Here is a 141795-nt window from a genome sequence, read left to right on the forward strand (position 1 = left end):
GCCGCTCCTGGGACCCGGAGGGGAGCAGGTGGCAGCAGGGCGCACAGGAGGCGTCTGCGGGACAGAACACCGCATCCCGCCACGGGCTGCGGGCGGCTGCCTTTGCTCCCCTTTGTTCTCCCCACCCCACCCCTCCAGGTCCCCGCGTGGGTGCGCCCGCCTCTCGGGAGGGTGGACCCCGGTCAGCACCGGGGCGGGCGCCGAGCGGACCAGCGGCACGTGCCCCCCACACACACACACACACTCTCTCTCACACACACCCCCGCACACACACACACACACACACCACACACCACACACACACGTGTCCCCCGCGGAGCGCAGTGGGCGCCCTCGCATCTGGAGAGCAAATGGCGCAGCGGTCAGTCCGCGGGGCACGTGTCGCCTGGAAACGAGGGCAGCAGCGCGGGAGGCTCGGCCCGGCACCGCTCGGCCCCCGCGAACGGCCGCGGGCGCGGGGATCCGGGGTGCCTGCGTGGCGCCCGGGCGGGGCGCGGGGGGCGTGAGGGGGGCGGGGTGTGCCCGCGGCGCCCGCTGAGTCACAGCCCGGCTCCCTTTATATCCGCCCGAGGCCCGCCAGCCGCCAGCCGCAGCTCCGCGCCCGGAGAGCGCCGCCCCGCGCCCCAGCTCCGCGCCCCGCGCCCCAGCCCAGCCCGAGGGCGCCATGCGGGCCCCGCGCCCCGCCCCGGTGCTGCTGCTGCTGCTGCTGCTGTGGCCGCTGCTCGCCCCCCGCGCCGGGGCCGCCGTCATCACCGGGGTAAGCGGCCGCACCTGCTGGCTCCCGGGGTGGGGAAGGCGACGCGAGGGCTGCGAGGACGCGGGGAGGGTGTCCGGCTGGGACCGCCGGCGCCCGGGGGCGCACTGGGGGGAGTGCTGGGCGGCGGGGCACGGGGCGCCGGGGAGAAAAGTGGCCCAAGTGCGGCTCCCAGGGCCAGCACCCCTTCCCGCCCGCGCCCTCTCCCCGGGCCTCTCCGGGTTCGGTCTCTCTGTTCCGCTGGAGGATGCTCTTCAGTCTCCCCAGCGCCGTCCGGACCTGCCCGCGGGACGTGCAGCTGGTGGAGCCCTTCCTGGAACGCAGGGGCCTGGGCATCGCGCTCCGCCCCGTCCTCCGCGGGGCTCTGCTCCCCACGCGCCCCCACAGGATCCCCCCACAGGATCGCCAGGAAAGACCTTGGTCCGAGGCCACGAGTGCGCTTTGAAAGCAACGTGGGTGTTCTTTCTGGATCTCAGGGTTTTCTGTTGTGTGTGTGTGTGTGTGTGTGTGTGTGTGTTGGGGCGGGGGGGTCCCCGGCGTCTTGAGAGTCTCCCTATGAGAGTTTTCCGTTTCCAGTTCCTGATGAAGCACAGCCACGCTCCTGCATGATGGGAAAGGGCGAAGGGAGCGCTCCCCTCAGGGAGGACACCTGCGCGGGGGAGCGGGAGTGCTCCCTGTCCCGCAGGGGTGCTCCTGGGGTCAGAGCGGAATTTCTGCCCAGAACCACAGGCCGGTCCACTTCACAGCAAAGCCGCCGCTGCCCCTGCCGGCTGCCCACTGCCCACTCCCTCCTTCCCAGTCTGCCATTCTGCACCTCCCTTACCTTCTCCTCCGGTATAAGTGCGCGCTCTAGGACTGCATTTGAAAAGAAATGAAATAACGTTTAAGTTTGAGGGAAATGTCATTGTCTAGAGAAAATAAAGCTCTGTTGTCTGCATGCCAATTCCTAGGCTCAGAGCACATTGTGAGCCCTGGAACATACAGTGTTTGCTTCTGTCCGGAAGATACGCAAGTGTACGAATCGGGATATTTATTGGAGTCATTTGGAGATTTTTTAAAAATATATTTTATTGATTTTGTACAGAGAGGAAGAGAGAGAGATAGAGAGTTAGAAACATCAATGAGAGAGAGTCATCAATCAGCTGCCTCTTGCACACCCCCTACTGGGGATATGCCCACAACCAAGGTACATGCCCTTGACCGAAATCGAACCCAGGACCTTTCAGTCCCCAAGCCGATGCTCTATCCATTGAACCAAACCGGTTTCGGCCGTTTGGAGATTTTTTACAAAATGTATTTGAATAGCTTTGTCAGTAACCAGCTGGTGTGATTGAAAAATGTTTTTATAGGTCTTTCTAATACATGAGAATTAACATGATTTCCCCCTCTTCTCCCACTGGCTCGTTTAAAATTTCTGCTAATCCTCTGAGCCCCAAATTCTTTTGCAATATAAGTATCTTTTTGTTCCACTCACGGGACAGCACAGCATGAATAGATCTACAATGGCTTAAGGCTGGAGGGCATAGGAAGCAGCTGTCTAATTAAAAATATATAAACCTGTGTAATTTTTTGTAGATGTTTCCAGGAACCGAAGCTTCTTGTTACAAAATAAACTCTGTCACGTTGGATGTTTGTGTATAGAGAGGTTTGGACGAGCTTGTATAGAGTGTGTGCTGTTGTTGTAATCTTAGCTCTGAGTTACAAAAAGAGGATTCTGTTAACAGCACGGCAATAAAGAAACGCAGTTATGTCTTCATGACAGGAACCATCTGGACTCAAATGAAAAACTAAATAACTTATCTGGAGATGTTGTCTATAGGATATTAAACATCCAAGTGATTGAACTTTAAGAGATTTTTGGCTGGATGTTGATTGTCTAATAAAAAGAGTGGTTGTGGCTTCAGAATTCGGGATCTTTATCTGTTAAAATAAAACACGGCCTGAAGCCTCCACCTTGAACACTTCCTGTTTGGGGGAATATGTGTGGTCACTTAGAAGTCCTTGATTTGTTCCAGCCACGCCGGAAACGCCATGCACTGAGCAGCGCCTGGCTGTGCTGGGAGGACCACATGGGCATGATGCCGGCAGACAGATAAGAGCTGTAAGAGGGAAATGTTCAAACATCTTCCTGTAAATGCCCAGCTACCCCAAGGTGGAAATTGTAGCTTTAGTCCAGATACTTGTTTTAAATATGTTGAGAAAAAAATGTTAGCAGCCAATAAACCAATGAAAAGTAGTGAATAAGCGTGTGCCTATGTGTTTATATTTTAAGAAGTTATGGCTGTCCCCAAAACTAGAATTTTGAAGGAATGCTTTAGTTGTTTCCAATAAACATACATTTAAACTTGTGCCTAAATTATAATTTTTTTATTTCTTACATATTTTATAGGACAGGATGTTTTTACCTAATGTTGGAAAAGTAGATTACTACACACCATCCAAACAGAGCATCCTATTTTTGGTTGATTCTAGGAAAGAACAATAGACCTCCAGATCAATTTTTAAGCACATGAATTTAGACTTCATTGTTCATTCTCTCCCCTGCAGAGAGGAATCCCCGCAGTCCGGTCTTTGATTGTGTGCACTCAGTGTTTGCACTGGGAGCAGGTGCTGAGGTCTGCGTTTCCTCACCCGATGGCTGCGACAGAAGCTCCGTGGAGCTGTGATGTGCACATGTGTACACCCTAAGCCCAGTTTTCTCTCTGCAGGTTACTCCCTGGAGATAAGAGAGTAACATACGGGAAAGCCTTGGTCCACCCATTCTCACCCTGTGAGATTTCTTTCTTTAAAGAGGAAATGGTGAAAATCAAGTCAGTGGTGTGAGAAACATCTAGTCTCATGAACCAAAATGCAAATATTTAAGAAGGAAAATGAGTTCTTCTAAAATTTACATCAGTGCCTTGATGGGTCTGAAGCAGCTCATGCCAGACTTAGAGACCCTTTAAATCTCTTCGGAAAAACTGGCCCAGTGGACTCAGTTAGTAATCATACAGTCTCGTGATTTGACTTACAGAATGCTTAGTGGCTGTGTATAGTATAAGACTAATACAGACACATTTTTTTCCAAGTTCAAAGCAAATTCAGTAAAGCACTAGAGATAACTGGTGTGTATTTTTTTAATATTGTGTTTAAGATTTTCATAATGTGTGAGCAATTATTATGCCATTTAAAAAAAAACTAGGAAAACCTCTTCTGATTATATTTTGTGGCAAACACCGGACAAGTAAATGAAGACTGCAGTTTTTTATTTATGTGGTTATTATCGCAGAGCAGTTGGATGCTTAAAGCGCTTTCTTGTGGCTATTTTTAGGTCACCTGCATCTGAGTCCGCCGCTGTCCGTATTCATGTTTGCTTCTCTCGTCCCAGGCTTGCGTGGACGACTTCCAGTGCGATGGAGACACATGCTGTGCCGTGAGCCTGTGGATCAGGGGCCTTCGGCTGTGCACACCCATGGGCCGGGCAGGGCACAGCTGCCACCCGCGCTCTCGGAAAGTGAGTACTTTGTGTTCACGGCGGTTCCTCCCGGGGCAGTGCCCTCACCTGAGCAAGGCTGTGTGACCTGCAGCCCAGGTGTGGGAGCTGGAGAAGATGACAGTGGAAAGCACTTGCTCTGCCCATCCCCTTCCGCTGGAAAGAACTGTGTCCTCTTACTTATTCTAGCGATCAGTTTCCTGCCATAGTTCTCATGACATTAGAGACACTTCATAATAATTTCAAAGACATGAATTTGTTTAAAATCATTTAGGAATCCTATCTAATAAAGAGGAGATATGCTAATTGACCCTCACACCATTACAGAGATGGCAGCACCCACAGCCAATAAGGAGGGAATATGCTAATTGACTACCATGCCCTCAAAGATGGCAGCACCCACAGCTAAAAGATGGTGGTGTCCAGTCCCCTCATCCCCACTGGGGTGGCAGGAATGTGGCAAGACCAGGCCCACTACCAGGCAGGCCTGGCTGCTCTGCATGCCTGCCTCCAGAGTCCCCAGTCTGCTTAGCCCCCCCAACCGCCCAGGGCCACCTGAGGCTCAGGTATCCAGGTTCACCCAAGGCTCAGGTAACCAGAGATGGCTGAAGCTTGTGCTGCTGGCAGTGGCACAGGTGGCAGAGGTGTGACGGGACATCGCCTTTCCTTGATTGCCAGATCATCTCCTGCCCCTGAGGGCTCCCAGACTGTGAGAGGGGGAAGGCTTGGCTGAGGGACCCTCCCCCATCCAGTGCATGAATTTTTATGCTCCAGGCCTCTAGTATATCTATAATAAACCGGATGGCCAAACAACGGAGCAACTGTCCAGACAGCCTTCTGGATGACCTTCCGGGTGAAGCTGGGGCTGCAAAGGCCTACTCTCTATATATGAGACCTACTGCTAAGGCAGAAGTAAATAAGTTGTGTCTTTGGTAGAGGAGTGTGCTATGTTGTTAGTGTCTGCGTTCAGAACATAAGGATTTGTACACCTATGAGCAAAGTGGAGGCAACTGCCATTGCTGTTTTGTTATTTTAGAAAATCATTGATAATACAACTAGTGTTGTATCTTAATTTAAGATATAAAAGTAATTGACTATTTATAGGATAGATTGTTCACAGTCCTAGGGGCTAATGATAGTTCATTTTCCGCTGTATCTATCTAACATAGGGGTGTCAAACTCAATCAGAGAAGGGGCCAAAATCTAAAATCCAGCCTAAATCGCGGGCCGAATGGTTTACTGAACAGTCATAAACTGTCATTGTGATGGAAACGCAGCGGAGTGCAGTGATGACAGCGTGGTGCGGGCCACATTGCAAGGCCTGGCGGGACGGATTTGGCCCGCGGGCCTTGTGTTTGACACATGTGAATTAACAGGTCAATATCAGAGTGGCCTAAGCCACCTTTGCAGAGTTATTGGCAATGATAGGTCTGAGCTGGGAGGGCAGGGAGGAGCGAGGCTGCAGACTCCTGCCTGTGGGCCCCAACTGGTTACAGGCAGGGAGGGGGGGGGGAGGGAGCAGAGAAATGTGGGGAGCCTGGACAGTCCTTGCCCTTCAGATTGAAAACTTTTGGAACGCAAAATCTGCAGGGACACAGTGCCTAGCTCGCTAGCCCCAGGTCTGCGTGGCCCAGCAGTGCAAGGAAGTCCAGGGCACAGGGGCCGCCGGGCTAGGTGGCTGGCCGCAGGCAGAGCTGGTCCCTGCACTTCCCCTCTGCATGTTAGAAGCAAACTGGATTCCGCTCCGCTTTACCGCGTCCAAAGGTTAAAGCTGCCGCTGAACCAGCGTTTTCCGGTATTGCACAGGCCAGTGAGGCTCCCTTCCCCTTCTCGAAATAAACGTAAAGAAGCCGTTGGCTAGGGGAGAGCTGTGACTGTCTGCAGCGGGGACTCTGGCTGCTCGGAGCACCTGAAGCGGAGTGCAGCTCTCCTGTGGTTTCCTTGAGAAACACTTCCTGTTACGTGTAGACCCTCCTTCCCTGGGTTTTACCGCTCGCAGCTGCGCTGTCATTCTAAACCTGTCAGGCACCTTTAGTCCTGGCTGTTTGGAACTGGGAAGTTCTTAAGCCACCATTATTTGTCTTAGTTCCAAACCTCGGGAAGATGCCATTGGTCCAGCTGCTAGGCACAGGCCTCCCTGGGCACCGGTCTCCCCGGGCACCGGTCTCCCTGGGCACAGGTCTCCCTGGGCACAGGTCTCCCCAGGCACTGGTCTCCCTGGGCACAGGTCTCCCCTAGGCATAGGCCTCCCTGAGCACCGGTCTCCCTGGGCACAGGTCTCCCTGGGCACCGGTGTCCATGGGCACCGGTCTCCCTGGGCACCGGTCTCCATGGGCACCGGTCTCCCTGGGCACCGGTCTCCCTGGGCACCGGTCTTCCCGGGCACCGGTCTCCCTGGGCACCGGTCTCCCTGGGCACTGGTCTCCCTGGGCACAGGTCTCCCTGGGCACCGGTCTCCATGGGCACCGGTCTCCCCGGGCACCGGTCTCCCTGGGCACAGGTCTCCCTGGGCACAGGTCTCCCTGGGCACCGGTCTCCCTGGGCACCGGTCTCCATAGGCACCCGTCTCCCTGGGCACCGGTCTCCCTGGGCACCGGTCTCCATGGGCACCCGTCTCCCTGGGCACAGGTCTCCCTGGGCACAGGTCTCCCTGGGCACCGGTCTCCATAGGCACCCATCTCCCTGGGCACCGGTCTCCCTGGGCACCGGTCTCCCTGGGCACCGGTCTCCATGGGCACTGGTCTCCCCGGGCACCGGTCTCCCTGGGCACCGGTCTCCCTGGGCACCGGTCTCCCTGGGCACCGGTCTCCATGGCCACGTTCCTTTCTGATGTTGGCCGTGCTACATGTGTGCCATGTTGCCAAGAGCTGCCCTCGCTCAGCCTGTCCTTCGGGATGTGCTGCTCCCCAGCTGTCCTGGCTGCCGGGTGCAGGGCCAGGGCCGGGCAGCGGCGGGCCTGGCCTCAGCAGGAGCTGCACTGCTGGCTGTCGGTGCTGCGTGTCCGGTGCCCCCATTGTGGTGGGTCGTGGTGCTCACCGCGCTGGGGAGGAGAGTGCGTTTGTCCGGACTCCACACACCGGTGTTCAGACTGCGGCCTCGGCAGCTGCTGCACAGGTGCCAGGCCAGAGGACAGCCACAGCCTTCACTGCTTGTCTGTAGTCTACCTCCGCCCACTTCTTCCTCCCCAGACGCTGTGTGTCTGGCACAGAATTGAGTCCCATGGGCTGGGCTGGCTGGTGTGGACGGGGATTAACAGTCCGAAGTGGGAATTTGTCTCACCTTCTAGTTCCAATGGTTTCCCAGTGGGAGATGTTTTTACTTATTTATTTCCCCATCACCAATTATCCCTCCATCCCCTCTTCCACCCATCCTCCCGCACAACCACCACAGTGCTGTTCGCCCCTGAGTTCCCTTTCCTGCCCAGTCCCTCCACGCTGCCCAGCACGCCGCCTCCGAGCTGTCAGCCTGCTCTCCAAGTCTGTCTCCATTTTGCTTGTAGTTCAGTTTATTCATTAGATTCTAATTGGAGTGAAATTTTATGGCACTTGTCTTTTCCTGACTACCTTATTTCACTTAGTATAATGTTCTCCTGGTCCATCCATGCTGTCCCAAAGGATAAAATTGTCTTCATTTTTGTGGCCAAGTAGTATTCCATTGTGTAAATGTGCTACAGCTTTTTTATCTGCTCATCTATTGGTGGGCACTTGGGCTGCCCCCAAACTTTGGCTATTGTGAATAATGCTGTATTGAACATAGGGTGCACATATTCTTTCTACTTACTGTTTCTGGTTTCTTCAGATAAAACCCAGAAGTGAACTTGGTGGTTCACAGGCAGTTCTAGTTTTAATGTTTTGAGGTAACTCATTACTGCTTTCCCAGTGGCTGCACCAGTCTGCACTCTCACCAGCCGTCATGAGGGCTCCCTTTTCTCCATGTCCTCGCTAGCACTTGTCTATTGATTAATTGATGGTAGCCACTCTGACAAGTGTGAGGTGATACCTCATTGTCATTTTATTTTATTTTATTGATTTTTTTACAGAGAAGAAGAGAGAGGGATAGTTAGAAACATCGATGAGAGACAATCATTGATCAGCTGCCTCTTGCACACCCCCTACCGGGGATGTGCCCGCAACCAATGTACATGCCCTTGACCGGAATCGAACCTGGGACCTTTCAGTCCACAGGCCGACGCTCTATCCACTGAGCCAAACCGGTCTCGGCCCTCATTGTCATTTTAATTTACATTTCTCTCATGATTGGTGACATTGAGCATCTTTTCATACGTGTGTTGGCCATCAGCACATTCTCTTTGGAGAGTGTCTATTCTGGTCCTTTGCCATTTTTTAATTGGATTGTTTGGGGTTTGAGAGATTAGGATTAGGGTTAGGGTTAGGGCGAATTTTATAAGTTCTTGGTAAATTTTAGATGATAACCCTTGTTGGATGTATCGTTGGGGAATATGTTCTCCCATTTCGTGGGATGACTTCATTTCCTGATGGTTTCCTTTGCTGTGCGCAAACGTTGGGGTTTGATTTAGTCACATTTATTTGCTTTTCTTTGTTTCCTTTGCCCAAGGTGTTATATCAGAAAAAATATTGCTACAAGAAAAGTCCAAGATTTTATTGCCTATGTTTTCTTCTAGATTTTTATGACTTCAAGTCTAACATTTAAGTTTGTAAGCCAACTTTTGTTTATTCTTATGTGTGGAGTAAGGAAGTGGTTTAGTTTCATTTTTCTTTTGCACGGATCAGTTCAACTTTCCCAACACCATTTACTGAATAGATTATCTATAGCCCATCGTATGTTTCTTCCCCTCTGTCAAATAGTCACTGACTGGGAAGGTGCGGCTTTATTTCTGGGCTCTCTGTTCTGTCCATTGATCTGTGTGTCTGTTTCATGCTGGTCCTCACCACAGTGACCAGAGAGGAAGAAGAAATATACGCCTCGCAGTGATGAGTAAATAGTTTGATGTCAGGTAGTGGTACTCCTCAATTTTGTTCTTCTTTCTCAAGATTGCTGTTGCTATTTGGGGACTTTTGTATTTTCATATAAATATTTGGACTATTTGTTCCAGTTCTGTGAATACGCCATTTGGTATCTTGATAGGAAGTGCCTTCAATCTGTATATTGCTTTGGATAGTATGGACATACTAATGTTACTTTTTCCATGAACACAGTATATGCTACCACTTGCTTGTATCTTTTTTAGTTTTTTTTTTTGTTTATTTTTCAAATACAGGTCTTCTACATCCTTGGTTAAATTCTTTTAAAGCAATTGTGAATGGAATTGGTTTTTTTTAGTTTCCCTTTCTTATAGTTCATTATTGGTGTTTAAAAATGCAACTTATTTCTGGATATTTGTTTTATCTTGCTACTTTACTGAATTCATTTATCAGTTCTAGTAGATTTTTGGTGGAATCTTTAGGATTCTCTCAATGTATTATAATGCCATCTGCAAATAATGTCACTATTTCCTTTCCTATCGGGACATCTTTTGTTTCTTCTTCCCTGGTAGCCGTGGCTATGCTGACGAAGCGTGGTGAGTGTGGACATCCCTGTCTTGTTCCTGTTCTGAAGGGGAATGCTTGTAGGTTTTGCCCATTGAGTATGATATTGGCTCTGGGTTTGTCATATATGGCCTTCATTACATTAAAGTATATTCCCTCTATTCTCACTTTGCTGAGAGTTTTGATCAATAATGAGTGCTGGGTTTTGTCAAATGCTTTTTTTATGCATCTATTTATATGATCATGTGGTTTTTATCCTTAATTTTGTTTATATTAATTTGCAGATATTATACCATTGTTGCACTTCCAGAATAAATTCCACTTGACCCTGGTGGAATCTTTTTAATGTATTGCTGAACTAGCTTTGCCAACATTTTGTTGAGGATTTTAGCATTTATGCTCATCAGGGATATTGACCTATACTTTTCTTTGTCATTATTTGGTTTTCAAAATTTTGGAATAGGTTGAGAAGGATGAATGTTAGTTCTTCTTGAATGTTTGGTAAAATTCACTTGTAAAGGATCCAGTCCAGGGATTTTTGTTGGGAGTTTTGTTTTGTTGTTGTTACTGCTTTAATTAACCTGTCTAATCAGATTCTCTGATTCTTCCTGAGTTAGTTTTGGAAGATTGCATGTTTGTAGGAATTTATCCATTTCTTTCAGGTTGTCCAATTTGTTGGCATATAGTTATTCATAATATTTCTTGCAATCCTTTATAATTTTTTGGCGTCAGATATTACTTCTCCACTTTCATTTCTAATTTTGTTTATTTAGGTTCTCTATATTTTTTCCTCATGAGTCTAGCTAAATGTTTGTCAATCTTATTTTCTTTTCAGAGAACCAGCTTTTGGTTTAATTTATACTTTGTATTATTTTTTAGACTCTACTTCATTTATTTCTGCTCTGATCTTTATTACTTTCTTCCTTCTTCTCACCCTGGGCTCTTTGTGTTGTTCTTTTTCAAGTTCCTTTAAGTGTAAAGTTATATTATTTGAGCTTTCTCCTGTTTCTTGAGATAGGCCTGTAATGGTATACATTTTCCTTTAGGGCTGCTTTCCCTGTATCTTACAGACTTGGGGTTGTTTTGTTCTCATTTTCATTTGTTTCAAGGTATTTTTTTATTTCCTATGTGGCTCTAGCCTGCTCTTTCCTCCCTCTGCTGAAACCCAGGGTTAGTGGCTGCGAACAAAATTTTGTGTGTGGCCCTTTAAGAGGGTGCCTGTATTGCAAGCTGTCTCTCCCTGGTGGACAGAAACCCCAGATGTTTTCACAGCCATATTATTTGTGGGTTTCCCGGGGGGAGGGAGGGGTGAATCAAGTCTAAGCTGGCAGGTGGACATCCCCTGAGGGGTCTCAGACTGCAAAAGGGCTCAGGCTGGACTGAGGGACCCCTCCCCACCCTGAGTGCTCAATTTTCATGCACTGGGCCTCTAGTATGCATATAAATTATTTGGTTTATCTCTTCTCACCGACCTGCACCTTCCTTCTGAGATTCCACAGTCTATTCTATGCTTGTATGTCTCCGGATATATTTTGTTCATTAGATTCCAAAAATGAATGATACTTGTCTTTCTCTGACTGGCTCATTTCGCTTAGCATAATACTCTCTAGGTCCCTCGATGCTGTCTCCAAGAGTAAGAGATCCTTCTTTTTTTACTGTTGCATAGTATTCCATCGTATAAATGTACCACAGCTTTTTTAGCCACACATCTACTGATGGACACTTGGACTGTTTCCAGAACTTAGCTATGGTAAACCGTGCTGCTATGAACACAGGGATGCATGCATTATTTCTGATTGGTGTTTCTGGATTCTTATTCCTAAGAGTGGGATTACTGGGTCAAATAGCAGTTCCATTTTTAATTTTTTGAGGAAACGCCATACTGTTCTCCACAAGTCTGTGCACTAGGGTTCTCTTTTCTCCACTTGTTGTTTGTGTATTTTTTGATGGTGGCCCCTGCTTTTTTAAAGAAAAAAAATGGATTACTGGTCACGGTCATAGGAATTAATGTTCTAAAAACATAAGGCTATGAATAGGTGAAGACTAAACCTATTTAAATTTTAAACTTTCCATCCTGGTTTGACTTAGTCATTAGCCACAAATGTCTATTAATTTTGATGAAGTGAACTTATATTTAATGAATGAACTTGATAACGATGCATAAGAATTGGTAGCCCTGAGCTCAGTTTACTGTGGTATTTCATACAATTCAGTTCACTTGTGGAGTGTGCAGATCTGAACTTTCACCCTATTCAGATCTGACTAGGCTGTGCTGATATAATTATAGGAATTTTTGTTGTTGTTTTTTTAACCCTCACCTAAGAAGTAAGGATATTTTTTTCCCATTAATTTTTAGAGAGAGTGGAAAGGAGGAAGGAGAGAAAAAAACAACATCAATGTGACCTCGGTCGGGGTACATCAAACCACTAACCCACGTACCAGAACTTGACCTGGAACTGAACCCAAGACCCTTTGGTGGTCAAGCCAATGCTCTAACCATTTAGCACACTGGTCAGGGCTATACTTATTGGTTTTTAATTTTATATTTGACTAGAAACCCAGTGCACAACATTCATGCACTTGTTGGGGAGGGGGTCCTTCAGCCTGGCCTGCACCCTCTCGCAGCCCAGGACTTCTCAGGGGATGTCCAACCACTGGGAGCAGGCCTAAGCCGTTAGTTGGACACCCCCCAAGGGATTCTGCACTGCTGCTGCACTTGCCGGCCATGAGTCTGGCTTCTGGCTGAGCTGTGCTCCCCTGTGGGAGTGCACTGACCACCAGGGGTTAGCTCCTGCACTGAGCATCTGCCCCCTTCTGTTCAATGTCCATCATAGGGACCAATCTTTCCAGCGTTTGGTCAATTTGCATATTAGCATTTTAACAATAAATTTTTAAACAATTATGAATAAGTTACTATATTATATGTCTACAGGGGATACTTAGCTGTTTTTAAAAGATGCCCAGTTAAATTTACTAATACCTATACTTTCCAGAGTTTACAAAGACCAGCCAATTGCATCCCGTTCTGCTTACCTGATGGCTTGGAAGTTTCTAATTACATGTTTATCACTCACTGGAAGCCCGATGCACGAAGATTCCTGCTAGAATGGGCTTTCCTTTTCCTGGTGCCGGCACCACCTTTCCACTCCAGCCCAGACTCTTTCCATTCAGGCCCTGCCTTCCCACGCTGCCCAAAGGCCCTGAGAGACCAGGGGTGGGGCAGAACATCAGCATCGTCGCCATAGCTACAACACAAGCATCCTGCCCCATCACTCAGCACCTGTGTATGCAAATAACCTCCATCTTTGTTGGGTTAATTTGCATATCACTCTTGATTGGCTGGTGGCCAATTTACATGTTTGTCTATTATTAGGTAAGATTATTTTACAAATTTTTTAAATTTAACTATTTTCTCCAAAAAAATTAATCTGAATACTTATTTTGTTCCACTTTTTATGTCAACATTTTAAGCACCAGTTTTAGGTTTTTTTTTAGCTGCATTTTTGCTGCTAAAATGACAAATTATTCTTTTTTGAAGATAAATAATTGAAATTAGAACATGGTTCTTTTATTTACGTAAGAAGAAAATGGAAGATTTTAAATGATTAACTTTCTGTTACAGACTGAACCCATAACAGAACATTGTAAACAGCTATAATTTCAGGAAGGAATATAAAATTTTTAAAACACCAACTAAAATATAACTCCTATCACTACAGAATGTAGTGACAACTGGTGGAAGAATTCATAATGAGCTAAATGCCTCATCTTTCATAACAGGATGTCAAGAACCCCTGTCTACTTTTGCTCTCTTGGGGGCAGGACCATAGCTGTGATTACAGGGTCATTGGCGTTGGCGGAGAGATGCTGAAGAAGTAAATAGAGTTTAGTCTAAGCAGAGTTTCTCAACCTGGCCTCCACCAACCTCTAGGTCAGGAATTGTGTTGTAGGGGTTGTCCTGTGCATTGTGGGGAGTCTAACTGCATCTCTGGCCTTGATCTGCTATCTAGTTGTGACAACAAAAATGTCTCCAGACTGTGACACATGACCGCTGGCAGGTTCGGGGCATGTGGAGGGGGCTGTGTTCGGAATCGCCTGGCTGGGTGCCCTGGCCTCACGCCACATTAGCCTCGGCTACAGGACAGTCTGGAGAGCAGCATCCCCTTCGCATGGGAGCTTCAGCTGCTACCCAAGCACACAGCTTCTTTTGGGCTCTCAACTTGATGGGGTGCTACCAAATTCGAGGGCCAAAGGATGGGGCTCCCCTTGATCCACAAAAGCTACCACCTTGTTTTTGCAAATCTGTTGTGACTGCCTAGCCCCAGAGACCCGAGGCCTGCATGCCAACAGCTCTCCTGACCGAAGTTCACGCAGCCAGTGGGGCCCGCCTGCTGCTCTGTGTTCAGCCAGTCTTCTGAGGGCACAGAGCTGCCGGAGGCCAAGGCCCAGCATCCCAGCCCAGGTCAACCCTCTGCTCACAAGAGGGAGCCAGGTTGATGATCACATTATTTAGGGTTGCAGGAATGCATATGTGTTTTTTAAAAACATGAAGAAACAATTTAAAATTTAGCCAAATTAAGATACACAGCAATCTTCATAATTAATCAAACCAGAAACTGTGGGAGTTCTGAACTCTGTTTTATTTTATGCATTATTCTACCATTTCATTTTTTTTTTTTTTAAAGAACTATGTACCAAAAAAGTTGTTGCAAAACAATACTATTACAAACTAGTGGCCTGGTACCTGGATTCAAGCACATTGAAAGAAAATAAATTAGAAGGAAGATTTGTGTGGTAATTACATTACTACAAAAAATTACATATCAAAATAGTATATATAATATAGTATTATAAAATTAAAATACAAACTATTTTAATATAACTAATCACCCTTTATAATAGAAGTGTCAGAGATGAAAAAACTTAGTAAAATGTACATGAAAATAATACATAAATTGATTAATAAATAAACAATATATTGTCAACAACGTCGCTTTAGAAATATGTTGTGCCAATAGTTGGTCTTCAGATACATTCTGGTGTTGCTGGTGATTGGCGCCAGCAAGAGCGTTACATGTATCACACATGCATGAGTCAACGTTAAATTTTAACTTTTATTTTTAAATTATCAGTGCATGTCATATGTGCCAGTGGTCGGAAGGTTGAGTGTATGTACAGTCAATTAGCCTTTTAGATAGGTAAGTAGATAGATAGACAGATAGATGATAGATAGATAGATAGATAGATAGATGATAGATAATAGATAGATAGATAGATAGGTAGATAAAAAGACACCTGTCGAGGCTTTCTTCCCGTCGCCCATAGTTTCTTCTCTAACACATGACTGTAGAGAGAAACGCTGTTTCCTCTTCTAAACCCGGTGCCAGCGGGTGAGGCTCGGCCTTCGCTGCGCGCTGGTGCTGTTCCGTCTCCCGGGCGAGGAGTGCTGGGCAGGGGAACGGCGGACGGTGCGGAGCTGGTCTGAGGTCTGGGCTGAGCAGTCAGCTCCTGGCCTGCTTGTCCTCTGACAGGCGCTGTCTGTCAGCACGTGCTGGGCATCACTGTCAGACAGCTGTTTGCTGCTCCGTGTCTGTGGGTCTGGGAGTGAAGGGGCAGGGAAGAAATCAGCAAGCTCTGAGGCGTCGCTCAGACACTGTGGCCTTTGTCATCAGAGCTGCATAGGAAAGGGCAGTGAGGGTGCTGCACGAGGCTTGGCCCTGTCCCTTCCCGCCTGCTTTTGGCTCTGACAGCCCATGTGACAGCCCAGGGCAGCATTATGCGCAGGAGGTGAGCACAGCGAGGCCGTTAGTGATGAGAGCTGCGGTGGCTTCTCTCTCACCGCTGAGTGTGCGCTCCCTGTGGACAGGCCGTTCTTGTTCTGTTATTGCTGTGCCCGCAGCACCTACCACAGTGCCTGGCGTGCTGGTGCCGTGCAGTGAGTGTCCGTGGATGGATGAGTGAAGGAGACATGCCTGCTATTTATTTCTACAGTTTCAGTTCACTCCCTTCAGCTGCTTTTCCTCGAAAGCTGTTGCCTGCGCCGTTTTCCTAAACCCAGCACCGTGCACACCCTGGGCCAGGCGTGTCCTGGCTGTGAGGCTGTCCTGTGCACTGGAGGGTGTATAGCCACATCCCTGGCCCCGACCCACTCAGCGCCAGTGTGCTGCGCTCCTGCTGTGGGCGCCCGGGGCCCCTGGGGGTGGCGGGAGCACCACCCCCACGAGGAGCACTGTCCGCAGCCCTGTCAGGCTGACAGAGGAAGCTCTCGCAGGCCCAGGAGGGCTGCACGTGCAGGGAGTGTAACTCCCACTGCCGGTAGTCATCAGCTTGTCCAGCAGCACCCCCTGTCAGCAGTGGCCCACCACCCTGCACCTGTGGACACACACAGGGACAGAGCCCCTCCGAGCTGAGTCTGCTCCGCGCTGGCGCCAAGCGCTGTGGACTCAGTGCCCCCAGAGCCCCCGAGCTTGGGACGCACTGCCTTTCCAGGCAGACAGAGGAGGGGGCTGGCCACGCCCGCCCACCACTCCCACCGCCTCCTCCCACCCCGTTGTGTACATTGTTCTCAACCATCTCCCTGGCCCTTCCAGAACCATTTTGGAAATGGAAGGCAGGAAAGAAGAAGGAGGAAGAGAAGAAAAAGGAAAAAGGAGGTAAGGAGACATGGCGTGGTCCCACTCGAAGTTAACACCCAGAATAAGCAGCCTTGTCCCTGGGGCAGCCAGAACCGGGTCTGTTCCTTCCGTCCAGCCCAACGAAGGCGAGGCTGGCCCTGCCACCGCCTGCAGAGCGCCTCCTTTCCATAGAGGGTGCTCAGAGGCCCGGAGGAGGCGGCCAGGCTCACCGGGACAGACGTGGGGCCCGCGGCCTCTTTGGTGGAGGGGAGTGAGGAGCACGCGGCATGGCGTCGAGGCCGGCATGGCACTGAGGCCGGCATGGCACCGAGGAGGACACGCGGGCTGGAGGCAGGGATGTGAGCTGCCTCTCACTTCTCCTGCATTGGAGGAACTTGCCTCCCAGTTCCCTGCCTGTCACCGCCTCCAAGGGGTGGCATCCCCCGCGGGTCCCGCAGACGGTGCCCTGCAGAGCGGGCAGGTGCTCAGGAGGCGCCCGGCTCTGCCTGCGGAGAGCACAGGCCTCTGGCGTGCTGGCCTCCTGCCCTGCACGGAACACCACGGCCCAGAGGCGGGTGGCCCTCCTCCGCCAGCCCCGCTGGCGGCACAGCAGCTTCGCTGCTCTCAGAACCAGCGGCCTTGGCTGCGGCTCTCCTCCGCGGGCTCGCCTAGTTCCCCGTCAGAGACCAAGCTTGCTCCTTCCGAACGCCCCCCCCCCCTTGTTTCTCCCCTCCTCCCACCCGGTGTGACTCCCCTGACCTCTGTGTGCAGAGGGCGCAGCCGGCCTTGCTTCTTGTCTGGGGTGGTTTACTCCTTAGAACAAGTGGCCAAGCCCAGAGCCTGTCTCCTGAGGGCGCCTCCGGAGCAGGAGGAACTGGTGAGAACCAGGGAACGGCACCTGAGCTTGTGCTTCAAAGCTCAGGCTCTGGCCCAACTGCCAGCCAGGCTTCAGGTTCTGGCCGTGAGCTTGGCAAGGCGCCAGGCCTCGGTCTGTCTCTGGAAGGGGGGTAACGGGAGCGTTGCCGCACTCAGTGGCAGGAGGATGGGGAGGGTGACACCAGAGGCGTGACCCCCTTGCCGGGCGGCTGGGCCGGTGGCGGACACTCAGCCTGCTCTGTGCACAGAGGTTTCCCGAGAAGAGTTCGGTGTGGTTTTGTTTGTTTGTTCTTTCCGTTTCCTGACGTGGTTTTCTTTCCATTCTAGGTTCCATTTTTTGGGCAGAGGCTGCTTCACACGTGTCCGTGCATGCCTGGCCTAGCCTGCTCACGAGCTGCAGTCAACCGATTTGTTTGTTCCCGAAAGTAATCGCGTTAGAGTAGAAGCTCGAAATGTGAGTGGCCACACGATGCCTGTAACACCGATCCTGGCTCCTGTGCCAGACAGAACCTAGTGCTTCCGCCGCCTCCGAGTGACGTTGCCAGCTTTGATTTTTAAGTGACCTCTTTTTATGGAAAACATTTAGTTTGGGGTACAAATGTAACGTTCAAGGCATTGTGGAACTGCTTCTAATTTCCCAGTTTGTTTTAGGTTTGGCTTTTTTTAATGCCAATAATTCACCCATTTTCACAAAAAGCGAGGACAATAAGAATTTGATATTTTGTTATAGACTCCTCTTTTTTCTTAAACCCTTCTCCTCCCATCCCTGCCCCACACATATCCTCGCTCACCCTTTGCTCTCTCGCTCCTCAAGAATGTTAAGGACCTCACTTTGTTCTTTGTCATTCGCCTCCCCGTGCTCGTGGCATTTTAACATACATGTGTGGTGGGGAGGGGTGTCCATGTCACCCGTTTGCGGTGGAGTCACTGAGGAAAAGCAAGCAGTGGAGAGTGCAGAGCTAAACAGACCCTCCAGGCCTCTCACACGGAGTGAGGGTGGCAGCTGCCACACGCCCGTAGGCTGTCTGCGCAGCCTCAGGCCGTTGGGTGCCCCGGCGAGGACAAAGGATGGAGGGCCAAACTAATTTAGTCCAGATTTATAGATGGCTTTTTTAAAGAATTCCCAGTACAGCAATGATTTTCAGCTGGTGTGCCCTAGCACACTGGTGAGCCACAAGAAGTTTTGAAACATGCAACACCTGACTTTCCCTTAGATTGTCAAATTAAAAAAATGACAACAGCCAATGCACAATACCCATCTGGTGTGAAAGAATCAAATTTAGAATTTATTTTGTCAGGCTGGCAGAATGCTCTTTTTGGTGTGCTGCAGAATTTCAGTAATCAGTTTATGTGCAAATCGCTTCAGCACAGTATTACATTTATTTCTTTTTTTATGAAGCTAATTTTATTAGAAAACTCTTATAGTTAGAGATGTTCCCAAAAATGTCACTTGAAGAGGAAGTATTGATTTTATTCTAGCATAAAACTAGTTATCCTTTTAAAATGGGTATTAACTTGTAATTTAAACTTCACCTGTAACCAAAAGCTCTATTGTAATGGATTGTCTGACATCCTGCCATTTGCACCTGTATCACTATTGCCGTGTAAAAATTCTGTATCAGAATTTCTGTGTCAAAAATCCTGAATCAGTTGCTTCACCAGTTGCTTTATTTTTAATATTATATCCTTATTCTGTCACAGCTGTCCTCAGTTTTTATGACAAGCTGATCTTTATATAGCCCACATCCCAAACCTGGCGAAGACTCTCGGTTGGTCAGATAGCACTCTTGTCTGTGTGTTTCATTTTGCACACAGGAAAATTCTGTTTGCATGAATGTTAAGGAAGTACAAGAACACGTAAATCAGCGAGGTTCTGGAAGATGAGGGGGATCATGGCGTACAGAACTGACTGCAACCAGAACGGCTCATGGGTGTCACCGCCGATCGGCTGGCGGCGTGTTCGGCCTGGCGCGGCGCGGGGCCGATGCCAGTGTCCCGGCCTTGAGGACCAGCGAGTGTAAATGCGACAATAAATCGCTTATGAGACACGCTCACTGAGTGCATTTCATCATGCCGACCTACCCCCTGCTCCGAAAGAGGGCTCCTGTGGTCGCTGCCTCCTCGCCCAGGGCCTCCACGCCCGGAGCCGCTCAGAAGTGTGGGGCTGTGCGTGCTAATTGCCCTCTTTGGCCACGGAAGTACTAGTTTGGGTTCAGTTAGTCTGCATTCAAGGACATTCCTTTGTGAGTTTGTTAAGAAAAAATTTAGAATTCAGCAAGTGGAATCATAGGTGAAAAAAACAACAGGCAGTTCAGCAATTTTGCTAAATGTTGTTTTCACATAATGTTCAATAAATCCTTTTTAATAAGTCGTGCAAACACTTGGATCAATCGTCCATTTTTAAAAAGTACATTTTTATTGATTTCAGATAGGAGGGGAGTGGGGGAAGGAGAAGAGATGAGAGAGAATCATTGATTGGCTGCCTCCTGCACACCCACCTCTGAGGATTGGGCCTGCAACCCGGGTGTGTGCCCTGGACAGCACTGAGCCAGGACCCTTCAGTCTGCAGGCTGACGCTCTCTCTATTGAGCCAAACCCAATCATCCATTTTCACCCATGTTAAAAATCACATAATTAACTTTTAAAAAATTTACTTTTACAAATGCCAGCCCGGTTTTTAACCCGGTAGACTGAGCGCAGCTGGGAGAGAGAGGTGGCCGGGAGCTGCCCCCTGGCCTCACTGCCACCAAGAAAGCCAGTTTGCCTTTGATACCCTCCCCGGGTTATCTTTATGGAGGAATGATTCTCCCTTTTTCTGTTTCTGTTAAACTGCACTTGAGGGTATTTTTTCCACTGCTTTTCAGAGAGAGGGAAGGGAGGGAGGGTGAGAAACAGAGAGAAACATTGATGTGAGAGAGACACAGCCACTGGTTGCCTCACACACATGGCCCAACAGGAGGCTGGGCATGAACCCAAAACCCACATTGTCTGGGAATTGAACCCAAGACCCTTCAGTGCACAGGCTGCCGCTCTAACCACTGAACCACCACCGGGACAATACTTCCTGTTTAGTGTCTGGTTCTGGTTAGTTATTGTCTTAACCTATTACCAGAGTTAGCTAGCACCTTTCCAATATTTCAAAAATACTTGTAATCAGACCTCACGGAGACTCTTGGAAATAATTCTATGCACAGAACTAAGTGTTGCTTTATAAAGACTGCGGCATGGTTTCTGCCCGGCCCAGCAGGGTCTCACACTAAAAGTGGGGCTTCATAGGCCAGAACGTCTAGAAGACAAGGCAAAGCCACGTGCTCTGCAGTCAGTGTTATGAACGGGTGGAGTCCATTATGAGGTAGAAATGAATCCTGTGCCTGAAGCCACTGACCAGGCCCAGTGCACCTTTGGATTTCATTGCAAACATTGACTTTCACGAAAACTGTCCTTTCTGACCTCAACAATCTTATTTTAAGAGCAACACTTTTTTTTTTGTGCAATATTAACCAATTGGCTTTATTCAATTAGTGAAATATAATTAATATGATCTAAACATTAATTTTCAATTATTTTAATTTTATTTTTAATTTATCTTTATTGTGATAGTGTTACTGATGTCCCCTTTTGTGTGTGTTTTTTTCCCCACCAACCCCCACCACCCTTATCCCAGCCCTCCTAGGCCTACCCCACACTAATGCTGTGTCCATGGATTACACATATCTCTATATCTATAAAACCCTAATATGCACATAGACTGACCAGCAGAACAACTGAACAGCTGGTCACTATGATGTGGGCTGACCGCCAGGGGACACGTGCAGAATATGGCAGGCATCGGACTTGGCAGGATGGTGGAGCAGGAGAGCTGGGTCATCAGACCAAGGTGGGGCGTTGTTCTCTGTCATCCAGCGAGCCTCTGATAGTCACTGAAAATTCTTTGATCCCCCTGCTGTGGTCCCACCCAGTGTTTGCAACCTCTGCCAGTGCAAGCGGCATCTGCCAGCCCTGATCACCCCTCAGGGCTTCTCCACCTCCCTCTGCTCCTGAGGGGCAATCAGGGCCAGCAGCCACTTCTCTTCCCCGCTGCTGGCGACAGCCCCACTCGCACCCATAGCCGGCATTGGAATTGCCACTTGCACCTGCTACAAGCACACGGCACTGGTCCCTATTGATTGCTCAGCACTGTCAGCAGCTGTCAGCCCCCATCACGCCTCAGGGTTTCTCCACCTTCCCCTGCTCCTGAGGAGCAATGGGAGCAGCAGCTGCTGCTTGCACCCACCGCTGGCGCTGGGCCCAATCACTCAGCGCCATCAGCGGGTATGAGCGGGGCAGGCACCATCAGCGCTTGGGGACAGTGGTGGCAGGGACAGGGCTTCCTTCAGACAGGAGTCTGGAAGCCACAGCAGGAGGGGCCTGGTAGAGTCGGGGAGATTGGGCCGAGACCCATCCCAGTGCCCCCTGCAGCTTCAGCCCACAGTTTCTTTCAAGGTGCACAAATTCATGCACTGGGACCCTAGAATGCACATAAATTCCCTGATTAATCTCTATCCGCCCACCCACCTTCCCCCACCTTCCCTCTGAAATTTGTCAGTCTGTTCCATGCTTCTATGACACTGGATCTATTTTGTCAGTTTGTTGTGTTCATTAGATTCTGCATATGAAAGAGATCATGTGATCCTTGTCTGTCTCTGACAGGCTTATTTTACTTAACATAATACTTTGCAGGTCCCTCCATGTTGTCTCAAAGGGTACGAGATCTTTCTTTTTTACTGCTGCATAGTATTCCATGGTGTAAATGTACCACAGCTTTTTATCCACTCATTGTCTGAGGGGCACTAGGGCTGTTTCCAGATCTTGGCTATTGTAAACAATGCTGCTATGAACACAGGGGTGCATATATTCTTTCTGACTGGTGTTTCAGGATTCTCAGAATATATTCCTAGAAGTGGGATCACTGGGCCAAATGGCAGTTCCATATTTAATTTTGTGAGGAAACTCCATACTGTTCTCCACAGTGGCTGCACCAGTCTGCATTCCCACCAGCAGTGCATGAGGGCTTCCTTTTCTCCACATCCTCACCAGCACTTGTTTGTTGATTTGTTGATGGTAGCCATTCTGACAGGTGTGAGATGGTACCTCGTTGTCATTTTAATTTATGCCTCTTGGATAATTAGTGACTTCCAGCATTTTTTATGTTTCTTGCCTTCTCATGTCCATGTTAAGAGAAGTGCCTTTTGCCCATGTTTTAATTGGATTGTTTATCTCCCTTTGTATCATTGCCAAATATGTTCTCCCATGCAGTGGACTCTCTTTTCACTTTGTTGGTGGTTTCTTTAGCTGTGCAGAAGTTTTTACTTTGATGTAGTTCCATTTATTTATTTTTCCTTAGTTTCCTTTGCCCTAGGAGATGTATCCGTAAACATATCGCTACAAGAGGTGTCTGAGATTTTGCTGCCTGTGGTTTCTTCTAGGGTTTTTATGGTTTCATGACTTACATTTAAGTCTTTTACCCATTTTGAGTTTATTCTTGATGTAATGGTGTAAGTTGGTGGTCGAGTTTTTTTTTTGTTTTTTTGTTTTGTTTTGTTTTGCATGTACCTGTCCAATTTTCCCAGCACCATTTATTGAGAGACTGTCTTGACTCCATTGTATGCTCTTGCCTCTTTGTTAAATATAAATTGAGTGTAATGGCTTGGGTCAATTTGGGGGTCTCTGTTCTGTTCCATTGATCTTTATGCCTGTTCTTGTGCCAGTTCCAGGCTGTTTTGATTACAGTGGCTTGGTAGTATAATTTGATATCTGGTACTGTGATTCCTCCAACTTTGTGATTCCTCCAACCTTGTTCTCAAGATTACTGTGGCTATTTGGGGTATGTTTTAGTTTCATATACATTTTTTGAGTGTGTGTTCTAAATCTGTTAAATATGCCATTGGTATTTTAATAGGGATTGCATTAACATTTCAATGATGTTGATTCTACCAATCCATGAACATGGTGTAGTCTTCCACTTGTTATCTTCCTCTGTCTCTTTTTTCAAAATCCTGTAGTTTTCTGAGTACAGGTCTTTTACCTCCTGGGTTAGTTTGTTTTTTTAACCACAGGAAAGTTTGGGCCAAAAACAATTGTCTTGCAGCCTCTCCTGTGTAACTTCCCGACATCTCAGTGTGGTCTTGTTGGAGTGTGACACAGCCAGCCAGCGACAGAAAATACAGCTCGGGTTTCTCCATTGGTTTTAATATCGGAAATCTCTTCCCACTCGTTTCTAATTCCACTTATTAGAGGATTAAGCTGGGGAACACTTTTATTTTAAAACAGGACATTTTGGGTACACAAAGAGCATCACTGTCTAAGAGTCACTGGCAACCTTTTATTATCTTCTGTTGCAACATGCTGTCATGCATTTCAGGTGCTCTCAGAATAAACATTTCTTTCGTGTTCTGGTATCTCCCTCCTAGTTTGTTAATCCTTGGTCCTACCTTCTGCATTAAAGAGAACTATAGTCTAGTATTTTTAATGTACCCCAGAGAGACAATCCTTCACAACATCACCCCCACTACCCCACTCCCTCCTTCCCCAGAAAAGAAAGTCAGGGTACCTTCAGAACACACAAACCCAAAATTAGAGGTGCCGTTGATCGTAAAGTACTGTTCCCAGTTTTCTCACCATCTTCTGCCCTCCGAGACTCTGCTTTGACTTGTCTGGGGTAAGGTCTGGGTTGAGACTTTTTTAAGCTGCTCATGTAGTTGTCAGGGGACCCATGGCTGCGAGCCCCTGACAGGTACTGCTTCCCAGCAGCTCTGCTCTCGGAGACACTTCTCTGGTTAAATTAGAAGTCAGGAGTGGAGCTACCTGTCTGTCTTTCCTTGCACTCTCCCAAGTTCCTAAGCCCCTCAAGCACAAATAAATGCCTCCTCTCCATCCCACCACCGCTCCGAGAGGGAAGCTCACAGAAGGTCCCACATGAGAATTTTCGTGGCAGCGACACAGTTCACATGAGGAGCCTGTTCAAAGATGAGGGGCCCATGCTCAGCGTCACTGGTCCCCAGTTCTCCTGCTGTCCCTGCTTCCAGGACCTCTCACTTCTTCTAGTGGCTCCTCCTAGGCACCTTACCTTCAAGCACCTGAGCAGGTGCCGCCTCTCCAGCCCCTTCCCCTCATCTCAGGATTTTGTTCTGTTTTGTCACAAAGATTGCAAGCAAGAAAGAGGAATACATGGTGCGAGCGTGGTTTCTGAAGTGAGATGCCCGGCCAGCCTCTATGGTGCGCATCCCAAGTAGGCATCCTCTGTCCCTACAAGCTCCCGGTGCAGGGGTGCACTGGGCGGCTGCTGGCCTGCTCCGAGGATGGCCACCAGGCAGCTGCCTCCAGGCAGTCCCTCACTCATCCAGGTTCTCAATCTCAAGGGCCCTGAGGTGACACAAAGATCTACTCTGTCCATAAAAAGAAATATTTTTGAAATAAATTAGACCAATACAATATACTTGAAATTACATAAGGAAGTAAGCTATGCGGGTTGGGTTGGGTAACAGGATTAATGCTTCCATGATAAAGGGCAGTTCCTCCTTGGGACCATATGACTCCAAGCCAGTTAGTGTGGCCTTTTCTTGAACAGAAAGTGCAATCATGGTTATTGGTCAAGAAAATGCGTTAGGTAATAATTGCTTTAAAATCTCAAAGTTGTTCATGTATAATAAATATAATAAATAGGTGTAACTAAAATGAAGAATTTGGATAAAGCCTTTTCCGTAATAATTACAAACACATTAATAATGAAAGTCCAGTCACTCAAGAGGAGACTGAATCTGCTCTCTGTTGGAGGAAGGGGCCAGCCTATAAAAGAAAAAAAAGAAAAAAAGAAAAAAAAGGAGCCTGAAAGAGAACAGGGCAGACAGAAATGAAATGCTGTGGCAATCTGGAAATCTGGGGAGGGGAGCACCTGGCTGCCTGGTGTGCTTCCAGCAGATGTAAGATTTCTAAACCCAGGAGCCCCATGGGACTCAGAACATAAGTAAAGTCGTCAACATATAGCAAGGCAAAGAAGGGCCTTCCGAATATACCAAGACTAAAAAATCAAATGAAAAAGTACTCCTGGCCTGACCCCAAGTACCTGTTGGGCCAAGAAATATTATAAATTATATTTTATCACCAATAGTTGACCTGACATCTCAAGAAAACTGCAAAGTTAAAGACTGAAAGGACAGATGTGTTAAAAGTCTTTAAATTCTATGTACATACAAATAAGGAAGGCAAAAAGAGAAAACTAACATGATGTTCCCTAGAACAAGTGGTCTAGGGAAGGGCTGGCCTGGAGGGCCGGAAGCAGAAGCCACAGCAGTAACCTTAACATGTTATGTCTAAGGAGAAATCTGGCATTTTAAGTCCAAGCCTCTAGAGGCCTGAGAACAGCCTGCTCCCTCCTTCCCCTGCCTTCTCTAGTCTCATATGCTTATACATAATTTTCCAAAAGTCTTAATTAACTCAAGGCTTTGGAGCATTGCTGGGTTAAATGACAAACACCTAAATATTTTTTAATGAAACATTTTAATTTGCCTGCTCTTAGTATTTATTACAGTAGGTCACTTGTACTTTGTTGAAAGTATATTTTCTTGAAAATAGGAGGATTGTTTAAGGGAACTTTGGGACAACATGAAACATAACAACATCCACATCATGAAGGAGAAGAAAACAAGTAAGGGTTATAGAAACTTTTCGAGGATATTCTGACAGGAAACTTCCCTAGCCTGGTAAAGGAAAATGTCACACAAGTTATGGAAGCACAGAGAGTCCCCATCAAGATAAATGCAAAGAGACTTGCACCAAGGAACATCATAATTAAAACAACCAAGATTAAGCATAAAGAGAATTTAAAGGCAGCCAGAGAGAAACAGCCTCCTACATGGAGGCTCCCATAAGGCTGTCAGCTGGTTTCTCTAGCAATACTCAGGCCAGAGGGATTGGCATGAAGTATTCAAAGTAATGAAAACCAAGGACCTGCCACCAAGACTGCTATATCCAGCAAGGCTATAATTTAAAACCAAAGGTGAAATAAAGAGCTTTCCAGACAAAAGAAGACTAAACGAGTTCCTTACAACCAAACCAGCATGGCAAGAAAGCTAAAGTGAATGCTATAAGAAGAGAGAGAGACAGAGAGAGAGAGAAAAAGAGAGAGAGAGAGAGAGAGAGACCTAAAAAAATCGCAACAAATAAGTACTTATTTATAATAATAAAAGTGTAATATGCTAATTAGACCAGATTTCCTTCCAGACAGCCATTAGGACAAAGCTGGAGCTGCAGCTGTGGGTCTAGGAAGCCCCCCGCAGCTGCAAAGGCCTGTTCTTTCATGGATTTCTTGCAGTGGGCCTCTAGGCAACAATAAACTTAAATGTAAATGGATTAAATGCTTCAATAAAAAGACAGAGTAGCAGATAGAGTAGCAACATGGATAAGAAAACATGACCCATATATATGCTATCTGCAAGAGACCCACCACAGAACAAAAGATACACACAGACTGTATGTGAAGGGATGGAAAAACATCCCAGGCAAATGTGAACAAAAAAACACAGCTTAGATAGCAGTAGCAGTACTTATATCTAACAAAATAGATGTCAAAATAAAGGCCATAAAAGAGAAAAAGAAGGTCACTACATAATAACAAAGGGGTCGATCCAACAAGAAGATACAACCTTGGTTAACATAAATGCATGTAATATAGGAACATCTGAATATATTTTTTTAAATCTTTGGTTGACTTCAATAGAGTCATAGAAAGGAACTTTAACTCTCCAATGTCATCAATAGAGAGATCTTCCAGCAAAAAATCACAAGGAAACAGTGATCTTAACAACACACTGGATCAGATGGATTTAATTGTTATTTATAGAACATTTCATCCCAAAGCAGCAGAATATACATTCTTTTGAAGTGTACATGGGACATTCTCAAAGATAGACCACATGTTAGGACACAAAATAAGTCTTCACAAATTCAAGAAGATTGGTGTCATATCAAGCATCATTTGAGATCACGAAGCATGAAACCATAAATCAACCAGGGTAAAAAGGCTCAAAAATATTCAAACACATGGAGGCTAAGTAGCATGTTATTAAACAATGAGTGGGTTATCAATGAAGAATTCAAAAATTACCTGTAAACAAATTCAAATTAATAGACAACAACCCAAATCTGTGAGTCACAGTGGAAGCAGTCCTAAGAGGGAAGTTCATAGCACTATGAGCCTACCTTAAGGAGCAAAAAAATATCTAGTAAAAAGCCTATTGTACACCTAATTGAACTAGAAAAAAAGAGCAGCAGGAAAAGCCCAGAGTCAGTAGAAGGAAGAAAATAATAGAGGTCCAAGTGGAAATAAATGACATAGAGACTTAAAAAGAAAATACAAAAATCAGTGAAACCAAGAGCTGGGTTTTTTTTTTTTAAAGGACAACTGAAACGATGAACCTTTAGCCAGACTCATCAACAAACAAAGAGAGATGACCCAAATACATAAAATCAGAAATGAGAGAGGAGAAGGAACAACTTACATCCCAGAAATACAAAGGATTGCTGAAACCGGTTTGGCTCAGTGGATAGAGCGTCAATCTGCAGACTGAAAGGTCCCAGGTTTGATTTCGGTCAAGGGCATGTACATTGGTTGCGGGCATATCCCCGGCAGGGGGTGTGCAGGAGGCAGCTGGTCGGTGTTTCTCTCTCATCGATATTTCTAACTCTCTATCCCTCTTCCTTCCTCTCTGTGGAAAATCAATAAAATATATTTAAAAAAAAAAAAGAAATACAAAGGATTGTAAGAGAACACTACAAACAACTATATGCCAACAAACGTGACAAGCTGGGCAACATGAACTAGCTCCTGAAAACATACAATCTCCCAAACTCACTCAGGAAGAATCAGAAAACCTGAACCAACTGATAACAACTAATGAAATTGAAGCAGGAATGGGAAAACTCCCAGCAAACAAAAGCCCTGGTCCGGATGGCTTCACAGGCAAATTTTACCAAACATTCAAAGAATACTGTCTTCCTCAAACTATTCCAAAGAATTCAAGAGGAGGGAAGACATCCAAGCTATTTTTACGAGGGAAACATTATCCTAATATCAAAACCAGATAAAGACACAACAAAGAAAGAAAATGTTAAAATTCTCAACAAATTACTAGAAAATTAGATCCAGCAATAGATTAAAAAAAATCATACACCATGACCAACTAGAATTTATTGCAGGGGTGCAAATTTCATACAACATCTATAAATCAATAAATGTGATACATCCACATACACAAAATGAAAGATAAAAATCACATGATCATACTAATAGATGCAGAAAAGGCATTCAATAAAATCCAGCACCTATTATGATAAAAACTCTCAGCAAAGTAGAAACAGAGGAATCATTCCTCAACATAATTAAGTTCATATATAAAAAACCTACAGCCAATATCATACTCAATGGGCAAACACTGCAAGTGTTTCCCTTAAGAATAGGAACAAGCCTGGCTGGCATGGCTCAGTGGTTGAGCATTAACCTATGAACCAGGAGGTTATGGTTGGATTCCAGGTCAGGGCAAATGTCCGGGTTGTGGGTTTGGTCCCCAGTGGGAGGCATTCAGGAGACAACCAATCAATGATTCTCTCTCATTGTTGATATTTCTGTCTCTTTCCACCTCTCTCTTCCTTCCTGATATATATATCTAATAAAGAGGGAATATGCTAATTGACCCCTCCACCCTCAAAGATGGTGGCACCCACAGCCAATAAGGAGGGAATATGCTAATTCACTGCCCAGCCCTCAAAGATGGCAATGCCCAGTCCCCTCACCCCACCCCCCCACCCCCTAGCCACCAGGACTGCCCGAGGCTCAGGTAACAAGGGCTGGCCGAGGTTTGTGCTGCCAGCAGTGGCAGCAGCAGAGGTGTGATAGGGGTGTCGCCTTCCCTTAATCACTGGGTTGCCTCCCACCCCAGAGGGCTCCCAGATTGTGAGAGGGGGCAGGCAGGGCTGAGGGACCTCACTGCTCTAGTATATATCCTATCTAATAAAGAGGGAATATGTTCATTGACCCTCATGCTGTCTCAAAGATGGTGATGCCCACAGCCAATAAGTAGGGAATATGCTAATTGACTGTCTGCCCTCTAAAATGGTAGCACCTGCAGCCAATAAGGAGGGAATATGCTAATTGACTGCCACACCCTCAAAGATGGTGGTGCCCATAAGCCACAAGATGGTGGTGCCCAAATCCCTCAGCCCTGCTTGGGCGGCAGGTGCACAGCCAAGCTGGGCCACTCCGCACACATGCCTCTAGAGTCCTCCAGTCCCCTCAGCTTCCCAGCCACCCATGGCTGGCCCGAGGTGCAGGCAAGCCTTGGGTGGCAACTGCCCAGCTGTCTAGGGCAAGACTAAGGCACAGGCAAACCTCAGGTGGCAGCTGCCCAGCTGCCCAGGGCTTCCCAAGGCTCAGATAACCAGGGCCAGCCAAGGCTTGCACTGCCAGCAGTGGCAGCAGCAGAGGTGTGATGGGGCATTGCCTTCCCCTGGTCGCCGAGTCACCTCCCACCCCTGAGGGCTCCTGAACTGTGAGAGGGGACAGGCCAGGCTGAGGGACTCCCCCCTCCAGGGCATGAATTTTCATGCACCTGGACTCCAATACACACACACACACACACACACTAGAGGCCTGGTGAAAGAATTCATGCACAGATGGGTCTGGTAGGCCTGCCCTGATCTGATCTGATCAGGGCTGAACAGCTGCAGGGAGGGGACCTGGGAGGCTGGTCAGCCAGCCCCACTCCTGATCAGGGTAGGGGTGCCCGATTGTGGCCGGGTTGGCCAGGGGGTGGTACCAAGGGAAATTGGCCAGCTGGCTCCACCCGCATTGGTCCGGTTGGCCGGCAGCAGTGTACATCATAGAGACTGGTGATTCTGGTTGTTCCGGTTGTTCCAGTCATTTTGGTTGCTTGGGATATATATACACCGTATTTTCTGGCATATAAGACGACTTTTGAAACGAAAAAAAGTCAACCAAAAATCGGGGGTCATTCATTAAAAATTTAATTAAAAAAAGAACTGGTGTTGCCTTGGAAGTGGGAGGTAGTCTTATACAGCAAATATAGGCCTAAGCCTATGTTTTAACTGTAAAATTAGGGGGTCGTCTTATACGCCGGAAAATATGGTATAGACTAGAGGCCTGGTACACGAAATTCTTGAGTGAGTACCATCCCTAGGCCTGGCCTGCGATCAGGGCCATCTTCCCTGGCTGCCGGCAGCCAGCCACACCCCCTGCCGCCACCCACCCCTGGTTCTCCATTTGCCAGCAGGCAATCGGAGCCTGCCAGCTAGGGAAAGGGACAAGAGGTGGTCAGTGTGCCTGATAATGACTAGTTGAGGGGTCGTTCTGGTCATTCCACTGTTAGGGTCAATTTGCATATTACTTTGTATTATATAGGATATATATCCCAAGAACAAGACAAGGATGTCTGCTTTCACCACTCTTATTCAACATAGTACTGGAAGTTCTAGTCACAGCAATTGGACAAAGGCATCCAAATTGGAAAAGAGGAAATAAAATTGTCATTATTTACAGATGCCGTGGTATTGTACATAGAAAACCCTAAAGACTCCACAAAATCACTACTAGATCTAATAAAAAGAATTCAGCAAAGTTGCAAAATACAATAATGAACAATCAGAAAGAAAAACTAAGAAAACAATCCCACTTACTATTGCAACAACAACAAATAAGGTACCTAGGGTTAAATTTAACCAAGGAGGTAAAATACTCAGAAAACTATAGGACATCAAAGAAAAAAAAAAATTAAGGAAGATATAAATAAGTGGAACCATACCATGTTCATGGATTGGAAAAACTAACATCATTAAAATGTCCATACTACCCAAAAAAATCTATAGATTTAATACAATTCCTATTAAAATACCAATGGCATATTTTACATGAAATATTCCAAAAATTTATATGGAACCAAAAAAACAAAACAAACAAAAAACAAATAGCCACAGCAACCTTGGGAAAGAAAACCAAAGTTGGAAGGATCAAACTGTACTACAAAGCCACTATAATAAAAATAAAACTAAATGAAAAGCCTGGTACTGGCATATGGATCAATGGACAGAACAGAGAGCCCAATATCAAGCCATGCCTTTATGGCCAATTAACATTGGACAAAGGAGACAAGACCATATAACAGATTTAAAAAAACAAAACAAACACACAAAAAACAGTCTCCTCCATACATGATGTTGGGAAATTGGACAGGTACATGCAAATAAATGAAACTAGACCACCAACTCACACACACAGGAATAAACTCAAAATGGGTAAAAGACTTAAATGTAAGTCACAAAACCATAAAATCCTAGAAGGAAACCTAGGCAGTAAAATCTCAGACATCTTTCACAGCAATCGTTTTGCTGATTCACCCCATGAGGCAAAGGAAACTAAGGAGAAAATAAATGAATGGGACCATATAAAAATAAAACACTTCTGCCCAGCAACAGAATCCATCAACAAAACAAAAAGGGAGCCCACTGTATGAGGGAACATATTCACCAATGATGCATCAATAAGGGCTTAATTTCCAAAATATATAAAGAACTTATACAATTCAATGCCAGGAAGACAAACAATCCAATTTAAAAATGGGCAAAGGACCTGAATAGACACTTCCTCAAAGAGGACATACAGAGGCCAATAGACATATGAAAAAATGCTCAGTCACTGATCATCAGAGAGATGCAAATTAAAACTACAATGAGCTACTACCTCACACCTGTCAGAATAGCTACTATCAATACATCAATAAGCAATAAGTGCTGGCGAGGATGTGGAGAAAAGAGAACCCTCGTACACTGCTGGTGGGAATGCAGACTGGTGCAGCCATTATGGAGAACAGTATGGAGTTTCCTCAAAAAAATTAAAACTGGAACTGCCATTTGGCCCAGTGACCCCACTTCTAGGAATATATTGAGAATCCTGAAATACCAGTCAGAAAGAACATATGCACCCCTGTGTTCATAGCAACACAATTTACAATAGCCGAGATCTGAAAACAGCACAAGTGCCCATCAGTGGATAAAAAAGCTGTGGTATATCTGCACAATGGAATAGTACATGAAGGTAAAAAAGAAGGAACTCTTACCCTTTGCCACATCATGGAGGGGCCTGGAGAGTATTGTGCTAAGTGAAATAAGCTAGTTACAGAAAGACAAATACCATATGATCTCACAAATATGGAGAATCTAATGAACAAAGTAAACCAACAAAATGGAATTAGAATCATGGATACATGGACTAGACCAGTGGGAGACAGAGGGAGGGAGTGGGGTGACTGGATAAAGAAAATGAAGAGATTAGCTAAGAACATATATGCACACCCCATGGACATGGACAATAGTGAGTTCAAGGCCAAAAGTGGGAGAGTAGGGGAGGTGGCAAAGGTGGATGGACATGGGGAAAGTCTGCAATAATGTTAACATTTAAAAAATTGTAATAAAAAAAAAACCCACAAAAAAACAGGTAAACCCAGGAAAAAAACAAGTGAAACAATAGTTCTCTCTCTCTCTCTCTCTTTCTCTCTCTCTCTCTCTCTCTCTCTCTCTCTCTCTCTCTCTCTCTCTCTCCCTCCCTCCCTCCCTCCCTCCCTCCCTCCCTCCCTCTCTCTCTCTCTCTCTCTCTCTCTCTCTCTCTCTCTCTCTCTCCCTTACTCTTGGCAGTTTTAGCTGGGCACATGGCACCTGCATTTGCCAGCGGCCTCTGGAAGCCCTGTAGCTAGCTTCTCAGCAATGGGATGTGATCAGGAACAACTGCCTCACTTGCTTAAAAGAAAATTGCCCTCCACTTCCTCTCAGGGGAGGGAGGCAATAACAAACCTGGCTCCTTTAAATACAGAGTGGAAGGCACTTGGGGAAGATGGTGGAGCTGACCCTCAGTAAGGTGCTTAGTGGCCCCGGGGCCGTCCCCCAGTCCCCCAGAGAAACAGCTCTCTTCTGGGGTGCCTGGCCCACCTCCACCGAGCGTATGCAAAGGAGACCCTTCTTTTCAAAAGTGCACCACGCTGTGATACTTTGCACTTCATCCTCACATCTTTAAAACCTTGTTTGTATGTTCTTGTTTAGTGGTCAGCCTGCAGGAGTGAGCGCAACCCTCACCCAAACCTGGTGTGCCTGTTGGGACTAAGCACCGCACACACCAAGAGGACGTGACAAACATCACCCACACCACCAGGGGTTTCCAGCAAGAACCGAGCAGGTGCAAGTCCGTACGGGGCACTGGGCTGGTGTTAGCTTCCTCGTGCAGGAGGCAGGGCCTGCAGTGGGAATTCCTACCAGTGGCCCGGGCGGCAAGAAGGAAAGGGGAGGGGAGGCATTTCCCGAGTCCTGACATAATGTCTTTGGAACTGATAACAAAGCGGGGAAATGGCCTTCCAGCCGGAGACGGTTTTGATCAGGAGAGCATCAGCATTCCAAACACTTAGAAATGTGTCAATCGTTCTTGCTACCATTTTCTCAGACTCTGAAAAACGCCATCTCCCCACAGACTAGGAGATTTGGGAGACCGGAAGGTCACTGAGACCCGTGACAATGGTAACATTTCCTTACGATGTTTTTTACGTTTAAATGCATTTTGATCTCACCAAGAGAAGCTTAAAAAAGGAAAAGGAGCAAACTTCCAATGACCAACTTTCAGTGAACAAAGGAAGTGATGTACCTGCCACTCCCAGAGGACTCAGCTCACCTCTGTGTAGCTGGCCCTTTAATAGAGGCGCACTGGTAATATGTATCCGTAGGTGTTTAGGTCTAATATTTTTATCAAACTTACAAAGTAACTTACAAATTAAAAAAAAATTATCAGACCACATGTCACCATACTCACAAAGGATTAGAATAATTATGCAAATCAAATTCTAGAAATAGCTCAGTGTATCCCATAATTCCCCAAGATAGATATGCAAATTGCACAGCTCGTGCCTGTGGGTTGAAAGAGTTACCCACTGCACATGATGCTCTCTGTATCGCTGCACAATGAGCACCCAACAGGGTTCTCTCCTCTCCTCCTCCTAACAAGCACATGGCAGCACAAATAGGTCAATATTCAGGAAGTAGAAGGAGAAAGAAAAGGAAAAATATATTAAATGAAAACAACAGGAAAAGTTTCATCTTGGGCATTTGGTAAGGCATGTATTAAGCCAGAATTGAAACTTTAATAACTTTTCAAAGCCTTTTGAGGTTACAGCATGCCTGTGTCTTTAAGAAAATGAAGCCATTCACTGCACTCTCGTGTTCCAATATACCAGTACGTTCAACCCAAGACAACATGTGCTTCTCAGATGCCACATCCTGGGAGAAAAGATTTCCACCCTAGAAAGCTATGCAGAATTCAGATAACATAATGCACTGGGGAAAACAAATACGTCCAACAGATTACAAGTGCTCCGCATAAAGCAGGCTGGCCACTTAGAACTTAATTTGGAAGTGACTGAAGCCAATGGTAATAACTTCAATGCACCTGTCTTCTTAATGCCGCTGAGAAATAGGAACATTGCATCTGTGCCTTGACATTGCAGTTAAAAACTGTTCTTGTATGTTTTCTCTGTGTAATTGGAAGTAACTTCAAAACTTCAGGCTTTCAGATAGAATTTTCAAGCTGTTCATTTATCTTCCTGCTGCAATCAGCAAGGAGACAGTGTGGGTTGCATACCTACTGTGCCTCTCCCCCCTTTCCCTTTCCCGAAAGCACAAAATACCATTGTCTGTCCTGTTGACCAGCTGCTCTCCTCCCCCAGGTGTGGGGGGGGGGGGGCGGGGAGAGGGGAGCTGCTGCCCAGGGGGCTGGCTCCTGCTTGCTTTCTATGCTGTTATAACATTTCCAACCAATCGCGTCTGTGCTGGCTCTTCCCTACCAAGATTTTATGTAAAAAAACTTCCTCCATTAGAACGAACCTTTTCTTGCCAGCACTGAACACTCAAATAGAAGTGGACCAGAGCACTTTGAAGAGAAAATTATGTGCTTTTATTTCACTTAGAGGAATCCATTTAAAAATGGGTCTGGCAGGGAGAGAACAGGGGAGTCAGAGAGACGCCTCTGCTTTCCCTGCTTCTCTCGGCGGGCGAAGCAGAGAGAACCTGGCACTTCTCAATCTACTGAGGTGTCTGGTCTCCTCACCCAGCTCCTCATCTAACCCTCTTCCCGCCTCCGTCACCTTCTGCCTTGCTTTATGGTTTGGGGCCCGCAGGCTGACTTCTCCCATGAGCTCGCTAACACCTTGGCAAGGCGACTGGGCGTCCTCACCCTGCGCCTGCGCTGCCCACAGAGATGCTGCCCGCTCGGGCTTGCAATGCCTACTGATCACCTGGGTCCGTTCAGAGAGTTTTCCAAATCAGTGCAGCTGGTCTCATGATATCAAAAAGTTTACAAAGTGCAATTTTTAATCATTCAGACTTAGTTCAATCGAAGAAATCAAGTCATAGCTAGCTGGTGCATCCAGCGCCAGGCTAGTGCAATGGTTAGTAGCAGACTGAATGACCTGAGAGTTGGAGAAAGTAAATTAAGTAAGTCTAATTTTTAAAAATGTGTGACTACAGCCGAAACCGGTTTGGCTCAGTGGTAGAGCGTCGGTCTGCGGACTGAAGGGTCCCAGGTTCGATTCCGGTCAGGGGCATGTACATTGGTTGCGGGCACATCCCCAGTAGGGGGTGTGCAAGAGGCAACTAGTTGATGTTTCTCTCTATCCCTCTCTCTTCCTCTCTGTAAAAAATCAATCAAATATATTTTTTAAAAAAATTAAAAATGTGTGACTATGGTTCCAGAATATCAAGCACACCTATCAGAGTGGAGGGGATGGGGCAGTTGTAAGTGATGTTGCGGCTAATGGTTGCTTTAATGACAGGTCCCCTGAGTGTTAGCTTGGGAAGCCATAGTAGATGTTACTTCACAACCAGCAGTCTGGACATAGCAGTTCCGTCTTGTTAGGCCGCTCGGCGGTGTTAACGGGGTTGCGGCTCTTTCTGTCCTCTGATCTGCTGTCTTTCCTGCATTAACAGCATCTCCTCTCATAGCTGCAGGACAGCGGCTGTGGCCCGCACCACATCCTCACAACACCCGGAAGGGGAAGAAGAGGGAGGGCAAAAGGGCTCACTGCACGGTCTGGGTCAGACCCCAAAGTCTTGCCCACGTTGGAGAAAAAGCATAAAGAACCCCTTGAACTCAGACCAAGTTTGTTTTTACTCGGTTTACTCCAGGAGCAGTTGATAAGCCATACAGAGGCCGTGGCGTTGGGTCTGAAACGTGGTGTGTCATCCTGTGCCCCTCACAGAGAGCGTCCTGCAGGCCGTGGTGCTGAGCCAGGCTCAGTGGTGTGTGCTGAGAACAACACTGTTTGGCATCCACTGCGTTTGGTCACACCAGCCATGTCAGTGCACAAACCACTTAAAAAGCCACCCAGACCACAGTGTGAGACCCACCCTCCATGCACACACTTCTAGTGACTAAATCTGAAACCGAGGGATGTCTGCAGGGTCTGCGTGGGAATACCATCCCCGCCTGCAGGGCCTGCTCAGTAACTGGCTACAAGTGCCACCCGGAAAGCTGAACGGCAGGTGAGCTGGGAAAGGGAGTGAAGACTTTGAACACAAGAAACAATAAATGGAAGGCATGGTGGTGCAGCACAGTGTGACTTGATCAGGGCATGGCCGGTGAGCTGCAGCAGCTGCAGTGCAGACCTGAGGAGGGAGCGGATAACGTAGGACGGAGAGGGAGCGGGCAGATGGCAGGCCCTGAGATGGGTGGAGATAAACTCAGTGTGCCATGAGAGCCCAGGGAGGGAGACCGGGCGGAGAAGGACGTCCAGAGCCGTGAATCTGAGTCCAGGACAGACTGGTGTTCAGCCCGGGCCCGGCACACGGCTGTGCAGGTGAGTTCCGCCCGTGCCATGTCAGTCATGGACTGTGGTGAGGACTGCCTCCGCCCCGGACGGAGTCCAGGCAGGGAAGGCGCATGGGCTTTCCTGGAGAGCGAATGCAACCAGGAAAGAGAGATGCAGACACCAGTGCGGATGGGGCCAGAGCATGACGGGCATTCTGCGGCCGCACGGGGGGACCAGCCCCCCCACCTCGGAGGGGCACCTGCAAAACTAACCCCTGATCCAGCCCTGGCACCCGGACCAGGCACATCTTAAGGGCAGGACACTTGAGAATGTAGAAGCCTGATGGTGAGACCAAAGACTTGGCAGGAGTAACTGTTTTATTTCTTTTTTTTCAAATAGGAAAAATAAATGGAGGGAGAAAACACAGGAAGGATGAAGGGAAGGAAGGCGAGAGGGAATAAGAGAGGGAGGAAAGAAAAATATAAAGGAAAGGAAAACGAGCAAGAGAAAAGTAAAACGAATGTGGCAGCAGACTTTGAAAGGCAGGAGAGTGGCTCAGAGAGCCTGCTCGTCACCATGGTTACTGATTTGTTGTATGCTTCCCAGTTTTGCTTGAGGTATTTCATTTTCTTAAAAAAATGCACATAGGTGGAAATGTAAACAGACATGATCTTTTTGGAAAGACATTTAAGTGATCAATAGACCCAAAATGTTCATTTTTGCCTCAATAAATCCTCTCCAGGACATGCCTGGACCGATGTGCAAGACATCTGTTCTTGGCCTCAGGCAGGGACCCTCCTCACCTGGCGGGCGGGCGAGGGGCGCTGCACTGACTTCCCAAACCACAGACAGCGTCCAAGCGGACCTGCTGGGTGCGATGAGGAGTATTCTAAGCACACAGGCCCCTGCCTGATGCTTTTCATTGAGGTTCACACTCGAAAGTCCTGGGAACAGACTCATTGACTCACGAAGCCGCTGAGGGCTCTGCCTTCCCCTGGAGAGGCGCCCCTTCTCTCTGTCCCTTCTCTCCTCCCTGCCACCACTGCGTCTCTCTGCCCGGCCCCTCTCACTGGGATCGCCCCTCTAACCAGAATAAAACCAAACCAGACAACCGGGGGTGTCCACAGGCTGGCTAAAGGAAGTCTTGTGTGAACAAGGGCTGGAGGGCTGCCTCCAGCCTCCGGGGAACTTGGCAAAAACGCTCTCCTGGTTCCACCCCAATCCTCCCTAACAGAACCACTCAGCCCACAAGCAGGGACTCGGATTCTGTGTTAAAATGTGAGAATCGCTGTCATACAGACGCTCCTGTAAAAATGCCCGTCAGCTCGAGGCCACACAGAGCCCGCAGGCTGCCTCTGTCGGGCTGCTGCCAGGCAGGGCTGTGCGGCCTGTGCCCTGTGCATGCCCGGCGCTCGATATTCTAAATGTCACGCAGGCTCACTGGCGTCCAGTGTGTGAACTTGGACCAGCTGGGGGGGGGGGGGGGCGCGGAGGAGGGGAGAGTGGCTTTCCCGGCCGCTGTCTTCAGGTGGGCGAGGTTTCTGATGACTGTCCTGCATGGTTAACACCGCTGGGTCTTAGGGCCTGGGGAGGAATAGGTAAGCGTTATCCAGATTTCCCAAGCATGAGACTGTCTGCACAGACTAACTGACTTTCACAAAATAAAACAATGCTGACCATTTACCAAAGGTAGATTAAAGTGGCTATACCCTTTTATGACATCCCTTTTGGAACAAACATTTAATAGTTCATATGATGCTCAACTAAAATAAATTTCAACATATTTACTACATGCAATTTTAATTAAAAGTATGACTTTGCTCACGTTTTATAAGTATGTCCACTGCTTCTTCCCCTTAAAGAGATTTGCAGATTTTCGTGCATTTTAAGTGACAGCCCTCCAGATGCTACAGATGTTGATGGTCAACTAGGACACTCACTAAGGCCATCAGACATGAGTACCATTCTGAGATGTCTGTTAGTACCAGTCACAGCCTCACACAACAACAGAATACTCCAGAGTGAAAATACTCATATATTTGTATAATGCAAAGAGAAATACAGATATAAATCCTCAACACAGAAGGAACATTAATAAAAATGGAGCATTATAAGCAAAATTATATAGTACTTGCAGAATTTAGTCTTTCAATATAAGATTACAATGTGTCTAACAAAGAAATACTATTTAAAATTATAGTTCTCATTAGTACTTTAAAATAACTGTCAGTAGAACAGCACAGCTTAACCTAGCAAACATTTTCAGGAAACATGTGTCTCCTAGAAGTAGAGTATCATTATATGCCATTCATTTATACCAGGAACAAAAGAACAATTTTCAAAGTGGAAATTCATAAGCCAGAATAAAACTGGACTCCTCAAAGCACAAGCTGTTTCCATAAAATTGTTTTAATTTTTATTGGCAAAAAAAATAGCCAAACAATTTTGATTTATACTCTGCTTCTTGGAGCCCCTGCCCCATCAGTGAACCACAGCAGCACACACAGAAACATGCAATACTGTATTTTCTCCACCGTCACTAACCAAAACACCTTTTAACTTTTGAAAGCTACAGTTCCACAGAAATATTTCCAGCCAAGATTGGTACCATGCAGAGGGCAGCTGTCACCGGCTGCACTTTCTAGGCGGACACAGCAACAGGAAACCAGTCCCTCCTCCCTGCCCCCGTGCAACTGCCTTGCTAGCCACTCGGTTGCCGCTATTTACATTCATTTCAACACCGAACAGAGTTCTCCACACTTTCAGAGAACCAGAGCTCTCTCCAAGGCTGACAATTCCCCGCCCCACCCCACCCCCTTCTGGCTTCCAACAGAAGACCCTCAGGAAACGGAGCTTTCGAAGTGCCCTGGGTTCCTTTTCTCCACTGCAAAGGGTAATGCCACTTGAGGTTGTCAAAAATAGCTTCTGTAGAAAACTGGCCTGGTCTTTAGGAAACGTTGCATGAGGAAAATTAGTTTAGCCTTTATTTTCAAAAGTAATAGCATGGAGTAGAAGACATCAGTACCAATACAAAGACCGCGGGCCCATTGTCCAGATGAAAATAGATATTTAGGAGAACCACGAGCGGAGGAGGGTGGGCTGGAGATGGAAACCCTCTCCCCTGAAGGAGTCTGCACGCTCCGGGTGCGGGTGCTCGTCCTGTGAAGGCAGTGAGACCGTTAAGAGGGCGCAGCGAGCAAGAGCCGCATCCGAGTCCAGGCCACGGGGAGGGCTGGCGGGTCCGAGGCGGAGCCCTCACAGACCAATGCCTTTCAGGTCGCAGGGGAGGGCGGCCTGCGGGGCGCGGGGGCCCGGGCAGCAGGGGAACTGGGCCCGGAAGCAGTCCCGCAGCTCCCGGTTGAAGAGGAAGCACACCACGGGGTTGATGCCGGCCTGCGCGAAGGTGAGCCACACGGAGGCCGTCAGGTAGGCCTGCGGCACGGCGCCCGGCCGCACCAGCACGCGCAGGTAGCTGGCCACCACGTAGGGCCCCCAGAGCAGCAGGAAGAGCAGCGTGACTGCGTAGAACATCCGGCACAGCCGCTTCTCCGTCTTGAACTCCTCCAGCACGAGCAGGCGGCGCGCGCCGCGGCCGGGCCCCGCGGGCCGGATGCCCACGAGCGCGGGCGGCGTGGGGCCGCGGCCGAAGCCCGCCGTCCAGTTGGCGGCCGCCTGGCCCGTGGCGCCGGGGCCGTGGAAGGTCCAGTCGCGGCTGACGGCGGGCGGCAGGCGCGCGGGCCGCATCTTGCGGCGGTCGTGGATGAAGAGGAGCAGGCGCAGGTAGACCAGGTGCGTGGCGCCCACCACGGCGGCCAGCAGCAGCAGGAAGCCCAGCGCGCCGGGCGCGCCGTCGGGCCGCTGCTCCAGGGCGCAGGGCGCGTGCTCGCCCTCGGGGCCGCCGTCCAGCACCGGCGGGAAGGCGGCGGCCAGCGCCAGCGCCCAGGCGGCGCACACCAGCATGGCGGCGCACGGCCAGCCGGCCAGGCGCTCGGCGTAGAAGCGGTGGTGCGCGATGGCCAGGTAGCGGGTGACGCCCACGCCGAGCAGCAGGAAGGCGGCGTGGAAGCAGAAGAGCGCGGCCAGGAAGGCCAGCAGCTTGCAGCCCAGCGCGCCCGGCGGGGCCCCCGCGGCCGCCGCGCGCCGCGCCGCCAGCATCACGGCCGGCAGGCAGGCGAGCGCGCGCAGCCCGTCCGCCAGGCTCAGGTCGAGCAGCAGGTAGTAGGGCGCGCGGTGCAGGCTGCGCTCCCGCACGATGAGCAGCGCGAACAGCACGTTGCCCGCCAGGCTCACGCACAGCAGCAGGCTCAGCGCCGCCAGCTTCACGCCCAGCGCGGCCGCCTCGCCGCCGCCGCCGCCGCCGCCGCCCGGCTCGCTGGCGTTCGCCATCGCGGCCTCCGCCGCCTCGCGCCCCGCCGGCCGGTTCCCGGAGTCCCCGCGGCGCGGCCCCGCGCGCTGCCGGCCCGGCTCAGCCCGCGCCGCGCTGGCGCCGCCCGGGCCCCCCGCGCCGCCCCGCCGCCGCCGCCATCTCGGGAGCGCCGCGCGGGAGGACGGCCGCTCCCCGCGCCTAGGGCGCCGGCTCCGCGGCTCCGCGCGGACAGGCCCCGCCGCCGCCGCCGCCGCCGCTCCCGCCGCCGCCGCCGCCGCGCCTCCCGGCTCTGCCCCCGCCGCCGCCGCGCCCCCTCCCTCCCGGGCGCAGCCGCCGCCGCCGCCGCCGCCGGGCTGGTGGCGCCGCGGGGCCGGAGCCGCGGGAGGAGCGGCCGGGACGCGCGGGGCGGCCGGCGTTCGGCGCAGGTAACGGTCCGCGGCGGCAGACCCCGGGGGTCTCGGCTGCCGCGCGGGGTGGGGCGGCGGCTGCCCGGCCGGCCGGTCGGAGGCCTCCGGGTCCGGAGGGTCCGGGATGAGCTTCCGCTGAGAGCGAATGGTGGTGAGCGCCGCCGCGGGGCGCAGGTCGGCCGGGCGCTGGCTGGAGGCCACAGCGGTGCTCACGGTGATGGCGGAGGGTTCCGAGCGGAACCCCTGCGTGCCCGAGCCGGGGAGCCGCGCGCTGAGGTTGATCTCGCTGGGTCTGACCTCACTGGTCCAGGGCGGTGGGCGAGGCTCTAACCACTGAGCCACGGGCCAGGGCTGAGCCGTCCTTGTGACCAGTCTGTCCTCCTCTGTACACTGCCCATTCATTTCCTTCATAGCACTATCATTTACCATTATATGTTTTAGTGTATTTTGAAAGTCTTACCTTTCAACCAGTCTCTAAGCTCCATGAAGGCAAGGGACCATGTCTGCTTCCTGTTCCACTGCACCCCGAATGCCGCCAGTGAGGGCAGAACTAGGCCTGGGACTTCACTTACCGCCGTTCTGCTCTGCATGGCGAGCACTGGGGTGGGCACTGCCCGGCCACACAGCTTCCCGCACCGCAGACTCCGGTCTGTGCAGCGGGGCCCTGCCTTTCCACCCGCTCCTCCGACAACCACGCTGGGGCCCACAGGCACACTGAGCGGCGAGGACCTGGAGGGCAGTGTGGACATTCTGCAGAAGTGTCAGTGACAGCCGGTAACGGTCTCACCTAGCACCTCTAAGTGGCTGGGGCAAGTGGCCGCCTGGGCAGGTCTACAAATATTTATTGACAGGAAAGAGAAATCAGTTTTAGAGGGTATTTGGGATAGGATTGCATTTTGATAATCGTAGCTAAAAATGTTTATTAATGATTAAGTTTATTTTTCTCATGAAATAAGCCTGGAGAGCACTGATTGCTGACATTGAACTATCGGGTCCAGAACTGAGCGGGTGGAAGTGTTAGCCCCCCACATGACCGGAGGTGCTGGCACCCGGCCATTGCTTCTGCAGTCCGGCAGAAATGAGGGAAAGAAAGGAGAGCGGAAGGGTGCCTGCCCTCCATGCAGCCCTGGAGCCTCAAAGACAGAGGTTGGGAAATGGTTTCTCTTGTTGAAAGCGGGACTCAGCCACGAGACTGAGATCCGCCTGCCTTGGCGCTCGGGATGCTTCTGTCCAGAGAAGGGATGCCTTCTGAGCCCACAGACCCCGCTCGGGTACTTTGTGCTCCGATGCTGCCAGCCGGCCTCTCCGCTCCCTGGCACGGCCTCTGTACCGCCGGCGCTGAGTCCGGGACGTATTACTGCATCTAACGCCGTGAGGGGCAGCGCAGGGCTCTGCTCACCCCATTGCAGAGGCAGAGAGTGACACTGTTCAGGCTGCTGCCGGGAGAGGGGGGGTTGTGAGGCGGCCGGCTGGCCTAGGGCCCACACTCCTAACTCCATGCATATTGCCTCTTCATTATAACTGCAAAGCAAGTTTCGGAGTTTCTAAAAACAACAAAAACGACTGATGTTCATGTTCAGAGTTACAGTCCCTTCAGAGAGGGAAGGATTTTCAAAAACAGTAGCAGCAGTCTTCTCACCCCTAGGTCAGTACCTTTCCGTTTAGTGGAACTATAATATTATGCATGCTAATGAACACATGACATCGGACAAGTCACTTCGCCTCCTGGGATCTCAAACGTAACAAAAGGTCATTGGACTGACCGATCCTGCAGGCCGGGCCCTCAGCTCCGGAGGCCAGCTTGCATATGAGAAGCTGCACATTCAATGGTTCCCTGATACGTTAGATTTCTCAGTGTTTTTACTTCTCTCTATGGCTCATTATATTTCCCTTTGGGGTTTTAAATTTGTTTTGGTCATTTTTCCAGGATCAGATAACAGAAGCAGCAATAGAAAATGTAAGTCATGGCTCTCACAACATTAATATGCCAGCTTCTTTCATTCTCAACGTTTGTTCAGTAGATTAATACTTAAGGAAAAGCTGTTAATATTTCACTACCAGAATCAACTTATTCTCCTTTGATTGTTTTTAGGAAGCTTCAGACAAGAATGTAAAATAGTTTCTTAGGCACCAAGTTAAGAGCCTACATCTCAAAGCAAAACAGCTCTATGAGGTTTTTCCCTATTAAAAACAATTCTGTTTGCAGATAACCAAATTCTTCCTTTTGCACATAAATAGAAAAGTGGAGATTTCTGCCCAAAAGCAGATGTGTCACTTCTTTGCTGGACATAAAGATGGTGTTAATGGAAATAAAAATCTGGACTAGGCAAAACACACCTGATACAGCAAGTCTGAATCCCAACAGCATAAGAGACAGTTTGGCCAGTGTCTCCTGTCCAGCCTTGGGTCCTGGCCAGTCCTCTGCCCACGAATGCATTGAACAGCAAGTTCGAGAAGATTGGTTTGACCTAAGCCCTCCCAACTCAGGGACATGAGCCAAAGCCTAGGTCCGATGGATGTCGGGTTATCAAAGAACAGCACTCAGTCTGGCCTCCATGGAGGGTCATCACTTCAAAGTGAGAATGGACTTGGAGTGAGGTGCACCATGGTTCCCAGCCAAGTCCTACCCTTACTAGTGAGCATCCTTAGCCAAGCCCTGGCCTTCTCTGAACCTGGGAGCCCCGTTTGGTGAGGCAGATCCCATTAAATGTGAGCCATCTACAGAGTGTAGCACAAGCTGTGCACACAAGTGTGTATAATTTAAAAACATATATTTCTACTGATTTCAGAGGAAGGGAGGAGAGAGAGATAGAAACATCAGTGATGAGTTAGAAACATTGATCAGCTGCCTCCTGCACACCCCCTGCTAGGGATCAACCCCACATCTCCAGCCTGTGCCCTGCCTGGAATTGAACTGTGACCTCCTGGTTCATAGGTTGACACTGAACCACTGAGCCACACCGGCCGGGTGCAAGTGTGTGTGATTAATGGCAGCTATCCTTATTCATGTTTGCTCTTGCCAGATTACAAATGCCTTGGCTAACCATGACTGTTCCGTTTCCCACTCCACGTTAGCCTGGCAGGATTCCTGTGTGTGGTAGATTCTTAATATTTTTGTGGCAGGTATAAATGACAGTCCATAGAACCAAGCATACGACATATATCACTGTTCCCTAGAAACCTAATTTCTCATTCTGAGTTGCCATTTTGTCTTGCTGGCGGGGAAAAAAACATAACCTTAATACTTGGGTTTCATCATGGCCTCTTGTTCAGGATATGCCATAGTATCAGGGTAATGCCTAGATCAGTGTTTTTCAACCTTTTTTGGACAAAGGCACACTTGTTTCATGAAAAAAATCACGAGGCACACCACCATTAGAAAATGTTAAAAAATTTAACTCTGTGCCTATATTGACTAAATATAAAGTAATTCTCTTGAATAGGAATCAAATAAACACAAAGGAAGTATTTTATAATTACTTTATTATGAAATATTAAGTAAACAAAATAGTGAAAAATTATAAAATTCTTGTCTTGTCTGCACCTACGGCACACCAGGCAACATCTCGCGGCACACTAGTGTGCCGCGGAACAGTGGTTGAAAAACGCTGTTCTAGATAGCATGGCACACAGACATTCAGGATATGCCCCTAGGGGAAGTGAGTGAGGGGTATCCCATTGGATGTTTGGTCAGATGTTTCCATATTGTTCCTGTGCTTATAAGTGACTAGAGGCCCAGTGCATGAATTTGTGCATGGGTGGGGTCCCTCAGGTGACCTGGTGCCAACCCTTAACCCGCTGCCCCATCCCATCTGCAGGGTGATCAAGTGTGGGTCTCGCTGCCCCCCTGGCCCCCTCCTGGCTCCCTCAGCACCTGGGAGTGGGGAGGCGGCCCCGCCCACCCCCGCAGCCATCAGTCGCCTTCTGCAGGGAGATCGGGCCTCCACTCACACCCGCCTTGGCCTGGCATTGCCCGCTCACCTGCTCCACCATCCCACTATGGTTCCACTCTCATTGGGGCTGGCAGCGCCCCCACAGCCACCGGCCATGTTCCACGCTGCCCCCTAGTGGTCAGTACACATCATAGCAAGCAATCAAACTCCCATTTGAGGGGACAATTTGCATATTGGGCTTTTATTATATAGGATTATGGTTTAGTGATTCTGAACTGCCTGTGCCAGACTTAGGGTTGAGAATCTGGGCCAAGGGTGCCTATGTGATAGCTACACTCACAGCTGTTCCTCTCAGCAGTGGGTCTGAGAACTCTCTCAGGACCTTTTTCTTCTTCCTTCATTTCTGGGGACTTCCTTTCTACCCTGCAGAGAGAAAAACCAGTTCTTCCTTGTTTTTCTGAACAGTATAATTGGGCAGTCCCCCTGAGAATCTGTGGTCCTAGAATTTAGGTGTTTGAGAAAACAAAAATCAGAAAGCTACCTTGCCATGAACCTCTCCTAGGCAAGGAAGCCTGGAGCCTGCTTCTGCTTGAATGTTAGGAAAGAAAGGGGAAAAACAGGGTGAAAATCCTCTCCTGAGGGCATTTTTGTTGATTTTAAAGAGGGGAGAGGAGAGACAGAGACAGAGAAACATCAGTGTGAGAGAGAAACATTGACTGGTTGCCTCCCACACATGTTCCACCTAGATATGTGCCCTGGGGATCAAACCCACAACCTCTCAGCGAGCAGGACAATATTCCTACTAACTGGACAGTGCTCCTACTAACTGAGCCACACCATCCAGGACTAGAGGAAGAAAAATTATCAGTTCATATATCAAAATACTATTTTGCTGCATATATTTGTTGAATAAATCTCTAAATACCTTTATGTTATATGTATGGCATATTGTAACGTTAGTGAAAATTCTTTCGAAACAGTTGATTTTTCTTCACCTGCCAAAATAATAACGTTGGACCTCTACCTCACATCATACATAAAAAATAACTCAAAATGAATCATAGACCTAAGAATAAGAGCTAAAAACTGTAAAACTCTTAGGAGAAAACATAGGAGTAAATGTTCATGACTTTAGATTAGGCAATGATTTCTTAGGTATAACACCAAAAGAACAAGTAACAAAAGAAAAAGTGATAACTTCAACTTTATTAAAAATTTAAAAGTTTTTGCACTTCATATAATTTTATTAACCAATGTGACCCCAAAATATTCAATTAGAAAAATTTTAAAAAGTATTTCAAAGAACACCTTTAAGAAAGTGAAAATACAATATATAGGATGGGAGAAAATCTATACTAATAATCTATACTAATAATAGAGGAATATGCAAATTGTCTGAGAAGCTGTCACAATAACAGTAACGACCAAACTGCAGGCTGCTTGGGGCGACCAGGCTGGTAGGGAGGTTAGTGAGGGATGACCAAACGACTGAACAGCAGGCTGTGTAGGCAACCAGGCCAGCAGGGGTGGCAATTGGGAGTGATCAGGCCAGCAAGGGAGGGTAGTTGGATGTGACCAGGCTGGCAGAAGAGGGCAGTTGGGGGCCAGCAGGCCAGCAGGGGAGGGCAGTTGGGGGTGACCAGGCCTGCAAGAGAGGGCAGTTGGAGGTGATTGGGCTGGCAGCGGAGGGTAGTTGCGGGTGATCAGGCCAGCAGGGGAGCAGTTAGGTGTCAATCAGACCAGCAGGGGAGTGGTTAGGGGATGATCAGGCTGGCACACTGAAGTGGTTAGGGGCAATTGGGCAGACAAGCAGGCGAGTGGTTAGGAGCCAGCAGTCCCAGATTGTGAGAGGGATGTCAACTGCTGGTTCAGGGATCAGGCCTAAACTGGCAGTGGAACATCCACCAAAGGGTCCCAGATTGGAGAGGGTGCAGACTGGGCTGAGGGATACCGCCCCCCTGCCCCTGTGCACAAATTTCGTGCACTGGGCCTCTAGTATTTTCAGGTTAGAGATCTGATGAGGGACTTATCCAGGATAAGTTATGTAAAGAACTCATAACTCAATATATAGACAAATAACCTGATTAAATATTGGACAAAGGATTTGAATAGCATTTCTTTGAAAGACATACAAATGGCTAATAAATTCATTTAACAAAGATATTTAATATCATTGGACATTAGGAAAATTCATATTAAAACTATAGTGAGGTACTATTTCATAGCTACTATTATGGCTGCTATCCAAAGGATAGACAGTAACAAATGTTGGTGATTTTGTGGAGAAATCATAACTCTCATGCAATGCTGGTGGGAATGTAAATCAATGTCGCTGCTTTGGTAATAGTTTGGCAGTTCCTCAACAAGTTAATTATAAAGTTACCTTATGACCTTGTAATTCCACTCCTAGTATATACCCAAGAGAAATGAAAACATGTCCACACAAAAACTTGTTCACAAATGTAACATCATTTTTTATAAGAGCCAAAAGGAGGAAATACTCCAAATGCCCATCATGTTTGAGTGGATAAACACACTGTGATATAGCTATAAGTGGAAATGATTCATTCATTAAAAGTCATGAAGTACTGACACATGCTTTAACATGGACGAACCTTGAAAAAAATCTAAATATGAAGACCACATACTATCTGATCCCATTTACAGTAAAGACCTAGAAGAGGCAAATGCACGCAGACAGAAAACGTGTGAATGGTTGCCAGGGGCTGCAGGGCAGAGGGGACTGGAGAGTGACTGTCCATGGTACTGGGTTTGTTTTGGGAGTGATGAAATGGTGCAAAAATAGGTAATGGCGATAGATTCACAAGGGCAGTGACCTTTGAAAAAGTCGTTATTAAAAGATGAATAGGGCTGCGAAGCAGTGTGGGCTCCAGTTACTGCTTTCTCAGTGAATGTGAGCCTGCAGGTGGGATTCTCGTGTCCTTCGGAAGGCTGACACAGAAATAAGTCCTGAAGACCTACTCCTGTGTCTTCTTCTAACTGCTTTCCGTGTTTCCCCTTTGATCTGCTTGAGTATTTGCATGCTTTGATGCTGAAATGAACATGGGAGAAGGGATTTAAAAATTCCTTGTCAGTCAGTAGCTTTATGCAGTCTCTCTTCACTAGGAAAGCTTTATTTATTTATTTTTTTAAGGTACAGTTAGTGCACCAAGATGTTTTGTTTACATTATCTAATTTATTTCCTCAGAACCCAGTACCATTTCATAGATGAGGAAAGTGAGGCATCCCCACTTGACGGATGCCTCAAGTCTTACATTAATTAGAGTAGTTATTATATATTACACTAGAGGCCTGGTGCATGAAATTCGCTCCACACAGCCTGCTGCTCAATCGTTTGGTCGTCCCTCAAGAACCCCCCTGCTGGTCTGGTCGCCCCACACAGCATGTTCGGTCATCGTTTGGTTGTTTCGGATACAATGGCTGCTTAGTCTTTTATATATATAGATAGGCTGGTCACACAGCACAAAGTGACAAAGTAAGGTTAAAACTCTAGTGTGGCCTGAATTCTTAATAAACACATACAGGGCTGGATTGTGTTGACTAATACATAACTGTGGGAAAACTGTCAATATCTGAGTTTCTTGTCACAGGCATTTTGGTTAAATAACTGCATTGTGCCCTAGCTGGTTTGGCTTGGATAGAGCGTCAGCCTGTGGACTGAAGGGTCCCAGGTTTGATTCAGATCAAGGGCACATGCCCGGGTTCTGGGCTTGATCCCCAGTAAGGGGCGTGCAGGAGCAGCCAATCAATGATTCTCTCTCATCGTGGATGTTTCTCTCTCTCTCTCCCTCTCCCTTCCTCTCTGAAATCAATAAAAAATCTTTGAAAAAATAGCTGCATTTCTCAGACACCCCCTGCTGCCATTCTTCACCAATTTCTAAAAGGCAGATAACTAGTTTAACGAGTTCAGCTTTAGCGTCTACTTAGCATCAGTGAGTGCGGGATTGTGAAACTCCACACAGTATAGAGTAGTTCACAGCGGAATCCTTTATTCCTACTACACTTTATAAATCATACTGTTTTACTAGAACTGATTAAAGTAGCATGTGCCTATAATTCACTTGACTTCACATATTTTGACGGAACTGTGTAATTTCACTCAACACAGCCACATACGTTATCTATTTTATTGGCTGTGTTTTGTCCTCGGGAACACCTTTCCTGGAGCCTTCAGTCTGGTGTGCACGCGGTCTGCACAGCTGGTGCCCTGCCACTTCCTTCACCTCATGGTGTCTCTTCTCCCTTCTCCGTCAGCCCTTGTGAACGGAAGCCCACCTTCTCCTTCTTGATTTGTCAGTTCCATCACCAGGCATGTGCATACATCCGGAGCTTCCCGAGAATGGCATTCTGGGGCTGTGTTTCTAAGATTTTACATAGTAACAATTCCCTTATTTTACCTTCATACTTAATTGATAGTCCGGGAATAGAATTTCTACTTTGTTGGGAATGATGACTAAGATGTTGAGTATCTTTTTCTGTGCTTATTTGCCATATCTTATTTGCTGATGAATAAGTTCAGTACTTTGTCCATATTTTTCATTGGGTCATTTATTTGCTTACTGACTTCTAAGAGTTATTTATATACTAGAAGCCTGTTGCACGAAATTTGTGCATGGGGGAGGGGTGTCCCTCAGCCCAGCCTGCACAGTCTCCAATCTGGGAGCTCTCGAGGGATGCCAGCCTGCCCATTTAGGCCCAATTCGGTGGGATCAGGCCTACATGGGCAGTCGGGTATCCCTCTCACAATCCACAACTGGGTCCCAACCTGCCTGCCTGCCTTATTTGGCCTGCCAGCGTGGTCGCCCCCAACTACCCTCCCCTACAGGCCTTATCCCCGCAACTGCCTCCCCCCTCCCCCCCCCCCACAGGCCTGGTCACTCCCAACTGCCCTCCCCTGCAGGCCTGGTTGCCCCTAACTGCCAGCCCAGTGACTCCTAACTGCCATCCCCTGCCAGCCTGGGCCCCCCACAACTGCCTTCTCCTGCATGTCTGGTTGCCCCAACTGCCTTCCCCTGCAGGCCTGGTCACCCCCAACTGCCCCCCCCGCCCTCTGAAGGCCTGGTCACTCCCAGCTGCCCTCCCCTGCAGGCCTGGTTGCCCCTAACTGCCCTCCTCTGCCAGCTTGGGTCCCCCACAACTGCCTTCCCCTGCAGGCCTGGTTGCCCCCAACTGCCCTCCCCTGCTGGCCATCTTGTGATTTGAACTGATGGTCAATTTGCATATTACCCTTTTATTAGATAGGATTCTAAAAACTATATTTTTTAGATATGTAATTTGAAGAGATTTTCTCCTAAATTTGGTACTTGTCTTTCTATTTTTTTTTTTTTATTGTTTAAAGTATTAAATATGTCTCCTTTTCCCCTTATTGACCACCTCCCAACACATCCCCCCTAGATAAGCCTGAGCATAAAAGCATGGGTTTCCTTCTGGGCTCTCCATCCGTCTCACTGGTCAATGTGCATGTTTTAACGCCAATGCCATGCTTTTGTTTCTATTAGCCTGTAGTTTGATATCAGGTAGTGTGATGCCTCCCACTTTGTTCTTTTCTCTCAAGATTTGGGGTCTTTTGTGGTTCCATATAAATTTTGGGTTATTTATTTAGTTCTGTGAAAAACACAACTGGTATTTTGACAGGGAATGAGTTGAATCTATAGACTGTTTTGGGTAGTATGAACATTTTAACAACATAAATTCTACCTATCCATGAGGATGACACATTTATTTGTATCTGCTTCCTTTTCTTTCTTCAATGTCTTATTATTTTTCAAATATATCAATAGGTCTTTATCTCCTTGGTTAAATTTATTCCAAGATATTTTTATTCAATTGTAAATGAAATTGTTTTCTTAATTTCTCATTCTGACAACTCATTATTTGTGTTTGACAATATAAGAAATTTCTGAATATTTATCCTATGTCCTGTTACTTTGCTGAATTCACTTATCAGTTCTAGTATAATAGTTTTTGGTGGAACCTTCAGTGTTCCCTATATATATCATGCCATCAGCAAATAATGACATTTTACCTCTTCCTTTCCAATTTAGATACCTTTTATTTTTCTTCTTGTCTGATTGCTGTGGCTAGAATTTTCAATACTATTTTGTATGAGTGGTGAAAGTGGCCCAGTCAGTGTGGCTCAGTGGTTGAACATTTACCCATGAAACAGGAGGTCACATGCCCAGTGGGGGACATGAAGGAGGCAGCCGATCAATGATTCTCTCTTAGCATTGATGTTTCTATTCCTCTCTCCCTTCCTTTCTCTGAAATCAATAAAAACATATATTTTTTAAAAAGTGGTGAAAGTAGACATCCTTGTCTTGTTCCTGATCTTGAGGAAAATGCTGTTAGTTTTCCCCATTGGTTACAAGGTTAGCTGTGGGTTTGGCATGGATGGCCTTTATTATGTTGAGATATATTCTCTCTATTTGTAGTTTGCTGAGAGTTTTTATCATAAATATGTGCTGGATATTGTCACATGCTTTTATTGCATCTACTGATATGATTATATGATTTTTATCTTTCATTTTTTATTGTATTACAGTAATTGACTTACAGATATTGAAAAAACCTTGCATTCCAAGAATAAATCCCATCTAATCATGGTGTATGATCTTCTTAATGTATTCTTGGAGCTGGATTGCTAATATCTTGTTGAGGATTTTCCCACCTATGTTCTTCAAGAATATTGGCTTATAACTTTCTTTTATTAACATTCAGTTTGTAATGGTTTTCTTTGTTTGTTTAATCCTCACCCAAGGATATTTTTCCATTGACTTTTGGAGAGAGTGGGAGAGAGAGGGAAAGACAGAGAGAAATATTGATGTGAAAGAAACACATCGATTGATTGACTTCTGCTAGTGTCCTGACCAGGGCCCACGCCAGGGCGGAGCCTATAACTGAAGTACGTGCCCCTGACCAGAACTGAACCCAGGACCCTTTGGTCCATAGGCCAGCACTCCACTGAACCAAATCACCGAGGGCCATTTGTAATGTTTTTATGTGGTTTTGGAGTCAGGATAATGCTGGCCTCCTGTTATGAGCTTAAGAGACTTACATCTTCTTGAATTTTTTTGAATGGTTTGAGAAGGGAAAGTGGTTTTTATTTTATTTAAAATTTTAACATTGACATTATTGCAGGTGGCGCCCTCTCCCCATTTTTGCTCAACTGTACCTACCCGTGTATCCCCTTTCCTAACTTTCACCACACTGTTGTCCATGTCCATGGGATATGCTTATATGTCCTTTAGCTAATTCCTTTATCTTCTTTATCCAGTCATCCTCACCCTTCTCCCTTCAGGCACTGGTCAGTCTCTTCCATGTATTCATGGTTTGGGTTCCGTTTTGTTCATCAGTTTATTGTGTTCATTAGATTCCACATATTAGTGAGATCATATGGCCTTTGTCTTTCTCTGGTTGGCTTATTTTGCTTAGCATAATACTCTCCAGGTCCATCCATGCTGCCACAAAGGGTAAGAGTTCCTTCCATTGTGTAAATGTACCACAGCTTTTTTATCCACTCATCTGCTGGTGGGCTCTTAGGCTGTTTCACCCGTGAAGCCATCTTATTCATCACTTTTTAAACTGGGAACTTTATTATTTCTTTATCAGTTTCATTGGTTAAAGTCAGTCTGCTCAGATTTTCTCTAAATTCTTGATTCAGTCTTGGAACATTATATGTTTCTAGGAATTTATACATTTTTTTTTCAGATTGTTTACTTTGCTGTACATAATTGTTCAAGGTATTTTCTTACAATCCCTTCTATTTCTTTCCTTTTTCTTCATGAGCCTGATGAAAGGTTTATCAGTCTTGTTTATCTTTTCAAAGATCTTTTATATTTTTTAGACTCTATTTCACTTATTTCCACTCTGATCTTCATTCTTTCCTTTCTTCTACTCACTTCAGGTTTTATTTGTTCTTTTTCTAGTTTCTTTAGGAGAAAGGTTAGATTATTTTATTTGAGATTTTTCTTGTTTCTTGAGATAAGCCAACATTGCTATGAATTTCCCTCTTATGGCACCTTTTGCTGTGTCCCATATATTTTGGATTGTTTTGTTTTCATTTGTCTAAAGGAAATGACATTTTTTCAATTCTTTTTATAAAATATAGTTTATTGATTTTTTTTTTTTTTTTTTTTTTTTTACAGAGAGGAAGAGAAAGGGATAGAGAGTTAGAAACATCAATGAGAGAGAATCATCAATCAGCTGCCTCTTGCACACCCCCTACTGGGGATGTGCCCGCAACCAAGGTACATGCCCTTGACTTGGAATCGAACCTGGGACCTTTCAGTCCGCAAGCTGATGCTCTATCCATTGAGCCAAACGGGTTTCGGCACATTTTTTCATTTCTTTCTTTCCTTTTTTTTAAATCTTGTTGTTAACCCCACCATATATTTGTGTGTTTTTTCAGTATTTTTCTTGTAATTGGTTTCTAGTTTTATTCTATGGTGGTCAGAGAAGGTACTTGATATGATGCCAATCTTTTTAAATTTATTGAAACTTGTAGCTTAAATGTAGTTTATTCTAGAATATGTTCCAGGTGCAGCTAAAAGGAATATCTTCTGCTGCTTTGGGGTAAAATGTTATAAAAATATTAATTAAATCCATCTGATCTAGTGTGTCATTTAAGGCTACTGTTTCCTTATTGGTTTTCTGTCTAGAAGATCAATCCATTGATGTCAATGTGGTATTAAAGTCCCAATCATAACTGCATTACTGTTGATCTCTCCCTTTATGTCCATCAATATTTGCTTTAAATATTTAGGTACTCCTATATTGGGTACAAAGCGGTACAGTTATATCCTTTTGTTGAATTTATTCCTTTATTATTTTGAAATGCTTTTATTTGTCTTTTTTATAGCCTTTGTTTTAAATTCTATTTTTATGATAAAAGTATTGCTACCCTAGCCGAAACTTGGCTCAGTGGATAGAGCATCAGCCTGTGGACTGAGGGATCCCGGGTTCGATTCTGGTCAGGAGCATGTACCTTGGTTGTGGGCACATCCCCAGTGGGGGGTGTGCAAGAGGTGGCTGATCGGTGTTTCTCTCTAACTCTCTGTCCCTCTCTCTTCCTCTATGTAAAAAATAAATAAAAAATATATATTATTTAAAAAGTATTGCTACCCTAGCTTTTTTGTTTGCATTAGCATGAAATATCCTTTTACACCACTTTACTTTCAGGCTATGTGTGTCTTTTGTTCTGAGGTGGGTCTCTTACAGACAGTCTATATATGAGTCTTGTTTTCTTATCCATTAAACTACCCTACACATTTTGAATGGAGCATTTGATACATTTACATTTAAAGGAGTATGATAAGTACTTAGTTACTGCCATTGTATTATTCTTATTTATGTTTCTCTTTTTTCTTTCTTTTTCTTAAAGAAGTCCTTTTAACATTCCTTATAATACTGGTTTGGTGGTGATGAACACTGTTAACTTTTTCTTGTCTGAGAAGCTTTTTATTTCTTTTTCAATTTTAAATGATAGCTTTGCTGGGTAGAGTAGTCTTTGTTGTAGGTCCTTGCTTTTAATTATTTTGAATATTTCATGCCAATCCATTATGGCCTACAAAATTTCTCTTAAATCATCTGACAGTCTTATGGAGATTCCTTGTAGGTAACTGTTTTTGTTTGTTTGTTTTTTTTGCTGCTTTTAAGACTCTCTTTGTCTTTAACTTTTTCTATTTTAATTATGATATGTCTTGATGTGGGCCTCTTTGGGTTCACTTAGTTTGGGACTCTCTGTGCTACATGCCTTTGTATGTCTATTTCCTTTGCCAGATTAAGGGAATTTTCAGTCATTATTTCTTCAATAGATTCTCAATCCCTTGCTCTCTCTCTTCTCCTTCTGGTACCCTTATGATGCAGATGTTATCTCTGAGGTCACTTAACCTGTTCTTGTTTTTAAAAATCATTTTTTCTTTTTACTTCTTTGATTAGGTGTTTTCTACTACCTTGTCTTCCAGATTACTGATTTGGTCCTTTGCTATATATAATCAGCTGTTCATTCCTTCTAGTGTATTCTTTATTTCAGATATTATATTCATTTTTAACCAATTATCTTTTATGGTTTCTATGTCCTTCTTTTTATCCTGTTGAAGTTCTTTGAGCATCCTTATAATCAGTGTTTTGAACTCTATATCTCATAGCTTGCTTACCTCCATTTAATTTATTTTGTTTTCTGTTCTGTCATTTGGGGCATATTTCTTTATCTCCCCATTTTGGCTGGCTCTCTCTGTTTCTATGAATTAGGTAGAGCTGCTATGTCTCTCAGTCTTAGAAGGGTGGCTTTATGTAGTAGGTGTCATGTGAAGTTCTGTCTAGTGGTACTATTTCCCTTATCACCTGAGCTGGGTGCCCCAGAAGTGTCCCCTGTGTATATTATGTATCCCTACTGTTATAATTGAGCCTTCATTGTTGTTGGCAAATCTGTGGGTGGGGTTGACCCTTAGGTTGGCTGGCTGTGGGAGACTGGCCATGACAGGATCTCTGTAGCTAAGATTTCTCTTCTGATTATCAGTCCCCACAAGTGAATGTGGGGCCATTAGGTTTTGCATATCCACTCTCTCTGCCAGTCTTGATGTGGCTTGTTCTATAAATCCTTGGTTATGGGACTTCAATAATCAAGTCTTCAGTTGATTATTCAGGTATAGCCTATATAATAAAAGCTTAATATGCTAAGTGTCCATTGGCCAGTTAGCCATTCAACCAATCAAAGTATAATATGCAAATGATATACTAAGGCTGCTCAACCACTCACTATGAAGTGCACTGACTACCAGGGAGCAATCTACCAATTGACCAGTTGCTGTGATGTGTACTGACCACCAGGAGGCAGACATTCTGTCTTGTCGGTTAGCTTGCTCCTGGGGTCTGGCTGATCAGGGCTGAGTGGAGCCCCTGGAGCCCTCCCACGGTCCCTCCCTGGCTGGCCAACCTCCCACATCCCTCCCTGGCCCCAATTGTGCACTAGTGGGGTCCCTCAGCCTGTCCAATGCCCTCTCACCATCTGGGACCCCTTTGGGCATGTCAGAGAGCCAGTTTCAGTCTGACCCCACAGGCCAGGCCAATGGACACCACTGGTGCACAAATTTGTGTACAGGGCCTATAGTGTTCTATAATTCAGTTGTAATTCTGATATGACCATGGAAGTTGAGTTTAGTTTCTATCTACTCTTCTGTGTTTGAAAAAGTAAATCATCCCTAATTTTCCATTAGGCCATTTAGGACATGGTGATCCCATCTAGAGACACGTTAGTTGCAGGGCAGTACACCAACCACAAGGAACATTTCATGGAGAAGCTAAATTGCCATTCAAGAGCAAGATCCTAGCTTCTAGTTCAAGATGACTGACTGGGAAGGTCCCGAGCTCACATCCTCTCCTGGACACCCAAAACTACAACTATATATAAGACAGCTATCTGTGAACACCCGAAGACTACCAAAACAGGTTTTCTATAACTATGAATATAAAGAAAAGGCCACACTGACATGGGTATAAGAGATGGAGACTAAGTATAGTTAGGACCCTCTCTTCCCCCCATTCCCCATGTGGTGATTCCCAAGTGGAAGGAATATCACAGCCGCAGATACTGTCCCTGAAAGGTGAGGGTACAAGTCTTGGCCTGGGAAACCTGCATCAGGAAGAGGAGCCCCCAAAACATCTTGCTTTGAAAAGTACTGGGGCTTTTGTCTTGGAGAGCCAAAAGGCTGTAAGAAATCTAGGTTGTGCTCTTTCTGAGTCCTGGCAGAGAGTAATAGTTTGAAAAGCACCTAGGGCATACATGAAGGTGATACATTGATTAGTTTTAGGGTTTCTCCTGGAGAAACAAGGGATCTGGAACTTTTTCCTGAATCTGAATGTTGGTGGGTACCATTTTTCCCTTTTCTTTACTCTCCTTTCATCTAGCTGGTCTGATGCTAGTAGGCACTATTTCTGACTCTCTTCATCAACCTTGATAACGCTACTCACCCCATCTTGGCATTTCCCAGAAGACTCATCCAGGCTGGCACTACTCCAAATGGGCTCCTGCCTTGTCACACCCAGTGGGCAGCCTCAGTCAGCACCAGCACACAGCATTGTGTATGCAAAGTCATCAATATGTCCTTTTTATAATTTTTTATAAAAATTATAAAAAGGACATATCGGTATTCAGGAATATAACAACTGAAATGAAAAATACACTGGAGAGATAGAATAGTGTAAATCACCCAATTTGAAGATCAAAAAGAAAAAGGTATGAGGATAGAATAAGGGATCTCTAGAACATCAAGTCTAATATTCAATTCACAGGGGTCCCAGAAGGAGAAGAGAGAGAAAGGGGCAGCAAACATATTTGAATAAATAATGGCTACAGTCTTCCCTAACCTGGCAAAAGAAACAGACCTTGAAGTCCAAGAAGCCAGAGTCACAAAGAAGATGAACCTAAATAGACTCACACCAAGACACGTTACAATGAAATTGTTAAAAATTAAAGATAGAGACTCTTAAAAGCAGCAAGAGGAAAAAAATAGTTGCATACAAGGAAATGCCCTTAAGTTGATCAGCTGACTTTTTAATAGAAACTTTGCAGGCCAGAAGAGAGTAGCACAATATCCTATATAACCTAAGGTCAATATGCAAATTGACCCTAATGGCAGAATGACCGGGAATTACCCGTCACTATGACACGCACTGACCACCAGGGGTCAGACTCTCAATGCAGGAGCTGCCCCTGGTGGTCAATGTGCTTCCACAGGTGGAGGCCACTCATCCAGAAGCCAGCTCATGCCTGGCCAGTGCAGTAGCAGTGGCAGGAGCCTCTCACGCCTCTCTGACTGACGCCTTAGGCTCTGTGGGGCGCCCAGGGTGCCAGAGGGATGTCTGGCTGCATCTTCCAAGCAGCGGGCCTAAGCTGTCAGTCAGACATCCCTTAAGGGGTCCCACATTGCGAGAGAGTGCGTGCCAGGCTGAGGGTCCACCGCCTCCCCCCTCAGTGCATGTATTTTTATGCACTGGGCCTCTAGTATTCAATATGATAAAAGGGAAAAAACCTCCAACCAAGAATATTCCACTCTGCAAGATTATCATTCAGAATGGAAGGAGAAATCAAGATTTTTCCAGATAAGAAAAAGCTTAAGAAGTTTATTACCACTAAACTGGCATAACAAGAAATGTTAAAGGAACTTCTTTAAGTGAAAAAGAAAAGGCCAAAACTAGAATTAAGAAAATATATGAAAGAAAAAAAATATCACTACCATGTTTCCCCCAAAATAAGACATCCTCCGAAAATAAGACCTACTTACAGGTTTCCTTCTGAGTGAAATATAAGGCATCTCCTGAAAATAAGTGCCACCCCCCAGGCTAAACATGAATCCACTGATTCTGAAAGAAATGGAGTCACAAGAAATTCACCAGGAAATTCAGGAATTGGATTGTTATGATGATGTTCCAGAAGATGATGACATGATTGTCATTGAATAAATGAGTAAATTCTTGATACTGTAAGATTCAGTTTGTCTGGTTTGTGTTGACAACTACCGTACTACCGTACCATATACAGGTAATAAATTTCCTTTATTTTCATTTAACAATAAATGTGTACCATATTCTTCTTCATGGAAAAATAAGACATCCCCTGAAAATAAGACCTAGCACATCTTTGGGAGCAAAAATTAATATAAGACACTGTCTTATTTTCGGGGAAACAGGGTAGTAAAGACAAACAAAAAAGTGGTAGACCAATCACTTATAAATCTGATATGAAAACAATTTAAAATTATAATAAGTACACACCTATCAATAATTATTTTAAACTAGTAGCCCTGCGCATGAATCTGTGTGTGAGTAGCTTGGTGGTCACTGGTAGCTCTCTGCTGCTCATAGCTCACTGCCTGCCCTCCTGTAGCTCCTCCCTACCCCCCTCATAGCTTGCTGCCCTGCCCCTCCTGTAGCTCTCCGCCCCCTGCTTGTAGCTCCCTGCCCCACCCTTCTGCTGATCTGTGATCTGGTCATTACTCCTCAGGGTGTAATGGATAATTAGCATGTTCCTCTCTTATTATATAGGATATAAATTGACTACTTCATTCAGAAGACATAGGGTGAATGTATAAAAGAAGACCTTTACATAAGCTGCCTATGTGAGATTCACTTTAAGTTGAAAGACACACACAGATTGAAAGTAAAGGGATGGAAAAAGATATTTCATGAAAATGGGAATGAAAACAAAAAGCTGGGATAGCAATACTAAATCAGACAAAACAGACTTTTAAAACAAAGCCTGTAAGAAGAAACAAGGAAGGACCCAGCAATTCCACTTCTGGGCACTTATCTAAAAAAATGAAACACACATTATGTTCACTGCAGTGTTTTATTTACAATAGCCATGATAGGTATTCATTGGTAAATTAATGGATAAAGAAGTTGACAGACACACACACACACACACACACACACACACACACACAGGAATGCTACTCAGCCCTGAAAAAGAATGAGATCTTGCCATTTGCGACAACATGGACAGACCTAGAGGGAATTATGTTAAGTGAAATAGGTCAGAGAAAGACAAATATGTACTGTGTCATTTCATTTGTACATGGAATTTATAAAACTAAACACATGAACAAAGCAAACAAACTGATAGGTACAGAAAAACTGATAGTTGCCAAGACATGGGGGAAGAGCAAAAAGGTTAAGTGGATCAAGATGTGCAAATTTATAGTTATAAGTCGTGGGGATGTAAAATACAGAGAGTATATAATGAATATCACAATAGTTTTTTTACAGTGATTAATGAATACTGGACTTTTCATGGTGATCACTTTGTAAGATCTATAAATATTAAATCACTATGGAATGTTTTTTTATTCCAGAATGAAAAATCAGGGTATTTAAACTGTTTAATTTTAATGTGAATATTAATATGGGTAATATTTGAATCTAGCGTCTTGCTCATTGTCTTTTATTTGTCTTTGTTTCCTTTTCCCTATTTTCATGTATTCTTTTAGATGAATAGTTTCTTACAATTTTTTTTATTTTCTTTGTTATATTATTAGCTATAATTTTTTTTCTGTGTTATTTTAGTTCTTTACATAGGGCTTATAGAATAATCTTTAATTTATCATAGTCTACTTTCAGTGGATATTATGCCTCTTCAAATCTATATTCTAGTATATAAAAGTCTAAGCGACTATTCGACCATTAGCTATGATGCTCACTGACAACCAGGGGGGCAGACACTCAACACACAGGCATGGAAACATGGAAGAGACTGATGAATCTCAGGGAGTGGGGGGAGAGAAGGCAGGAAGAGATTAACCAAAGATCATATATCCATACTAGAGGCCCAAGGATTCATGCACCAGCGGGGTCCCTCAGCCTGGCCTGTGGGGATTGGGCAAAAACTGTCAGTCCAACATTCTCCGAGGGGTCCCAGATTGTGAGAAGGTGCAGGCCATGCCAAGGGACCCTGGTGCATGAATCTGTATCCCTGGCCTCTAATATAGTATAAAAACTTAAAATAGCTTACTTTCATTTCTCCTTCCCAACCTTTATGCTGTTGTGGTCACAGATTTTTCTTTTATTTATGTCATAAACCCCAGACTACATTGTTGTTATTTTTACTTAAAATCCATTATTTCCTTTTAAAGAGATTATTTTAGTCCTAACCAGTTTGGCTCAGTGGATAGAGTGTCATCCTGCAGACTAAAGGGTCCCAGGTATCATCCTAGTCAATGGCATGTACCTTGGTTGCAGGCACATCCCCAGTAGGTGGTGTGCAAGAGGCAGCTGATTGATGTTTCTCTCTCATCAGTGTTTTTAACTCTCTATCCCTCTCCCTTCCTCTCTGTAAAAAAAAAAAAAAAAAAAATCAATAAAATACATATTTTTTATAAAAATATTATTTTAAATACTATTGGCCTGGTACACAAATTCATGCACATGGAAAGAAATTACAAGAAAATTTTAATGTCTCTATTTGATTTTTCTCTATAATAGAAGTGTCAACCAAATTCATGATCAACAGTGACAGACTGAAACGCACGCATGTGACTAGCGGCAGCAAGAGCTTTATATATATCATGCATGTGCAAGTCAACTTAGCCTTTTATACATATAGAAAAACTTGCTTAATTAGACCTGCTTTCTGATTTAGCTAAACTTTTTCCAGCCCAGTGAAGCACTCCAACTTCTCTTTCAGGTAATTGTTAGCAACACAGCAGTAAATATCAACACAAAGCAGACTATTATTATAGATCACACAGGGAGCACAAAGGGTAAAATATTTAACTGCAGCAGTGTTTGACTATATTCTGTGTAGTGAGAAAACCTGAATCATTTTCAAAGTCCACCATTTCTTACTTCTTTTCATTCAGGTCAAATTTCTAAGCTTTCTAAATCTCCATTTCTGGCTAATGAAAAGAAAATAGGATTCCACTAAGTCTCCTATCTACATACTCCAGGGGGATGAGTGAAGAGGTGAAGGGGATCAAGATGTGCAAATTTATAGTTATAAGTCGTGGGGATGTAAAATACAGAGAGTATATAATGAATATCACAATAGTTTTGTACAGTGATTAATGAATACTGGACTTTTCATGGTGATCACTTAATAAGATCTATAAATATTAATACAAGTACTTTCCCCACAGGATCAAATGAGATGAGGCATGAAAAATGCTTCACAGACATTTGGTTACAGTGTAAACTGTTTCCACCTGGCTATAAAGCAAGTTGTGTTCCTGGGCTAAAGAAACTGCAAGGAGGATAGTCGCTAGGGAGATGAAGCCAGTGGGTGTTGCTACTTGACATCATTACCTGGATCAGGCGTCTTCAAACTACGGCCCGAGGGCCACATGCGGCCCGCAGAGGAGTCTGATCCGGCCCGCCAGGTTTTTTGGGCAGTGAGCGCAGCCGAGGTGTTATAGTAGGAATTAGTAGTTCATATAGTCTGGCCCTCCAGCTCTCTGAGGGACCGTGATCTGGCCCCCACTTTAAAAAGTTTGAGGACCCCTGGTCCTGGATGGAGGAAAGGACACTTAGCATATTAGCCTTTTACATAATAGAAAAATTCCCATGTTTTCACCCATGTGATTACCATTTCCAGTAGTCTTTATTCCTTTCCATAGATCTTAGTTCCCTTCTGCTACAATTTTCCTTCTTCTCAAAGGACTTTATGTGATCTTTATTGTATTGTGGGTTTACCAGTGATGGACACATTCAGCTTTGTGTGTCTGAAGTGTCTTTATTTATTACTTTCTTGTTTTATTAATTTTCACTATTATTTTTCTGTTTTCAATTTTATTTATTCATGTTCTTTACTTTTTCTTGCTTTGGGTTCCTTTGCTCTTATTTCTCTAGTTTATTAATATGTAATTTAATTATTGTTTTGCAACCTTCATTTTCTAATGTAAGCATTTACTGCTAAAAATTTCCTTCTCAGCAGTGTGTTTCCTGCATCTAATATATTTTAATATGTTGTATTTTTATTTTCATTAAATTCCATATATATTGAAATTTTTATTGGGCCTCCTCTTTAGCCCATGAATTGTTTAGATGGGTACTGTTAAAATTTCAAGTGTTTAGAAAACTTCCTGTTGTCTTTCTGTATGGGTTTCTTTTAAATTTGTAAAGGTTTGTTTTATGTCCAAGATGCCATCTGTGTTGGTGAACGCTCCAGAAGCATTTGAAAGATGCATGTTCTGCCACTGTGCTGTGGCTGTGAGTTCTTTTCTCCTGTACCCCTCCGTCTAGCAATCCTATCACTTGCTCACGTCCCCGCTGTGATTGAGGATTGCCCCTTTTCCTCTGTAGGGGGTTGATTTGGTATAGTTTGAGGCTCTGTTGTTTAATGTACACATATTTGGGTTCATACATCTCCTGATGGGTTGATCTTTTATCATTACATCATTATGCAAACTTTTCTCTGAAATCTACTTTATCTCATATTAATTAATATAGCTACTCTTACTTTCTTCCTTAAGATTATTGTTTACATGATATCGCTTTTCATCTGTTTTTCTCTCACCTTCTTGCGGTATTGAAGTGATATTTTTGTAGGTAGCCTATTGTTGGATCATAAAGTTTATATTGTTCTTGTCGTTGCTGGTTTGTTTGTTTGTTTGTTTGTTTGTTTAATCCAGTCTACTTAGTGAAGGTAGAAGCCTAAGCTCCCCTCTTGGCCTTGATGGCTTCAGTAGAGGGCAGTCATATTCATTCCATGGTGGTTAGCTGGAGTAGGAAAGCTGCCATCTAAAAGTTTTTGTTTTGGTAGACTCCTCCTCTTATTCTTGGCTAGAGAAAACAAAAGCTTCTTGGAGTTTGTTTTTGGGTTTTTTTTGTTGTTGTTTTTTTGTTGTTGTTTTTTTGCCTCTACTCATTGGCATTTTCAAATTGCAACTTCCTCAGCTCCAAGTGTGGGATGTATGGGACACAAGAAAACCCAGGGGACTCATCACTATGTCGTTTCTTAGATTCCAAGATTTCTGGCTACCATGCCACTTCTTGTTACCTCCCATTTACTTTATGCTCATTCTATACATAACACTCAGAGCTTTTCACTTTACTTAGTGTGCAGAATTAGGAAAAGCATGTCTACTCCATCTTTCTTGAAGCAGAATTGTTTTTTCATTCTTTCTAAAATATATTTCACTGGGTATAGAATTAAAAGTTGACAGGTTTTCTTTCATTCAGAGCTTCAAAGAGATTGTTCCAGTATCTTTTGGTTTGTGTTATTTTCTGTGAAAAGTCCTCTCTAATCTTTATTTTTGTTTCTCTGTTCATAGAGTGTCTTTTTTTTTCAATTGAATTTTATTATGATCTGCCTTGGTGTGTGGTCTTTATGGATGTGTGTGTGCATGTGTGTGCATGTGTGTGTTTGGAGTTAGAGATTCTAGGATCTGTGGGTTTATAGCTCTTAAATAGCCCCTCCCCAAAAGCAGTGACTCAGACTGATGTCAGATAATTGTTATGAAATTATAGTTGAACTCCAATGTTTACTAGGTCCCATATTGTTTATTTAGTGGATATACATATGCTTTGTAAATCAGCTATAAAAGTACTTTCCCCACAGGATTCTGTTTTGGACATTTGGGGCCATACTTTGAATACTTCCCTAAGCCAAAGACCCACCTCACTTTTTAGATGATATAGGAGTGCCTTCACTGAGGTGAATCTTGTACTCAGAGGAGTTTGCAAATAAGAGCCCAGGTTTGGACCAGGACAGCCAAAGCTAAGATATAGGTTTGAACTCCATATCTCTTGCTGTGTAATTGTGGAAATGTTATTTAACCATCGTGAGCCTCCAGTGTGTAAAATGGAGATGATAATCATAGCTGGCTCATACATTTGACATGTGGAGCAGTGAGGTAAGTAAATGTGTAACATTGTTAAACACTCATGAAATGGTAGCTATTACTATTATGGTTTTATTTATTTATTAGTAGCCTTTATTTATTTTAGAACAGCTTTAGGTCACAGCAAAATTGAGCTAGAGGTACAGAGATTTCCCTTATAACCCTTCCCACACATGCACAGCCTCTCCTTCTGTCAGTATCCCTATCAGACTGGTGCGTTTGTTCAATCCATGAACCTGCAGTGACAGTGTACAGTAGGTGCATGCCTGGTGTTGTGCCTTCTGTGGGTCTGGACAAATGCACATGATATGTATCCACAATTACACTGTATGGAAGAGTTTCACTGTCCCAAAAGCCCTCTAGGTCTACTCATCTATCCCTCCCTCTCTCTGGCAACCACTGATCCTTTACTGTCTCCATGTTTTGCCACTTCTAGAGTGTTTTTGGAGTAAAGGACACACTCCCACAATGCATCCCTTTCAGATTTCCTCTTAATTTTAGTGATATGCATTTAAGTTTCCTCTGTATTTTCATGGCTTGATATCTCATTTATTTTTTATCACTGAACTAGAGGCCCGGTGCACAAAATTCATGCATGGAGTTGTCGGGGGAGGGATCCCTCAGCACGGCATGTACCTTCTCCAATCTGGGACCCCTCGGGGGATCAAGCCTAAACCAGCCATTGGACATCCCTCTCACAATCTGGGAGAACTGGCTCCTAACCACTCGCCTGCCTGCCAGCCTGATTGCCACTAACCTCCTCTGCCTGCCAACCTGATACTCCTAACTGCTCCCCTACTGGTCTGATTGCCCCTAACTGCCTCCCCTGCCAGCCTGATCACCCCTAACTGCCTCCCCCTGCTGGCCTGATTGCCCCTAACTGCCTCTCCCTCGGCCCCTGCCTCTGTGGCTTTGTTCAGAATGACGTCCAGAAGATGTCCGGTCTAATTAGTAGGTTACTCTTTGATTAGTATAGGTAATATTCTATTGTGATGAGGTACTGCAGTTTATCCATTCATCTTATTTGCTTCCAAGTTTTGGCAATTAGGAAAAAGCTACTAAAAGCATTTGTGTGGAGGTTTTTGTGAGAACATGTTGCCAACGTTTTGGGTGAATACCAGGGCGCAGATGCTGGGTCCCGTAGGAAGACTAGGTTCGGTTTTGTAAGAAACTGCCAAATGGCCTTCCCACGGCTGCCTGGTTTGCATTCCCACCAGCACTGAGCGAGCTCTCCTGGCGCCACCCCTTCCCAGGATGTGGCAGGGCCGTTTTCTGGGTTTTGACCATTCTGATCAGTGTGCAGTGATCTCTCCTTGCTTTAATTTGCAAGCCTGTGGTGCCATGGAACGTGGAACATCTTTTCATATGCTTATTTGCCATCTGTTCATTTTCTTTGGTGAGGTGTCTGTTCAGGACTTTTGCTGTTTTTAAAATCAGGTTTCTCATTTTTTGAATGTTTATTTTAATACTTTTTTTTAGTATATTTTGGATCTGTTGGCATCACTTTTCTCATTAGCTTATGTGTTTCGTTGATGCCTCAACATTCTAGCTGCAAAATATTTTAAAAAATCTTTTTTTTTGGGGGGGAAGTAGGTAGAAAAAAGTATCTTCATTTGGAAAATTTTCCCTAGGATTACCTTGATCCAAAAATATTTCAGGATGCCTCCTAGGTGTAAGAGCCCTCTGCGCTATACACCCCCCCCAGAATTAGCCCCGCCATGTTTCCTCAGGGCCGCCTTTGTCCGTGGTGGGGAAGCCTCAGCACAGCACTCCTCTCTTCTGTGCCTTCCTCAGAAGTCCGTGGGTGAGCAAGGGCCTCGGCTACAGTCAGGGATGGTGACAGTACACGGTGAGCAGGTCACCCCCACGCCCTGAACTGTCCTGGCGGGGTCACTCTGCAGCGCCGTGAAGAGCAGTATGGTCCAGGAGGCATTTTATTCTCTGGCCTCCTTCACTGTGCGCCAGTGGATTTATATCATGAGATTCGTGTTCATTCTGTGTCTTATTTACACACCAATTCTTCTACAAGTCAGCTTAATTCTTCCTGTTATGAGAGTGAGGCTCTGTGACTATGTATTCCCATATAAAATACAGGAAGTTATTCTTTTTAATGTGGGTATGAGGTAAATATAATGGATTTCAGCTACAACAATTTCTCTCTACTTAGAGGAAATGAACACCTAGTTAGATGAAAAATATTATTCCTCATATAATTTGAAAGCATCCTGTTTCCATGACAACTTATACTTTCCAGCTTTCCTGGTAAAAGAAATGTTTGGATTTTTTCTATGATAAAAAATTTAACTAAACACTAAGGTTTCTGTCTTTTAATTTCTATAATCTATAGTTTCATGATAATTACCTTTTTAATATGGCTATCTTTAAGACAAGAAACCTAAAGACCATTTGGGGGTAACTTCACCTTCAAAGTAAAAGGGAGGGTTCACAGGCCAAATGCTAACAAGCGGAGGAATTGAAGCTATTTTTGCCAGTTGTATTCATTTTCTATCTTCCAGTTGAGTTAAATCAACATAGATGCTGCAACTTATTATGATGTTATTTGATTTCACAAAGAATGATTCAGTTGTTCATTTCCATCTGGACATTATAATCATTAGGTTTGTTTCCTTACTGCTGATTGCCTTTAGTGGGTGGTTTGTGCCTGCTTTCTCTGAATTTTGAATCTTGCAAGAAGTATAGCTTTTACTCTGAATTTTGAATCTTGCAAAGGATATAGTTTTATTGATGGTTTTCCTTCAGAATGAAATATAGGAAATTATTTGCATCATTAACTACTTTAGTAAAATATGAAAAAGAAAAATATGAAAAGTGTGTGCTGTACTGTACTGTATTTTATTGACAAGATCATACTTCATGTAACCTACCTATCTAATAAAGAGGGAATATGCTATTTGACCATCACACCCTCTCAAATATGGCAGCACTCACAGCCAATAGGAGGGAATATGTTAATTGACTGCCCCGCCCTCAAGATGGCAGTGCCCACAGCTACAGGATGGCTGCGCCCAGTCTCCTCAGCTCTGCTGCAGGCGCGGCACTCTGTGCACCTGCCTCTGGAGTCCCCAGTTCTCTCAGTCCTCCAGCTGCCCAGGGCCAGCTCAAGGGATGACCAAACAACTGAACAGCAGGCTGCGTGGGCGACCAGGCCAGCAGGGGGCCTGTTTGAGGGGACCAGGCCAGCATGGGGAGGGTAGTTGGGGGCGACTAGGCTGGCAGAGGGTCAGTAAGAGGTGACCAGTCTGGCATGAGGAGGAATTTTGGGGTGATTTGGCAGGTGGGGAGTGAGGGGTGACTAGGCAGGCAAGAGGAGGGGGTGTTGCAGGTGACCAGGCCAGTGGGGGGGGGGGGCAGTTAGGAGCGACCAGGCTGGCAAAGAGGGGGCAGTTGGGTGCGACCTGGCTGGTAGGGGGAAGTTAGGAGCAACCAGGCTGGCAGGGGTGGGCAGTTAGGGTGACTAGGTCAGCATGCAGAGGCAGTGAGGGGTGATCAGGCCAGGCCAGCAGGGGAGCAGTTAGGGGTGACCAGGCAGACAGGCAGGTGAACAATTAGGAGCCAGTGGTCCAAGATTGTAAGAGGAGTGTCTAGACTAGGGGTGTCGAACTCAATCAGAGAAGGGGCCAAAATCTAAAATCCAGCCTAAATTGTGGGCCGAATGGTTTACTGAACAGTCATAAACTGTCATTGTGATGGAAACGCAGCGGAGTGCAGTGATGACAGCGCGGTGCGGGCCACATTGCAAGGCCTGGCGGGACGGATTTGGCCCGCGGGCCTTGTGTTTGACACATGTGGTCTAGACCAACCGTTGTATATCCCCTGAAGGGTCCCGGATTAGAGAGGTTGTAGGCTGGGCTGAGAGGACCCTCTCATGCACGAATTTCTTTTCTTTTCTTTTTTTTAAATATATTTTATTGATTTTGTACAGAGAGGAAGGGGGAAAGATAGTTAGAAACATCAATGAGAGAGAGTCATCAGCTGCCTCTTGCACACCCGCAACCAAGGTACATGCCCTTGACCAGAATCGAACCCGGGACCTTTCAGTCCCCAAGCCAACGCTCTATCCATTGAGCTGAACCAGTTTCGGCTCATGCACGAATTTCATGCACTGGGCCTCTAGACCTATATAATAAAAGAGTGATATGTAAATTAGTCATCACTCCATGACAAAAAAATGGCGGTGCCCATAGCAGATGCTGGCGGCATCGTCCAGGCAACGGGAGCCCAGTATCTGCTCCTTGGCCACGGAAGGAGGGGAGGGGCCTTTGGCCAGAGGATTGGGAGCGGGGCCCTGAGCCACGGCCGTGGGGCGGGAGGGAAGGGGCCTGCGGGGCCCGAGCTCAGAGTCCCAGTGGCAGGGGAGGAACCAGAAAAACGGATCTTTCCAGCTCCTGATGCTGACAGCGCCCTGTGGGTGCAGCCCCCCGCCAGCCCAGCAGCCCCAGTCGCGGACTGGAAGCCCCCTGCCAGCAGTCCAGGTGGGACCAGCGTGGTACCATGGGGGAAGGGGGTCCAGCAGGCACACAAAGACATCAAATCACTGCTGCCGAAGCCACCCCACCCCCCCAACACGCACACACTTGCAAGTAGTATGGTCCAAGGGGCGACTCCCGAGGCAAGGCTCCCATGGCAGCTGGTGCACGGCCAGGCGGGGAGCCGACCTGAAAGCCCGAGCTGCAGGGTGTCACGGATCGAGACCCTGAGAGGCCCCAGGACAAGCATCTTCCCAGAGGCTGCGTGGAAAAGGGGAGGAGCCCTGGCCAGAGGCCAGGAGAGGGATGCTGGCATCTTTGCAGGCCAAGCCCAGGCTGAGGGACACCGCCCCCCCTCCCATGCATGAATTTTTTTTAATGAATCTTTATTGTTCATATTATTACAGATGTTCCTCTTCCCCCCACCCCTCCATTGCTCTCCTCCACCAGGTTCCCACCCCACCCTCTGCCCTTTCCCCACCCCTCATTGTCCTCATCCATAGGTGCACAGTTTATGTTCAGTCTCTTCCCACACCCCCTTCTCCCCTTTTCCTCAAGAATCATCAGTTCACTCCCCTTCATACCTCTGATTCTATTATATTCACCAGTACATATTGTTCATCAGATTTTTTTTTAATTTTTTGATTTTTAGATTCACTTGTTGATAGTTATGTATTTGTTGTTCATAGTTTTTATCTTTATTTACTTTCTCTTCCAAAAGAACCCCCTTCAGCAATTCATATAATTCTGGTTTGGTGGTGATGAACTCCTTTAGCTTTTTTTTATTGGTGAAGCTCTTTATCTGGCCTTCAATTCTGAGTGATAGCTTTGCTGGGTAGATTATTTTTGGCTGTAGGTTCTTACTATTCATCACCTTGAATATTTCTTGCCATTCCCGTCTGGCCTGCATGGTTTCTGTTGAGAAATCAGCTGACATTCGTATAGGTGCTACTTTATAGGTAACTACCTGCTTTGCTCTTGCTGCTTTTATTTATTTATTTTTAAATATATTTTATTGATTTTGTACAGAGAGGAAGGGAGAGAGATTGAGAGTTAGAAACATCGATGAGAGAGAGTCATCGATCAGCTCCCTCTTGCACACCCCCTACTGGGGATATGCCTGCAACCAAGGTACATGCCCTTGACCAGAATCGAACCCGGGACCCTTTAGTCCCCAAGCTGACACTCTATCCATTGAGCCAAACCAGTTTCGGCTCTTGCTGCTTTTAATATTCTCTCTTTGTCTTTTGCTCTTGAGATTTTAATTATGATATGACTTGGTGTGGTCCTCTTTGGATTCCTTTTGTTTGGAGTTTTGTGTGCTTCCTGGACTTGTAAGTCTAATTCTTTCACCAGGTGGGGGAAGTTTTCTGTCACTATTTCTTTCAGTATGTTTTCAATATCTTGCTCTCTCTCTTCTTCTGGGACCCCCATAATTCTGATGTTGGTTCGCTTGAAGTTGTCCCAGAGGTTTCTTACATTATCTTCAACTTTCTGGATTCTCTTGCCTTCTTGCTTCTGCAGAGGAGTGTCTTCTGGCTCTTTATGTTCCAAATCTTTGACTTGATTCTTGCGATCTTCCCTTCTATTTTTAGGACTCTGTATAATATTTTTTATTTCAGACAATGTATTCTTTATTTCTTGTTGACCCCTTATTATTTCTTGTTGATCCCTTATTATTTCTTGTTGATCCCTTATTATTTCTAGTTGATCCCTTTTCATATCCTCATAGGTCTCATTTATTTTATCAGCCTTTTCTAGGAGATTCTTGAACAACCTTATAAGCGTGGTTTTGAACTCTATATCCAGTTGCTTTTTGTCCTCCGTTTCTTTCGTTTGTGATTTGTTTCCTTGTCTCGGCATTTTTGCAGCCTCCCTAAGTTGGTAGCCTTAAAAGTCTCTGTGTTCTGCCTGGATGGGGCAGAGTTTCAGGATGGAGCCTACAGCCTTGGCTTCCGTCAGCCTCACCCTATGCGGCTCCTGAGTCTCAGTGTTTCTCAGGGTCCTTCGGTACTCGCTGCAAGCACCTCTGAGAGTAAGGTGCCCTCGAGTTTTGCCCGCTACCAAACAATCTAGTCTCTCCCCCAATAAGCCCAGAACTGGAGTTCAGTTGAGTTGGAAGTGGGATTGGAAGTGGGGTTAAGAGCAGTCTGGAGCTTTTGTCTCCTTCCCACCAGGGCAGTCCCGCGGCACAGCCAACCGTCCCTTCTCTGAGCAATGTGCGCGCCTCCAGGACCTCCTTTCGCCGCTCCCCCGTGTTTCCACCTTACAGCCCAGCTCCCTCTGTATGAGCCTGGGTCCCCGGGGTCTGGCCTAGAACTGGGGTTCAGAGCAGTCAGAACTGGGGCTCAGCACAGTCCATAGCTTTTGTCTCTTCCCGCTAGGGCAATCCAGCAACAGAGTCAACAATCTGTCCTCTGGGTGCAGTGTGCGCGCCTCCAGGGACTCTGCCTTTCACCGCTCCCCTGAGATTCCGCCTCACAGCCCCGGCTCCCTCTGTTTGAGCCTGGGTCCCTGGGGTCTGGCCTAGAACTGGGGTTCAGTGCTGTCGGATCTGGGGTTCAGCACAGCCCGGAGCTTTTGTCTCCTTCCCGCTAGGGAACGCCAGCCAGGCACTCAGCCGCCCCCTCCTCTCCGGCTCTGTCCTCTCCGCGCGCACAGAGTGTCTCCATACCTTAGGCTTTTACAGCTCCTTCGCTCTTCCTTCTGGTTTTCTCCTTGCTTCTCGTTGCAGAATTTCCAGTCAGTAGACTTTTCTGTAGTTGTGGGTAATGTTCATTTTATATTTTAGTTGTATTTTATTGAAATTATTGTGTGTGGCTGCGGTTAGGTGCAGCCATCTTGGATCCTCTCCGAAAGATAGAAACCCCCATACATGAATTTCGTGCACCAGGTCTCGTGTGTGTGTGTGTGTGTGTGTGTGTGTGTGTGTGTGTGTGTGTCTGTGTAGCCAGCTACTGTAACATCGTATGACTGGAATGACTAGAGACCAGAACACCACGGCCCTCGCCCAGGCTGACCCCACCCCCCAGGGAGCGGTGAGGGGCACCCCTAGGCAACGCGATAGGGTGTGAGTTTGATGGGGGGAAGGTCTTAAGGGTCTGTGGGGGTGGGCTGGTCGGGTGGAGTAGGTTTGGAGTGTGCTGGGGAAGGAGGAGGAAGATCCGATTGGAAACGGCTCAGCACCTAACTCTTGGTGCCAACCGGATGGCGCCAGCCATGGGCTGAATGGGCGGCTGTCTCATGAGTGCGCTTGGGACCAACACGTTCATGGCAGCGGCAGTACCCCCGAAACTTCACTGATTCCAAATAGCAAACAGCTACCAAAGCCAAAACAGAAAAACCATCTCCGACTAGAGACCCAGCTTTAGTAAGGCCACTGAAGGAAGCACCACTTGAGGAGCCAGATAAACCAGAAGTATGGGACCAGAGGATTGGGATGGTGGAGGACACCTGGCGCCTGGGGCTAGAACGGGAGCCTGTTCCTGCGCATGTGCAGAGTCAGCCTGCAGTCCTCAATCACAGCATGTGGACGTGACTGGGAAATCTTTCCGTTAAGATTTGCTGTTCCTTGCGCGAGGAAGATCAGAATGAAAGGTTTGTTTGTTGCCTTGGTGTGCAGCGGAGGAAAATGGGATGGTGGCGAATAAGAGACTTTGGAGACCAGGAAGGGAAGAGGTCAGTAACGGCTAAGGTTGCGTTGGCCTAAACCGCCGCTAGCACCTTCATGACTAACGCAGTGCTTTGCACAGTAGTTACAGTGCTGAAAATTTTGTGCAGTTACAATATTTTTTGCCAGCAAATGTCTCCAGTTCTAAAATTGCTGGACGAATGGGTGTGGACGTGGAGTGACACCTGAGCCTCCGTGTCCCGCTGACGGGCTCGGTGACAGGCAGGCCCTCAGTCTGCTCGCTGCAGATGCTTCCCACGCGCTGTCTCCCCGCCCCTCCCCCTCCTCTCGCCCTCGGAATGGCCTTCAGGGGTCTTTGGACTCCAGATGAGTAACACGGGTGGAGCTTTTCCTGTTAGTAGCACGGGTTGAGTTTGCAGGTGCATTAGACATTTTTCTTGCTCATGCCTCCAAGCAGCCCCGTCAGAGGCCCTAGTCATTTTCTCCGCGTTCCAGCAAGAAAGCAGAGCGTGCAAGGTCGGTAATGCCCGAAGTTACACAGCGCACCATGCAGGGCCCTGGCAAAGTGGGCCTCGGCTCCCTAAAGCAGTCACTGTCTTTATTAAAGTTAAATTAACTGGAGTGACATTGGTCAATAGGATCAGATAGGTTGCAAGTTACATCTCTGTGGTACATGAGCTGTGTATTGTATTGTGTGCCCACCACCACAGTCACTTCATCTTCCGTCACCATTTACTGCCTCCCATGCCCTCTCTCTGGTAACCACCATATGGTCATCTGTCTGTGTCTGAGTTTCAGTTTTATATCCCATACTAGAGGCCCGGTGCATGAAAATTCATGCACTGAAGGGAGGATCCCTCAGTCTGGCCTGCCCCCTCTAACAGTCTGGGGGCCCTCAGGTGGCAGGCGACCTGGTGATCAGGGGAAGGTGACGCCTATCACACCTCTGCTGCTGCCACTGCCAGCAGTGCAGGCCTCGGCCGGCCCTGGTTACCTGAGCAAAGGCAGCTGCCATTCGAGGCTTGCCCGTGCCTTGGCCAGCCCTGGGGGCTGGAGAGCTGAGGGGAGTGGGGGACTCCAGAGGAAGGCGTGTGGAGCGGCTGAACCGCCTGGGTGTGGGCCTGGCCATGCTGCAGGCCTGCCACCCCGGTGGGGCTGAGAGGAGTGGGCACCGCCATCTTGTGGCTGTGGGCACGGCCATCTTTGAGGGCGGGCAGTCAGTTAGCATATCCTCTCCTTATTGGCTGTGGGTGCCACCATATTTGTGTGAGCATGATGGTCAATTAACATATTCCCTCTTCGTTAGATAGGAATGAATGAAATCAATGGCTCTTAGCTGTTTCTGACTGACTGACTTCTCTGTGTGTAATACTTTGAAGGTCCATCCATGTTCTTGCAAATGGTGCTATTTAACCTTTCTTATGGCTGAACTAGAGGCCCCGTGCACGAGATTTGTGCATTGGGGTGGTGGGCAGACCATCAGCCCAGCCTGCCTCCTCTCAGTTCTGGAGCCCTTGGGGGATATCTGCCTGCCGGCTGGAGGGAGGGTCCCCTCAGCCAGCCTGCTTCCTCTCGCAGTCTGGGAGCCCTCGGGGATGTCCACCTGCTGGCTTGGGAGCAGGCCTAAGTGGTCAGTTGGACATTCTCAGTGCTGCCGCCACTGCCGCTGCACTCACCAACCTTGAGCTGGCTTCTAGCTGAATGGCTCTCCCCCTGTGGGAGCATGCTAACCACCAGGGGGCAGCTCCTGCATTGAGTGTCTGCCCCTGGTGGTCAGTGCATGTCATAGCAACTGGTCATTCCACCGGTCAATCAATTTGCATATTGCCTTTTATTATATGGGACTAGAGGCCTGATGCACGAAATCCATGCAAGAGGAGCCTTCGCAGCCCCGCTCTGTCTGGAAGGTCGTCCAGATAGTCGTCCACTGTTTGGCCATTCGGTTGATTTGCATATTACACTTTTATTATCCTAATAAGTGGTCAGCAAACTCAGTCAACAGAGCCAAATATCAACAGTATGACGATTGACATTTCTTTTGAGAGCCAAATTTTTTAAACTTAAACTTCTTCTAATGCCACTTCTTCAAAATAGACTCGCCCAGGCCATGGTATTTTGTGGAAGAGCCACACTCAAGGGGCCAAAGAGCCGCAAGTGGCTTGCCAGCCACAGTTTGCCAACCACGGTCCTAAAATATAAAAACCCAGGGGTCGTCAAAACCGAAACAACCAGACCAATGATCGAACAGCAGGCTGCGTGGGGTGACAAGGCCAGCAGGGAGGAGGGGCAGTGAGGGGTGACCAGGCAGGTGAGCAGTTAGAAGCCAGTGGTCCTGGATTATGAGAGGGATGCCCAGGCCTAAAATGGCAGTGAGACATTCCCCCAGTGGTCCCAGATTAGAGAGGGTATAGACATCCCCCCTGCACAAATTTCATGCACCAGGCCTCTAGTTATAGATAGTTCCATTCATTTCTTTTTGCTTTTACTTCCCTTTATTTTGGGGTCAAGTTCATAAAATGTCCTCTATGACCAAGGTCCATATGTTTAGTACCTATATCTTCTTTGTACTTCATTGTTTTAGATCTTATGTGTAGGTCTTGGGTCTGTTTTGAATTAATTTTTGTAGGTGGGTTAAAGCAATCACTCTTAATCCACTCACAGCCTCCCCACTCTCCCTTTCCCCAGTGTCCTAGGGGATTTTCAAATCTCCTGCAGCCTCTCAGACATCGCCCTAGGACTGAGCAGGCACAAAGCTGGAAGTGTGCCCCAGGCCTCAGCCTGCCCCTGTGCCTTGTGTCTAGGGACTGCCATCTAGTGGCCACTGCCTTCCTGTTTCTCCGGGAAAATTTTTTAAAAAGTGCTCCCACATACAGACAGCCCTGTAAACAGGAGCCTTTTCAGACTTAAAGAGCCCGGCAACATAAACATAGGATACTGCCAGTAAGTTTCCCCATCCCTTCAACAAACACTTAAACAATGCAAACACATGCGCACAGTCTTTCCTCGGGAAAGTGAGCTCCCTGAGGCAGGGATTTCTTTTTCTGTTTTGCTCACTAATAAATCTCAAGAGCCTAGGGCACATGTGTCAAACACAAGGCCCGCGGGCCAAATCCGTCCCGCCAGGCCTTGCAATGTGGCCCGCACCCCGCTGTCATCACTGCACTCCACTGCATTTCCATCACAATGACAGTTTATGACTGTTCAGTAAACCATTCGGCCCGCGATTTAGGCTGGATTTTAGATTTTGGCCCCTTCTCTGATTGAGTTCGACACCCCTAGCCTAGGGCATTCCATTTGCATAGCAGACATGCCACAAATACTTGTTGAATGTAGAATAAATGAATGCCTAACATTTACTGCATCTTCCTTACTAATCATGTGTCCATTTTCTCAGTTAATTTTAATGATAATTTATGCTCCTTGAGAGGTAGGCACTGTTGGGATGCCCATTTCTCAGATGTGGAGACCGAGACACAGAGGGACAAGAAGCTGCCAGGTTTGGGGTCAGCTGGCTCTGACTGAGGTTTTCTGACTGCAGAGACCCTGGGTTTAACTACTGTGCGTAGTGCCTGTGTGCACACCCACCATGTGCCAGGCCTGTGTGTGGCATAGCCACCTTCAGACAAGTGGTAGAGCACTCCGGGGACCAGCAGCCATTCTTTCCATCTCTTCACTTTGAGTGACGCTTCCTTTTCTGCAGTTCTGTGACAGGGACAGGAAATGGAGGGAATTCAGAAAGACTGGCTGCCAACAAGGGGCCCCTGTCACTAGCTAGCTCAGTGGCTGTGTGACTGCACAGGGACCCAAACCTCAGTTTCTTCATTTGTCAGAGGAAGAGACTGAGATAGGGTCTCTGCCTTCCTTTTCAGCTCCAGCATTCCACTGTTCCTGTGACTCCCAAGGAGCCTGATAGGAGCAGAAGACAGAAGACCACTTGTTACTAGGCAACCAGCACCCACCTCACCCATGTTGCCATGGTGATGATGAAAGTTGGGCTGATCAAATTACCAGCTAATTGCACATGAGAGCTCAAGGTCTGTCTCTTTCTTGCTTGCTGGCTGGGTCTTACTTCCTTGTTGTCCTAGGAATTATGGAGAGATCTCCCCCGCCCCCCCTCTCAGTGTGCTCAAGGCAGTCCTTAGTGCAGCAGACGCCTGGAAATAGAATGCCTGGCTGGTTTCTGAGCAGCTGTGTGACATTGCATAGGTTACTCAGCTTCTCTGTGCCTCCCTTTCCTTGTTTGGAAAAGGAAGGTGTTCCAATAATGACCCCTGCCCCAGCTCTTCCTGCTCTCAAATCCTGTGATGCCTAGGAAGCCCGTCAGGGGAGCCAACCACACTGTTACTAGGCAACTAGCAGGCTCCCTGCCCAAGTTGCCTTGGTGACTGCATGCTGGAGGGAGGGGAGTAGCTGCTCAGCTAATTGCTTAATTATTTATGAGTGCCTCAAGTCCTTTTTTTGTTTTCGGTGCTAGGAGCTGCGTGGTCACCTTCTCTTCCTCTCTCCTGCCATCCAAGTCTTCTGACTGCCTGTTACTCGAAGCACATTGGCCTGGACCGCAAGCTGCCGCGCTTTAGTCCTCCTCTGTCATTTCCGAGAGTGGTGGCCTCAGGTGAGTCACTTCACCCCTCTGGGCCTCAGTTTCCTCATTTGTAAAAGATAGCTTTGCTTAGAAAATCTTCAAATTCCTTTTCTACCCTGAAATTCTAATTCCTGCTCTCCAGTTACAAAGGGGGAAGACAAGAGGAATTTTCCCAATTTGTTATCTTCTAAGGATGATTCCAAGAGCAGTGTTTCAAACCGGAAGGGAATGGAAGTTATTCTCATTGCTCTCTCCTTGCTTCTTACCTTAGTGACATTACCTGACCGCTCAGTAATCTAAAAGTCATTTTTCTATCTCCCATTTCTAAAATAGACTCGAGGGCTTGTATAAGATGCATGTGTGAAATTAAGTCATTGCAATAAAACTAGGAGTAAAGTAACAGAATTAGCGATGCTTCTTCATTGGTTAATATTCATGTGATTGAGCATCCTGGGAGCCGAAGCGAGGGAGGGAAGTACATAAACGTACTCAATAAGGAAGAATGGCCAGACTGTACTGCTAGCTTCGGAGAGTAACTTACCCTGTGTATAGACTGTCTGTTAGCAACTACAGACAGAATGTTTTAATTAACTCTTTCTTGCCGAGGGTGTTGTTAAAGAACATAAGGTAGAAGTTCAACCTGATAGTTTGACTTGTTTTGATCATTAGAAAGCAAAACTGCCTCTCTACCAATGCTTTAGAATTTTATAAACGTAAATGTCAACTGGCAAATATAAATTTTCAGAATCAACTATTATTTATAAATTAACGCTATATAAATTCATGTAACTGCCGAGACCAGTTTGGCTCAGTGGATAGAGCATCAGCCTGCGGACTGAAAGGTCCCGGGTTTGATTCCGGTCAAGGGCATGTACCTTGGTTGCAGGCACATCCCCAGTAGGGGGTGTGCAGGAGGCAGCTGGTCGATGATTCTCTCTCATCGATGTTTCTAACTCTCTATCCCTCTCTCTTCCTCTCTGTAAAAAATCAATAAAAATATATTTTAAAAATAAATAAATAAAAATAAATTCATGTAACCATTTACACAAGAATTTAGCAAAATGTACCACATGTTTAAACCTAGACAAAATTTACACTTTCCTAAGTTCTGAAATAAACTGGTACAGATGAGGAAAGACATCAAATACAAAATTGTTTATGGCAGCATTATTTATAAAAGACAATGACTCCAGACCACCGAAATCTTGAGGGTAGTGAGTTAAATTATATTACTTCTTTAGAACGGATTGCTTTGTGGCCTTTAAAATGAAATAAACCTATATATTTTGATATGGAAAAAAAAATCTTCAAATATATGATGTAAGTAAGATAAGAATGTGCAACAATGGTATAAAATTCTCCTATTTCTGTTCTGAAAGATTCAGATAGGTGTGCAATTTATATCTAGATATATGCTTTTATGTGCATACTTGCATTTTCCTGGAAGGGAGCTGTGAGCGGGGTTTCCTCTGGGCAGGGGACGGACGGCCTGGGGAGAGGGAAGACTGTTCACTGCCCTGTTTTTGCCATGTGGAGCCGCTAGGCTTGGTCAGAGAGGCAGTAGCGCCCAATGGCTGAAAGCCTGCACTCCGCTTCCGAACACCTGTGTTCGCATCCGGGCTCTCTCGTTTATTAGCTGTGTGTGTGGCTTTGGGGTTCATTTAACTTCTGCATTACTCTTCAATGAAATGGGCCGATAATAGTATCGTCCTCATTGGATTTTTGTGAGGATTAAATGAGTTAAGTATGAAGTGCTCAGAACAGCCTAAACAATGCCATATATGTATTTTCTTGAAAAAATAAAAGGAGAAAAATTTTAAAAATGCATCTAACCAAAAGCACCTCCAGTATCTCAAAGTTGGAGGACTTTATAAACATGCCCCTGCTTTCAGCATCACGTGCTGGATAGGAACTGTGTTAGAGTCCTGGCGTGTGCACTGGAGGTTGTGGGTTTGATTCCCAGTCAGGGGCACATGCATACCTGGGTTTGCGGTTCAATCTCTGGGTGCGTGCAGGAACCAACCAATTGATGTGTCTCTCACCTCTCTCTCTCTCCCTCTCTCCCTCCCTTCTACTCTCTCTAAACAGCAATTGAAAAAATATCCTTGGGTGAGGATTAACAAAAAAAAAAAAATTATGTTTGAAGCAGGAATCAAAAAGCAGGAGGCTGGTTTTCATTGTCATTTTATCTGGACTTGAATACCTTTTTAGGGAAGGCACCCGTCGGGGTTTGCAATGGACGTCTCCACTGCGGGGCTGGCCTGAACCCATCGGCTTTGCAGCTCCGGTGCTGGCCCCGCCCATGGAGGCTCAAGCGAAGAGCAGGCATAGGTTAGGCCAGGGAACATGTATGGGAACCGGAACCGTCAGACTGGAGAGGGCCGGGCCGGAAGCTCAGGGTGAGAGGGCTGGTGCCCGTGCCAGTTATGACACGCTCACGCGCCCTCACCCCTCGCCTTTTCTTTTCGGAGAGACGCAGACCCAGAGAGGCGCTGTGCCAGGAGGGTCCCCCGAACCTGCTGGCCACGGGGACTTCTTTATCCAGAGGTGCCAAGCGCAGAGGGCTCGGCGTCCACACTGCCTGGGTTCCCCCTCCTTCAGCAGGTGCTCTGGGGCCAGCCTGGAGCCCCAGCAGGCTTTGGGAACTGCCTTTGAAGTTGGCGGGCTTGGGGCCAGGCTTGCCCCCTCACCATAAGCCCGCACATGGTAGCGGAAGAGAGAGTGGGTTGGGGGCTCTAGGCCCTCCAATCAGCTGTAAGGCTGACCTGTTACAACCTCATACCTATGTCAGTGTCCTGGCATTCCAGAGTCTGGTTCCCATTGTATCTGTCTGTCAGTCACACCCAGCTGTGCTTCCCGCTGCCCTTTCATTCCTCCAACCCTACCCTAGTCGTCTGTCAACGTCCCAACCACTCCTTCCCTCCACCATCCAGCCATCCCTCCCTCTTCTCCACTCAGCTGTCAACTTCTTGTCTGGCTACAGAATTAGCTGCTTTATCAGGGGTCCCGTGTTCCATTCAGGTCAAGGGCACATGCTAGGTTTGTGGCTCTATCCCCAGTAGAGGGTGTGAAGGAGGCTGCCAATCAGTGATTCTCATCATTGATGTTTCTATCACTCTGAAATCAGTAATAAAAATATATATATATATATATATATATATATATATATATATATGTGTGTGTGTGTGTATAAAGAATTAGACGCTTGATCCGTATTGCTCCTCCACGCCCATAGCCTGCCAAGATGTCCCAGGCCGCTGCTCTCATCCAGGCGGTGTCCACGCTGACCCCACCTCGCCCAGGGCCGCTGGCTAGCTTTGGTTGGGGCCAGGCGGGGCGGGGCTTGGCGTGGGGGAGGGCTGGGGGCGGGGCTTGAGGATCAGACAGGGAGGGATTGGGGGCGGGGTCTGGGCGGTGGGCAGGCGAGGGCGGGGCGGGGCCTGGCGGGGCGGCGGGCAGGCGCGGTGACTCAGCCGCCCGCCCGGCGTCCGGGTCCCGCGGCAGGCGGGACGCAGAAAATGGCGAGGCCCCGCGCCGCGCCCGCCCCCGCGCCGCCCGGCCTGCAGCCGCTGTCGGCGCCGCGGCCCGAGCCGGGCGGGGTCCCGCTGCACTCGCCCTGGACCTTCTGGCTGGACAGGTGAGGCCTGGCCGCGCCGCGGCCTGCGCTGCGCTTTGTCTGGGCTGCGGGCCCGGAAGCCGAGGTTGGGGCCGGGGCGAGCGGCTAGGAGCGCACCGGCGTAGCGCTCCAACTTTCGGCCGCACCTTCCCTTCCTGTCCCCCTTCCCAGCCCCCTTAGAGGGCGGCCGCGGCGAGCGCGGGCCTGGGGCGGGGGTGGAGGCCCGGTCACCCCGCGGGACTTGGGGCGCTCGGGGCGCGACCTTGGCCTTGGCCTTGGCCTTGGCGCGGCGAGGGGCGGCCGCGGACCGCGGCCACTCTGGTCTGAGCGCCCGGGAGCCCGCACCGCCCGGCGCCGGGTCCAGGGGCCGCCGGCCCTCTCGCCGGTTGAGCGGGGCAGTGATGGCTCTCAGGGTTTCCTCAGAGCCCTCCCGGACGCCTGCGGTCAGCGCACCGGCCTGCGACCTTCCCGTGTCTGCCCCGAGGCTCCGTGCTGCCCGGCGCCCCGGGTGTGTCCCTCTGCGCAGGCCCCCAGCACTGCCCCGCCGGTGAGGGCACAACTGGCACTGGTTTTGGACACTGGCGATACCACCACACCTGGCACGGTCGGTCCCTGGCACCCAGCAGGAGCCGGAGACGTGTTGACAGGAATAAACTGATGCATGCAAAGCCCCTTCAGCACCTCTCATTGAGGGCCGCCTACACCTGGCTGTCCGGAGCTTGTGAGCATTTTGATCATCGCTGCGGTTACATGCTAGGAGATGTATGTGACAGCCCTCTGAAATGTCCTTATCGCACGCCCTCTGGTCTTGTCCAAAGGGCCTTGTATAAAGTGAACTTCATCTTTTAAGGAGGACAGACTCAGTCTTCTCCCTGGGGCTTGGCACCGCCTGGAAGAGCTGGCGCTCGGGCCCTTGTCTTCTCCGGCACTCAGGGGAAGTGGGGGTGTGTGTGTGTGTGTGTGTGTGTACAAGTCTTTCCTTTTCCCCAAATACTTTCACTTTCATTATGGAATGCTAAGAGCATGTTACTGTCATAAGGAGAGGTTTTAGCCAGCTATCAAAATGAGACATGTGTGTCTTTGTTTTGAAGGGTGCGCTGTGCCCACTTGCTAACAGGTATCTGTTTCCAAGGAGTCAAACCCCGACCCAGGTCTGAATTGTGAATGCTGTTGACAGCGGGGACACTGTCAGGAGAGTTTCTTTTAAACAGGTCACAGTCCGTCTGCTTACAAGAGTAACATTTTTAAGAATGGTCTCAGATATTAATACTGCGTAACATACAACTTTTAAAGAATATTTTGTATCTTTAAAAAATTTTTTTTATTCATTTCAGAGAGGGAGAGGGAAAGAGAGAAAAACACCAATGATGAGAGAGAATCATTGATCGGCTTCCTCCCCCACGCTCCGCACTGGGGATTGAGCCTGCAAGCCGGCCATGTGCCCTGACCTGGAATCAAACCCTGACCTCCTGGTTCATAGGTCAACGCTCAGCCACTGAGCCACCTGGATAAGGCTATTTTCTATCTTTTTAAAATAATAACATGGTAACTTCCGTGAAGACAAACTATAGCTTTCCTATTATGTACTTGCACATTTTTGCTCTCCGAAAGCCAGGAGTCCGGTGTAATGTACTGTTATTGTCACTGTGTGGAAATCTTTAATAGAAGTGGCTCTGTACGTTTAGAAATTATAATTCATTCCAATGCTGCACACATGAATTCCTTTTCCTAGCTGCTCTCCTCGCCTCTGCCCTTGCCCCTGCCGCCCGTTCCCTCACAGCAGACGCAGTGGCCCCTCATACCTCAGAGCAGAAGCCACAGTGCTCACAGCAGCCCATGGGATTCCGCAGCATTTCCTGCCCCCCTCCCCCTTGTCCCTCTGTCTCCCTGTCCTCTCCCTCCAGCCTGCCCGCTGCGGGCTCACTGCCCCTTCTTCCTCCGTGATCCCAAGCGGGTCCTCCGCCTCCAGGTGCCCTGCCTAGATGCCTGCGCTGGTTTTCTTTCTCTGGCTGCTCAGATGTCACCTCGGGCCAGCCATGCCTGATGCACAATGGCACGCCCCTCCGGACACACACTGCCCGCCCCCTTTGCTCTGGGATGAGCCCCCCCGCCTGTCTTCTCTCCTTAGAATAAGCTTCACAGCCTCTCTCCCAGCTCTGTCTGCGCCAGTGCAGCTGCCCCTCCAAACCCCTCGGGCGTCACTGAGTTCCTCCCCAGTGGCTTTCCCTTCCCGCCAGTCCTCTGCTTTATCGTTTGCAAATCTGCATCTCCAGCCCTCGCCTCCCCCTGCGTCAGAAGACACGCTGCCTGCCATGTGCTGTGTAACCATACCACCATCCTCTTGGTGTTGCAGAGGTGAAGTTTCCATTTGCCCTGGGACCCGCTCAGAATCCTCATTCCCAACCTCCCTGTCCTCTGGCACTGCTGAGGTTTGACTGTCCCTCGCCACCGGAGGGCGCTCTGCGGTGGGCTTGCGTGTCCTAGCAGCGGGCTCTGGATCTCCCCCCCTTAGACCAGAGCAGCTCTGGTTGGCTTTGTGGTTGGTGGTTTTTAGGATCTGGCCACTTTAATCTGAAAAACAAACAAAAAACAAGCTGCATTCCCCAACTTTAAAAAAGTGAAAACTGTAGACATACATTAAGGCACAGACTTCTCTGGCTGCGTTTACTGTGCAGCCCACTTCCTTTAGCCTCATTGCCTGCCTCTCCCCAGCTCCACAGTCCCTCATCCTGTTGGTTTTTGGTGGTGACGGCGGCCGGCGGGCCCCTCTGGGTGAGTCTGGACTGAGCCCCTGAGATTGGGCCGGGTGCTGTGCCTGCGTGGGCGCCCTCTCCCCTTCGTCTCCCTGAGAAGCTGCTGCACCCGCAGGCCTCGCTGATGCTGAGGCGGTCACTGCCCCCCAGCGGGTGTTCACAGCAGGGCTCCCAGGCTGTGCTGCTCTGAGGGCACCCATCCCTCTTCCTGGTGATGAGGCTCTAAGGGCCTCTGTGACTCCCGGCGCGCACACTCCAGGCACACAGTAGGGTTTTAATCACAGAGGTGCACTGTCGCAGGCACTCCCACCAGCCCACCCCATCGGGTTTAGCTCCACTCAGCCATTACTTCTTCACCGTCAGTCTCTTCCCTGACCTCCCAGTCACCCAGTTACCGCTGTGCGTGTTCCCTCAGGGTCCTCCCCGGCCCACTCAGTGAGACTCTGCGGTGGGTGCGTTTGTAACAAAGGCCTTAGACATCAGAAGTTGAGAATTACTGCTCTGTTCATTGGTAAGGTTAATTGGCATATGAATTCCTAGTCACTGTTCTAGGTACTGAGCATGCACAGAGTGACAGCGCTGGCCTAGGCCGCCCAGGAGAGGTGGCTCGCATGCTGGGTGCTTTCTCGGAGCGGTGATGAGCCCAGCGAGGTGCCGAGTTGTAGAGGGACCCGCCTTTCAGGGTGTGTGCTCCGTGTGGTAAACCTGACCCGTGGAGGCGGGGCGCAGCCTGGCACAGAGGATCCCCAGGCATCCTTGTTCCCAGAAAGGCGGGGGGCTGCATGGAAGCACAGCTGACAGGCAGAGGGGCTGGCACCTCAGCTATTCCTGTCCTTTCCGCCCATTCTCGCCTTTCTAAAACTACGGCTCTTTTCAGGCCCAGGATTTAATTTTGTGTGAGGGACAGCGGGGCTCTGGCCCTGATGAGGGTCACGGCCTGTCCAGCCGTGGGACAGTGGCTGTCTGTGGTCTCTAAACATCCTCTCCCAGAAGAGTTACTAGTTCTTACCAGTGCTATCTGTTCAAAAATACACTTACTCTTTTTAACATGAGAGACGCCATTTTCTTATTTTCAAACTAAGACAGCTCGAACAACTTGGGATCTGACATGATGACAAGTGGAAACTTGGCCTTTCGTGGTTCAGCACCTGAGTGAGTGGTCGCACAGCGGCCTCTCCACGGCCCAGGCACTGCAGGAGGAAGTGTGTCTCAAGATCAAAAGAGCCCAGTTGCTCCTGTCAAGGAGCTTGTAGGCTGGGAATGACAATAGCAGGGAAAAATGAAAAATGCAGAAATAAAGCACTCAGATTGTGTAGATCGTTTCAATGGATGCATTATTCAATGATAATAATCTGCCCTGAGTCATTTTTGTATGCGACTCTCAGGCAGCAAGCTGCTGTAACCACAAGCCACAGATCTGTCTACACGTGATGGAAGTGAAATCTGTCCGAAAGTGATTTAAAGGAATGAGTGCATCCCTGAGTTTTCCCTCTGACAGCTGAGCCTGATGTTAACAAATTCCCCGAAGACTCACTTTCAGGACATTCCCCTCAATGTTCTCTTCACGGAAATGAGATGATCTCTCAGATTTGGTGGAGTATTGTCTATATCCATCATTTTCTTTTTTTTTCTTTTTCTTTTTTCTTTATATTTTTGTTTTTTTACAGAGAGGAAGGGAGAGAGATAGCTAGAAACATTGATGAGAGAGAAACATCGGTCAGCTGCCTCCTGCACACCCCCTACTGGGATTGTGCCCACAACCAAGGTACATGCCCTTGACCAGAATCGAACCTGGGACCCTTCAGTCCGCAGACCAGACACTATCCCCTGAGCCAAACTGGTCTCAGCCATATGCAGCATTTTCTGTGTGTTCACTGGACATGTGTCTCCATTAGTTGGAACCACGAGTAAAGGTCAGGCCTCCTCCCCACTCCCCAGTTAACAGTGACCACACTGCAGTGTGCGATGGGCGCCGCTCGGGCCGTGGTCTGCACCTTCATCTTCCTGCCCGCCCGCCAGTGGCTTCGGTTGGTCAGTAATTTTCTCACGTCCAGCCCCAGAGAACGACCTGAGCCCATGACGGGGTGCATTATTGCCAGGGACTCTGGTGGCCTCTCCCCTGCCTGCACCTCTGCTGCTGCCCACTGGGCCTAGACAGGTGGTGGGAGAGGAGAGGGCAACAAGAGCAGGGAGTAGGCCCTGGGAGGGGCACATAACTTAAGGTGGGGCAAGAGATGTTGGTGCCCCGCTGTCTGAATGTGACACACCGGCGGCCAGAGAAAGGACCAGCCCTGCCGAGACAGGCTCACGGGGCCTGCATTTCCTGGTCCGTGATGTGAGGAGGATAACGCCCACGCGGCAGCATTGCTGTAAGGGTCTGAAAAAATACATGTAAAGCCTTTCACGTAGCATGTGCTCAACAGAAAGAAGCCTTTATTGCAGTAATATCACTGAGTCAGAGAACACTCCTGGAGAAAGTTCAAGCTCCTCACCTGCTCCTCCGGGCAGTCAGTCCAGGTGGAGTCCCAGGCGCCCATCTCGGAGAAACCTCTGCTGGTCGGCCCCGTGGGACGCGTTCGTGGCTGTGGCCGAGCCTTGCTCCCGCAGAGGCCCGAGCTTAGAGGTGAGGGTAGGCACTTGGGCACCTGGCAGTGATGTCGGAATCAGCTGTGGCTCACGGAGCAATGCCTTGCGCGCACAGCCAAGCCAGCCATTACGCCATCAGAAGCTCCACAGCTCCGTCCTCTTACTTCGATGCCTGGGTGTTCGTAAAACTGTGCAGCCGGAAGGAGCCTTCCACCAGAATCCAGAAATTAAGAAAATCCGTTTCCGGAGAACCTGACACCTTTCCTTTCACAGCGCTGGGCCCGCATCGGGAGGCGCTCGTCAGAGCGGAGCTGTGGGCAGTGGGAGCCTGCTGGTCAGTGGCCTCCCTGGCACGGCGGGCAGATGGTGCTGAGGAAGTTATATGGACACAGCCTAGCATTAAAACCTAGATTCAGCCCCAACCGGTTTGACTCTGTGGCTAGAGTAGGGGTGTCGAACTCAATCAGAGAAGGGGCCAAAATCTAAAATCCAGCCTAAATCGCGGGCCGAATGCTTTACTGAACAGTCATAAACTGTCATTGTGATGGAAACGCAGCGGAGTGCAGTGATGACAGCGCGGTGCGGGCCACATTGCAAGGCCTGGCGGGACGGATTTGGCCCGCGGGCCTTGTGTTTGACACGTGGGCTAGAGCGTCGGCCTGCGGACTGAAGGGTCCCGGGTTTAATTCCGGTCAAGGGCATGTACCTAGGTTGCAGGCACATCCCCAGTAGGGAGTGTGCAGGAGGCAGCTGATGGATGTTTCTGACTCTATTCCTCTCCCTTCCTCTCTATAAAAAATCAATAAAATATATGTTTTTTAAAAATGGGATTCAGCCCTAGCTGGTTTGGCTCAGTGGATAGAGTGCCAGCCTGCGGACTGAAGGGTCTCGGTTTAGATTCTAATCAAGGGCACATGCCCAGGTTGTGGGCTCGATCTCCAGTAGGGAGTGTGCGGGAGGCAGCCGATCTGTGATTCTCTCTCATCGTTGTCTCCCTCTCTCCTCCTCTCTGAAATCAATAAAAATGTATTTTATTTTAAGTGGGATTCAGCAGTCTGTGGCCTGAATGAGAACACACCTAGGGCCGGTCGTAAATGCCATTAAAATGTCAGTAGGGCTTGACTGGCCAGTCGGCGCAGAGCAGGAAGTCTGGACGGCACCTGCATCCTGAGCGGGCTCTGGCCTCAGGCCCGTCACCAGCCCTCTGGACGCTGGCCTGCTCGCTGTGCCACAGGAGGAGCCAGCGTGGCAGCTGGCTGCAGGCGCCGGACTCACCGTCCCGCACGAGCCGCTGGCCACGGCCCCAGCACCACACAGCCCGGCTCTCCCCGGCTCACTCAGACTGAAATACATTTCTTCTAAAAACGTCTTCAGAAATGCGAACCTGAGGGACCTGAGGGACTGTATGCCGGCCCCTGCTGAGAGTGAGTGACAGTCTGGATGGTTAGAGGGCGGGCCTCACCGTGTGTTTGCTTCAGTCACGTAATGCTATGAGGTGAACGTTCAGATTGTTCTCATTCTTCTAGACCATTATGGATTGTGGTGGAACTTTAACAATTTGAAGCGTGCAGTTTTAAATTGAAAAAATAGGAAGTCCATTTACTTCCTTAGGACTCCCACCCCCTCTCCCCCCGCAGGGGAGCATGCATGTGGGGGGGCGGAAGGGGGTGGTCTGTACTGGCATGTTCACTTGGGAGGCCAGCTAAACTTTTCAAAGGGAAAAAGTACCAGTAGGTTTTCATATAAAAGCAATAAATTTTCCATGTGCATATCTCTTCAGGAAAAAGTCAAGGTTTTTTTAAAAAGCCCCTCCCGCCGATGTTTTCATAATCTTAGCCAACAACCGTGTAGGGGCTGCATTAAACACAGACCAACATGTGCCCGAGGCAGCCCTCCCCCGCCAGCCGGGCGGTCCGCGGACAGGGTGACGGGGCTCGGGCACCGAGCCCGCCGCCCCCACGCCCCGCAGCACACTCAGGAGGCTGAGGTGGCAGCAGCGGCCACGTGCGGTTCCTGGGGGTCTGCTTTTTCACAAGCCAGTGTCCGGCTTTATAAAACGAGAAGTGAGGTGAGCACCAGTGCTTTAGGGAGGGTTATTTATCAGACGTTACCTGTCAGCAGAGACCCTGGTTTGCCCTCAGACTGATCTCTAACTGCTTGCTTCGTGGCCTCCAGCCCAGGGCGCTGGTTTCCGAAATGTGTTTGTGGCATTCAGGTTCGGCACCCGGGATCATTCATTGGCCCATGGTCCCGGCATGTCCCCTGTAGGCCCTGAAACGCCCCACAGAACCAGGCCCGCTCTCGGCCCTCATCTGAGCCGAGTCTTGTGCACATCCCAGTGTCCGTGCCTGGCGACCAGCCAGGGGCCGTGAGGACCGAAAGGCTGGCAACCGCTGATCCGGGGACTTCACCTTCTTGAGGCCCCGGGTCTGCCTCTGAGGTCGGTAAAGCGCTCCTTTCATTGATGCCCTCGGGTCAGCCTCGAGCCAGCACGCGCCCTCAGCGCCTGTGTGCCCGGGAACAGACATGGCGCTGGGAAGCAGCATTCTGAGTGTGAATTCTCACCTTCGGCCTGATGTAGCCGGCACATCATTTTTGAGCAAGAACTGCCAATTCATCAGGGAGAGAGAAAACGGGTCCGTCACGGTTTTCCAAGGGGTGATGGCGTCATGTCATGCTGTCTGTGCCAGGCAGCTGCCTGGCTTTCCCGCTGGATGAACCGGAGTGTGGTGCCATCTAGTGGAGCGCAGGCAAGTGGAAGGCGAATTTATTCTGACCACAAGCAGAGCTCATCCAGTCAGCCATGGAACGAGCTGACTCCCAGAGGCCAGCGCTGTGGATGCTGCAAGTCCCAGCGTCACCACGCCGACCTCAGGCATCGTGTCTTCCACGCAGACGCCGCCTCCAGCTCCCATCTGCCACGGAGCCGACAGGCGTTTCCCACGGAGCCAGCCAGGACCCTGCATTGCCATGGTCACCTGGGCATAGGCAATTTCTTGTCCAAAGCCCTCGGCAGTAGGCTTGGTCATTACAAGGTTATTTTAGGGTTTTTAAAATGTGATTTTGAGGTTCCCAGGACCTTTCTTAGATACGTTTTAGTTTTTTTCTACTGAATTCCCACAGAATGAGTAAGTTTATTTTTAGGAAAAGCAAACCCATGACTTCAGAATGCAGGAATTTCACGTCTTAAATTGTAAGTAGGCCCAGGAATGTCAGGCGGGAGGCCTCGCCCCAGCTTGCCTGATGCCCGCAGGTTCCTGTGGACGCCATGCACTGACTGCTCGCTGCTGTCTCTGCCTTCTGCTTGTTTGCTCAGATCTCTCCCTGGGGCCACAGCCGCCGAGTGCGCATCCAACCTGAAGAAAATCTACACAGTACAGACGGTACAGGTGAGTCCGAGCTGAGCACCCCCAGGCGGTGTGTGCTGGACACTGAGTCTTGCACCCTGACCGCCCTGGGCACTGTGATTCTGTCCCCGGCTCTCACCCATGCCATGCTGGCATTCTGTGATTCTGTCCCCGGCTCTCACCCATGCCATGCTGGCATCCTGTGGTTCTGTCCTGGACTTGGTCAATCTCGAGCTCCCTGTGTGGGCTCTGCTTTCCCATCTGGAGGTGCTGGCACCCCCACGGGCCACCGGGAGGAGCTGGCAATGTAGAGTCTGGGCATGAGGGTCTAAGACTAGTTTCCTCCTTCACGATCAAACTCCACGTCCTCAGTTGGACCACCTCCACCCTGTTAATTTCTGTAGATTTGGCATCCTATGCACCTCCTCCAGATTGAAAGGAGGGTGAAGAGCAGGGCCCTGGTACAGCGAAGGTTCAGTTTTTTTCCAGTACATTCCAGGAGGAGGTTTGCCAGTTTCCCTGAGATGAATGATTGTCTGTTGGGCAAAAGACTGTCCAGGGACAGAGTTGCCATCAGAACTGTGAGCTGGGAATTCGGCAGGTGGTCCTCTTGTCTGGACCCTGCGTCATCACATCAGGCTCGCCTCACACTCCTTACCTCCCATCTGGCCCTCGAGTCACCCAGTGAAGTCGCCGTCCTGGCCCTGGAACACAGGGAGGAAGCGGGGTTCCTGCGTGGCCTGTGAGGGTTGTCCTGGCACTTAGTTCTGCTTTAATTTTTTCACAAGACAATCTCAGCACCCACTGAGGGTTATCATTCAGCACAGAGGACGTCCCCCACCTCGCCCGCCCCTGCCACCTCCTCGGTCTTGGGGTTCCTTGTCCTGTGGCTGCGCTGCTCCTGTCAGACCCGCCAGGGGCACGTCCCCTCTGCTCAGCGTTCCACGCCGGAGGGTGTTCCTACAGTCCTCACAGAGGCGTTCTGCACCCCTTTCAGACGAGCTGGGAAAGGCCGGCTCTTCGTAAACTAATTCTCATCAAACCCAGTGACCACACTGAATGGTGATGCTCGAGCAGGTTGGTCTCGGCCTCCATTTTCTTTCCTCTGAAACTGCAGAAGCTCAGCCTCCTGTGAGATGGCCATTGGGACAGACACACATGCACATTTCAGAGTCCAGGCCTGCACGGTCATATGGCTAGTACTGCTGTTCCTATCACTCCGTTATCCTATATAATAAAAACCCAATATGCAAATTGACTAAATAGCGGAACGACTGGTTGCTAGATGCACACTAACCACCAGGGGGCAGACACCCACCTCAGGATCTGCCCCAGGCCCCAGACTGGTCACACCACAGATTGACCCTGATCACCAGCCAGGCCTAGGGACTTTATTGGTGCATGAATTTTGTGTATGGGAGGAGGGGGAGGGGGAGGGGAAGAGGTTCTCTCAGCCCAGCCTGCACCCTCTCCAATCTGGGACCCCTTGAGGGATGTCCAACAGGATCGGGCCTAAACGGGCGGTCAGACATCCCTCCCACAATCCAGGATTGCTGGTTCCCAACTGCTTACCTGCATGCCTGCCTGATTGCCCCTAACCACTTCTGCCTGCCAGCCTGACCACCCCCTAACCACTCTCTTGCCAGCCTACTGCTTCCTGGTGACCCAATTAACCCTAACTGCCCTCCCCTGCTGACCTGGTCATCCCTAACTGACCTCCCCTGACAATCTGGTCACCCCTAACTGTCCTCCTCTGCATGCCTGGTCGTCCCCAACTATCCTCTCCTGCTGGCCCTGTCACTCCCAACTGCTTTCCCCTGGAGTCCTGGTCCCTCCCAACTGCCCTCTCCTGCTGATATGATCTCTCGCAACTGCCCTCCTCTGCCGGCCTGGTCACCCCTAATTGCCCTCCCTGCTTGCCTGATCACCCACAACTGCCCTCCCCTGCAGGCCTAGTCTCTCCCCAACTGCCCTCCCCTACAGGCCTGGTTCCCCCCCAACTGCCCTTCTCTGCTGGCCTGGTCACCCCTAACTGCCCACAACTGCCCTTCCCTGTAGGCTATCTTGTGTCCACATGGAGGCAGCTATCTTGTATTTTGGAGTGATGGTTAATTTGCATATTACTCTTTTATTAGATAGGATTTCTATCTACCAGCCACTGTCTTCATTAGTTCTGGCTGCTCCAACAGAATTCCATAGACAGCTGGTTCAACACCCAGGACACGGGCTGCTGCGAGGGCCCTGCCTGGTCAGACAGCCATGTCCTCGCTGTGTCTCCAGGGTGGGAGCGAGAGGGCAGCTTCCTGCCTTCTCCTGGAGCTGCTAGCCCGTCCGTCCTGATCACCTGCCAAGGGCGCTGCCCCCGCAGCCCTGTGACTGAGGAGGCGCCGGAGAGGCAGCAGGTGCCTGCCCTCCTCTTCCTCCCTCCGCCTCTAGTCCCGGAGCAGCCTCCTGGGCATGCAGAGGAGTCGGTTATATTGCAGCATGGGCCAGGGTCCACGCGGCCCCACGGCTTCATGCGACGCCACCTCCCGTCAGAAGGGCTTTGCAAGGCCTGTCCCAGTGTCTGTGGAGGCAAACGCAGAGGAGTGTTTGCCTGGGGACGGCTGCACGCAGGGCACGGAACGTGGCCCACTGCAGCCAGGAATGCTGTTTAATGTCATGCTAACATTTTCTAGCAGGAAGTTAGAAAAAACACTGAGAAAAGTCCATTTTGAATGGATAGGACTTAATGAGGATCTGATTTTTTTCCTCAATTCATTAATTCTACAATATTGTGGCATAATAAAAATCAATACTGGGTATATTAAATGAAGTGTTTTTCTTTTAAAGATATTCTGGAGTGTGTACAATAATATCCCTCCTGTGGCTAACCTGCCTCTGAGATGTAGTTACCATTTAATGAGAGGAGAGAGGCGACCACTTTGGTAAGTGTCCAGGGTTAAGCTGAGCTTAAGGGGAGGGAATGATTGTACCCCTCATTAAGTGTGTGGTGCTGCATTGGAGTACAAAGCACTTTTCTGCAGGTGCTGATGTCATTTTTGCTGTTACTTAATCGTGAACTAAGCCCCTCCCACCGCCCTGCTCTCAGGGCTCAGAGGGCGGGACGGTTTCTCGGCTCTTCCCGGAGGCCGTTCAATCTCACAGAGAGCCATGGCGCGGCCCTTGGCGGTGTGCCCCACCTAGGGGTTCAGTCAGGACCACGCAGTTGGGGGGACTGAGGGGCAGATGGGGGATGCACCCTGTTGTGTGGAACAAGATCGGGCCACCAAAGACACCTCTCTCCCAGCCCGCAGAACGCCATGGGACTGCCGGGGTGGGTGTGGGGCGCCCCCTGATCGCTCAGTGCAGTGATGGGGACAAGGCCAGGTGCCTGGGCTGGAGTCCCAGTGAGCACGTCCTCACAGCCTGTGCCTCAGCTGTTCAGAGTTAGTTGCTCGTTAATAAAAGGGGAGTGCATGCCATCTCCTTCAGTAGCAAATGACAGGAATGCAGTCGGAGCCAAACAATGGCGTTTGGGCCCGTGGCTGAGCATCAGGCGGCTGAGCTGGCAGGCGGTGCTCCGTGCTGCGCAGATCGGCGCTCGCCCTGTCGAACCTGCCTGCTCGCCTCGTGTTGGTTCAGTTCTCAGGCTCTCCCATCAGGGGTGGCAAATGGCTTACAGGACCTCCCATCTGGCACCCTCCGAGGTTACTCCTGTCAGCTTTGCCACCAGGAAGGCAGACAGGGCTGCTGCCGTTGGCTCACGGGGATCACAAGGCCCGGGAGGAGGCCTGGGCACAGCCGTCCTGTAGCGGAGTGGGTCTGGCACAGACGGGGGACACGGGCTCCTTACGGGAGTCTGGGTGCTCTTACCAGCGAAGAAGCAGACACAGGAAGTCCCAACCATTCCACCAGGGGCGGGCTCCTGTGGACTTCGTCTGGTGCTGCAGGTAGAGGCCCTTCCCTGGTGGGTCACCGCTAACTTGTCCGCCTGCTAGTCCAGGGTGAGGGCTGGGTGCACCCCCTGCCCTGTGGTCACTGAATTCCACTTTCCTCCCTCTTCATCCCACCCCATTCTTTGTATTTCATCTACCGTGTTTCCCCGAAAATAAGACCTAGCGCATGGAAAGATAAGACATCCCCTGAAAATAAGACCTAGCACAACTTTGGGAGACAAAGTTAATATAAGACACTGTCTCATTTTCGGGGAAACAGTACGTCTGGGGGAGAGTTTATTGAAGAACACTGGTTGTTTTTTGTTTTTAATGTCATCTATTGTTAAAGTAAATGTATGTACAGCTACTACTGCCTGAGTGTAACTGTAGACGTTGGTCTTTGGTCCAGGGAAGAGGAGAGCAATGCCAAGGGCGGCGTGTGGAAGATGAAAGTGCCCAAGGACAGCACGGTAGGTGTCTGCCTCTCCCAGAGCTGGCGAGCGCACCGACTGCAGCTGATGACGTTTTGTGCCTCCAGCGCCTGCCTGGTCGCCTCAGAACAGGCCTGGGGGCGAGAAGCTGTTCTGACCTGGGTGGGTTTGCCTCACACCACACGCTGCCTTGCGGTACACCTTGCACTTCTCTGTGGAGATGGTGTGATCCCTTTACTGTGTCACACGGTCTGAAGAGCTAATGCATACAGCTTTCACAGAACGCTCACCGTCTTTCCGCCCCAGCGTAACCAGCACGTGGATGTTGGCTTTACAGCGTGGGAAGCAGGCTCCTTCCCACCGAAGGCTCGTGGAGACAGGCAGGGGCTCTGAGGACGACCATGGCATGGCGGCGGCTTTCCTGGAGGCTGACGAGCTGTTTGAGGGAGGCCCGGTGGGCTGCTGGTTTGCTGTGGCCAAGCCTCAGAAACCTCCATTTCCCCTGGAGGGGGGGGAGGGGGCTCTGATGTGTCACGCTGTCTGAAAATGAATGTTCGAATCTGTTCTGAAGCCCTGGGAAACCAAAGGGCTTCTTTGAAAATAGGTGATAGGGCAAATGCTCCCCTTTCTCACCAGTGGTTTCTTTCCTGTGGATAAGCTCAGAGAATAGCAGTGTCTCCAGGACCCGTGGGCTTAAGCCGAAGTCATTTTGCTCTAAGCACGGCCCTAACGATGTAGCAGGCTTGTTTGTTACGGACGCGAGCTCGTCGTCACGATGTATAGCTCCCACCGTGCCTGCTGTGTGGCCTCCATAATACAGCGTGCCAGAGGCAGATGCCCCGCCAGGCAGGGAAGGCCTGGGCCTTCACTCCGGCCCCCTGAAAAAGGAGAGGAAGTAGGTAGTGTGAGAAGAGAGAATGTACGTTTTTTAGTTTCAGTAAGAACACCTTTTCCTTTTCATGTTGTTTTCTGACACGAGTCTTTGAGTTCCAGTAGAAACACTCTGACGCCAGCGCTCCGGGAGGGACAGAAGGCATGTCTGTCCCCGTTAGTGCGCTGGCCATGCTCAGTCCCAATGGGTGCGCTGCGTGTGCGAGCCTCCGCGCCCGTGCGGCTCCATGCCCGCCCACCGCCAACGCGCGGGCGTCTGGTGGGCCAGCCTGTGCGCCCCTGAAGCAGGACGGGACCCTCCCTGCCCTCAGCTGCATCACCAGCGTGTGAGGGACTCCCTGGGACAGGGAGGGTGGTTTCTAGATGGGAGACAAGTGGTCCAGAAAAGAGAAGGAAGGAGAGCCTTCTAGACGGGGAGGTCGCGGTGGGCAGCTGGCCTCGGGGGTAAAAGCCAGTTGAGGCTGCCCGGCCGTTAGCATGGCACCGTAAGCACTGGGGTGCGGTTCGTGTGGACGCGCCCCCGCGTGCCGCAAGCAGACAGCGGGCCGTGAACTGGGGAGCCTCGGAAGGCATCCGTGACTCATTCGGGGTCCAGGCAGCCTGAGTGGCCCTCCCATTGTCGACCTCGTGGCCTCTGGAAACACACTCAGAGCAACTGGTGGGGGCCAGCCAGGCTCAGGCATGAGGCCGCCCGCCAGGACGCCCCGGTTCTGGAGAGCTCGGAGCCTGTGGCCAGGCAAGGGGACAGAGGGGACCAGGAACTTTCCAGGGGCGGGAGCTGGAAGACCTTTAGCTCGGAGCCTGTATGGCTCCGAGTGGAAAGGACTGCATTGTTTCTCGCTGTAGGAGGGCGAGCAGCCCGCCTGGTGTTCTGGGGAAACGCACAGACTCTCAGGGGATGGCGTCTGTACGCTTCTAGGGCCCGGTAACCAGAAACGCGCAGCGCGCGCTCCTGGCTGGCCTTCCCAGTGCCTTGGCAGCCGCAGGGAAAGCAGAGAGGGTGTGAAGAGAAGGATTTCACTGGCAGCATCCAAGTGTAACTAGAAAGGCAGATAAACGAGAAAGTTATGCCCTTTGAATGCATCCCCCATTGTTTTAATTTCATCAGGGGTGTCAGTAGAAATTAGCTTTGGGATGTAGGACACCAAGGTTTTGGGACATGAAGTTAGTGACTCGGTCTCTGCACCTGCCCACACAGTGACCTGGGGAGCAGCACGGCACACGCCTTTTACACCTGTGGCTCCGAGTGTCTGTGGGCACTAGACACGGCGTGGCCAGTGCGCAGGTTGTGGAAAATGGGACTGTCTTAGCTCCGGGTATAATTGTCTAAAATATATGTATGTTGTATTTGGTTTTGTTTTTTGTTTTCTATTCTTTTTCACACCAGTCCACAGTTTGGAAAGAGTTGTTGTTAGCGACTATCGGGGAACAGTTCGCAGGCTGTGCCGCAGCAGGTAAAGAGCCGCGGGCGGGCGCTTGCCTTGTCCTGGTCCTTGCAGAAGTTCGTGTGTGTCTGACTTTCTACATGTTTTGAAGTTGTTTATTTTGTAACTGTGAATTTACTTGGACTTTTTTCATGTGATTGTGGCATTTAGTGTTTTGTGTGTATGGACACATGCATATTTACATGTGTGTCTACTATATGTACGTCTGTGTATATGCATGTGTATGTGCCCTCATAACTCATCTTAACAGTGTCTGTGGTCCTCTGTGCACAGGCAGGAAGGGAAGGAGTGGGGCTCGGGGGGCTCTTGGGTGGTGTTAGGCGGACACAGTTCTGTCCCTCCAGGCCCTGCCCCTCCCCCGGTCCCGGAGTCCCTGCTCACAGGGTGTGATAGGGATGGGCAACATTATTGGCTGTGACCCCCCCCCAATTGAGGCTAAAATATAAGGTCTTCACAACTTGATGTTGGAGACCACTTTCAAAAACCGAGTGAGTTTCTGAGAGCCCCCGAGAGCGAATTTTTATTTTATGAATAAAACCACTCAAAGAGCTGCTCGTTCCAAGTTGTTCCTGTTGGGCAGCTCCTCTGGAGGATCCTGAGCTAACATTTAGGATCACATTTTCCTGTTCAGCTTCCAGTTACGATTTTTTAAAACAAATTGGTGTTGACTAATTTGCCAGCAGCTGTGTGTTTTGTTCTGCTATTGTTTTGCTTTATCTTCACACCATTTTTTTTATTAAGATAAAACCTGGGTTAGATGAAATTATCTTAAAAATAAGATTCCTTTTATTTTAACAGTGAGTGGTTAGCAACTTCACAATATTGCAGGCAAAATGCATCCGAGGTATATTGATAAATACAGACATCCTGGGAGAGGAAGTTTTCCGCATGAATTATTCGCTTCCAGAACCAGGGAGAGTTAGCTAGTAATAGTAAGCAGGATAAGCAAAGGAGGCCTGCTGTCCTGTGGCTGACGCAGGAGAGGAGAGCACCTTTACTGAGGAACCATTAGCCTCCCAGGAACCGGGCTCCGCTGCCTGCAGCCAGTCAGCTCATCTGGCCGCACGTGCCCCTCCAGCCACAGTCCCTGGCCGTGATGCCCCAAACTAACCAGCTCTGCGACCCACTCGCTCCTGGCTGTTCCATGCTTGCTGTGGGTCTGCTGAGGCACTGGAGCCGTGCCTGCAGCCAGCACCGGCCGGACTGACACTGCCCGCCATTCCTCGGTCTCTGGCCAGAGGTGCAGAATGGGCAGTGGCAGGGCCGGGGTGCTGAGGGCCGAGCAGCGACCACATGGGCATTTCTGAAAGGGGTAGATGGCTCGCCTCTTCCCTCGGTGGCTTTACATTCACACAGAACTTAATGCAGGTGAGCTGCAGCAAATGTATGCTGAAGGTGTGAACAAAACAAAGGCTCTGATGGAATAAGAAGTCCCCGTTGAATGGCTGTGATCGGGGCTCTTTAGGTTTGGGGAAACTTTTGGTAAATGTGACATACACAGGAAGGAGTACAGCTGTACCCTGCAGAGCTTGGTAACTGTTCGCCAGGAGACAGACCCCTGCACCGAGAGCCCTGCTCACCCTCCCTCCCAACTGGCCGCCATCCCCTGCAACACCACCATTTGTGGAAATGAACCAGTTAGTGCCAAATCATAACTGTTTAGCTGACCAAATTCACTTAAAAAGGTAATAAAGGAGAGAGGGACCAAGGAAGAGAAGGAAGGAGGAAAGAAAGGAAACGTTTCCCTGAATAAGTCACTTAGATTTACAGCAGATTAGGCAAAGCATGTTTATTAAAGCAACATTTTCTTCTTTTGGTGCTTACCTTTGTCCTTTGACTTGTTGGAGCTGAGTGTGCAGCTGCCGAGAGCTGGCCCTGGTTCGTTAATGAGCCAGGAACACGTAAAACCAGAGTCAGGTCAGCTGCAGGTTAGCCTACACAGCATGGCTACAGGGAGCGTGTGAGCGGAGAGAAAGCTTACTTCCCCAGCTGCCATTCCCACATACCTACATGCTCCCTCCATCCACAGCGGAGTGGCTTTTCAAAAGACCTCTGGTTAATGTGGCGAATGCTCGTCCACCCGCTGAGCACGGCTCGGCAGAGCCTCACTCCGGAAGCGTGTTCTCATGCTTCCTGCGCAGCGCGAACAGACGGATGGATGGTCATTGAGTCTCTAGCCCACCGCCTCCAGGTCCACACACACCCTGGAGAATGAGAATTCACAGACCACAAAGGGCAGGAAGAGCAACTCGAAGTACACAGTCTGGTCCAGTTGGTGTTGGGGCGAAGAGTTCTAACTACCCCAGAACTGACGGCTCCGCAGGAAGTGAGGAGAAACACTTCCGTTTCAGCAGAGACGGCAGGGCAGGGAGGGACAGTGCGTCTGAGTTCACTTGGCTTTCAGAGGGCCGAGTTACACAACTCGTTTTAGAAAAGGTCTCATCAAAACAATAAGAAATAGTCAGAAAGCTTTGGTAACCGGTCAGAAAGGATGGATGGCTTATCTGGAAAATGTGGCTAGAATACTTCCGCTGTTTATCTAAGTCCCTGGTTAAATGTGATGTGATTGTTACAGCTTTTGCCCAATAACTTGCTTTTTGTCCAACAATTCTCTTTAGAAACAAGTATTTATCATGGGTGCTCTTGTGCCACCTTATTTTACCGTTCATTTATAGCTTACAGATAGAATAGTAAGAGCTTGGCAAATAGCCGGCAGATTGACACTGTCGCTCACGTCTTCCTTCCTGTCTCCCCCAGATGACGAAGTCATAGGTGTCAGTGTCAGCGTCCGGGACCGCGACGACGTGGTCCAAGTCTGGAACGTCAATGCCTCCTTAGTGGGCGAAGCGACCGTTTTAGAGAAGATCCATCAACTCCTGCCCCACATAGCTTTTAAAGCAGTGTTTTATAAACGTGAGTGCCTCGTTTCGTTACTACTTTCTACATCATTCTGCATAAAAATAGAAACTGTGTTGCAAGTGAGGTGAAGGCAGAGTCACTTGAAGTTCTATAATCCAGAAAATGTTTATGGAAACATTTAAGTGTTTTTTTTTTAAGTTTAGTCTCAGAAATTAGAATGAGATTTAATTCTTGCTTACTAGTAAATGTGTGGATCAGAAAAGAGGATACACATGTATCATTTCAAAACTTCAAACCTGCTTTGAGTTTGTCATTCTCAGAAAAAAGTCACCGTCTGTGTTCACAGCAGTAACCGGAAGTGCTGCTGTGCGAGCTGGCGGGGGAGCGGGGGGGCGGCCCTCCCTCAGCAGTGGTCCCCGGGTGGCCTGTGTCCGGGGACGGGCTGTTCTGCGGAGACGCCCACGCTGCCTTGGCTGTGACGGGGACACGTTAAAGCGTGACTAGGCGTGTGGACCCATTGTTTCCATCAGTGGTCATGTTCATTGCTTTGTGTGCTCTTTTGAAAAAGTCACTTTTGTCCAAATGCAAACCTGTGCTTGGCGCTCTAGCAGGCGCCAGAGAGATGCTGGGCGAAGCCGGCCGCCCTGCTTGGCTGCATTTCCTGTGTCCCAAACCGTCCGAGAGCCAGCAGCCCAGACAGTGCCCAGATGACCAGCAGTGTTTTAGTGTTCCTCAGAAAGAGAGTACGGCTCCCAGTGAGACGACACACTTGATTCCGGGGTGCCCCAGGGGGGCGAGGCACATCTTAGAATTGCTAAAATATGCTTCATTTTTCTCAGCCCCCTTCCAAAAAGGAGGGAAAACATCAACCGTTGTTCCCTCAGCAGTCACTCATCAGGCGGAGTGCCAGGCCCGCAGCTGCCGCAGGCATTCAGGGGCAGTTCACGGAGACCGAGCTGCGGCAGAGTCCTCGCTGCTGTGCTGCAGGGTTCACCCTTAGGAACATCAGTGCATCTTCAGGCCACATGTTAGTTGAAGGTCACTGCGCGGTAATCCACAGCAGGAACTCTGGAAGGAAGCCTGGACGGCCATTGGAGACGGGCCCCGCACCCTCCCGCCCTCGAACCCACACCACCCACGCCAGAGGACTCCTGTCAGGCCCTCGGACTTGCTTCAGCAAGTCACCTCCTCAGCCTCACTCCCATTGAAGTAGCCAGGAGGTTGGTCTTAAATGATCTCTAAGGTCCCTTCTACTTCAAAATTATGTGACTACACTTCCAGGGAACGTGTTAGCAGCAGGGCCAGCCTGAGAGGAGGGTTTCCTTAGATAATTTGGCCACAGAGTGATGAGGCCATTTGTTAGGGCAGTGCGGCCAGCAGGTGAGACTGAACAAGACTGAGCCCCTGCTTAGCTGTGTGATGGGCAGGCGCTGGGGAGCCCGGCAGAGGGAGAGCTGGCCACAGCTGGGCCGGCTGAGTCCGCTGGACAGGCCCCTGAAGACGGAGCCCATCGGCAAGCCCGTGGGCGCTGCAGCCCAGCTCCCGTCTCAGTGGAGTCCAGGCTGTCATGGTGTAAGTTAACATCTAAAAATCTAAGATTATGCAAAGAAAATTTTGAATTGGAAAAAAAGAAGTAATTTTCTTTATTTTATAAAAAGCAGGCAGTCCTTTACTCAGTAGAGTTCTGTGTGCTACAGACTTGCTTTGGAAAACTGAGGTTTTGCAGGAACTCGCAGCTGGATGAGGAGCAGCTGTGGAACGCGCTGGGTGGAAATGGCCACCTGCCTGCTTCTGCCATGCTCCTGGCCTGGTGCGAGAATTCCTTCCGGGCGCAGAGCCGGCACACTTCACCCTCCCCCACAGGGTGGATAAGAAACGGGCTGTTGATAAGTTTATATGTGATTTGGATAAAAATTGGTTATTTGACCGAGAAACTGCTAATATATAGAGAGCCCTTTCCCCAAATTCTGTTAGGTTAACAGAGCAGCTGAATGGCAGATGTCTTCTGATGTGAATATTGTTTAGAGCAGAGGTTGGCAAACTTTGGACTTCAAGCCAAATCTGTCTGGCCCCTAGTCGCCTGTTTTTGGGCTACAACTAAGAATGGTTTTCACATTTTCAAACAGTTGGAAAAACAAAAACAAAAACAAAAAACAAGAAAAAGACCTACAGTGTATGAAAACTGTGTGAAATGTACATGTCAGTGTCATGTATGTAGAAGACATATTGGCACCCAGCAATCACCATGTGTATACACACCATCCATGTCTGCTGCATGGCACAGTGGCAGAGTTAGCAATGGGCCCAGAGACCCTATGCGCCCCTTCCAGAAAAGCTGTGCCGAGTCCTGGGCTCGCAGTCTGCAGCCCCTCCCCAGGCGCAGGCGGGCGGCCTCCCTCTGCGCGGGCACGCCAGCCCGTCTCCGTCTGCAGGCTCCATGCCATCCATGCAGCACCTGGGTTCCCTACTCTCAGAGGCCAGGAAGCACAGGATAGTTTGGATCTCTGGATATTTTTATTTTATCTTTTTGTTTTTCCTCACCTGAGGATATTTTTCCATTGATTTTTAGAGAGAGTGGAAGGAACAGGGAGAGACAGAGAAACATCGATGTGAAAGAGACATATTACATATTGGTTGCCTCCCACATGTGCCCGAGCAGGACCAGGAGTCAAGGCTGCAAGTGAGGTACATGCCCTTGATCAGAGTCGAACCCGAGACCCTTCAGCCCAAGGGCTGATGCTCGAGCCCCTGAGCCACGCGGCTGGGGCGCGGCCTCCGGGCCTCCACCCCTGGAGCCCAGAGCGGCGTCTCCCCTGTGACCAGCGGCGCTGCCTGTTGGATTGCAGAGCAGACCAGTTCACTCGTGTCGTGTCTGCCCGAAGTCTTCCTTAAAAAGAAAAACACATGAGCTAAATGCTTGTCGTTCTCCTCGCGGGAACTGCCAATTAACCCCGCCTGCGTGCCAGGCCCCTTAGAGCACAGGCCTGCTTCTCCGGGTGTTTTGTCCAGAGCAGGCAGCGGAGCAGGCCGGTCTGCAGGAGACGGAGCGGCTGTTGAAACCAGGACTGGATTCTTGGAGGAGCCCGGAGGCGCCGCCATGCCTTCCTGGCCCCCTCCTCTGGGGGGGTGGCGGGCAGGGCCGGGCAGAGCAGGGGTCTGCACTTGGCAGCAGACTTCCCACCTCCCATTTCCCACTTCTACTTTTTAAAGTTTTAAGTCTTTGAAAAAGAGTTTCGATAATTTTTTTTAGTCTCAAGTTTTTTAAAATGTCATCTGTAATTTTGAAAGCCAGACAGTAGAGCTGGGAGGGGAAAATAAAGACCCATCAATTTTATGGGCTTTCGCTTCCCACAGAGGGCGTTCAGGGTGCAGATGTAATCGCTACCCCCGGATTGCTCTTTGTTTGTTTTGTTTTTGTTCTGTTTTATTCCTAAAGGCAGCTCGTGTGCCAGGGGCCTGCCTGGGTAACAGAGGCCCTCCCTGAGCATGCGTGCTGTGGGGGCGTTTTCCTGCGGCGTCTGCGGGAGCCCAGCACGTCCTCTCATCAGCTGTGGGTGACTCACCCTCCGGCACAGTGCAAGGCACAGGCAGCGTGCCCGCTGCATGCTCACTCCTTATCTTAACGTTCATTATTGCATCTCAGGAAGTGCACGCCTCGCCAGCAGGACTGGCACAGAGAGGTAGCTGAGTTCTTGCCAACATTTGGGGAAACAGTGAGGTAGTTGCCTTAGAGCAGGGTTGCCCCATCCTTTGCTTAAAGTTTTCTTTCCTTTTTTTCTTTTTTGTTTTTTTCTGCCCTTTAGCCCATGAAGAGCATCATGCTTTTGAAGGTGGACGTGGAAAGCACTAATTGCACTCTGTAAAGAATGCTTTGTCCTTTGCTGATTGGTTTTGGAAACGGTCTTAACAGGAGGGAGAGTGAAGAGAAGATTGCCGAAGTCCGATGCTGCTCACTTAGTGAGCTTCGGGCCCGCAGATGGGCAACTAGGACTCCAAGTGGCAGGTGGGGTGGGGAGACCGGGTTTCGGCCGTCACATTGCTGGTTTTGTTTTTTGTTTTTTTGCTTTCTGTGTTATTTTCACTCCAATTCTTTTGCCCTTTTGAATTCCGCGTTTGGTCTAATGACTGTTTTGTGCACTCTCCTTTCGTGGAGACGCGGGGAAACCAGTTCCCCTTTAAGGGGCGGGCTGTGCCTGGTCACAGGACATGCGTCCTCATGCCAGGACTGCTTCGGACGCCGCGCTGTCCTCACAGGAAGCCGCTGGGGAGACCTGTCCTCGGTACTCCTGGTGGGACACACCCTGCGTGCCATGCACTGGCCTGGTTCTTCTGTGTTTGGGAGAAGCACAACCACACTTACCAGATGTTGCACTGTCAGCACGCACATCTTTTATCTTTCCTTTTTAAACTCTTTCTATGGCTCTGAAAGGAAGATGATAGCTGGCTTCACTCACATGAAAGCTGCAGTGACCCTTGAGCATCAGGGTACAACTCAAACCGAGTTTGGACTCGGACATCTTCCTCACTGAGGGCCCGTCGGCCTTTCCGCAGGAGGGTGGCCGGGGCCGGGCTCCCTCTGGTCTCAGAGGAGAGAGCCAGCTGGCTGCCGCGAAGCTCTCCCACATGTTGGGCCTGTGCACACCCAGGCTCCACATCGATGGACACGTTTTGTGAAATGACCCTTTTCCTGCTCAGATTGCGTCATTTCCGGTAATCAGCAGTCCCCCAAATTGGGCAACTTTGCCTGTTGTTCATTTCAGGGCAGGAAGCTAAATCTCATTTCCAAAATAAATGTGAACATCCATAGAGTTGAACTTGGAGTGCATATTTGTTCATATTAATTTTTGGAATTGTTCATCTATATTGTACTATGTCACCAAAGAAATGCTGGTTTTACTGGAAGGAAACACCACGCTGTGGAACGCTGAGCCCTGCTCAGCCCTGACTGCCGGCTCTGCTTTGGCTGAGGGGTCGCTTGAGGCTGCTTGTCCTCCTGGTGGCCTTGGCGCCAGGTTGCTCGCACACGCTCATACATCACACAGAAGGGCATTGGGCCCACGGTCTTTACTCTCCAGCAGAGCCCGGGGGCCTGCAGGCCCGGCCAGTGTTTGTAAGTAAAGGTCTCCAGACATGTGCGTGGACTTCCTGCAGCTCTGCTTAGGGAAGCTGTGCCCTTCGTTGGCATCACTGACCACAACAGCCATAATCATGATGGTCATCATTTTTAAAAATGCTTTGTTTTTAAACTTGAGTTCTTCAGTGATTTTGTGAGGTATAAGGATATCAGACCCATTTTTCAAAAGCCTGAAACTTGTCACTTTAAATATTATACTAACGTCCAACTTGTTTTCATTATTCATCTAGAATTAAAAAATTATTCTGGACATGAATTAAGATTCTTTTTATAATATAAATATTTTTCTGATAGATTAGAAAAGATATTGACTTATCTTCATTATAATTGTCATATACATTTCCATAAGTAAATGGATTTTGAAGTATTTTTATTTTTGAACTTTATTTAAAGGCATTGTGATATGTTCAACCTTTGCATGTATATAGCTTTTAAAGTAATAAAATAAAATAAAAATAGGAATGTTAGGCTCACTTGGCTGTCTTCTAGTTTATATTGTTTGTGATCGTGAAGCACGGGTAACACACACAGGGCTGTGCAGCTGCGGTTGAGCCTGCGGCAATGCCAGCTGTGGGAAGGGTTTGGCTGTGTAAGAACTTATCCTCTAAGTCACTTTAAGAGGATTTTGTCAGAGTTTGCTTTTGAAAATGTTTAACTGAATATTTAGTTGGTAAGAGATGCTGTATGAGCTGAGCTAATGTAATCAGTTAAAAGCCTCTCATTACCTTCTTGGATCCAGAAGCCAGTCCTCTTCTGAGGCAAGAAAGTCTGTGGAGCACGTGGCTTTCTGTTGGGCAGGGCCCCATGCGGCCTGCGCCGGGAAGTGGCCTGTCCATCGGGTCTGGGTGTTCAGCCAGTGCTGGCAGGTGCGCACGGGGCCAGCGGGCCCTTCCAGCCCGGCGCGGGCCTAGGATGCAGAGCGGGCCTCGGAGCCGCGTTCCTCATCCCGGAGGCCCGCTGAGAGCCGGCTTGCCTGTGCGCACCAGGGAATGCACCTGGGACACGGGAGCGGCACTTCTCCCCAGAGGAGGCTCCACTCTCCGCCCGCTGCCAGCCCTCCACAGGCGGCTCTCACCTGCTTCCCGCACCCGCCGCTCTCCCCAGTTCTGATGTGAGGGGGGAGTTTACAGCGAACACGTATGTTTACTATAATGTGGCTGTTAAGTGCATGGCACAGTTGATGGAGAAACAAATGAAAAGGAAAACAAATCTAATAAACTGACTCTAACCTTCTCACCTGGCTTCTTGGATTTAGCTCATGTGCCCAGCCGCAGCCTTTAGAGCTGGAGGAAGTTTTGAGCAAACTGGGCCATAGATGCAGTGCACAGTCCCCCACCATCTGCACTTTGGCAGAGGACATGGGCCAAGGCGACAGTGGGCTTGGGAGGCTGCAGCCCTCCCCAGGCCAGGTTCCTTAGCCCAAGAGCCGCACCAGCCTGACCCCCACCCCACTGCATGCCTGCAGGCAGCACCAAGTCGACCATCTGGCCATGGATGGGCCTTCCTGGCCAGAAACGGTGCCGCCCACCCAGTGCCCGCGGCTTGTCTCTGCGCCCTGTCTGCAGGGCCCTCTGAGAGGGCCTGACTGGAGGGAGGGGCGGGCTGCACTGGGAGAGCCTGCCCTGGACCAGCCAGGCCTTGCAGAGCCGTCACAAGGTGGCGCTGCCCTCCCACCCGCCCTCCCGCCCCCTGGCTGGGCGCATAGTTTATTCAGCTGTTTGTGCCATTATTGTGAGAGGCCTGCATTTTGCTCTTGTGATTTTATAAAATGTGGTCCTACCAGCAGAGGTTTAGCTCTCCTGCACCTAATAAACCGTCAGATAGAATCCTCCAGATGTGCTTAAAACTCACAGCTCTCAGGCTCTCGTTGAGCCTGTAAGCAGTCTAAAGGGAAAGAATGAAATAAAGGAACATGTAGGAAATATTTTCTCAACATTGTGCCCGAAGGGAGAAGTAAAACTGCAGTTAGGCTTTTTTAGCTTTGTGAATATGGAACTCCCCTTTTAAAACGTGTCTACTGTTTGACTTTTCCTGTATGTTTCCGTAAGATTTCACTTAGTGTAAATGGAAGTAGAGGACTGCCTGTAGTAGTTTATCTCTTAAAACATCAGATCAATTCAGATCAATTAAAAATCACTTCCGAGTTTGGTGACTCAGGAGTGTAAAGCCCGGAAGTCCTCTCAGCAGCTGAGAAGGGGGCGGGAGGAGGGGCAGCCGGAGTCTGGGAGCACTTCTCATTCAGGCGGAAGTCACCTGCGCTGCACAGGTCCCCCGCTGCCCGCACAGTCCGAGGGACCAGACTCAGGATTTTGGAGCGGAAGGGACCTTGGAGATCATTGTGCTCCCGGCCTGGCGGGGCCATCACAGGCGCTCTGAGGGCGCCCACCCGGCCCAGGGCGCGCAGACGCGGCGCTGCCATTCGGCGCTGCCCTCTGGTGCTGAGGAGACGTGCTCGGCCCTCACTGATGCCATCTGCCCCCCGGGAGAAAGGCCGCCCGCACCCAGTGACCCTGGCATGTCGCACAGGCGCTGGGAGCCTGCAGAGCCTTGAGGAGCGGCTGGTGCTGTGGGCGGCCTGTGCAGAGCGGCCTCCGCCGTCCCAACAGCCTCCCTGCACAGAGGCCTGCTCTCCTCGGCACCGGCCCGACTGCCCACGCTCAGGCCCAGGCCCAGGCCCTCCTCTGCTTGCCCGCAGCGGCGGCCGCAGATGCCGGGAGGCCGCAGAGCTGTGAAACCACGCAGGCGCCCAGCCCTGTTCACACGAGGCCAGAGTCACTCCCAGAGTAGCTTAGCAGAACTCTTACTAAACCGCAAGCGTACAAAGCAAAGGTTCCCTGCACAGAGGAATGTGAGCAGTCACTGTGAGTCAACACTCCTGTCCCTCATCGCTGCTGAGTGCGAGCTCCGTGTGTGTGTGTGTGTGTGGCGTCCCCCTCGGATATCCAGTAAAACTGCCTTTGGATCTTCTGTGTCCTCATGTCCTTCAGCAGCCTCGAGGCTGAGGAGTCTGTTGAGTGTTTGTTTGGTTGCTGCCCGAAAACAGTTACCAACTCATTTAATGAAACACGAGATTTCATTATGGAAACTCCAACTTCTAATGTTCAAAGAAGGGAATTTTATTGACTGCTGTATTTGGAACAAGTGTTTATTTGGGAATTGTTAAACTGGCAACTTTGCATAATAGAAATAAGCATGAAGTAAATGATTGCTTCTGTGTTTTCTATAGAAAATTAATGCTACCTCATCTTTTTACATACAAAAAGCAACTTTTATTAAGGTTTAAGAAGGTGAAAATTTTAATTTTAGCACTTTACATCGTGATAAATGGAGAATATTAAGGGACTTGAGCATTTTAATGAATTTACAGGGTTTCTGTTTTCAAATACAGCTGTTAATTCTGTAAGCCTCGATTAAATTCCTTCCAAATGACGCAGACTTAATCAGGTAGTTTGGCTTACAACCACTGCATGAGTTATAAAAAGGTGTGACTGTCTTCTTTGCTTGTATCCTTGCTGAGATTGTAGTTTCATTTAAGTGATTACACCAAAGGAATTTGGAGCTTAAGCTTGTGAGCACACTTTAGTTTGCACCGTTTGTCCCAAATGTAAAATCTTAGGAGTTGTATTCAAGCTTCCAAACTGTCTTACCTGTGGAAGCTGAAGCAAGTTTATTGCCTTATGTTTTGGATCTGCTGTGGTCCCTCCCCCAACCGTGTACCAGCTGTGCCCTTGCATTTGGGGCCCTTCACATATGGTTCCAAGCTGGTGCGATGCCCTGCCTTTGATCTGGCTTCATCCAGTGATTTGCTCAGGATTTTTAAGGTCAGAAGGAAAACTTTTCTGTTCTAGTTATTTTTTATTTTATATCATGTGTTGTGTTTGATGTTCAGATCCATGTGAAAGTTGCTTCTATAAGTCGGTAATTTTATTCCAGCCTTTGGAGCAATAAGGTAAGACTAAGCTATACTTTTCTTGCTTGAAAATGTAGTGATTTATGTGTTTCATGCGAATGTGTAGACTTTTCATGGCAGCGTTCTTGTGCTTTTCGAATTGGGACTATGTTGCTGTGAATTTGTGCTCCTTCCTTTTCCAAGGTATAACTGTGGGCTTTAAGTGTTCACTAGCTTGTAGAATTTAGTCTTTTCTAATCTGTTGCAATTCTCACTCTGTAACTGTTGTTTAGGATAGAAATGGGTGCGTCTCACACCTCAGCGCTTCTCCCTCCGCCATCTTCCCCTCCCTTCTCTCTAAATAAATCAATGGGAAAATAACTCAGGTGAGGATTTAAACACACACCTGTCCTGCAGTTGCATGAGGCACTTGGCTTCACCTCAGAAAGTTCCAGGTCGCTGAGGCGGTCATGGCCCTGTGTCCAGCGCACACTGAGGGCGGCGCCCGCATAAGGCTGAGGAGCAGCTGTCTGTCCACGCCCCCTCCTCCTACCCCCGCCCCGGCCTCTTGGAGCACATTTGGGGACGGGGCTCACTCGGCCTATCAGGAAACACATGGTAGTTTTCTTCTTTTTCTCTGACCTTTGCTAAGAACGGTTTCCTTTAGAATAAGCCAGTTACCCTTATTTCTTTGTGGCCCTGTGATTTGCCCATAGATTCGCTGTCCCCATTGAGCCACGTTAAGTGATTTTACTCTTCCCTTCTGGCTGAGCTACCCCTTTAAAAACAACAAAATACCAGCGGAGTCCTATTGCCCATTGGTTTGTAGACTGTCCTGCTCCAGGCTGGTGGCGTGTGCAGCTCGCAGGCAGCGTGTGCTGGGAGTGCCCGGGCATGGTCCCTGGCCTCTCCTGCAGGCCCAGGTCCCTGGCCTCTCCTCGGAGGCTGGGAGGCTGATGCGTGGGGCGGAGCTCGGTCCCCACGCGTTCGGGGTCCTGGGGGGTTTCGGGGTTCCTGGTGGTGTTCGAGGTCCTGGGTGGTTTCGGGGTCCTGGTGGTGTTCGGGGTCTTGATGGTGGTCGGGGTCCTGGTGGTGTTCAGGGTCCTGGGTGGTTTCGGGGTCCTGGTGGTTTTGGGGTCCTGGTGGTTTCGGGGTCTTGATGGTGGTCAGGGTCCTGGTGGTGTTCAGGGTCCTGGTGGTGTTCAGGGTCCTGGGTGGTTTTGGGGTCCTGGTGCTTTCGGGGTCCTGGGTGGTTTCGGGGTCCTGGTGCTTTCGGGGTCCTGGTGGTGGTCAGGGTCCTGGTGGTGGTCGGGGTCCTGGTGCTTTCGGGGTCCTGGGTGGTTTCGGGGTCCTGGTAGTTTCGGGGTCCTGGTGGTTTCAGGGTCCTGGTGGTTTCAGGGTCCTGGTGGTATTTGGGGTCCTGGTGCTTTCGGGGTCCTGGTGCTTTCAGGGTCCTGGTGGTTTCAGGGTCCTGGTGGTTTCGGGGTCCTGGTGCTTTCGGGGTCCTGGTGGTGGTCGGGGTCCTGGTGCTTTCGGGGTCCTGGTGCTTTCGGGGTCCTGGTGGTGGTCGAGGTCCTGGTGGTTTGGGAAGCACAGGCTCTGCCTTCTCCGCTGAGGGCGGCCTTGCAGAGGCAGCGACGGGGAGTGTGGGTGGAGCTGCTGCTGGAGCGCTTTCCTGCTTTCCCCAGTGGCTGTTTCCCAGTCCCGGGCCCTGCAGGGAGACAGGCCTTTGCTGTAGGCAGAAACGAAAGCCGTCGTGTTCACAGGCTCAGCAAGTGGCAGTGCCATTGAAAGATTTCTGTTTCCGTGACCTGGCCAGGCTGCCGTGCCACTGGCGTATTTCTTACCAGAGAGGACGTGTGGGTCAGATGCGTTCGGTGCTGGCACAGAGCTGCCGCGCCTGCTGGCCGGGCCCATCCGAGCCGCAGGTCTGGGTGCGCGGGCTCGACCCCTCAGAGATGTGCTTCCCCGCCATTTCCGCTCCACTGGGACACGGACGCAGGAACCAGGTTTCCACACCCGGGGTCAGGTCTTACGGAAGTTTTGAGTTTTGTGACTCCCTGAAGAATGATCAAAATGAAAGCTAAACACTAAAGCAATGTTCCCTTTTTACTCAGAACTATCGGTATTTCAGGAAGATGGCAGAACAAGGGGCCAGACTTTGATGTTCAGAAAGTCTCTTTAAAACCATGAGGTTACGCCCGGACCCGTGTGCTCGGTGGGGGGAAGTCGCCTAGCACAGGAGGGTCTCAGGTTCGGTGCCTGGCCAAGGCACATCCTGGGTTGCAGGTTCCTTCCCTGCCCAGTTGGGGTGCGTGTGGCAGGCAATCAATTGATGTCTTTCTACATCTATCCCTCTCTCTCTATTCTTCCTCTCACTCCCCCTTCCTCCCTTCCTCCCACTCTCTAAAAACAGTCAGTGAAAAAAACAATCCTCGGGTGAGGATTAACAACAACCAAAATCATAGAATCATAAATAAAATGTTAACAGAAGTCTCTGGCTCTCAGTGTTCCCCAGGTGGCTGGTCTGCAGGAGCCTGTACACATGCGCACAAAGCTCCTATTGTGATATAGACATGTTTAAGGTGCAGTAAAACGGTAACACACTCACACTGACGTCTGTTGTGTGGCAAGATGTTAACATCTTGGAAGCAGTAAGCATAATTTATATACTCGTTCCTTGATTTTGTTTTATTAAACATCACTTTTTAAAACTTCTTATTGTAAAATATTAATAGAACTAAGACACAGAAAACCAGCCACCACTGACGTGTGACTGAGTGACTTGTCACAAGGAGGCCGCTCTGTAGCAGCGCCAGGCCAAGAGGCAGAACTGCGCTGTCCCGAAGCCTGCTCAGCCCTTCCGGCCCAGCCTGCTTCCCACTGAAATGACTCCTCCTGGGCCTCCGGCAGTCCTTCCTCCTGGTTCTCTCACTCAGCGATAAATGTCACTTTTACCTTTTGGTATAGAAGCTTCTCTGCTAAAGAAAGCTGGGCTCACCAAAGTTACATGTAAGTCCTTTAAAGAGTGAGTGCAGACACCACCGCGCAGCTGCTCCCCGGCCTGTGGGCCAGCGAGGGCCTCTGCCTGCACCTGCAGGGCTGCGGCCACCGCGTCACTAACAACCCTGACCAACACGTGGGCGCCGTGCCCCCAGCTAGGCTGCTGTGCCCTCCCGAGAGCCCGATGGGATACCCCTGTCACTGTCGTCCCAAGGTCTGTCTGCGGAAACTGAAGCTGGGGTTGAAATGACGGCCAAGACCACCCGGTGTCACAGGCCCGGGATCCGCACAGGCAGGGCGGCTCCAGCTGTCCTGCCAGCAGGAGGCTGCACTGATGGGGGTGAGGTTCCCATGTAGAGTAATTTGGGGGTTTCTGAGAAGAGCTTGTTTCTAAAAGAAAGGATCTACGGCTTTAAGAAGGAATAGAAAAATCTCTGATCTAGTTCAACCTTTTCATCTTAAAAGTGAAGAAATTACCCAGAAAATATAAAGAATTTGTTTAAGCAGTTGATGGCAAAGTTGTAGCCAGATCCTCAAGTCTTCTGGCTGTTAAATCAGTTCTCTTCTCTTTATTCCATACCTCATGTAGAAAAGTAAGGCATTTTCTAGTCTGCTGCTTTGTATCAGTTGCACAAAAACAGATTTGCCTTAAAATCAGTTTATAGCTAAGAGACACCACCACTTGTGTACTTTCTCAAGGTTTTAACTGGGAATTTAAAATTTATGTTTGAAATTTGCTTTTCTGTCTCATTCATCAGTGCCCCATCTGTAGTGCACATGCCTACACTCTTCTCTAGAGATTGCACAAAAATAACACATTTCCGCGGTGTGGGTGGCAGGTGAGAAAGAATTCCTGGTGTAGTGTGAGCTTCAACATATTCACGGCCAATTCTGGATTATTCTATCACAGATGGTCATGCAGCTCCCTCTTTTGCTTCTTACCGGTGACCTTTAACTACTTGTGTCTATCGGACTGGGAAGGAGGAGAGCAGAGAAGATGGAATTTAATTTCTTGAGCATAGTGTCCCACGTCCCGGTAAAAAGTGTAGAGGTTTTGGTGGGAGTTTTCTCGGGCAGAACGCCTGTGGGATGCCCAGCTCAGCCCGGGATGTTAACCAGCAGCAGGGAAGCAAGCCGCCCATGCAAAGAGCTTACTTTGGAATGAGCTTTCTTGGGTTGAGATCCCATTAGCTTGTGCCTTGAGTAAGTTACTCTTCTTCTGAGCTCCGGCTCTCCTATTGTCAGATGGGAAGAGAGAGAGCTTCTTCAAAGCAGGTAACATATTTGACTGCCAGCTCAGCACTTTGCTCATGTAGAGTGGTAAATGGTACTTCCATTGGTTGACCATATCCATCAATCCATACAATAAAGATGATGAACTGATCCAACTTTGGCGCTTTCCTTTTTCTAAGTATATTCTTGCCGTCATTACTCAGGAATATAAGACAGAAACTCAGTTAATGAAAATGTTTTCCAAGCTGAACAAATTCATGTTGAAGCAAGAGTCTCATCTTGTGCTCCTTGGGCTGTAAGCCCTCATTGTGTGTCTTGTGGTGCTTGGGCTGTAGGCCCTCATTGATTGTCTGTGGGCTGTGGGCACTCGTCTTGTGTCTGTGGGCTGTAGGCCCTTGTGTCTGTGGGCTGTAGGCACTCGTCTTGTGTCTGTGGGCTGTAGGCCCTCGTCTTGTGTCTGTGGGCTGTAGGCCCTCGTCTTGTGTCTGTGGGCTGTAGGCACTCGTCTTGTGTCTGTGGGCTGTAGGCACTCGTCTTGTGTCTGTGGGCTGTAGGCACTCGTCTTGTGTCTGTGGGCTGTAGGCACTCGTCTTGTGTCTGTGGGCTGTAGGCCCTTGTGTCTGTGGGCTGTAGGCACTCGTCTTGTGTCTGTGGGCTGTAGGCACTCGTCTTGTGTCTGTGGGCTGTAGGCACTCGTCTTGTATCTGTGGGCTGTAGGCACTCGTCTTGTGTCTGTGGGCTGTAGGCACTCGTCTTGTGTCTGTGGGCTGTAGGCACTCGTCTTGTGATCCCTAGGTTATAGGCATCCTCTTGAGGACTGTGGGCGCTCCTCCTCTGTGAATTCTGTGGCACTGATCTTGTCCTCTGTGAATTGTAGGTACTCAAACTTATCAGTGGAGAAATGGAAGAGGTTCCCAAAGTTCCCTGTATGTCATGTATATTCTTTTCATCCTCTTATCTTTAGATGGAAAGCGAGAGAGCTTCTTTAAAGCAGGTAATGTATTTAACTCCCAGCTCTGCTTTGCTCATGTAGAATAGTAAATGGTACTTCCATTGGTTGACCTTATCCATTAATTCTTACAGTAAAGATGATGAACTGATATCTGGAAGGAAAGTTGATAAGGCTGAGATAAGTTGAAAGTGTAGCTGAGCTAAGGACTGTTTGGGATATTGAATTATTCACTAAGTATTTATTGAACAACTATGAAGTGCTATGTACTGGGGATACAAAAATATGCAAGGTTGGACATTGTCCTTTTTCATGGCGTTCACTATTTAGTGGATTGGTAAATAGCATTAAAACACCTGAACCATACAAAAGGCAAGAACTATATATTAAACATCTTGGAGTTTCACATACTATGAACTCAGTGCATGTTTGAATGAAGGAATGTTTGAATAGGAGTTTGCTTTAAGTCAAAATTGTGTTAGATTTCTAAAGCTGAGCATTTTGTTAATCTCATTATTTTTTAAACTTCTCTAATAATAGTTTGACATTGAATTCAGTAACCACAAAGGCTGTTTATAATTTGTTTGTGCTTTTCAAACATCTTTAAAAGACAAGCTAGCCCTTGACTTTCGCTCAGTAATTCACTGTCTATGTATCTACCTGCGGGAAACCATCATAAAAGGTCCATGCGCCAACATGTTAAATGCGGGGCTTCTTTAACTGTGGAATGTCTACGGATTGCTCACTCTGTAATTTTTAAAAGCCCTATAATTCTCTATAAAGTATATATAGCATCTGAGCAAGAAATATGACACTAAGTCTAGAATTAAATAATATCTTGGGGCCACTGCCTTCTGCGTTTTCAGCAGTTGGGAACTTCTCTAAGTGCAGGTTAACAAGCGCAGAACATCATAAATGAGCATCTGTCCTCTGACCCAGCCAGGGACCCCTCCATTATTCATTCCAGAAGCCACGCTGCACTGAGGCCCGCCCTCCCCGCCCCCTCCCCGCCGCCCACATTGGTCTCTAAGGTTGGCAGGAGGTCAAGTCTTTTCACCCGGGCTTGGGTCCTGGCTGAGTGTTCTGGGCCTTGCTTTGTAGCCTTGATAACTGTTTTCAGGATGAAAGTAAACAAAAGGAGACCCGGAGGGAGCGCTGTAGTCCGTACACGTGTGGGGAAGGTTTTTTAAGTTGTAAATGAGAACAGCTCTGCTGTTTGGCCCACTGACCGATCCCCCATCCCGCCCCACCCTCCGCTTCACTTCAAAGGCCTAGCTCTGAGAGGGCCACACATTCTCCTTGATGACAAATTAATCGCATTTTATTTTCTTGAATGAGGTGGATACAGAAACTACAACTCCGCAGCCTGGGCGTCAGTGCGCCCTCTGGCTCTGATTAGAGCTGCGGGCGCCCTCCCCGGGGCTGCGGCCTGGGGGAGCCTCAGTGAAACGCTTTCAGCTGCACCCGCGCGCAGGCAGCCCTCCTGACAGAAACCACGTTTCAATGGATGCGCACCTTTCCTCCGAGCAGCGTTTCCGCCAGGAAGACCTGGGGAAGCAGTATATTATGGGTCTGAAGTGTTTACAGCCCCCTTTCATGTTTCTGCTGGGAGATGGAGTTCAGAAAGAAAGAGACCGGCTTGTGGCATCTGCAGACGTCATGATGGCCCAGTGTGGATGGGAAGTGCCTGCTAACCTGGTGGAGAGGCAGGGCCCCAGGGGGCTGTGTGCCCCGCCTGTCCCGGGAGGGAGGGGGCGCCTCCTGCTGGATGCGGCCCGGGGTTGCAGCACAAGTCCTCACGTGGGGTCATGGCTCCCTGCTGCTGTGACCCTGCTGGTCTGAGAGAATTGCTGTTTCACAAAACATGGTCCCGGTCTGTCTGCGGGTGTGCCTCAGGCCTTTCCCAGAAAGACTCCCCAAATGAGAGGTTCACACGTTCAGGTCACAGTCTCAGGGAGAGGCCGACAGCGCCTCGTGACATGCAAGCAGGCCCGCCCCGTGGCTCAGGTGGCTACAGGGCCTGCCTCCGCCAGCCGCCCATGCTGGCGCTCCGTTCACAGGGCCCTCTCATTTCTGACCCGGACAGGCAGCTTTCAGAAATGTGTGGCATCCAGGACCCTGAATCATTAAAGCTGGGAGCCCCCTGTCCCCGCCTTGTGATACTGGGGCTCCTTGTTGCCGCAGCCAGGCCCCTGTGTCTCCATCCCTCCTCCTTCATCCCTCTCCCTCCAGACCTCCTCCTTCCATCCCTTCTCTTCCATCTCTCCTCCAGCCCTTCTCCTCCAGACCTCCCCCTCCAGACCTCTTTGGGGCTCTGAGCGTGAGCGTGAGCGTGAGCCAACGCCCCTCCTCCATGAAGTTTGCTCTTTCCAGCTTTGGAGGAGCCACCCTCCCCCATCGGGGAGACCGGGATGTCCTTCAGCGGCTTTGGTGGCTTCTGCTGGCACTGGGGGGAGGGGTGGCGGTGAGGAGCTGACCAGGGGCCTGCACCCCTGGGAGCCTCGTGGAGGCCCGCTGTTTGCTGAGGGAGGAAGGACATTGCCTGGCACTCCCTGAGTCCACAGCTGAGGGTACGGGAGTCTAGAGCGGAAGGGCCCTTCCCCAAGGTCACGCTGGTGCCCCAGAGCAGGAGCTGTGCCACGTCCCTTCCCCACGCGATGGGAATTCTGTGGGTCCAAATGGCCAGCCTGGACTCTACTCAGCCTTTATTTGATTTGTTCTGCTCGATTTATCTTTTTAATGTTTTTTAATTGATTTCAGAGAGAAGGAAGTGGGAGAGAGAGAGAGAAACACCAATGATGAGAGGATCATTGATGGGCTGCCTCCTGCACTGGGGATCAAGCCCACAATCTGGGCATGTGCCCTGACTGAGACTCCAGCCGTGACCTCCCAGTTCATAGGTCAACACTCAACCCTTGAGCCACGCTGCTGGGCTGATCCCACATTTCCACTTGGAGGAATTTGTCCCGAGCGGAGAGGGGGACCCAGAGCTGGCGGCCCTGCGGGAGGGAGCACGAGGACAGGCCGCCCCGGAGCGGCCACGGGCCGGGTCCCCGCAGCCTGCCGGGGGCAGCCCGCGGCGGCCGCGTGCCTGCTCAGGGCTTCGGCCACCACCTGCCTGACTGGCTCCCCAGGGCCCTGGGGCTCCTACCCACTCGGCCTGTCCCCTGCCTCAATTTATTTCATGCTTGAAAACCTCACTCCTTTTAAATGTAGTATTTAAGAATACATAAAATCCAGTCAATTTTATGACATGAGTGGTCCTGCAGGAGAGGCCGCCGTAGCCGTGGCTTCGGGCTGTGCAGGAGGCCCGCACGGCTCATACAGGCGCTCACGGATGTCAGTGAGGCTGAGCGGCAGGCAGGAGGGCATCCCGCTGAAGGTCTGCTTAGCTCTGTGGGTTTGGTTCCCCAGTGTCTGAAGGGGCTCCATTCTGAGCCACAGCCATCACCCCAGGTCTAGGCCACCGCCTTGCAAAGCAGCCTCTCGATGCCCCCACCCCAACCCCCCCACCAGCGGTTCTGCAGGGCCCGGGGGGTGGGGAGGACAGTCACTTGCCAATTGCACAGGCTCCTGACACTCCTTGTCTAGGTTTGGAGACAATGCTATAGTTTTTATTTTTTTATTTATTTTTTTAAATTTATTGATTTTTTACAGAGAGGAGAGGGACAGAGAGCTAGAAACATCAACAAGGGAGAAACATCAACCAGCTGCCTCCTACACACCCCCTACTGGGGATGTGCCCGCAACCAAGGTACATGCGCTTGACCGGAATCGAACCTGGGTCCCTTCAGTCTGCAGGCCGATGCTCTATCCACTGAGTCAAACCGGTTTCAGCAATGCTGTAGTTTTTAAATAAATTGTTGCTTTGAAAGGATGAGCTGCTTCTTGATTCCAATCTTATGCTAAGCGAACATAGCCAGTCAGAGAAAGACAAGTATCACGTGGTCTCACTCATATTTGGAATCTGATGAACAAAATGGACCCAGAGACACAGAGCATGGAACAGACTGGAATCTCGGCGGGAAGGTGGCGTGGAGGGGGATTAACGGGGAATTTATGTGCACACGTGCATACGTGCATGGTCCATGGACACAGACAGTGGTGCGGTGATGGCCTGAGGTGGGAGGGGATGGGGCGGAGGGGGTCAATGGGAAAAAGGCACAGCTATAATAGTTTCAACAATAAATACATTTTTTTTATTTAGAGAAAGCAAACTTTAATCCACAAAGAACTTCCTGAGAGTGGATTTACTTTCTGTGCTAGAGCTTTGGAGCTGCTCCAGGTAAAAATGTTCCTGACCACATGTCAGCGGAAATCTGCCTTGGAAGGAGAATCAACAATACTGGTATAAAGGAGCCCTGGTCAGGGCGCTCAGCGGTTAGAGCCTCAGGCCCATGCACCAAGAGTCTCGGCTTAGACTCCTACTCAAGGGCCCGCACCTGGGTCCCACCCCAGTCCACACTCCTGCACACAGGAGGCAGCCAATTGTGTCTTTCTCACATGGATGTTTTTCTCTCTGCCCCCTGCCCTCCCTTCCACTCTCTCTAAAAATCAGTGGGAAAAATACCCTCCAGTGAGAATTAACAACAACAACAAAAAGTAAAAAAACACACAAATACAAAACAACATACAACCAGCAATTGGACCTCCCCTTTCTCCCCTCCCCAGGAGGGCCCACTGTCGGTATGGTCAGAGGGTAAACATTCGGAGGCCTTGGCAAACGTGCAGTATTTAACAGGATCCTTTCAAGGCCGTTTTTATTTTACCGCCCAGAACCCCAGAAAGGCTTCCTCGCAGTGAGTGCTGGAGGGGAGCTGCAGCCTGAGAGGCTGGAGACACCGCGGCGGCGGGCGGCCTGCACACTGCTGTCCCTCCTCCTGCGGCCAGAGGTCCCCCTGGGAGCAGCATCTCTCTCACTGGAGTCTCCCAGGTGTCAGCCGAGGGGTGCCGCCAGCAAGAGATGAACAAGGTCTTTAGGCGGGAAGCCCCCCCAGGAAGCGGCAGAGAAGCTCCTGCGAGCCGTGGGGAGACATGTGGGCTGTGCGGGTTTGGGTGCAGCTGGGGATGAAGGAAGGAAAGCATCTCAGTTCTTCTCCCGCAAGACAGAGCGTTCAGTCTTTCGTCATTGAAAGAGGAGCGCACGTAGTTCAGATGAAAATCCCAGCCTGTGTGTGCTTCAGAGTCCATAGCCGCGCACACTGTACGCCCTTTAGAGCTGACACAGTGCATGCGCGCACCCAGCCCAGGGCCCCTTTCTGACCAATGCAGGGGGTGAGCATGTGGTCCTTACTCGGCAGACTGAGGGGGATGGGCCCCAGCGCCCCTCGGCCGGTGAGGGGCGGTGTGTTCGGCCAGGAGACACCTCCTCCAGGGACGGGCAGTGGCTGAGGTGGCTGTTTCCCTCCACAGGCCCATCAGACGGTGGAGTTGTCTCTCCTGGGGTGAGGCCAATGCTCCTGCTGCACAGATAACGCAGAAACAAGAAATTAGGCAGCAATCGTACATGGTTAATCACATCCATCAGGCACAGCCTGTGTCGCTTCTGTGTAAACTGCGTGCATGAGCTTGCTCACTCCTCGCAGGCGCCCGCCTGCCTGCGGAGGGAGGGCCTGCCAGGGCGCCTGTGCTTCCACATGTACCTGTGCGCGGCCTCGGCAGGCACCGGGCAGCTCGCTCACCTCCGGCCTCAGTGACATCTCCGACCTCACTGTCCCATTTACCCCTCGCCACCCCGTCCTGCCAAGGAGGCAGCGTCCATGTACTGGTGACTGCCCAGCGTTCTCGGCTCAGGAAGCACTGGAGTCAGGACTGAGCCAGGCATCCAGGCAGATCCCAGACCCGCTCTGGCCCGTGTGCCACCGCCACTGCCAGGCACAGAGCTGCCAAAGCCCGGGGCTGGGCTGCAGAGGCCGCTGTGACTGCTGGGCCCGGCCTGCGCAGCCAGCAGCCTCACCTTCTCTCCTCGCCCCCACCCCCCACCCCGCAGATCCCCAAGCGTCTCCCGGAGACTTCTGAAAGGGGGGGGCGGGGGGCAGCCCAGGTCGGCTGTGCTGAGCTGAGGCCAGGGAGGAGGGAGGGCATGCGGTGTTTGTCCCGCGGAGGCCTCGGAGTGAGAGGACTGGTTCCATTTGCCTCCATCCCCATGTCACTAGGCCCCCCTCCCTGTTCCCCTCGTCAGCTCCTGAGTGCAGAGCAGCCACCACCCACCTCCACAGGAATTCTGCAGATTATTGGGTAATTCCACAGGAGTTCTTTGAGCTGCTTGAAGGAATGGTGCCATCTAGAAGTACAAAGTAAAATAACAATAATAATTATTATATTTAAATGTCTTTATGAAAATCTACGTGGGCAATTAAGAGGAGACCAGCTGGTACTTGTGGAAAACTCACAGGTTGTCAAACACCCCTCCCCGCCCGCCGCCCCGTCCCACGGGCTCTGTGGACGACCACTGTGCCAGCTTGGCAGCCCGGCCAGGAGGGCTGGGCGCCCCTCAGCCAGAGCCACCGTCCTGCGCGCAGAATAACACGCCCCGCCAGGCCGCAGACCGGCGAGGGCGCGGTGCCGCGGAGAGCCGCTCTCCCGTTTACCCGGAGAGAACGCGCGTTTGGCGGCACCATTGCCCTGCAGTCAGTGACTGCCCGGCTGCACAGGGACAGGACATCCAGCCGCCCCGGCCGCCTCGCAGGACTCCCGCCTCCCGTGGAGCCTGTGCTCATGTTTCGCGGAGGCCTGGAGAACAGGGTTCGGTGCCGCAGAGCTGCTTCAGGGGGTGACCCAGGCTCAGGATCCCTCCCTGCGCACATCTGGCCTGTCAGGTGTTGCCCTCTCTCCTTCGCAGGCAGGGTTTGGTGGGCAAGATGTTCTCCTCTGCATCAACTTGCCTTTGATCTTCAGGACCGCCTTCCGCTGCACACCTGGCGGTGCTCACGGGCGGCCCGCACCCTGCACAGCGCTGCTCTCCGGACACAGATGGCCCCCATGCTGTGTGCAGCTGCGCTCCGCCTGCTCGCCGCTGAGCTCAGACTTCCCTCCGCTGGTTCAGAAGGCAAAACCTCGGCGCAACCCTGGGCCTCGCCCCATCTCACCGCGTTGCTGTCTGCTGGAGGCCGCCCACCACGTGGCCCACCAAGCCAGAGCAGAGCTGAGCGCCTGAGCGAGCAGCACTGGCCCGGCCTCTGCAGGGCGGGCGGCCCAGGCCACGTCCCCCAGGCTCCAGGTGCGGCCCTGCACTGGGTCCTGGAGCCACTCGCCGAGCAACAGTCTTAGGTTGCGTCTGGAATCATCTCTATGCTGACCTCCCCCTACTCTTCCTGTTTCTCTTAAAACGTAATGCCTCGTGTTCCATTTCCAGAGAAGCACCCTCCTGCCCAGGTGACCGTTTCATTCTCAAGTGCTAACAGCTGGCAGGAAGGCAGGCGATGACTAAGGACTGCCCTACAGAGCAGGGGGTCACAATTCCAGGAGCCCAGTCATTTTTTTTAATATATCCTAACGATATCCTACCTGATAAAGGTTTTTAAAGGAGTGATTTCATTGACAATATGAGACTAGCCATTGAATCTTTTTACACACATTTCTCTCCCACCAGAGAACACAACCCTCAGTGCCCACTCAGAGCCCCCAAACCTAACCTCGGTGAGAAGACGGCTGTGTGCCTGCGCTCCCTGCCTCCGCTCAGCCCCACACATCCACTCAGTCCTGAGAAAAGCAACCCATGTATGTGAAAGGCTAAGGGACTGCCGGCTGACCAGCTGGCCGGTGCATAAGACACACACCGGCAATTTAACAGGAAGTGTTGACTCGCACATGCATGATACACGTAACGCTCCTGCTGGCGCCAATCTCACAGGCGCCAGAACAGTCTGAAGACCAGCTATTGGCACAACATACCTCTGAAGCCCAAAGAAAGTGATGTCGTTGACAGAATACTGTTTATTTATTAATCACTTTATATATTATTTTCATATACATTTTACTAATTTTCCTTCATCTTTGACATTTCTACTATAGAGAAAGGCAAATATTGATATTAAGATGTTTTGTATTTTAATTTTATAATGCTATATTATATATACTATTTTGACATGTAATTTTTGGCAGTAATGTAATCACTGCACTAATCTTCTAATTAATTTCCTTCTAATGTGCACAGATCCGTACACCAGGCCACTCCTTTCCATATACTAAGCCTGGTGACATAATTGTCATCACTGCTGGGTTTATGCTGACCTTTTAGGGTTCCCGGTCCTCCCAGCTGCCTGCCCCGCACACAGGGGCCCTCCTCCCCCTCAAGGAGGAGGTGGCCATCTGATATCTAGTTGCAGCAATGGCCTTTCTATAATAGAAGGGATGGTCTGTTATGCCATCATTACATGGGCTCTTCTCACTCTCACATTGACACATCATGGTTGACAGGCACGGAGTTGAGAATGTATGTTGAGTAGAGTCACCGCGTTATTTAGCCTTGTTTAGCCCAGCTCTCCCCATCTGTATAACGGGCATACCTACATCATTTATTTGGGGCTTCTCCTGTGGTGGGCGCTGTAGAATCTGCCCCCACGCCCGGGACAGCCCTGCAGAGCACTTAGCCCTGGTGCACCGAGGACAGAGCACACGGCCTGGCGTCGGGCAGGCCCCGGCTCCCGGCTCTGCTGGCCTCATCTCGCTTTAGTTCCTGGGTTGCAGAGGGGCCCGGGATGGTGGGTGATACCCAGGGACAGGCTGTTTCAGCCAGAATAGTGCAGGCTGTGTGCTCTGGGGATTCAAAGCAACTGCTCCTGACCATCTGGTCGAAAGGATTTCAGCATTTAAACTGGTACATCCCCACTGGACTGGTGCAAACACTGAGAATTAGAAAGATTACACAAATTACACAGCAGTGAGTGGTAGCCCAGGGGCATCTGACTCTGGAGCCCCTGGCCCAGGCCGCTGAGCTGCCCTGCTCAGGCTGACGCGAGGGAGTCCACAGGAAGTGCCTGGGAGGGTCAGGCCTGTGCTCAGAGGGAATCAGGAAATCTTAGTCTTGTGGCCTGTTGGGTCCAGCATGTTTCGCCACTAACTTCAATGCTACCCTCATGCTGGGAGGCGGGGCGGGATGGGTGAAGTTTAGCCCTGTGACCCCCTCATTACCCAGCAGGCCTGGCTGGTGCTGTCACTCGGGTTCCCGGTCCTCCCAGCTGCCTGCCCCGCACACAGGGGCCCTCTGCTCTGCCGGCCAGGCTCTGGGAGGACGTGACACCTGCCGGGGGAGCAGGCACAGGACCGAGCCGGCCCTGCGGCAGCCCCTGCTGCTCTTTCCACCAAGGCACCTGCCAGCGTGACTCGGGGAAGAAAACGGCCATTTTACACTGCACTTAATGGACATTCTCAGATGATACATTTTCCTAAACAAGAAAGTCCAATGGCTGCGCCCCTGTTCAGCGTGTGGTTAAACAATAACCTTTACTCCGGTGGAGGACCTCGTCCTGTGACGCCCACGAGAGCAGGGAGTTACTAGTGTTTGTGGGGCAGGGGGTTAAAGCTAAGGGGGAAGATACATCTCCACACTTTCCTCATAACAACAGGCGTTTCTTTAATTTTAAGTGATTGACTTGGAAAAGTCCCTCTACCCCCAAACACACACACACACACACACACACACACACACGCATACACACACACTGAATAGTTATATAACTCAATGCATGCTTTTGACAATTTTATTGTCATTTTTATAAAATACATTTCTCCCAACTGGCATTATTCAAGACCCATGGCCCAGAGGCCTGAAATGGTCCTATTTCTCAAGCCCCTTGCCAAGCTCAGCTGAGTCGCACTGGGGAGACCTGGGGCTGCTGTCCTTCCCCCGAGGAGCCGGCTCCCGGGAAGCGGGGGCGTTTGTTGGGACCCCAACAAGGTCCATCGTACGGCAGAACCTTCGCTTTTGGGCAATGAGGACGTTTTCCAAGGGAATGGGCTTTAAGTTTCTCACGTGTTCAGCCATGTTATGTATGTTAAAAAGGATATCAACAAAGTTAAATCGATACAATAGCTTATTTTAGAATTAATACCATAACTCTGGCATTCATGTCACCAGGTATGAGTTCAGTCCTACGTTTCCCTTCATCTTAAGCTTTCTCGGTGATGTGTGGACTCTGGGCAGCTGAGAGCCGACATGGCTGTTCATGTCTTTCAGGAGCCTCAGTAGTAAAGAAAGAAAACAAACTATGACTAGTAACAGGAAGCGTCATTCCCATTCTGAGTCCAGCAGAGCAGGCCCTGCTGGGGAGAAGATGGTTGGCTGGGGACCCCGGCAAGCTGGCTAGCCTCAGCCAGGCCCGCGCTGCTGTAAGAGAAAGCTTATAGGTGGTGGTGAGGTTAAAACAAAACAACAAAGGCGAAGTGTTTGATTCAACACTCAGCACAAGAAATCTTTCCAGAAGTGCTACTTCCCTCCCCCAACAAAGAAAAGAAATCACCCGCATCTATGTCAAAGGTAAAGAATAAACTGGAGCCCTGGCTGGTGGCTCAGTCGGTTGGAGTGTCAGCCCATGCACTAAAAGGTTGAGGGTTTGATTCCCCGTCAAGAGCACATACCTAGCCTGTGGGTTTGGTCCCTGGCCCTGGTGGGACATGTGCAGGAGACAACTAATCGATGTTTCTCTCTCACATGAATGTTTCTATCTCTCTCTCCACATCCCTCTCTCTAAAACCAATAAACTTATAGTTAGATGACAATTAAAATATAAATAAAATAAAATGGAGAACTTAAGGAAATTATCTCAAATAATATGTAGTCATATACTTAGTACTAATACAATAATTTCTATTTTTATTCTTTCATCCTCTCAGTAAATATTACTTGAGTGACTGTTATGTGTAAAGTACTAGGGATGATTTCTTTCTTTTTTAAAAAATATATTTTTACTAATTTCAGAGGGAAAGGGAGCGAGAGATAAAAACATCAATGATGAGAGAGAATCACTCAGCAGCTGCCTTCTGCACGCCCCACACTGGGGATTGAGTCCGCAACCTGGGCATGTGCCCTCACCAGGAATTTAACCCTGACCTCCTGGTTCATAGGTCACTGCTCAACCACTGAGCAACACCAGCCAGGCTACAATTTCTTTCTACTCCAGAGATGGGACATCAGGCTATGCAGTATGTCCAGCAGGAAATGTGGCTCGGGGCAATGCTGCTAAAGCCAACAGGAGCCGAACCTCCAGGCCTCATTCTAGAGATTTCCAAAAGTTCGTTCTAGAACGACTCTTCTTCATGGAGACTTCTAACATCCTCCGGCTTCACTCCGCACTCTCTATTGCTCGCCTGTTCTGCAGGACGGCCCCACAGAAGGCAGTCCTCCTGATTTTCAGTTCGAATCTATAAACAACTGGTGTAACCATTTAGCCATCTAACTCCCATCTGGTTCTGTTCACGGCTCTAGGCCAGAGCTCCGCAGACTGACGCCTGCCGTGCAGCGGGCTGGCGGGCCAGATGCCTCACCCCGGCTGGGGCGGCCTCGGCTCCCAGGCTCAGCAGGCTCGGCGGAGACTCCGTGTGGGAAGGTCACTGCGTGCTCCCAGGCTTCCCCGCATCCTGGGTCAGGACCAAGAAGGCCAACCGCATCCCTGCTCCTGGCGGAGACTGGCACAGTCCGCGCCTGGGAGGGGCAGAGCCAGCTTGTGGGGTCCCAGATGGAGTCTGAGGCTGGATATTAGAAAAATCGTTTCTTTTGAATATTAAGCTGAGAAATTTGAATTGGAGCAGCGATGACCCGTGGGGCCTGCTGCACGCTCAGAGCTCCCAGCAGAACAGTCCGGCAGGCCCGAGCTGAGCGTGTGGGAGTGCTGACAGAGGGAACAATCACAGTCACACAGATACACATGCAGCAGAGGGGGGATGTGGCCCCAGCCTGTGCTGAGGACTTCAGAGAACATTTCCAGGGCAGGGACTGAGGCAGGAGAGGGAGAGGGTCCGAAGCTAAGTTTACAGGATGTGTGTGTGTGGGGGGGGGGGGGGGGGTAGGGGACTGAGGAGAGAACAGGGAAGCAGACCCCAAACAAACAAAGCCCACCATGATGTGTTAGGAATGTTTAAATCCCAAACCTGTTGTCTGTGGAAACTGACCCCTACAACTACCAAAAACGAAGCAGAAAAGAGGAATCAGCTCACCTGAGACAGGGCGGAAGAACCAGGATGTATTTGGCATTCAGTTGCCTTGTTAAAAACTTTTGTTGCCTTGTTCCAAACTTCTTCTTCTGCATCCGGCCACATGCATGTTAATGCCCTTCCTTTCCCATGAGCCCCTGGGTGGTGCATCTTCTTTGTGGAGAGAAGAGGGCGTCGTCGATGAGACGCGATGGTGCCCTCCCTGTCTTGCACCAAGAGCACACACTTCCATCTGGACCCTGGGAGCCACAGAGAACCACGCCTGGAAGAGAGGTGGGAGCGAACCAAGACTTCCTGAGCTTGTTCTCGGAGCTCCCTGCTGAGTTGTCTGCCCTGGGAAGGGAGGCTGGGGCTGAGGCCGCCCACTCCCTCCCAGACCACCAGGATGTCCACCTCATGGGCTCACTCCCTTCCCCATTGCCTCCCAAGCCAGCCCGGAGTCAGCCACCTTCCTCCTGTGCCTGTCTGAGGGCAGCGGGCAGCGCAGCCACAGAAGGAAACGGCACTCAGGCCCATTTTGTGGGAGCAGAGACGGGAAACACCCTCGGGCTCCGAACACGGCAGCCAGGCTTCTGGGAGCAGTTTCTCCAAGGAACCTCGGATCAGCCTGGCCCAGGACACATTCCCTGAACCTGGGGATCAGCCTGGCCCTGGACACCTTCCCTGAACCTGAGGATCTGGCCTGGCCCCGAACACATTCCCTGAGCCTGCGGGTCAGCCTGGCCCCGAACACATTCCCTGAGCCTGCGGGTCAGCCTGGCCCCGAACACATTCCCTGAGCCTGCGGGTCAGCCTGGCCCCGGACACATTTCCTGAACCTGAGGATCTGGCCTGGCCCCGGACACATTCTCTGAACCTGCAGATCTGGCCTGGCCCCAGACACATTCGCACAGTCAGGCTGACAGGTCGGTTGGTGGGGGGCCTGGAGGTGAAAAGGGAGGCGTGATGCCCAGGAGACACAGAGCTGGACACTCCGGGCCACAAACCACCCACTCAGAGCAGACTCTCCCTCGAGGGGCTTCCCCGTTGGCAGGTGCCATGGTGACAGGCTGTCGCTCAGAGGTGGGGTTGAGCAGTGGTGATGTTGCTGGAGGAGGAGAGATGCCTCTAAAACATCTCATCTGGAGTCTGTAAGCTGGCCTGGCTGCCCGCATGCGGTCTGTACTCTGGTTGTTAGCTGACTCGCTGCAGCAGCTCATCTGCAGACGCCCACTTCTGTCACCGTATCCGGTCTGACTAATGAAAGGACCGTTCTTTAAAAAGCTAAGGAGACCACAGGGGACTTCCCCTGCCATAACGGGTGGTCATAGTGACCATGAGGTGGCGCTGCCACATAAACCGGGCTCGCAGGGACTGGAGGGGAAGAAGTAAGGTGTGTGCGGTGAAGGAGCAGACCCTAGCAGAGCTGCACCCAGGCCGCACGCTGGGCGCCAGTGACATGGCCTTGGACTTGAATAACGGATTCAAGTGCGGACAGGCCTTTCTGCATTTTCAGAGCAAATGAACTCAAATGTAACCTGAAGTAAAATGTTTTAAGAATAAAGAGAGAAATTAGACCGAAACCACAGGTGCAGAAATGGAGAGGTGATGCCCACGCTGGCTCTGTCTCGGGAATGGAATAGCTGAGGAGCGTGGAGACCGCACACAGTCCATGGCAGGAGCTGGGGACCGCGGGCCTCCCACGGGCGATGGGGACCAGCGTCTCTGGGACATGCAGGCAGCAGGCAATTCTGTTGTGTGTGTGTGTGTGTGTGTGTGTGTGTGTGTGTGTGTGTGTGTGTACTTGGCTCCAGACAGTCCCTTGGAGCTGAGAGGCAGGAGGGGAGGTAACCTCTGGAAGTTTCTGTGAGGCTCTGGCTGCGGCGCAGGTGGAAACACAGCCTCGCCTGCGTGTTCTCTGGCCTCATAGCCCCCATCGCACTTTTTTTTAATTTTTATTTTTTTTATCACAATTTCTTGGAGACCTTAGGCTCTTATAGTTCAAGAAGGTGCTCTCTTGGACTCGCATGAAAGCAGGCACGTGCTTTTCTCTGCCTGGCAGCAGGTGTGCAAGCCTGTTCAATACTGGACACACAGTGGCCAGGAGACGCCAGGCGCCGGGGCACCCTGAGGTGCTCTCCTGAGGGTCCCCTTCCCTGCCCACAGGAGGCCACTGTGACCCGAGAAGATGCTTGATACGATTCAATCTTCTTAAACTTGTGGAGACTTGCTTTGTGTCCTAACACGCAGTCTCTTTGAGAATGCCCCATGTGCACATGTACTGTATATTCTGCAGCTTGGGGTGAAATGTTCTGTAAATGTACAATAAATCCAACTGATCCAGTGTGTCCTTTAGAGTCTGTTTCCTAGTTGATTTTTTGTCTGAAGATCTATCCAGTGAAATCAGTGGGTACTATAACCCTTAAATTCTGTGAAGAGTTTTTTATTTTTTTATATATTTCGGTGCTCTTATATAGTGTGCATAAATGTCTACTAGGGTTATATCCTCCTATTAGGTTGTTCCCTTTAGCATTAGGTAGTGACCTTTATTGTCTCTCTGTATGGCTTTCATTTTAAAGTCTATTTTCTCAGATATCACTGTTGCTACCTCAACTTTCCCCCCCCCCCCATTTTTATTTGAAGGGGAATTTTTTCCATCCCTTCACTCTCATTTTGTGTGAGTCTTTTGTAAATAGCATATATATGGTTCATGTTTCCTTATCCATTCAGTTACCCCATGTCTTTTAATTGGAGCATTTAATTCACTTTCATTTAAGGTTATTATTAATAGGTACTTATTTATTGTCATTTTTATTCTTTATCTCTCTCTCTCTCTCTCTCTCTCTCTCTCTCTCTCTCTCTCTCTCTCTCTCTTATTACAGCAGCCCCTTTAATATTTGTTGCAGTGCTGGTTTGGTGGTGAAAAACTGCTTTAGCCTTTTTTTTGAGTGATAGCCTTGCTGGTTAGAGTAATCTTATTCTCAGATCCTTGCTATTCATTATCTTGAATACTTTGTGCCATTCCCTTCTGGCTTGTAGAATTTCTGATGAGAAATCAGTGAACAACCTTATGGAGCTCCTTTGGTAACAAATTGCTTTCTTTTTCTGCCTTTAAAATTCTCTCTTTGTCTTTAATATTTGGCCTTTTAATAATGATGTGTCTGTGCAGGGTCTTTTTGGGTTCTTCTTGCTTGGGACTCTCTGTGCCTCCTGGACTGTGTGACTTTATTCCTCACCAGGTTATGGAAGTTTTCGGAAATTGTTTCTTCAAATACGTTCTCTAATCCTTGCTCACTTTCTTCTCATTCTGGTGCTTCTATAATGTTGATATTGTTACGTTTCACGTTGTCCAACCACTTCCTAAAACTGTCCTTCTGGATTTTTTTTTTTCCTTTTTGGTCCTCTGAGTGATTTTTTTTCCTACTCTGTCTTCTAATTCACTGATCCAATCCTCAGCTTCCTCTAATCTGCTATTTATTCCTCCTAATGTATTCTTTATTTCTGCTATATCATTCTTCATTTCTGAATGGTTATTTTTATAGTTAATACATTTTTTTTTCTCATGCTGTTGAGCATCCTTATAACTGGAAGTTTATATCTGATAAATCACTATCTCCATTTAATTTAGTTCTTATTCTGGATAATTCCTTTGTTCTTTCCTTTTGGGCTTATTTCTTTGTCTCCCGTTTTGGCTGCCTGTTTGCGTTGTTTCTATGTATTAGGTAGACCTGCTATGACTCCCAGTCTTGGTAAGGTGGTCTTATGTAGTGGGTGACTCGTGGGACCCAGTGTTGCAGTCTCCCTGATCACCAGACCCGGGAACTCTAATAATGTTCCTTGGTGGATTATTTGGGCCCTCCTGTTATATTAATAATTGAGTCTTGATTGCTATTGGCTCATTCATGTGTGGGCTCGGCCCTCAAGCTGGCTGACAGTTTGGCTCAGCCCCCAACACAGCTGCAGTCTGCTGTGCAATTGCTATAATAGGAAGCGGAATTTTCCTCTGCGGGTTTTGGAACCTGCCAATATCTTCCTGTGGATATGCTGCTTGTGGAGCTTATTGGATCCTGCTTTGTTGTTGTCTGAGGCTGGCCTCAGAGTTTATTTGTTTGGGGTCTCTTCAGAGGGTCTCTCTGGTGCAGGCCACTGTCAGACCCTGTTTGTGACTGGCCCTGAGTGCCTTGGGTAGAGCTCTCAGCGATCCACAGCTTGTGGCTCCCTCTGCTGGGGTTAGATGCATTTGTGAAGGCCAAGCTGTGCACCAAGTTCTGCTTTTCCTGACCCAGGGCCAGGTCAGGCAAAGACTCAAAGCCTGCAGAGATCCGCCTCTGCCTGCAGCCTGATTGTCAGGCTCTGTCACTTAATGAGCCTCAGACTGTAGAGCACCATCTCTGTGGGCACAAATTCCACAGTGAAGGGCTCGAGGTTTCCAATGGGTGGGACAACCCCCCTCCCCCAGGCAAAAGCTGCACTGATGAGAGAACGCTGCCTGAAAAAGATGGTGTCTGCCATGTGGGAGCATGACTTGGCACATGAATATCAAAGGTTGTCCTCCCTGCTCTCTCCCGCTGAGCTCCTCTGCTGAGCTCTCACAGCTCTAGTCCACTCTGCCCAAGGTAAGTGGCTGCAGACAAAATTTAGTACAATCTAGCCATCTGTCCCTCCAGACGGAACCCCGAGTGCTTTTCTCAGCCAGATGTTATGTGAGCATCTTTCCCAGCTCTGCTGCTCTTAGGTAGGGAGCCCAATTTGGGTTTAGAACTCAGACTTCTCAGCAGAACCTCTGCAGCTGAGATCTTCCTCTGGAACTTCTGCTGCTGCCTATGGGAGCCCAGCCAGCCTTTTCAAGACTCTATACTTCCTACCAGTCTCGATGTGGTCTCTTCACATCCTTTGTTATAAGGGTTCTTTCCATCTAGTCTTCGGTTGGTTATTCAGGATGGTTTTTCTATATTTTACTTGTAATTCGAATTTGGTCCTGGGTGAAGGTCAGTGTAGCTTCCATTTAATCTACCGCCACGCCATCTCCAACATTATTTTACATTAGGCAGAGAAGAGCCATTGCTGAGCCCTCTTCTTTCCTCTTCCTCCTACTCTGGGCTTCTTCCTCAGGTAATGCGTCTCCAGAAGTCAAAGCTCCACAGGTGACCTTCCCTCCAGCCCTCACCTTCACAGGTGCATACTGATTGGTTGCTATTATTTCCATTCTGGCCTTGATGAGTCCCTACTCAGCCCTGACACCCAGGGCCAGTATTTAACTATACACTGAATACACAAAATTACCCACTTTGCCTGCACCTTGCATTATTCCTGTTATTCTGCTCATTAGCTATTGAGGCCTCAGATCCAGACCACTCTTCTGCTCTACTCCTATCTTCTTTCCTGTACCTACCCATTTCTCCAAAGAGCCACACAAATTATGTCTCTGAATATTGTCCCTGCTCATCCTCAGTCACTTTTTATAAAATTTGAGGTATAATTGACATGTAACATTATATTCTTTCAGGTGTACAACATAATTATATTGCAAAATGATCACTACAATGAGTCTAGTTAGCATCTGTCACCCTTAGTTACAAGAAAACATTTTTCTTGTGATGAGAACTTTTTAAGATTTAGTCTCTTAGCAATGTTCAATTATGTAGTATAGTAATATTAACTGTAGTCATTATGCTATACATTATATCTCCATGATTTATTTATTTTAATAATTGGAAGTCCATACCTTTTGGCCCCTTTCACCCTTTGTGTCCATCCCTGTGCCTCACCTCTGAAAACCACCAATCTGTTCTCTCTCTTTATGAGTTCAGTTTTTGTTTTTTTAAAAGACAGTGTTTGGCCAAAACCGATTTGGCTCAGTGGATAGAACATTGGCCTGCAGACTGAGGGGTCCCAGGTTCGATTCCAGTCAAGGGCATGTACCTTGGTTGCTGGCACATCCCCAGGAGAGGGTGTGCAAGAGGCAGCTGATCAATGTTTCTCTCTCATCCATGTTTCTAACTCTCTATCCCTCTCGCTTCCATTCTGTAAAAAATCAATAAAAATATATTTTAAAAAAAGAGACAGTATTTGTCTTTCCCTGTCTGACATTTCACTTAACATAATGCCTTCAAGGTCCATCCATGTGGTAGCAAATGGCAAGATTTCATTCTTTTTTTTTTTTTTTTTTTTTTTTTTTTTTTTTTACTGAATAATATTCCATTGAATATTTGCACCACATCTTTATCCATTTGTCTATCGATGGGCACTTAGGTTGTTTCCATGCTGTGGCTATTGTAATTGGTGCTGCAGCGAACATGGGTGCATACCTCTTTCTGAATTAGTGTTTTTGTTTTCTTCAGATAAATACCCAGAAGTATGATTGCTAGATCATGTAGTAGTTCTATTTTTAATATTTTTTTTTAGGAATCTTCATACTGTTTTCCATAGTGGCTGCACCAATTTGTATTCCCACTAACAGTGCATGAGGGTTCCCCTTTATCCTCATCCTTGCTAACACTTGTTTTGTTTTGTTTTACTTTAAAAAAAATGTATTTATGTTTATTTCAGACAGGAAGGAAAAGGATGAGAGAGAGAGAAAATCAATGATGAGAGAAAATCATTGATCAGTTGCCTCTTGCATGCCCCCAACTGGGGATTGAGGCCACAACCCATACATGTGCCCTGACCAGGAAACAAACTGACCTCCTGGTTTATGGGTTGACACTCAACCACTGAGCTACACCAGTGGGGGCAACACTTGTTTGTTGATTTATTGATGATAGCCATTCTGACAGATGTGAGGTGATCTCATTATGGTTTTGATTTGCATTGCCCTGGTGATTAGTGATATTGAGCATCTTTTTGTGAACCTATTGGTCATCGATAGACATTTGTAAAATGTCTATTCAGATCTCCTGCCCTTTTTTCAAACAGATTTTTGTTGTGTATTACATGAGTTCTTTATGTATTTTAGATGTTGGCCCCTTGTTAGATACATTCTTTGAAAATATTTCCTCTGCCCAGTAGGTTGCGTTTTCATTCTTTTGATAATTTTCTTTGCTGTGCAGAATCCTATTCACTTTTAATTTGGCCCAACAGAAATAAAGCCCTTGAATAACAAAATCCATGGGCTTCTCCTGGCTCTTCTTTTACTAAGTTGTATCATTTGCAACTTTTAAAACTCTCTCTCCTCCATGGTGTCCATGCCACAGCAGACTGGGTTTCTCCTTTTCTCCATCTTTTCACTCACCATCTCCAGTTTCCTCCTACCAGGTTCTGGCCTCACCTTCTTCTTTCCTGCACTGCAACTCATTTGTTCTCTCCCAGAGCCTCATCACGTCCATTCTACAGTCCAGACTATCGGGTGTGTCTTCCGCCGGCAGAGATAACACCTGAGCTTCTCAAACTCCACTTCTCCCGAAGACAGCCTCACACATTTCTCTCTAACCAGCACAGCTCCTCTTCCTGTTCTCCATTTACTATCACCGCATTTAAACCAGTCACCGGTGACCCAGCACACGTTCTCTCCCATCAGCCACTGAGGCCGGTAAGGTCCAGATGCCTCAAGGTTCTTTTTTCATGCAGTGACAGTGCCTCCGACTCTTATTACTACTGACCCACTCTCGGGCTCTCATCTCTCCCATCTATCCTGTGAGGCTGGAAATTACAGTTCCTAAAACTTAACAAAAAGCACTCACCTGTTGTCCAATGGCTCATTTCTTTCCAAGTTAAGGTGATTCTACTTACTAAGCTGTTAAAACCATCAGTAACCCTAACCTACCTTATTTTCAATTTTATTGATCATGATTCTGTTTGTGCCATTGTAATTTAGATAAACTTGACTATTTCTTGAAACCATCTCATCCTTCTCAAGGAAATATGCTATTCATTATCAAAATTGAAGGCCTGTCTGAATGTCCAGAGGCTAAGATGTAGCTGCTATAGTTTGACCAATGTATGGGTGGTGTCACCCAATATTGCTATTTTACAATTTCCATTTAGACTTCCCAGGGCATGTTGTATTTTATGTACTCCCAATGGTAAAATGGAAGAAGGGGAGGAGTTCATGGCCTCTGGATATATTTAAATATTTTTTACTGCATTAATTATTTCCTAAGCAAGTGCTGAAATGCTAGAATTGGCTAAATAAAAGTAACATGTATGGCTGAGACTCAACAGACTAGCACTGGATGGTGGCATACACCAAACCATGTATCAGGAACAGTCCAGGGCATGTTTTCTGCTCCTAGTGGTCATCAGCAGCACCCAGTAGGGTCATGTTAACTTAAAAACAGTTTAAAATGGGACACATTATTAAAATATGGTTTACACAAAATATATGATTCCCGCAGAAACCCTAAGGAGAGTGATGTATTCTGCCTATTGGAGATTCTGGCTCTCCATCTTGCAATGTAATTTGTTAGAAATGTTATTGTGCATCATCAGAGACTTGCTAGTTTTCCACTGGCTAGCATTTCAAGTACAAGAGGGTGAGAGAGAAAGAAACATCAATGATGAGAGAGAATCATTTATTGGTTGCCTCTTTCACGCTCCCAACTGGGGATCGAGACCACAACCTGGACATGTGCCCTGACCAGAAATCGAACTATGTGAGTTCTTTATATATTTTGTCAACATTCACACACAGGATTTTAAGCATCTATTTTGGTCCTTACAGCTTTTCATGATAGCAGTGAAATGCTTGGTGTTATTTTTTTGTCATCACTGAAGACAGGTGGAGGCCAGGTGCCCCCAAGAAAACTCCTATCTGGAGGAGGGTGGTGACTCAGCACAGCACCAGGCTAAGAAAAACACTTTGTGGAATACATCTGAATAGATTTTTCCTCTCTAAAGAGAAAATATGGAGGAAACTCAAGGAAGTTCCACACTCAATGGTGAAACCCAGGAGAGGAGGTATATTAGTCTTTCCCCACAAACTTGGAGTTGGATAACTTGCCTTTTAAACTGAATAGGTCATCCTTTTTTAAAATAGACAAATTTATTTTAGCTTTCAAAGCTCAAATTCCAACTCAAGTAATTGGAAATCCTCACATGCCTTTCAGAAAGTATTTGGCTTCTTGAAATATTATTAACAACTAATGCAGATACTTTAGCATCTACCAACACAACCATTGCCAGTGGAGAGGCTGTGATGACTGAGAAAACACTAATGACTTCAGCTTGCTCCGCCTTCCTTCCCAGTGAACAGTGCGCAGGGGTCTGTGAGCAGCTGTCTATCTCGCTCCCCCTCGTTGGAGTTCTGCAGCCTCAGCTCACACCGAAGAGGCTATTTGAAGTCAACTTTAAGGCCATCCTCATGGCACTGGTGGATGGTGATCAGCCTGTGGTTAATGATACAGGTGATGGAGCAAATGCCAGGGGACTGGGATGAACAGCTGAGGCAGTGGGGTCTTTCAAGGCAGGTGGGCATCCCTAAGTTTCTGCACTTGTGGCAGCACGCTGGAAAAAATGGTTCTAAGTTTGTACCCAACAGTAAATCCTAGGGTCCCCCACATCCCAACTGTATGGTGCACACGTCGGTTACACACCAGAGTGCTGCTGCACACCTGGGATTGGCAGCTTCCCGGTACCAGCATGTAACTCAGCTGGTCAGATCTGGCACCGAGGAGTATTCTGTGTACAATCATGTCAGCTGAAGAGAAACAAGCCGCTGGCTGAATCTCATCTTGTTGGCCGTATTGTACCTCCGTGCACACTACACATTGTTTCAAACATCATCTGGGTGATTTGCACAGAGGTTGGTGATTTTGAAACACACTTTGAACTCCTGGATTTAAACAGAACCTTTTGTCCTGCTTTTCAAGCTCGTTGGTCCTCGCTGTGACACACCACATCTGCTCATGCCACTCCCGCTGGTTCATGCATCATAATATAGTCTCATTTGGTACTGGATTTTGGCATAATAACCAGAGACCACAAATCAAACATTATTTCTGAAAATTGCAATAGAAGTGCCAGTTATTTTAAAATTTGTTCATGCTTTTTTTTTTCCCCCAAAAAAATAGAGGTATTTATTTTAAAGGTTCGTACTTTTAAATATTCTTGTTCAAATAGTTGCTGTTCCCACAAACTGGAAGTAAGAGTTGGTTAACTCAGTTGAACTGATGTTGATTGAATGGTTACTATATGGCAGGCACTGTCCCTGACACTGCATTCATGTTCCCACTCATGGGAGTGCGATGAGCAAAGTCAAACGTTTCGTTCAGTAAGTGGAAATTATGCTCTGACTGTTCCATATGCTGATGACACCAACCACACTGATGTCTCTGGTTCTGTGTCCCCCTGTCAGCTCAGAATCAGTGTGTCTAACTGCCTCGGGATGTCCAGCAGGCATCTTAAACGTACCTGTGCCCACGTAGCAGGCACAACAGAGATGACCAGGGCCTGTGGGGAGAGGGAACTGGGATCTGGCATCTAATGGATTCAGTGTTCGCATCTGAGAAATTGCTTGTCTCCGTTTCATTTTAGTACTTTGTCCGGAGTTTTGTCCTGTTCTTTCATGTGGGACATGTTTGCTTTCTCATCTTGGCTGCCACCTGTGCTAGTTGCTGTGTGTTGGTAGAGCTGTTACATCTCCTGGTCTTGGCAGGGTGGGTGCATGTAGTAGATGTCCTGTGGGCCAGTCATGAATTACCCTTGGTCATCGGAGCCAGGGGTCCAGGAAGTGGATTGGGTGTGCCCTCTGCTGTAGCTGATCCTTGGTTGCTGTTGGCATGTCAGTGGGTAGGTGTGACCCTCAGGATGACTGGCTGTGACTACAATAGATGAGCTGCTGTTCGGGGCTGACCCCCTGAGCAGGCTTCACTTTGACAGGACTCTGGTGCCTGCCAAGCGCACCCTTTGGGCGTGTCATTGTGGAGCTAATTGCGTGGTGTCTGGGATGGTCTGGAGCCAGTCAGCACTGGTGTAGGTTCTGGGGTCTCTGAAGGGCAGACAGGCAGTGGCCACCTGTGCCATGCCCAGGGCCACCTGTCGGAGCTCCATTGTGATCTGTGGTTGGTAGGCCCTGGGCTGTACGGAAGCACCTGGGAGAAGTGTGCTGCAAACTGAAGCTTGGAGCCCTCAGCTAGAGGTATGGGCATGTTGAGGCCATCTGTTGCTTGTCTGAGGTGATGGAACTTTTGGAGATTTTAGGGAAATCTGCAGTGTGGGCCAAGGCTGGGAGCTTGTGAGAAACAGCCACTGAAAGAGGTTCCGGCTGGGACTCCAGCACCTCTGTCTCACTCATCCACAGTCCACACTGGTCTTCACAGCCGGATGTTGTGGAGACTTCTTGGCATTGGAACCCTGGGCTAGGGGCCTGTTGTTAGGTGGGACCCCTCATTCCTCAGGGGCACTTCCACAACTGAGCTATTGCTCCTGATTTTTAACCACCACACATGGGTCTGGGGCCAGCTCACTGTGGCTCCACCGCTCCTACCAGTTTCCACGTGGCTTCTTCTGTATCTCCTTAGGTATCAGACTTCTGTTCAGCTAGACATCAGTCAGTTCCAAGAGGGTTATTCTATAACTAGTTGCCCAGTGCATGGGTTCATGCACATTGAAAAGAAATTAGATGATTTGTGAGATAATCACGTTACTGAAAAAAATTATATGTTAAAATTGGGAGCCCCCAATCACCCCACTGGTCACCCCACAGATCAACCCCGATTGCTGACCAGGCCTAGGGACCCTACCTGTGCACGAATTTCATGCACTGGGCCTCTAGTGGTATATGTAATATCCTATGTGATAAAAGCCTAATATGCTAAGTATCCAGTCAGCTGGTCAACTGTTCAACCAATCAAAGTGTAATATGCTAAGACTCCTCAACTGCTTGCTATGACGTGCACTGACCTCCAGGGATCAGATGCTCTGACTGGTAGGTTAGCTTGCTGCTGGGGACTGGCTGATCGGGACTGAGTGAGACAGGCTGGACACACCCTGGAGCCCTCCCATAGTCCTTCCCTGGCTGGCCAATCTCCCATGTCCCTCCATGGCCCTGATCATGCACCAGTGGGGTACCTCGGCCTGGCCTGCCCCTTCTTGCAATCCAGGACCCCTTGGGAGATGTTGGAGAGCTGGTTTTGACCTGAACCTGCAGGCCAGGCTAAGAGACCCCACTGGTGTATGAATTCGTGTGCCGGGCCTCTAATTCTATCTAATAAAGAGGGAATATGCTAATTTATCCTCAAGCCATCACAAAGAAGGCAGTGCTCACAGCCAATAAGGAGGAAATATGCTAATTGACTGCCCCACCCTAAAAGATGGCAGTGCCCACAGCCACAAGATGGCAGCACCCAGTCCTGCCGGGGCAGCAGGTGTGCTTGCCTGCCTCTGGAGTCCCCCAGTCAATCTCAGGCCTTCAGACACCCAGGGCCAGCCTGAGGTGCAGGCCAGCCTCAGATGTTGGCTGAACAGCTACCCTGGGCCAGTCCAAAGTGAAGGCAAGCCTCAGATGGTGGATTCCCAGCTGCCCAGAGCTGCCCAGGGCTGCCCAGGGCTGCTCAAGGCTCAGGTAAAAAGGGCCGGCCAAGGCTTGTGCTGTCAGCAGTGGCAGCAGCAAAGGCGTGATGGGGCGTCACCTTCCCCTGATTGCCAGGTCACCTCCCACCCCTGAGACTGTGAGAGGGGGCAGGCAGGCCGAGCTGAGGACCCCCCGACAATATAAGAATTTTCATGCATCAGGCCTCTAGTAGTATTATAAAATTAAAACTCATGTGCAAAATTGGTGCCAGCAAGAATTTTATAAGTATCTTGCATGTGGGAGTCAACATTTATTTTTAAATTGCCAGTGTGTGTCATATGTACTGGCCAGTTGGTTGATTGGATGGTCGGACGGACGGACGGACGGTCGGTCACTTAGCCTTTTATATATATAGATTCAGTTCTTCCACTCGTTCTTCCATAGTTCCTTCTCCACACGTGCTGGAGTGAACCTTTGAACATACACCCCATGCTGTTCTGCTGCTGCCCCTGCACCACGGCTTCCCCATCACAACAGACTCAAACCCAAATCCTTCTGGCCCCAGGCTCATCCGATCTGGGCTCTGGCTACTGTGCTAAAGCTCACCTCCTTCTCCTGGTCCCCTCACTTACTTTGTTCCAGCCACACTGGCCTCCTTGGTGTTCATGGAACACACCAAGAACATGCCTGTCTCAGGGCCGCAAACTAGCTCTTGCCTCTACCTACACTGCCCTCCCCAGCGCCCTGGCTCTGGCTCAGACGGGCCTTCTCACAGAGCCTGCTGGCTTCTGTCTGGCAGCACGGCTTCCAGCACCTTTGCCTCCACTTTGCTGCTTTGCTTATTTACATGTGTGTTTATTTTTTATTTCTCTTCCACAGGGATTTAAATTCCACAGGGGAGGATTTTTTTTATAGTTTTGTTTGCTGCCTTATCCCCAGGAGCCTGGGACTTAGTAGATTTTGGAACTTAGTACATAACTATTTTTTCTTAAATATCACTCTTGGTACATTACTTAGACTTATTACACAGAATTGTATAAAAATCTAATACATATCCATTTGAAATGAATTGGATTTTTTCATTTCTTTCATTAAAACATTTAACTTCTGGGCAGAATAACTTTAGAGAATGATCATAAACAAAGTAAAATCAGAAAATCTTAGGCAACTCGATTGAGATTTAGGAAACTGTTGGAGTTACTACTTCGGGCTCCAGTGGCTCCGCGGTGCAGAGCCCAAGGCAACGGGCTGAAGAACCAGGAGCTCTGGCCCACCTCGTAGGTCCCTGCAAGGCGCAGGCTGCGGGCGTGGCTGCATGGGGCACGCCACGAAGCAGTGCGCTCTCATTCTCTCCTCCCTCTCATGGCCCTGCCACCCCTGGTGCGGCCTGTGTTCTCAGGCGGCTCTCAGTGGTTTCTCTCTGAGGAGCTTCTTCCTCGCAGTCCACCAGCCAGGAGCGCCAGGACTGAATCGGGAGGCCCTCGGGGAGGAGAGGCAGCCTCAGCCACAGGTTGTAGCAGAGGGACAGCAGGCATCTGTTTGGCAGCGCTGGTCCCATGCTGGTCTTGCATCTAAGAAGAGAGAGAAGTCAAGGTCAGCCCCACTCGGCCACCCGCACCACGCTCCAGGAGGGCTTACTGAAAGGGAACGCGAAGGCAGGTGGAGTGGAGGCTGCACGGGCAAATGCAGCTGCTGCTCTGAACCCAGAGGGCAAGCCTCCCCTGGGACGTGACGGCCTGCACTGCCCGTCACAGCTGAGCTGCTGGCTGAGTGGAGGGCTTGTGTGGGTGGGATGGAGAGCCGGGGGCAGGACGGAGGAGGCTCCCATCCGGCGAGGCCGTGATGGAGGACAGGAGGGCTTTGCGCATGGGAGCTGGGGGACCCAGGAGAGCCAGCCCATGCCCAGAGCCTTATTGACTCAGACACGTTTCCCCTTAAGGAAGACAACTTCTATTTAATTTAAAACGTCACCCTGGCCCTGGCCCTGGCCAGCGAGGCTCAGTTAGTTGAGCCTCGTCCCACGCACCGAAAGCTCACTCGTTCGATCCCCAGTGAGGGCACATGTCTGGGTTGCAGGCTCCATCCTCAGCAGGGGGCGTGCAGGAGGCAGCCGATAGATGTTTCTTTCTCACATTGATGTTTATCTCTCCCTCCTCTCCCTTCCTCTCTCGCTCTAAAATTAAAAAGTAAAAGTCGTATTTGGTTGTTGTCTGCCCTCCACCCCCTTGAACTAGTTTGACCACACTGAACTCAGCCTCCATTCCGTTCTCCTGTTTCCTTTGCCCAAGCTCTATTGCGGGTTTTTCAGCCCTACCAGTGACCCGGGGGCTGTGAGCCCCGCTGCTTTGGCTTCAGGAAGACATGGTTTTCAGTCCTGACTCTGCCCCTCACCGAATTATGTTCTTTGGCAAGTTACTTAAGCTCCTGGAGCCTTAATTTCCTCATCTGCAAAGGTTCCTAACAACAGCAGTTACTGGGTCACGGAGAAGGAAAGCCTGGGAACCTGCTGTAGCTCCGGGCTCCTAGCGGCGCTCAGGGGGCTGCTGTGGAGTCAGCGTGGCCCTGCCAGGGGCCGCGCTGACCTCAGAACCCAGGCCCTCCGTGCTGCCCTGACTGATCGAGGGTAAACCCCCAGCCTCACCAGTCAGGAACGTGCTGACACACAGTGTAAACACCCTGACGTGTCACCTGCTGCAGGCTGTGCTCCCTGCCTGTTCTTAAGTATTTATGAAGGGCCTACATTGTGCCTGTGCCTGGGTCTGAGATGGAAAAGATGGTGCCTGTTCCAGGTAGTTCGCCGCCCAACAAGGACTGAATCCGAGAGGAGCGTTTAGGCCTAGAGCGGTCACTGGAACCATGTCCCACAAAAACCCTGCAGGAGGGAAGGTGCCTCTCCAGAGGACACGGAGGCTCTCAGCAGAAGAGGAGGTGGCTGCTGGCAGGGAGAGCGGCAGCTGTCTCTCAACCATGGGTCAGTGTGCTGCCCAGACTTCTAAGCCTTTGTTTCCTCGTCTGTGAAATGGGGTCATAGGGTTATTTTGAAGATTAAATGGGCTGACACATGGAGGGTGTGGAGAGCAATGCCTAGAGCCTAGAACCAGCCTTGCTCCTCCTCCCTCTGCCAAGCTCATGATCTGTTTTCTTCCCCTCTTTTAAAAAAAATACATTTTATTGATTTTTTATAGAGAGGAAGGGAGAGGGATAGAGAGTCAGAAACATTGATGGGAGAGAAACATCGATCAGCTGCCTCCTGCACACCCCCTAGTGGGGATGCGCCTGCAACCAAGGTGCATGCCCTTGACAGGAATTGAACCTGGGACCCTTGAGTCCACAGGCGGACG

General features: G+C 48.9%; 3 protein-coding genes and 1 long non-coding RNA gene across 8 annotated transcripts; 3 read left to right on the top strand and 1 right to left on the bottom strand.

Moving 5' to 3' along the window:
- The first annotated feature begins 635 nt into the window (after positions 1–635).
- Positions 636–18160, top strand: PROK2 (prokineticin 2). Of its 2 annotated transcripts, XM_036430532.2 has the most exons (4): positions 636–757; positions 4122–4247; positions 16324–16386; positions 17551–18160. In XM_036430532.2, the coding sequence occupies exons 1-4, from the start codon at positions 665–667 to the stop codon at positions 17650–17652; spliced, it is 384 nt and encodes a 127-aa protein (XP_036286425.1). In that variant the 5' UTR covers positions 636–664; the 3' UTR covers positions 17653–18160. The 2 variants fall into 2 exon arrangements, with proteins under 2 accessions (XP_036286425.1, XP_036286424.1); XM_036430531.2 differs by lacking the exon at positions 16324–16386.
- Positions 18161–40068: 21908 nt separating this feature from the next.
- GPR27 (G protein-coupled receptor 27) lies at positions 40069–41839 on the bottom strand. Of its 2 annotated transcripts, none has more exons than XM_045578932.1 (2): positions 41804–41839; positions 40069–41505 (listed from the first exon to the last, which is right to left on the bottom strand). In XM_045578932.1, exon 2 carries the CDS (start codon positions 41490–41492, stop codon positions 40362–40364), a length of 1131 nt encoding a protein of 376 aa, XP_045434888.1. In that variant the 5' UTR covers positions 41493–41505; positions 41804–41839; the 3' UTR covers positions 40069–40361. The 2 variants fall into 2 exon arrangements, with proteins under 2 accessions (XP_045434888.1, XP_036286419.1); XM_036430526.2 differs by lacking the exon at positions 41804–41839 and adding an exon at positions 41712–41761.
- On the top strand, positions 40782–78128 carry LOC123652035. The gene is made up of 4 exons (XR_006741058.1): positions 40782–40895; positions 77112–77276; positions 77717–77854; positions 77975–78128. It is a non-coding gene; the product is annotated as an uncharacterized LOC123652035 (long non-coding RNA).
- A 3131-nt stretch (positions 78129–81259) lies between these two features.
- On the top strand, positions 81260–105265 carry EIF4E3 (eukaryotic translation initiation factor 4E family member 3). Of its 3 annotated transcripts, none has more exons than XM_045578933.1 (7): positions 81261–81461; positions 90096–90168; positions 92959–93053; positions 94453–94513; positions 96753–96819; positions 99568–99723; positions 100554–101838. In XM_045578933.1, the coding sequence occupies exons 1-7, from the start codon at positions 81343–81345 to the stop codon at positions 100667–100669; spliced, it is 687 nt and encodes a 228-aa protein (XP_045434889.1). In that variant the 5' UTR covers positions 81261–81342; the 3' UTR covers positions 100670–101838. The 3 variants fall into 3 exon arrangements, with proteins under 3 accessions (XP_045434890.1, XP_045434889.1, XP_036286420.1); XM_036430527.2 differs by lacking the exon at positions 100554–101838 and adding an exon at positions 103473–105265 and having other exon boundaries at positions 81268–81461; XM_045578934.1 differs by lacking the exon at positions 96753–96819 and having other exon boundaries at positions 81260–81461; positions 94453–94517.
- Positions 105266–141795: the final 36530 nt, after the last annotated feature.

Source organism: Pipistrellus kuhlii, unplaced genomic scaffold, assembly GCF_014108245.1.
Source record: "Pipistrellus kuhlii isolate mPipKuh1 unplaced genomic scaffold, mPipKuh1.p scaffold_m20_p_11, whole genome shotgun sequence".
In the NCBI taxonomy this organism is placed as follows: Eukaryota; Metazoa; Chordata; class Mammalia; order Chiroptera; family Vespertilionidae; genus Pipistrellus; species Pipistrellus kuhlii.

Excerpts from the sequence above, each read along its gene's own strand:
- PROK2 (XM_036430532.2), top strand. The coding sequence starts at position 665 with ATGCGGGCCCCGCGCCCCGCCCCGGTGCTGCTGCTGCTGCTGCTGCTG. Across the intron at positions 4,248-16,323 it reads GCCACCCGCGCTCTCGGAAA|AACCATTTTGGAAATGGAAG; the intron begins GTGAGTACTTTG and ends TGGCCCTTCCAG. Across the intron at positions 16,387-17,550 it reads GAAGAAAAAGGAAAAAGGAG|GTTCCATTTTTTGGGCAGAG; the intron begins GTAAGGAGACAT and ends TTTCCATTCTAG.
- GPR27 (XM_045578932.1), bottom strand. The coding sequence starts at position 41,492 with ATGGCGAACGCCAGCGAGCCGGGCGGCGGCGGCGGCGGCGGCGGCGAG.
- EIF4E3 (XM_045578933.1), top strand. The coding sequence starts at position 81,343 with ATGGCGAGGCCCCGCGCCGCGCCCGCCCCCGCGCCGCCCGGCCTGCAG. Across the intron at positions 96,820-99,567 it reads CGCAGGCTGTGCCGCAGCAG|ATGACGAAGTCATAGGTGTC; the intron begins GTAAAGAGCCGC and ends TGTCTCCCCCAG. Across the intron at positions 99,724-100,553 it reads TAAAGCAGTGTTTTATAAAC|CAGTCACTCATCAGGCGGAG; the intron begins GTGAGTGCCTCG and ends TTGTTCCCTCAG.